This window comes from Hoplias malabaricus, chromosome 3 (genome assembly GCF_029633855.1).
Source record: "Hoplias malabaricus isolate fHopMal1 chromosome 3, fHopMal1.hap1, whole genome shotgun sequence".
Lineage (NCBI taxonomy): Eukaryota > Metazoa > Chordata > Actinopteri > Characiformes > Erythrinidae > Hoplias > Hoplias malabaricus.
In genome coordinates this window covers 11,396,177-11,506,073 of record NC_089802.1, presented here as the reverse complement: position 1 = coordinate 11,506,073, position 109,897 = coordinate 11,396,177, and the positions used below count along the sequence as shown (strand labels likewise).

Sequence of the window (109,897 nt, the reverse complement as noted above, 5' to 3'; positions counted from 1 at the left end):
CCAACCCCCACTGGCACCGTTAATGCATGCTCAGTGCCACCTGTTCCATGTGATATTTACATGCTACATCGCCAACAACCACAACAGCATCTCTACAGTGCATTTCCCCAAGAAGTCTGTGGTCTCTCTATCCACAACCACTGACTAGACCTTTCAGCTGGTTCTGATAACTCCTTCACAGCTGCCCTTAAATCCTACAAATCCCCTAACACCTAGGGGGGACTATAGCCTTTTAAAATTGGTTTATGTGACTGTTTAGCAGACAGCAGAATTGCAGGACTCTGTTATCACAATGTAGCCAGCAACATGCAATGCAGTTTTTTATACTAAATCATGCATAAGTGTTTTCTTGTTAACTGGAAGGTGGAGTTTGATCTCCATGAAAGTTTAAATGTTTTGTAAAAACAAACAATCCACAGGTCATGATAATAATCACTTTATTGAGGAAAGAAAAAAAAAAAACATTGAATATGCTTCAAAAGCATTTTCAAAACTGGTCAGCAGAACTGAGCAAGCAAACGGAGACGGGACACACATCACAAGGTGAAGCCTCCAGCATTTCACATTTTCTTTAACAGCCCAGGTAATGCAGCATGGCTTAGCCAATCACACTGCAGCCATCGGCACTAAACAGATGTGCAAAAAGGAGTCCATTATCTGTCAGGCCTGATACACTAGACCTTATATTTATTGCCTACTTAATGGGGTTGATTGTATTAGCAAAGGAAGAAGTGAGTGCGTGTGGTTAGAGAGGTGTGTATGGGTTGGGGGGGCGTGGTACAGCTTTGCGGACCCAGTATTTCCAGCATTCTGCAATTACCTTATGTAAATCCCAGATAAGAACGTATTTAAAATGCATTGGATTTTCCACTGCAAAGCCATTAAATCCGGCCATGCGAACTTCATTAATAGTGGAGCATGGCCAATGACATTTGAAATACTTACATGATTATTTCAGCCAGGGGCCTGCATGCATGCGAAGTCTACTTTAGAGCTGGCCTATGAAGGGGTATTTGTAAAGAGGGCTTGAATGAAGCACTCTCACACAAGGAGCAATAGTTTTATAATGAAGAGAGTAGAATGTGTTATTGATAATGATGTGGATGGAGGAAGGGCTTTGTTGTTATATATACACACAATTCTCAGACTTCATTATCTGTAAGCGCTTATCCAGTTCAGGGTCGCGGTGGGTCCAGAACCTACCTGGGATCATTGGGCGCAAGGCGGGAATACACCCTGGAGGGGGCGCCAGTCCTTCTATTGGCAATGTGATGAACATTATTTATTTTCCACTATTCTGATTTGCATTACTTATGCAGAAGGAAAGCTATAGGAAATATACCCCTTCCTCGGGTTAATTTGTAAGTCAAATGATTTCATTCCCCCACATTGGAGTTCAAAATCAAGGTCCACTCTCATAAAATTGAAGAATAACACTGTCAACAAAACCCACATTTAATCTCTGGGTCTGGAAGGATGTTCTATAGTTGAGCTGTCACTAAAAAGGAAATTTGCAACTCAAAGAAGCTGCTGGTGTTCTCAGAATAAAACGGCCATTCACTTAAGAGTCCAGCTCTCAACATCAGAGTGTATCAGCGGTTGTTGGACTATGAAAAGCAAAAACAAAACCCACAACAACAAACATTTATGGGCAAATACTCCTGCAGATTTCCTTGAAAGACTAGTCTCCTGAAGAGTAGTAAAGCTTTAATAAAGGCAAAGTGTGACACATCTATACACTTTTTCAGAACAGTTGTGACATTTTGTAAAATTCAGTAAAACAAGAAAGAAAATGTGATGTTAATTCAGTTACAAAGAAAATACTTTGTGTTGAAATTGAAAAATGTTCTATGACTAGATTCCAAAGATTTCTCTAGTACCATACTTTATATTGTGAAATGACTGAGGAAATTTGGAGAAATAAGTCCATGTAGGGATAAGTAACTGGCATTTTACAATGGTAAATATAGCCACACGGACTTGGGAGTTGCCATTTATTAAAAATATGCAACATGAAACTAGACTACACAAATAGAAAAGCATACACCATTGCTATACAGATCTGGTGATGTGCTTTTTGAGTCTCAACTCATCTCAGACGGTACAAAAGCAAGTAAATGTGTGCCCTGATCAGAAAAGCCATGTTTCAGCTTCTTTTCTTATCAGCGACAGGTACAAAAGTCACCATCACTCATGGTATCGGGGGTGTGTCAGTGACCACAGCATGGGTGACTTTTATTTGCGGAAAGACTCCATTGATGTGGAGGCAAACATTGATGTGGGTTTTCAGAGAGACATGTTCTGCTATCAAATCAATGCATGTTCCTGGGAAGTCTATGGTTATTTCAGCAGGAAAATGCTGTAAATTCTATAACAACATTGTTTCATAGACACAGAATGTGTGTGTTTGTGTGACCTGCCCAGAGCTATGCCTAAATATTTTCTTCCTCAGGTTTTAAATGTAAATGGGGTTTGTAATACAATTCAAATTGTATGTGTTGAATGTGTTCTCTGAGTTTTGTACAGTTTTGGATACTGTAACAAGAATTCTAGGTTTCTTGTAAAAGTGCAGGAAGATCATGAGCATGGCTAAGGTTGACAGTGTAGAGAATTATAAGAGAAAATGGTTTTGTGATATAAAACTATCCCAGCAGTCTTCTGTGACCCAGCAAATGTAAACCATGCTTTATACTTCAAAGCAAAGGGACAGTGAAAGACAAACAATGGTGGGTTCAACAAGGAAGTCCACTGAACTGCTTGTCGTTTATTAGCTTTTCAATGTGCAATGGGACAGTCCCCATGGACACAGCAGAAAGTGAATGTCTCTCTATGTTTCATAACGAATCCAATTATTCAGATTAGCTGTGGCTTTACTACAGAGAAACTACTCGTGAAACAAAAAAGTATCTGATCAAGAAGGAAGGTTAGCTCATGCTTTCATCACCAACATGGCTGAAATAAGTGCTAAAGGGACGCAGTGGTGAAAAAGACACAGATTAAGTCTTGAGAGTATTAGAGGATTGGTCGGTGTAGAGGCAGTCCGTGAGTAATGTGCTGTTTGAGTGTTAGAGAAACACTTTAGAAGAAAGACAGAAAAAAAAGAGCGCACAGAGGTGATGAATGTTTTATGGGTCATAATGGCATGCTCAAATTACCTCCCCACACTTTGGCCTCCGTGGACCTAAGAGGCCAGGAGCTTTCCTGGCATGGCTACCCAGAAACAAGCAGTAGCATATGGTGCACACGTCACACACCTCTAGGGCCCCTGCTGCTCAAGACTGTGGTCAGAGTTATGAATTATGGATATGAGCTAATTGTTTTCTCATTTGGAAATTCAGATCCCCCCCCCCCCCCTCTTTGCTACACAGGTTGTAGTCTCAAGTAAACCTGTGATTTTATAATTACCTGGTGATTTGTCATACTTAGTAAAACAGAGCAAATGCTATATAAAAGCTGTCTTGGAAAAACAAATGAAGACCATAGTAAGCAAAGTTATTTGAGTAATCAGTGCTGGAGTTTTTATTTACAAGAGGTCCTCGGGTTACGTCAGTCCCGAGTTACGATGTTTCGTTGTTGCGACACATCTCCCATTTACTGTATAAAGCCTTGTTTCGACGTAAGTGGTTTTGCGTCATAAACATCGTAACGCGAACTTCGTGTTGTGTGCGCGATGGAAGAATACACGGTTACGCGGCTCGGGACCGAGGAGGATAGGTGTTAGGATAGGATAAGTGCTTACAGTATGTTATTTACGTACAGTATGTACGTATGTTCCGAGTTACACCGACAATCGGTTTACGACGCGACGTAGGAACGGATCAACGTCGTAAGTCGAGGAACCCTTGTATTTATTTTTAAATACTGTGGCCATTTCAAACGGAGATATACCAAAATGGCTGCAGAAATAAAGTCTAAAACTAATTTCCAAAGAGATTACGGATGAGGTGTAGGGGGGAAACCAATACAAATGGATACGCGAGAGAAACTAGCAAACATAGCAAGTCAACCACATACAGTACAATTGTTTTGTATTCTTTTTAATTTGAATTAGACATGTCCACATCAGAAACAGTAGTTAGTCTCAGAATTACATTCAGAATATGCTGCTCACAATGCATTGAGATGCAACCCTCATTTACTTCAGAAGCAATTAATTTCTGATATTTATTATTCTTAATGTATATATATATATTAGAGCACTCTTTCCACACTTCAATTGCTATCTGAATTCTTTTTATAACAACTGGTTCGTCAAGTATTATTTCAAATGTAATCTTTACACATGCTTTTGAGATCTTGAATAATAATAATAAAAAAAAATAATAATAAAAATAAATTTTCACATTTTGTACAGCCTGAACACACCATAAACACTATTTCCAGTACCGTCCTGTGTTGTGTACTTCATCGATGGGGAATCAGTAAAGAGGGACAGAGAAAAGATTAGAGGGAGAGCATCACAATCAATGTGAAATAGTAGTGGCAAAGCTGAAATAAATGGATTGATGGATGTAAGAAAATAAGAAGCAGAAAATTGAAGGGGTGAGGCAAAGGAGGAGAACAGTAGGAATTAATCTTTCACAAAATTACTAAATAAGCCAGGGCCACTTGCAATTCACCTCCAGAGGCAAAAGCAACACATTTAGACAACACAACATGGAACTACACTGGAAGATGTTGTTTACTTCCAATTGTTTCAAAGGAAATATGTGAATGCTTCATTTTATCAAGAGTAATCAGCACAGTCTTAACCACAGTTCTAACAAGCACACACACGCGCACACACACACACACTCACACCATTATATTGTCACAGTCCAGTATCTTCATCAGAATGAAGAGTTCAGTGGAGAGTTCCTCAAAAGCTCAGACAGCCTTTCTGAGAGAGTAATAGTTGAGACGTTGTGACGAGATGCATACATTGGTAACACTTTGCTTTGGGGCAAAGTTTATAAGGCTACAGCCTTCCGACAAATGCCAGGACAAATCGACACACATTGGAATAGGTGTGTCAGTGGTCATAAAAGGTTATGCAGCCCTAAAAATACTGCCCAAAGGTATAGTGTTACCAATAAGTCACCATCCTCTATCAAGTCTTGGAGACGGTTCTTTCCAGTTCATTCAAGTGGAAAAAACCACAGTCAAAAGGGCAGATGCTTATGAAGAAGATCGGAAAAATAAAAGATGAGAAACGATGTCCATGTAAGCCATGCTAGTTCTCCTGGATGGTTCATTTTTAATACTGACTGTCAGCCTCATTCATATTTATAGAGATGGGCTTGGTAAATTACTCCTCTTCGATCAGACTGAAAAATAATACTGCTCGCCATAAACCTATTTCACAGAAAAAGTCCAGAACATCCAAGTGCAGATTAGATCAAACCACAGAAATACTGTGTTGAAATGAAATGCCGGTCCAGTTTCAGAAGGTTTTTCAGTATTCATTATACACACATGCCTCACATATCCCATAATATTCAGCCCATAGGAGTCTCCTTCGGGCTATTCAGGAGTGTCCACTGAGCGAGAATTTCCATCCTCCGCAGGAGCGCGAATGCAAAATTATTATATTTTCTTTTGTACTGTACAAAAAAGGAAAAAATAAAAATAAAAATTCCAGCTTATTCTTGGCCAAGAGCAAAAGCAGCTCAATCTTAGGAATGATGAACAAAATCAGGAAGACCAAAAAAATTCTGTACATAATCAAAAGCCTCAAAAGCGTGAAGTGCATGAAGTACCATTATATTTTCTAGTATTATTTCACCCACTTTTGCAACCTTCCAGAACTCATGGTCACTCTCCTCTACATGGATATATTCTTTATTAAGCTTGGTTCATAGCAAATGAAGCTGGCCTTGGATTCTGCGATGGTCATGTTTTGGCATCGTGTTCTCGGGACCCTTCCAGTGGGTCGGCATGTGTGACGGACGTACGCGCCACAAACGCTCTACCTGCCAAATATGTTCTCATATTCCAGTAAGATCAGTTCTACAATCTGGTTCTGGTAGACCATGTGGACAGCCATGTTACCCGTCTCAGTTTCAGGCCGCAGGAGTGTAGGGCCAAACACAATGGCCACGCTCTGAGTATTCATCCTGTTTGCTTCTCCATGGTCTATCACTCTGAAAAAAAAAGGGGGGGGGGGTATTAATGTCATCAGTCATCTTTAATAAAGGAGCATCCATGTCTTTCATAAGTAACATCAAGGTCATGTTAAACACTTTAAATTCCAGCTTGAGACTATGTTGATAATGAATCTGTTGCTTAAGAAAAAGAAAAATAACATGAGAATCACATGCAAAGCTTCATTAATCAAACTTGAGACACCAATACATAAAGGCTGGAGAGCTTCCAATGTGGAACTCTTCATCACTTATGTTAAAAAGAGCATTACCAGGTGGGAAGGTTACTCATTACATCAGTGATAATATTTCTCAAAGTACTTTTTCTTCAGTCGGGGACAGTACATCATTTTTAAGTCATCTTCATAGACAGGAAGATCTCAGCATTAAAAGTTAAAGAAGTCATGTGCAAGCACAGATTTACTGTGGTGTAGCTGCACTACCTTCCAACTCTCTCAATGAAATAATAGGTGATTATTTGTAAACCTATTTAAAACTGATTATGATGTTTATGAAACAGCCTATCTCCATCTTCCTTGTGCTGTTACAATGGAATCATTTAAATGCAAATGGAGGCAAAAGCAAATATCACTGTTGGAAATGGTTCTAACAAACTTTCACTGAGAATGAGACAGCAGTTCATACTGATCATTGACAGACAACCTTCCCTTTTGAAGCACGTTTTCCTTCACTATATATACACACACACACACACACACTTTCCCTCATCTACAACTAACTACGGCAAAAGCACAGTGTAAAAGATGTATGTGTTGCCTCTAAGTGACAGTCAAAATGATGGAGGTGATACACCTGCCTGATGATTATAAACAACTGTAGGACCCTTCAGTCGCACTGAAAGCATGTTTTTCACAGCGCCTACTGGGTTTGGCACAACCCCTTCCTGTCTTATCGTAGGAGTAGTGAGATTATTTAAAATTATTTCGGTGAGAGAGAGAAAAGAGGGAAATTATAAAAAAGCTCTAAACAACTTTTGGATACAGTGGAAAGGGAATTGAATATTGCAAAGAAACTGATATAATCATGTTATGACTGAATTATGTAAGAGAAACTGTGCAATATTCTAGTTATCAACAATTAAAATCGAGTTCAAATGATCACAGATGTGGAAACTTCTGTATTTGAGAATTGATCATAAATAGCAAACATCAAAGTGATCTAAAACCATTGGGATACTGTAGAAAACGACATATACATTATTATTATTTCATAGTTACAAGCGTGGCCTGCTGCATGGAGGTATGGAGAGATACAAAATCAAGACCCAGGCAATACCCAAAGCTATAAGAATTATAAATCCATCAGATTAATATGAACCAAATGTGGAATGACATGTAGGAGATATTGTGAAGGAATATCAATTTTGCTTCTGTGGAGCACCAGGTATCAATGCTGTCACAGAGCACCAGGGTTGAGTGTTGCCTTAAGTCACTGCCTATGAGGAGTTTGGTGTGTTCTCCCTGGGTCTCCTCCTGTTTACTCCTGTTTTCCTCCCACAGTAGACCTCAAAAAGAAAAGCAAGCTCTCTATCATAAGCCCTATTCGAACAGAGCTAAATGGGGAGCTGGGATAATGTCATTTTACTACAGGACATCAGAAATGTTCATGATGGATTTGCACTGTATAAGAAAACAGACATCTATCATTTAAGCATTCAAATGGTTTCTTAAGTTGGTCCTACATGTATCCACCTGTTACTTAATATAAATCCACTTTCTCAAGTGTAGGACCACTTGAAAAATACATCACAAACTGTCTGTCTGGAAAAACTCTTTACATTTTGATAGTACACTATTAGAAAAATTGCATTCTGTAATGTGAGGATGACCTACAGTATTTTCATTCAAAGCTCAAACTGATAAAAGATTAATCCACGTCTCACCTGCTTCAGGGCAGGTCAACTGAACTACTCATGATTATTTTACAGCTTTGGATGGAACAGTTAAAAACCTTAATGTAGGTATGTTTAGAGTTCTAGTGCTACACACACAATATCAAATTTCAAGCCAGTGAAAGCTACATCTTAGCATTGGTAGTGTATTATGGTCAGTCACCGTACTTTTCTCTGTTGCTCATTGCAAGTATGGATTATTTTATGCCCCATACACTGTAATGTAATTACTTTTCTACCACACACACAGACGTCTTTACTGCAATACCTACCATCAGTCCATCCTTATGTAATTTAATCAAACCACTCACTCCCTCCCTCTCTCACGCTCATGTTCAGAACTCCTGCATCACACCATAGTGTCAAGAGAATGTGGTCTATCACCTATCTCCCTCGCTCTCTCCTGCGTCCTCTCACAATGATGTACTTGGCCCATGGCCAGGTCTGTCCCAGTAATGGATGGAGTGAGATAACTTAATACAGACAGCCTGTGCACAACACAAGCTGTACCCTACTCACCCCTGACAGATACATGCATATGAACTATATACACTGATCCTTTATAGAGCAAACAAGCAAATCTATAACACTTCATGGTTATGCTCCCCTTTGAAAGGGTGACAAATAAGGGGAACTCCATTACCTTTTCAGATGTTTAAACAGAACTTGCATTGTTTCTTGGTTTGGTTTTGGCAACTGCTTGATTAAATCTTTTATGCCCTGGACACGCTGCTTATAGTCCGAGTTTTCTGTAGAAAAATCATTGAAAAATTGGACAAAAAATTAATGTCTGCCTAATGGCCAGTCAGGAAAGCTGCTCTCATTACTTCCTGCTTAGTCATGGCTTTACAAATGTCTTTGCAAAAACGTATATTACAGTGCCCTCTTGTGGCTACTTCTGCAAGTACATGAAGATTTATCAGGTTGCAGTGTTAAAATACTGTTTTACACACGGCTAATGTCTTTAAAATAAATAAATGAAAGTGATAAACATTTAAATACAGTATATAAACAAGTGTTAACTTGTTTTAGTTGAAGCAGGTACACAGTTCTCTTTAGGTTTATGAAAGGGTTACAGAAGGGCCATGACTGCTAAAGATAAAAGGGGGAACTCACTGATAGCATTAACAAAGTCATTAAAAGAGGCATAGGTGAAAAGAGGCTCTGGAAGCTCCCTGAAAAACATCTTCAGAGCACCAGTAGTCACATGGATATCCTCCCATTTGATGTCCTCTAGGTCCACTTTCTCATCTGTCATACACACAGATACACACAACGTAAATACATCAGAGTAGTGTATTACTTGTACAAGTGTCTGTCTTGTTCACTGCCTTATTAATACTACATGAATGCATTATCTGTGCATGTTATGGAGAGGTCTTAAAATATGTGCTTTAAAAAATGTACGCTTATATTTTTCATTTCAGTGTCCATCACTGGGAATTAAAATTTAGCAGAAATTTGGTCGAGACACTAGCTTTGAAAACATATATATAAGATAGTAGTATAGTAGTATATAAGAAGTATAAGATAAAAAACAAACAATGTACCATGATTGACAGCAAAACGCAGTTTCTGAATGACTGCCAGATTCCCACTGACTCTGTACAAACCATCAATATTTAAGCCTGTAAACAAAAACACATTAACATAATACTGAGAGAGAACAAATTTTACTTATTGCTTCAATTGTACCCACTCCTGAACTAACTTTAACCATTAATACACTTAATAAAATTTATATTAAGTATCAGGTATATATTAACAGTTACCTGTGTTCTCCACATGCTCAATACACATCCTAACAAAGTTGGGTACTGAGGTATTCTCCCTGGCACAGAGACTGGTCAAACTGCATCCAAACACCTGATCTGAAAACAGGCCAGATAAGAATGTTTCATGTATCTGGTTTTCATATGATTTCATTTGCAAAAATCTAAGCGCTATCCACAAATCTTTTTTTTTTTGCCCAGTTTAGAAGCGAGTACAACAAGTTGGTGGCAATGCTAAAAAAGATCAATTATGTTAAATTATACCACAGCTAGTTCCAACCCAGCAATGTGACTGGTTAAGAGACATTCTGGGGTCAGACATTCTCTGACTGAAGCGTTAAGTATTACTCTTCCACATACACACATAATGTGATGTCCGTGTGCATGTGATGTCCACCTGACCATAGCTATTTTCTATAGCTGTGGTCAGCGGGACGTTCCTGACTCTGTCTGTTTAACTATGGCTCTGTCCTGGTCAAAATGGAGAGCAGGTCTGTGAAGACTTGATTCCCATCAAAACTGGGACAAACACTGGTTGTTCACTGGTGGTTTTCTTATTTTAAATAAAAACAAATTTCTGGTTGAATGGGGTTTAAAATTGTGTAAAACTTCTCCAATCAAGAAACTATTGCTTCAAAAGAACACATTTGAGTGGATATGAATAGCATGTGAAGCTATTTAGAAACATCCTACTGAACGTAAGCAATTTAACTCGTACTGTCTCTAGATCGCAAGTACCTCCTTTCTATGTTTGTGTGTTTTACCTTTAATGTAGCCCTTGTCTCTTACTGCTTGTAGCGTGGGTCTTTTTGTAAGGAATTTCTTGAGCTTTACTCTGGTCTTTTTCTGTTCAGAGGATTCCATACTGGCAGAACTCTTTAATGCTAGGGACAGAGACAGGCAAATCATTAAACGAATCCTAACGATATGGGTCAGTACCAAGGGGTTAGCGTGAACCAAAACTGAACCTGTGACCATTGTTATACGTTTGAGTTTGTGTGTGTCTTGCACTTATTTCTTTACCTTTGTTTTTCTTAAAATCTCTATGATCTTTTTCTTTGTCTTGTTTCTCAGTTCCAGGAGACTCTGGCATGTCCTCTTCAATAGCCTCATCTGATTCCCATGCCTATACATAGCATAAACACAAAATCTCACGCAAAGGCAGGCAGACACAGTTACACACAGCAAAGAGAAACATAATGCATTCTAATCTGTATGTGTACCATCCAATTTAAACTGATCATTACAAAGATGCAGTGCTTAAACATAGACCCATACAACATTAGAATTTCTTTTCCCTTTTTTCCTCCCCTTATGAAACCGAGTATGATTTCAAAGTTGAGTTGATCAGTGAATGCTCTGTGAGAAACTCACGTGTGTATTGATGGCTTCATTGAGTGCTTTGTACCAGTCTGTGATGACACTGTCAATTTCAGACTGGATCAGCAGCTCTGTGCCCAGACGAGTCTTCAACTGGAATCAAAGGTTCACCGGGGGTCATTAGGCATTAAGTTTACCTAGGTTATTACAGGGCTGTAACACTTATAGCTGAAGGCTGAATAGCATAGGTCTTTTATCTGATATTAAGAAAAAAATAGATGTACCTCAATTACATGTTTCTTGCTCGACTTTTCCTTAGACGCCCACTCCACTGAACCTCCACGAATGTCCACTGTGAATTCTGGCTTGGACTGGGTTCCCCCAAACTTTGGATAGCAAAACAGAGTTTTATAAACATTGTATATTAGGATAGGTTGTAATATCCGCTCATTAGTCAAGATGTCAGACATTACAAAATCTCATATTTCAGTTTTTTCCCATTGGTGTTACTGTTTTGTTAACGGTTACTGCTGAATGGGGTTATTCACCACTGCTATTGAACACGCTTAAGTGTCAGTTAGTTTTCGATTACAGGGAAATTTACAAATATATATATATATTTTTTTTATACACCGACAGCTCATCACACACCGTGCATTTGCATAATACACCCTTCATGATTTAGTTCACATTCTACATTTGCTTCAGAGTTGCAAAGCACAAACCAGGACATCAAATTACATTCTAAACATTAAACTAGATGTAAAACCAGCTCCTGAAATAAGACATGCAAGAAACCCTTCAAGGAACACTTGTGTTCTTTACATGTACAAATGCATGCCACTGCAATGCATTTTTAGGCATTTCCAGTACCACCAATCCCAAAGGAAACTGTGTTATCAACAATTTTTACTTTGCTTTTCTTGAGTGAAAAGACCATTGTCAAGCAAAAGGGTAGGGTGAAAGCATGAGAGACAAGCAAAATGGTGCACATGCACAGAAAATGAAAGCAGAAAGCCCCATTTCAGCAGCTCAAAACAGCTTTTAGTTTCAGTGGAGTATCATCCAAATAACTTAATTAAGTTACAAAGGTATGGCTACTTATATAACCCTGGTTATCTGGAAAGCATCTCACTATGAGACACACCCTATGCGTTAAAAGCACCAACTGAGAAACTAATTGAAATCCTTTATTCAGGAGCCCATGTTTGTCCATTCTCAAACATTCCCTTTCCAGAGCAAATAAGTGTGGTAAGACACCTCAGTGAGAAGATTTAAAGGCTGAACGTCCTTCCTAAAAAGGGATGCTTTCCTAAAAGCAGCTTTTAAATTACAGCAAACTGTTCCAAAATCTGCTGGAAGGCTTTCTACATGGAGAGACACTGACACATACAGAGCAAGGCTGGCCACGCCCATAGTGCTTATAGGAGACTGCAGGGCGAGGCTTAACTGAACGCTTCCAGTTGCTTAGCAAAGAGAGGAGGAGCTCAGGGAATGAGCCACTGCGGTAGTACGACTTTGAGAGAAGAAAGAGAGGGAAGGAGGGGAAAAACAGAAAACAGAGTGATGAAGAATGAACAGATTCACTATCACAGCACACACCAAGAAAGAATACAAAATGGGAGAAATGAATCATAGGTAAAGCCTGAGTCAAGAAGGAAACACAAATGTACATTAATTCAGTTCTAGTACAAAATGCTCACCAGGCTGGTACCTATAATTAGTTTTAATCTAACTAGGGAGAGCCGAGGTAGACTCTTCTATTGGATCTGATATAGGCCAACACCTGTAATAACCGATATTATCCATATCCTGCAAATTAGAGGCTCCTTCTCAGAAGAACATACAATAAGTGGCATCATTGCTTGTAGTGTGTAATATAAACTTTTGTAATAGAAGTAATGCATCTACAAAGGTAATGTTTTGATTTTACTCAAAAGTTCTGATCACGCCATTATTGTGCTTTTACTGTGTAAGCCTATTTTGGACAATTAGTGGACTGATGTCAAAAGTATGTGATACTGTATTGCCCAAACACATAAAATATGTTGATGGAAGAAAGGGGGGAAAACCTGGATCAGGACACCTGTAAGAAAGGAACACAGTCCAGAAGGTAAACCCTAACAAAACAAGTATTTGCTTCAAGTAAAATGCAAACATACCCAACTGCTGCTGCTGGTCTGACCCTTAGCAAATAGCAGTGTGGACCCCTGCAGAACTGTCCAGGAAGATGTCCAGTTTTTCCTACACGGCAAGAGGAGAATAAAACCAGCATGAATCAAAAGGGGTGGGGGGAGGAAAAACAAATAAAAATCCATGTGTGTGTAGTTTGTGATTCACGTTCAGACTATACCTGACTTTCTTTCCATTCTCTGTGATTTTTGTGACATTGAGGACTCCACACTTTTCTGAGGGCTAAAGAAGAAATATAAAGCTGAACTAAGAATTAATCAACTGTTGATTAAAATACAATTCAACCCTTAAATTCTATTACCGTTATAAATTTTATAAGATTTTTATAGGTGTAGCATGATACATTAACAACAGAATAATAAACATAGGGTTTAAGAAGCAAGAATGCACAATTAAGTAAGTTTATCACATTCAAGTTTGAATCTGACGTTACCCCATTTACCCTATAATCAAGATGAAAATGCATTTAGAGAGATTAACATCTAAATACTTACACAACGTCAGGAACTGGTCAGAGGCTGGATTTAGCTAATACATTGCACCCAAAGCTCCAAGCCAGCACTAACAACCGAAAACTTCTCCTATACAAAAATACCGCCACGTAACACAGGCAGGGCTGATCCTTCAGGTTAGCTCAGAGACATTTTCCAGCCCTCGCTTGGCCGTCTGATAAATTGGCACGTTTGATTAACCTTAAAACTACCACATTGGTTTTCACCCGCTACCTACAATACCTACCTACCTACCACGTAAGTCACATAAAAGCAAGGGGTAAATGGGGTAATATACATTCAGGTACGTTAATGTTAGTATGCATACTAACTGTAGAGGGATGTTTAGGTGAAGAGGGACAGGAGTCGGAGTCGGGGGAGTTGGGTTTGTTGGTCCCAGACTCCTACCAAAAAGGGGAAAAGAAAGTGAGGAGTTAGATTTGTGAATGCAAACTTGGTCTAGAATGAAAGCAATAAATCTGAGCGAGACTGAAGGTGTGCCAGGTTCTCCTGAGAGCAAACCATATCAATAATCACAAATGTTATTGATATACAAAATAAATTTCCAAAAAGTTTGAGATGCTGTGCAACAATGTAAATAAAAACAGAATGCAACAAGGTGCAAATCATTTAATCACCATTATACATTTCACATGGGCAATGCTTTCCAAAGTAGTTGGGTGAAGCAATAAAAAATGATAAACTTATGTAATATTGGTTGGCTGCAATCTTCATGCCCAAAATGTAGCACTGAATTAAACAGACAGCTTTCTGTAGTGGAAAACACTGCACGGTCACAGAGACACTTCCCAAAACAATTGTCTGTGAACACAGTTCCAGAGAAACCAAATATACACAGGATCCAGAAGCACAGCTGCCTTCTCAGGGCCCAAGCTAATTTACGATAAACCGAGGCGAAGTGGAAATGTGTCTTTTGGTTCCTTAAATCAACATTTGCAATTCTTTCTGGAAATCATGGATGCTGCCTCCTCTGGACTAAACGGGAAAGGGACCATTCGGCTGGTTATAAGCGCACGGTTCAAAACCCAGCATCACTGTTGATATGGGGATAGTTGACGCACATGGCATCAGTGACATGAGCTGTTCAGCAGCTGAAATGGGAAAATATTTCACTTTCAAAACTACAGTGATTCATCTATTCAGTTTCAAAACACTTAGTCCTGTTAAAAGAAGGGGTAAGGCAACACACAGATAAACACTCACCTTTTTCATGTTTTGTGAAAAATGTTGCTATATATATAAATAAATATATATATATATATTTTTTCTCAGTTTCAACATTTAAAATGTTGTTGTTGTAAGATACAGGGTTTTAATGACTTGTACATCACAGCATTCTGTTTTTACATTTTGCACAGCGACACAACTTTACTTCTTTTTCTTTTTAAACTTTTTGTTAATTAGTTATTTAGATGTTACTTTGAAAGAGAGACACCTTACAGTTTTGTTAGTCAAAAAGTTAGATATGAATCTTAGCATGGCAATGAGTATGCTTTACAGGAAAAGACACACCATCGGACTACAGCAGGAGTGCAATATAGTGCAATCTATGTAAATTAGTACGTAATCAAGCAGTGTGCTCTCACTTACTCCCTCTTTTTCACTCATCCACACACACATCCACTGAGCCGCTACATTCGCAGAAGATTACAGATTTGTTCTAATTGACTGATTACATAAAAAGCAGTAATAAACTCTGATTGGTTGAAGCTCAGCGAAGGTTTTGGGCACTAACTTGTCGTCTGTACAATGAGAGGCCAAAAGCCCTGGAGAGGCGTTCCGAGGTAAACTGCCTACTTTTGACTGACAGCTGGAAAAGAAGCATTGTATAGTAGATGACTTTTCTGTGTTCAATGTGATTTAGCTGTAATGCTGACCAAAAAATACTTCATAACAAAATAATTTTTGCATTAACAAAAAAGTACAAAACTTGAGATCTGCAATAAAACTGTGAAATAAACTGTAAATAAATACAACAATCTAATGTCACTTTACAAAGTTGAATTTGGTTTTTATCTGTAATTAATTTTAACCTGTTGTTTAGAGTCTAGAGCTAAAATCTGGAAACATTTACAGCTGCTGCTAAACCTTAACCTAAATGGGCTTTATGATTATGCAATATATTAATTCTTTAAGTGGCTGGTGTTAAAGAATATTCTGTTTAAAATAGTCAGAGTATGATGAACTTGAGGCAGCATGGTTACCATTCCTTATTTGAGTTCTGCCACACCTTTCAAAGCTCTAACAGATCAGGTTTGTTAGCAAGTGCAAAAAATAAAAAAATAAATAAAAAGATTTAAATAAAAATCTGGTGGTCTTGAAGGTTGAATTTAGACGTCAGTTCTATAGATATTAAAAGACTGGTCTTCTCAGGTGTTTACTGCCACACCACATCACACTGTCACACTTGTGCTGATCCATAGCAGCAGCAAGAACAGCTTCTCAAACATTTCCATCATCTCTGCAGAAGACAGCATATTGTTTACCTCAATGTGCTCTGATGATCTTGACCAATGCTCTCCATCTAAGTCTTAGCAAGAACATTAAACCTGTCTCACCAACAGAAACCAGGTGGAAAAAAACTGGCGTATTCACTTGAACCACTCTCACTATATTATTTTACAGCCAGATTGGTTTTTAGTGGATATTATTTGGCCTGATCTCCTACAGCTACATCATCCTACCTTGACAATTCACACTCACCTCAGAAATGCCTGGGTCCTAACAACTTTGCTCAGCATACAATGCTCAGAGACTATCAATTTTACACAAATTAATTTGACAAAAATATAATCATGACTAAAATAAATAAATAACATTTATATTGAGACACTGGATGAAGAAGAATCATCACACATCAGCACCAACACAAGCTGCCAGAAATCCAGACCAGTCCACTAAAAACTAATCTAAACTGCTTGATTAATCTGGGCTGTGCTAATCTGCAGGCAGTGAATGTTGCTTCCGATAGCAAAAGGTGCCTAATTGGCTTTCAGATGACATTCTGGTATTTTAAATAAGACATTATAAAAGTTTACAAGAGAAGATGAATATTTAACTCTAAAATGAATGAAAAGAGTTGTTTGCAGGATGCTCACTTGCCAATTTCCAATGATATCAAAATAAATGACCAAAGTAAAAAAAAAAATAATAATTATAAATAAATAAATAAACAACAACAATAATAAAATAATAACATTAAAAATAATGAATACCCCTGTGTGAAATTATAAACAAGAACTTCTGACTGATTTCTAATGTGACATGTCTATTGTTAAAACATCCATGTCAAACTGAGCTAATGACCACTCATATCAACTATGTTTCCATAACTTAGTCCGAGCCGAATATGCAGGACTATGGTTATGCTGTGTTAGGTGGTGAGAGTGCAGAGTCTCGGTATAAAAACTGACAGTGCTAATTGGAAGAACGCTGTTCAACACCATCACTGTCACTAAGCCAATGACTGAGAAAAGAGTAGCTCCTCTTCTAATATACGCAAGTTAAAGCAATATATGTTAGATATTTACTGCAGCTACGCACAAATACCTTATCAGTGATGTCTAGTACATAGGTGCTATATCTCCACTTTGTCAGAATAATAGGGTCCGGCTGCTTCCTTTCCAAACTGCGACTTTTAGGAGCTTCACCAGCATTTGGAGGGGAGAGATTGTACTGTAGAGAAGGAGAAATAAAACAGGAAGAAAAAAAGTATTAAAAGAGGCATTAAATCAAGAGCAACGCATTAAATCATAAACAAGTAAAGACAACAGCAAAAAAGCAGACTAACTACCTCTCCCTTTGCTGGCCACAACACCATGCGTGATCCACGCCCTCTACCCCAGACAAAACCCCCAAGCAAACTTCAATTTGGCTTACTTCAATTTAGCGCTGTGGGTTTTCGCAACAGAGAATGTATGAAGAGTGAGAGGGCATGTCTCTCTCTCTCAGGGTCAGACAAAGTGTGGTCTAGAGGCTCAAGCTGTGTGCTTGCGTGTCTGAGCTATTAACTAGATTAGAGCATCAGGGTTAATTTTAGATTAGCTAGAAACCTTGTGAATCCCTCACCGCTGGCCAACACCAACAGCTTAAGCAGTCAGTAAACCCGTTGGGGTCCAACGGGGTAAATCAAGAATGAATTAATGCTTCTGAATTTAAGCAAACCATAGAGAGCAGAAAATAGGTTCTCTGCAATCATAGGCATTCCCTTTGAAGTTTAGTTTAGTGTTTATTAGCTACAATTATCATTATGTCTATGAAAAGTCCTAACATGTATATCGGAACCAGTGAAAGTGTGTGTGTGTTTGTTTTCTTACTTTGGGTAGCTCCCACTCAGAGCGAGATCCATCAGCGTTGTAATAATATGGTCTTCCCTGTTCATCCACATGCTTTATCCACTATAACAGCACAAGTGAGACAGCCCACAAATGATATAGTCTGATTAAAAACAATAAACCTTCTACGATAACAGAAAATAAGTAACAATACTAACCTAAAACCAGCAACGATTATTTTGAAATAAAGTGCTGTCTCTTACCTTTTCATTATTGTATTCACATACATAAAGTGTGTGGCCATGCTCATCCAGTTCTTCAGACCAGCCTCTTGGGGGAGATCCATACTGACTGTCTGACTGACTGGAGTGTGTGCTTGGGCAGTTCTCTTCGGAAGACAGAAGCTGAGAGAGGGAGAGAGAGAGAGAAAGAGAGAGAGAAAAAAAAAGAGAGAGAGAGAGAGACTTCTTATTCAAATTTTACATCAGCAAGACACATGTGATTATCTTCACACTCCTGTGTCAGTCCACCATTTATCCAGCCCAATATATATATATATATATATATATATATATATATATATATATACACACACACACACATATATATATACATATATACACAAACATATACATGTTGTTTTATACTGCTATATTTGGCTTAATATAAAATATCACGGATTCAATCTAGTAATGCATTAAAAATGTTTATTGCATATTTAAAAATTCAACCTCAATAGAAAAAAAAAACCCCACAATAGAACAGTGACTGTCAGACCCAGCAAAAACAGGAAGACTGCAATGAACTTGTTGCAGTATCGCAAACAGGGGCTGCCATGTTTTTTGTTTGTTTGTTTATTTTAGAAATGTTTCCTTTGCAGTGTGTTTGGGTTTCTGAAATTTTTCTGCCTTATTAATGTTAGGTCACAAAATCCCCCAAAAATGGTACTGATTTCTTATGCCTTTGGATCTCAAACTGATTCATTAACTTTCTAATTCAGCTACACATCACTAAAATCCTCAGCTACCATCTTGACATTTAAATTGTGCAGGAATTTTGAAATGGCAAGAGACAAAAAAATTGAATTATTCTTCGGTTCCAGAGAGGGTTTATTTCAGCAGCAATGCATTGAAGTATAATATAAATGCTAGAAACATACTATATCCCTGTCACAGATGACGGTGCTACTCAGTTTCAACCGCAGGATGGCAGTGTAACACCACAACGAATTTACCCCCCTCTTACTCAGATCCTGTGGCAGGACACATTTCCTCCTTTCCAGACTAGTGTCACACACACACAAAAAATAAATAAAAAATATCCGGGTACATTCTGTCTTCTGGGACACAGGCACAAGCCTTTAATAGTCCGCTCTAGGCAAAGCACAATTTTACACAGCACTTTGTTCACTTATATTTCCATAATAGATGTGCCACACAATTCATTTACAGATAATTATAGAATACAGACCTACTTAAACACTGGCCTAGTTTAAACATACACACATTTCTAGTGCATTTACTTGAGCTGAGGTGCATTGTGAGTTGGATCAGACAATAATGTGAAGTGGCTGTATATCCCTCAAGCACTGGGTAATAAACCATTGACTCCATAAGGGTGGGCGATGAATCACAGCCCACCACCAACAACCTGCAACAACTTCACACAATATCTTTATTGTCTGAGTGACGCAACCATGACGCCACTGATTTCTATGCTTGCAAATTACGGGCATAGAATGTGTGTGTGGTGTGGTAAGTACAGATGCTGTCTAGTTCTGAACTGAACTCGATTCCTGTGACGAAGCAAAATGGTGCACAGCAATGAGATTTGTGTAGAGAAAGCTAAGGACACTTTCACGGTTTGAGGTACACTGAAAGTGTTGGTGAATTATGGTGGTATATAATCCTAATTAAGTTACAGATCAGTACAATCCAACAACATATTAATGAATGCTGAAAAAAGACAATGTTAACTGCAATTATCAATTAATAGCAATTCTTATAAATTTACCTGTCCATGCGACACATGAAATGTCTAAGAGATTAAGTGTTTTATTTATTATAAGACCTTATGCTGTCTTTTGAATCTCTGGGAAATCTTTCATAGTTCTGTACACTATTTATACAAACTACTAAAGACCTATTTATTAATACCAACAGATTAGAATCAGTTTAATGGGGACATATTATATCAAATTTTCATTGCACTAGCATGTTCATTTGGGGATCTGTGGTACAAATGCAAAAACTTAAATAAGACCACCCAAGTGTTCCCAACAAAAACTGCCAAAAGATGGTGTGTTTTTAGGTTTTCACTTAATTACCAGCATATACTTGTGTGTGTGTGTGTGTGTGTGTGTGTGTGTGTGTGTGTTTTTGTGTGTATTACCTCCATGTCTCCAGTGCTGGGTGTATCTGTTCGGCTAACACCGTTAGGGTCTCGAGAGCGAGGAGGTTTCCAGGTCCTCTCCTGGGTGGTACGGTTGTAGTAGAAATGCCTCCCACTCAAGTCTTTATGGGTCTCCCAGTCTCCCAGCACATGCAGGGGAGAAGAGGAAGGCACAGGGGGCAGAGAGGACTGAGAGATCTTCAGCTCCTGAAGGTTAGTGTAGACAGGGGAATCTGGACGACCATGTCCAGTAGGAGAAACCGTCTGATAGAGACAGAGAGAGAGAGAGACAGAGTGTGTGTCAAACGGGGGGGATTATTAATATAAATGATATAGCAACAAATGAATACAAATCACACCATGCTTTTATAATTGCCTGTAATGACTAACTTCTAAGGGTTTGAAACATTTTCACCTGTATCTTTTTCTGAGTCAAACACTATTTTGTAAAAGCAGACATCTTCAAGAGTCAACATACATGTATCTCTACTAGTAACACTAATACAGAATCCCAGAGAACTCAAAAGTCATGCCGAAGAAATAAGTATTGCAGATTTGATTTTCCCTCTCAAACTGAACAGGTTGCAAAAAGACTCAAAAGCTTTGGGTCTAGCCAAGGAATGTCTAATTCGAGAGTCTGGCACTGGCTGAGCTGCTTTAATGCGGCCCCCAAACAGACTTTAACTAACAGAAAAATAAATGTAGACAAACACTATACAGCAGAGTTCATAGATAGGACGGGAGGAAAATGAGAGACAACAGACAGCGCAACCTGAGAGCAGGAAGAAAGAGGAAGTACTGCTGTAGAAACCAGACATCACATGGTCCAGGGCAACGTTACAACACAGTGTCCAACTGAAGCTGGACTCTGTACTTGACACGGATTATAATGGGGTTCTACAGAAAAGCACATTGGAGGTGTTTTCACACATGAAATCCAGACCATGTCTGAAGGTTTGTGTTTTGTAACACTGTATACAATCGATCAACTGCAATGAACTGAGCCATGCCCATGTCCTGTAGTCATCACCTACATGGGCTGTGTCTCCTCAAACTTGACATTGATTTGATTGTAAAGGGACATGTCTCTGACATTGGCATGTGGACAATTTGGCAAGTCCATTAAACAGTTTTTATTAATCCATGTAATTTATTTCAGTATTATACATTACGAAATCAAAGCTGTCCAAAAAACTCAGAAGAACTTAGTTTTAGTTGCCATGTTGCTATTGACATTATCATATTTTATCAGTTTCTGATGGAGGAAGGGGGAAAAAAAAAAAGAAAAAAAAATGAAGGAACCGGCAAGAATTAAGCTCTGGAGCAAGAGAAAATGTCAGCAACTATTTAAAAGGTCAAGGGAAGCTATTTAAGATGAGAAAAACAAATGTTTAAAAAACACAAGTCACAAAACAAAACAAAAAAAGATCAAAACCGAATGAACACTTTGTTATCACCTACATCACAGAAAGACTAGCAGCAGTGGTTTAACAGCAGCCATGTTGAGCACAGACATAAAGAAAGCACACAAAATTCCCTCCTCTCACAAGCATATCCTCTAGTACAGAAACCAACAAAACACCAATAAACACAGCAGGTGCTTGTTTCATTTAACAGGATTACCCACTTAGACAAATACACCTGCACACCAAGAGGAGACCTAGAAGACATCACTGGACAATCCTGACTTGCACCGAAAACTGTCCTGGCCAATCAAAATTGTTACTGTGGGTTTTTGAAGAAACAAGTTGTTTATGTAGTCCAGCAAAATTAAATTAGTTCCAAAGCAATTGTATATATAAATAACAGCTTTTATATTTATATAGAACAAATATTTATCTCAAGCAGATGACATTTGAGAAACAAGATTAGTTTGAAATCAGTCTCTTCATAAACGGAAACACATGGAACTTCCTGTCACTCTATAATTTCACTTCATGCCCCGATAATAGACTGCATTCTCTTGTTTCCTCTCCTTTTCAAAATCCTGCTTTCAGTTTCCCCTCTTTCTCTTGGACAGACACTGTTAAAAAATAAATTGGTAAGAACAGGGTGGACTTTTTTTAAGAGTGAGTACATTTCTCCCTTTAGCTGTTAGAATAATCTATACTGATCTAACAGCCCCTGACAAATTCTCCTGTTTTTGCTCACACTTCATATCATTATAAACAACTTGTTCCCATTTAATATACTGCTTGACATAAGCTGCAGATCTATTAAAAACTGATAAATGATGATTATACAATTAAAAACACATTGAATACAACACTACACTGAAAAACACTGACTTTGAGTTGAACATGTGTTACACTTGTTACATATTTAATATTCCACATCCTAGGCTCTATGTAGCACTATGTATTTAATGTGCTATATCTTCTACACACATACACACTGCCGCCTAGAGATATTTTACATTATTTAATGGTAATGAGCCCCTCAGTGGTAATAACCCATAACACACCACACTCCATTCTGCCTCACACACAAACAAACAAACCCACATAGGCCTGTCTAATAGACTGGGTGGCAAATATGTAGGCCAATATTGAGAAGCCACAGTTGCATCCAAAATAGCAGAATGTTACTGAAGATTTATGGTTAAATTTACCTAAACTGAGAATAACATGTAAATCAATGTGTAGCTCCACTGCTTTTGCCAAACTTATGTTATCTAAGACTATAGTGTTTCTTCTATTTGTGACAACTGAGAACTCTGAACTCCTAAAAAATAAACAAAGAAATTATAAAAGAGGCTACCATAAAATGTAGTAGTTCCTACACTGAAACTGAAAATCCAATAAATAATTATGCGTAACATCATGATAATACTGCACAAGATATTACTAGGAATATAACATTTTAGAGAAAAATATTAATCTGCAATTGGAACAACAAAGTTAAAGAATGATCGTCAGCACAATCAAAACACTTTTTTTGCATTTCACACATTTTTTTTCTCCCTAACTGTAGTTCCTTGTGCAACAAGATAAAAATAATAATTCCTCAGACAGAGAGAGACAGACAGAGAGAGAGAGAGACAGAGAGACCCTGTACAGGGTGTTCAAGCGTTGGGCCCAATGATTCGGGGTATAAATCGGTAACAGGATATGAATGAATGAATGAATGAATACATGAATGAATGACTGAATGAATGAGCTCTTATTTTGAAAATATAAAACTGTCCCACTTAGCAAAAATAAAAAACAGTGCTCAGCTTGCCTTAATGACCACTAGGGGTCTACACTTGTCCACAAAAACACGAATGAAGTGGAATTCTTTGCAAACATGGCAGCCCCCTGCATTCCTCATCCTCCCCTGTACACAAACACACATTGCAATGACTGTGTGTGTTTGTGCGTGGGTTTTTGTGTCTGCATGAGTACACAGTCACTGGCTTGGATATTAAGGTCATGTGTGTGTGTGTGTGTGTGTGTGTATATATGTCCCTTTAGGCACTAACATTTGTGTGTGCATGTGTGTGTGCATGCATGCGTGGGACGTATCTACTGTATAATTCTTGAAAGATGGTTGCATAACATCTTGATCACGGCTGGGTTATGGCAATATGCATGAGATAGAATGTTTTAAAAAATAAATAAATAATAAATAATAGAGAAGGAGATTTCACTGCTCACTCAACTAATGCTTATATTTATAATTTTCTCTCAAGACATTTCTTTCATTATTTCAATTGCCATTCATGGTCCCTCATTCTCTCTCTCTCTTATTAGCTGATAACGAATGACCAGCTTAACCTACATTTCCACACGAATGCTTACAGTCAGGACACATTCACTCTGACCCCCATTAGCGCATCTGTGACATCTCACATACACACTAACCACTCCCCCTCAAGACCCACCCAAAGCCATGTGTGCCTGTCTCATCCTCATGCACGTTCCCAGCTTCACCCTTTAATGTGACAAGACAGGCAGGCGTATGTGCGTTCGTGTGTGTGTGTGTTCATCTTCAAAATCTGTGCTGCACTCTCAGCCTACAGAGTGCGTTTTGTCTTTGTTGTCTACACGTTCTGAAACACTCAAGGTAATTACACCTTAAAATTTTGTATGATGTGTGTGGTGCTGTTTCATTTATTTGTAGCTAGTTTAGGTTTAGGGCAACGTTTAACTTTATTTCACAATCCTGTAAGTTTAACTGAATTCACACTGATGATGGACACACAATTAACCCTTAAGACCTCAGTGAGGCTCCTAGAATATAGACATCATAAAAGAAAGAGAGAGAGAGAGAGAGAGAGAGAGAGAGAGAGAGAGAGAGAGAGAGAGAGAGAGAGAATGAAAGAAATATAGAGAGACAAGGAGAGAGACCCTCAAAACGTAAGGGCATTTATTATTTTCTATAAATTAATGAAACAATTTGAAATACTTTGTTTGAAATACCACACGGATTAAACATTAAACAACACAGCACCATCAAAACAGCCCTGTTCAAAAAGGCTGGTTTCAGAATCTGTTCCTTTAAATGAGAACAAACCACACATCTGCACAACAGCCCAGGAGCAAGGACCGGAAAGCTCTGGATTTTACTCATTTTTGCCTGTATATATTTACCCTGTTCTTGTTTTTGTCCCATTTAGTCAGTACACATACTCTTGTGTTTTGCTCCATTTAACAGTGTCTTTACACTCTCAGATAAACCAGTGTCCAGTGCTGTGACTGTAGAGACTCAGACAAGAGAGTGGGACCTTTCTAAAATCTCAGCACTTTATATAAGAATTTTATTCCATGTTTTCTGACTTGGGCAAGCCACAATTAACAGACTGGGTTGTTTTATTTTATAGTGTGTGGGTTGGCAGGCTTCAGATCATCATCACCTTTCCCCACTTAATTTCCCTTTAAAGCAAATATAAAACCATTTAACTGTTTCTTAAAGTAAGTAAAGTATATTGGTGATGTGCGTGGGTGTGCGCTTGTTTTAGAAGGCAGTGGGTTACTGCAGAGGGTTTATTGCACTACTACACTGTTTACTATGGTGCTACATTAAAAATGTATAAATATGAAGAATAAAGTATAGAGGGGGAAAAAACCCTGTGTGGACTGTTTTCCCCTTCAGCTTTGTGTGTTTGTGTGTAATTGTGTGCATATCAAACAGAATTTTAGAAAAGCATGAAAAGATTTATTTTTTAACACTGATACAGGCAAACAGCTGATTAAAACCCTAATTTAGTTCAAAAGCATTATGTGACTAATAAGTAGAGCATATAATTATCTCATGCTCCAGATCAGTGGATGTGCTTAAGGCTGTGTACAGAATTACTAATACCATCGTTAAATTTGTTCTGATCTGAAAGAACCTCTTTCTTAAAGGGTAACTACATCCCCTAGTTTCAGATACTTATACCTCTGGTTAAAAATGTACTGAAACATGACGAGACAATGCATCGAGTTCTGTGTGTAGCACTGATGTGTTATTTGTTTTCCATATGGATATATAAATGTCCAAGTTGTAAGCAAAGTTATTAGTACATTATTTTAAGGACCTGGAGTAAATACACTGTCAGAAAAAGTTATTATTCAGGTAGGGTCTTATTCAGAAATAGTGTAAATGTACCCTCCAAACCGTACAACAGTGGTTTTAAGGTCCGGCTGCATATTACATTTATTCCTCTGTAAATATTTAATCTGGAAACGTAAATATTTGTATACATTTATCATATTTATCATCATGACATCTGGAGATGAAATGATGCTTATGAAATCAATACAAGTTAAAAATATACAACTATATATAAAAATGGTACAATTAAGTCCCCTAATTAAATGTTTACCCTTGAGGGTACCACCAGTGTGACAGTTTCTTTGAGAGTGTACCAAGCCATGAACTGTGAAATAAAATAACCTGGTTATAGACCTAAATGTAAAAACACACCTGAGTATCTCCAAAAACAGGGCTAGAGCTAGGTTTACTTGACATGCTAAGACCGTAATGACCATACTTAGGCAAAAACATGAATGAAGAAGAAATGGAACAGAGCAAAAGTAACTAAAAGCCAGCGATTCTATTCCTCTGGCCTCACTCCTGGGCTCTTCATACTTGATAGAAAACAGAGGCTTGTTCTCAACAGGGGATGAGACCCGTCATTCTAAAAATAACTGTTTAGATAGGGTAAGACAAGTGTTGTGTTGTTTGATACATGCGGCATTTTGATCAGAGCATGTTACAGATGTTTTAAGACCCCAGAAAATTGTTAACAGTATAGAAATCTGTACATGTACCATATAAGCAAGGATGTTCTATTTTTATATTTTACAGCAATACAGTTTAGTTCTTAAAGGCTAAGCACCACTTAATGGACCTCCATGAATATTTCACATTATTTTAGTTACTGACATATATAAGTATGAATCAAAATGAAAATAGCAGCTTAATTTGCTTTAAAACTATTTTATTAAATTGACGGAAAAACCCGAGCTCGCTACGGAAATTCTTGAACGCAACCGTGACGTCACTGGTGGACAACAGCTGAACAACGCTGCGGTAAAACACCGTTATGACTGACTGTTATGACAGTATCTAGCTAGCTAAATAACCAACATTATTCATGACAATAGCCTAGCAATAAGCTAAACTCAAATTTAGAGGTACCGTTATTCTTGTAAATGTGATTGAAGTCGAACTCGAATCATCCGACACTATAAACCTCCGTAATGCAGCTACGTAGCCGAGTATAATCTGAGCCACCGAGTTTAGCAAGTCAAGCTAACGTTAACTAACACCAACTAAAACAGGCGAAGTAAGTGTCCTTACCCTGTTTACCTCCATGTTACAGAGGCTCTTGAACACCTTTCGTTGGTTTCCTTACATGCCCATATTGTTGGAAAAGCGCCAGTGAAATGAGCTACAGATAACGGAGTGAGCGGAGGGTCCTTTCCAAAGTGTCCGTTTAAAGTTGACAAATTTAGTCCATTTTCTGGATATTTTGGGATCTTTGGGCCATTTGTGCACAGATGTCCCACTGTACATTGAATGATTGCAGCCAAAAACAACACACCTTTTTGTCATTTTGCATTAAATTAAGTGCAGCTTCTAGAGTTGCTGTCCACCATCTACGTCACAGGCAAGACGCCCATTAGAGTTTCCGAACACCATTGGGGGGGGGCATTTAAACCTTGAATTAGTAAGAAATAACATGTTTTCTGACTATCAATAAACACAAGTTAGGAGCTCAATCCCACTGTATTTATTTGTTTGACACTTTCATAGAGCTCGTTCTTAGCCTTTATTGAAAACAATGTCTTAAATTGTAGATATTCTGATTCATATTAATTTCACAAATACATACATATTTAAAAAAAAAAATGTAAACATTTGTAAATATATGCACAGACAGCTGCATGTTTTTTCCAAGGTAATTAAACATAAGCTTTGACTGCTGGCACACATTGTGTCTCCATTCATAGAGAGTGAATGTGGACAATGAATGCGAGAAATCAGGAGGATTTATGGTTTATTTCTGAGCTCCAAACACTTTTTTGTATCTGTAGGTGTGGGTGTACACCCTGAGGGTAGCCAGCTTTGAAGTTGACCTCAAAACCACTACAGCAGAAGGTTTGTCCCATAATGGTTGCAAATCCCTTTTTTCTCATTGGCTCTTGGTTTATCCCTCAAATGCCATCATTAATTATTCACAAGCGAAAGGTAGGACTCCTGATGTGAGTTATATGCCACCAACATCTCTGTGTGAGCTTGTGTCACAATTAGATTTCCAAAATCTGCTTTGTTTCAGAAACATTTTCCCCCAAGTTTAGGCTATTGATGATATTAAAATCAAACAGATAATGGCTTTAAAAACATACCAGAATTAGACGTATGTCTGTATTTATCTAGGCCATTTTAAAATTTTATTTTAATAATCAGAAGAATTATTTCTTACCAAAAACGCCAATTACTTGCTATCCCAGTCATTAAGAAAAAATTAATTTTAAGTTGTTAGCACCAAGTAAACGTATTCTTGCACATTTGGGCTTCAACATTCTTACTGGTTTGTACTCCTGCATATTAACTAGAATATTTTTTCTGCCCTTGTGTTTACTTACTAAGCTCAGTAACCCTTCTTGAGTATTCTGGTCTGTGGGCACTGGATGCATTTGTGACCTAGTTTATGTAGCCCCTAAAATACAGTAGACAGACAAATGATTTTTTAGCTACAGTTTACTATGTCAGTTGTTTTTAGCAAGACGTCTATTTTAATTAATGTACATAAAAGAAGCTTGTTAACGTTTGTTGTACGTAACGTAAAAATCACATTACAGCAGATAGCAGAAGCAGCCTTCATTAACAGCTGGGACTAAAATACTAATCCGGATCCATCTGACCTCCAAGATGACCTTTCAACTTGGCCTGAGGCCTCAGCTGAGTTGCAGACATGAGCTCCGAGCAACAGAAGAGCACCAGTAATGACCTTAGGATCACAATAAAAGTATAGGGGTTATAGGCTCTCAAGTACTTTATTTAAAAGAAAACACTAATACCTAAACCTATATAAAGGAACAAGCTTGACTGTCAGCCAGTACATCTCCATATAATTAACAAAGGAATATAGTATTTATCACACAGCAATTACATCATATCAAAACTTGATAATGCATTTTTTGCTTTTTCTGCTTTAATTCATTTATTTTTGAAAACGTTATCTGATATTTACTTCGGCATAATTAACTAGATGAGAAATATTCTAACATCAAAACAATTACAAATGATGTACTTTAATGGGAGAAACATTATTATTGTTATTATTATTATATAAATTGGTATTTAGGTAGCACATTGCCAAAATGATGATTATGCTACATGACTCTGCTATTAATCTCACCAGACTACTCCTCCTATCAGACAGCATTATGAATGTTCCACACAGACAGCTCTGGGTGGCCTAAGCTGCCTTGTTAATGAATAAATCTCTCTTTAATTCCTGACGTGCCATTGGCTGGAGCTAATTACTGGGGCAGTGGATGGCTCTGCTTGGCTGCGAGGATGTTTGTATCAGGAGCAGCACTATCACTGATGTCATGGCATGGTCACTGATGCCAATCTTATGTAAACGGCAGCAAAGCCATGCTGCTCAGCCATGGTACCACATGGAGATTAGAAGCTGTGGCCTGCAGCCACAGATGGGCTAAAAAAGCAGCCTTATTATTATTATTTAATGCATTTTTAAGGGCATAAACATTATTTTCAACAGATTGATTCCATTTAATCTACAGTAAAATAATTTAGTATTACCACTAATTAAGGTTAGTTGGTCTTCCAAAGAGGGAAGTGTGTTGGAGGGGAAAACTGAGGACAAAATCCATTTAAAGCTGTGCAGACTGGCGGTCTAGAGTCCACACAGAGGTCTTGTTTGGACAGTGTGTATACTACACTTCCTCAAACCATACAACAATAAACCCAATCCCTCTCATGTCAGAAATCACTGTTTTTGCAGGAGAGTACTATACACAGTTTATACAGCACGGCTGACTTTGAAGCTCATGTTTAACACAGCACCCTCAAGAACCTTAAAACAGTTCAGCCAATCTGCAGCCATACAGTGCTACTGTCTAAAGTCTGAGAAATGTTTAAAGTCAACAACTATAAATACTTATATAACTAAGTGGGGGGAGTTTACCTACAGCTTACTAATGAACATGCTGGCGTGGGTTGTTTAACATCACACATGGGTCTGAATACTTGGAGGCATGAACCACTCTAATTAAAAACAACATTTTAAAACCAAGCTGGATCCAGCTCGCTTAAACAGTGATCGATAGATCAGCTTTTCAGGCCAGTTCCTTTCACCATAAATTTTCTATGAGACTGAGATCCAGACTGTTTGTTGGCCATATTTCTGAGCTAACATGCTTTGGCCAAAAAAAGTTTAAACACGTTTTGCTCTATGGCAAGATTAATTATCATCCTGCAAAATCTTCCTTGGTTCATCTGTGTGTTTTCCATTCGTAACCGTCCCATATAAACAAAGAGGGAAGTTTATGAAAGCAAAACAAACATTTAATATCCAACATCTTTTGCTATGCTCCTTGTATGTTGGATTATCATAGTGGAGTCTCGAGTTGGATCTGGATTTTTCGCTAAATAAGTTAAGTCCAAATACAAATTAGTTTCCCTCTGGAAGAATTACTAGTAATAATTGAAATTAAAATGAAAACAAAACAAAACAAAACAAAAAAACGGTGGACATTCTCCAAGTGTGCTGATTCCATAATTTGTGGCAGAGGTAATAAAAGCAAAAGGCTTAGTCTATAAAGGATTAATAATAGCATGCTTCGTCTTGGGTGCCTGATAACACCTAGTAAGTTCTACTTTGTGGGTTTCCATTTGTTCAAAAAAGGACAAACATACTGACAACACATTCAGAGGTTGCTGCTTGTCCCTCTGAAAGAACACTAAAGGCAGACAACAGCCCTTGGTACAGACTAAACAATGGCTATTCAGCTAGGCCTGCCCTCAGAACCTCATCTCACACTGAGGAGACAATGAAGAGTGAGGGGGGAGGGAGGGAGAGCAAAAGGACAAAAACGGTTATGAGAAATGGGTGCAGATCACATGGTGTACTGGATGTGCTGCAGTGCATTATCAATCGAAAGATTGATAACTGAAATAGTTTAAAGCTGGAAAATCTTTACTGTCACATTAAACTTGAATAGGGCTACAACAAAACATATCTAAAAAGACAATACTTAACGTAACTGATGTAAATGATGTAATGTAACTTGCAGCAATTCAAAGAAATGTAATGAATAATGCCCTTTTTAAATAATACATAAAAACACCATTTAGTGTGAAGAGTTACTAACATTCCTTAATGCAATCCTGCTTTAAAAATAAAAATTTAAATAAAAAAACACTGTATGTAAAATAATGCAAAAATAAAAACATTTTGTATTAGCCAACAATTGTTAGCGTTGTCTGTTAATTAATATCACACATTTACAAACATATCAAAACTTATTGAGGAAGAACTGCACGATGCTGAGTATCTGTGACTGCTGGTCACACAGAAGAACATTCCCACCCTTCACACCTACCTCTTTCTACATTAATTTGTTTTGGGTTGCTCTTTCCCTCTTTTTTGGAAGTTATAATACATGCTGTAGAGAACAGGTGCTCAGGCAACTTTCAGTGTAAATAAATTAATACTTTATAACAAGGTAAAAATAAATAACTGTGAAATCATATTTACTTTGTGGATTTAAAAAATAAAAATAAAAAATAGTGTGTATTTATTTATTTTATCCTGTGACCCTGGAGGCATCTCTCTGCTCACATTCTTTTGCTTATGTAAAATAAACTAGGCTTCATTTCCCCATTTTATAGACTTAGACTCGTAAATAACACAAGCCCAGAAACATACAGATCATGAACTCTGCTAATCATGGAACATTTGTATAGTTAGTTCTCAAATTTTAAAGCAGCAGGTCATTTAAATGTTAAAGAAGAAGCATTTGAGGACAGACAGATTGTTGACTTGATTTCAGTGGTGGAGAGTAACGAAGTAAAGGTAATTCTTTACTGTAACTAAGTACTTTTTTCGTGTATCTGTACTTTAATGAGGGCGACACCTTAGCGCAGCAGGTAGTGTCACAGTCACACAGCTCCAGGGTTCTGGGGGTGTTGGTTCGAGCCCTGCTCCGGGTGACTGAGAATAAGAGACTAAGTAATCACTTTCAGGTTTTAGAACCGTTATGAATTAACAAAACGATTTGTATCATTGAGTATTTGGCTGTATTTGGTCATCCGTTCTACTATTCATTTATATACATGGATTACGGATCGGAAGATGTTACATCACTCACCCAGATTGAGAATTAGTTAGAGATTTATCGAACACAATATGTGAAATATGTGAAGAAATATTCTAAAATCAGTACAGATAGATACATAAGTCAAAAAGTCGTGGGATCAAGAAAAAAAACGCAGAAAAATAAAACTGTAGCCTGTTTAAGAAACAGGTGTAGACAAAATATGTAATACTTTTACCTTTGAATTACAGCATCAAAATAACTGTGATGCTTCATTGACCTGTACCAGGGTGAACAGGACCTCTGTTCATTGCTACTCTCATCTCAGCACTGCAAAAACTGCACTATGTAACTTTTGGAGGAGAGTAGGAAACCACCAATTTTATTACAGTGCTGTAAAAGTTAACTGCACTAGCACCAGGAGCAGAAAAAAATAATATTAATAAAAAATAAAGTCTTTTGCAGAGAACACACTAAAGGCCAATCTATACTGTAGCCTGCACAAGTGTCCTACGCCATTGTGAAAGTTGATACTTGTGCGTCGGTATCTGTGTCACTCTGCAACTACATCATTGTACGAGGGCTGAATTTCAAACATATTCAACCCTATGTAGTACACAATGTAGTGGTGTAGTGGGATTAGTTTTACAAATCTTTAAAGAGCACTATTTATTTATGTTGCATAGAGGAGTTTATATTTTGGGACTTCTTGACTTGAGCAACTTAAACAATGTTTGTCCAAATGCAGACCCATCTCAGTCATTGCGGTCTGCGAAGACACGACGAGTTACATTTCTGGAGACGTGTGTATCAGGCCGCGCCACCTACGGCATACGTTCTACACAGAAGCATAAATTGGGCTTAATACTCAGGAGAAATCGACCTCTGTTGGTTAGGAGGGTCAGCGCCTTGGGTGTATGTAATTAATTAGCATAATTTATTTGGCCATTTCTAATGTGTTTATCCATGTCAGACGAATTCATGACATTCTAATAAAGGACTGGGGAACCAAGAGTGACACAAAGTTTTTCACCTACAATTTGTTAAGCATGAGTCTTGTATTTTAATAATTTTTGTAACATTAGACCCATAATACGTCATGGTACTTTTACGTTAGATACTTAAGTACATTAGAAGGTAAATACTTTTGTACATGTACTCATGTGGAGACCTACAACCAGGACTTCTACTTTAACTGGAGTAATATTTTACCTTGAGTATCTGTACTTTAACTCAAGTACATGGTTTGTGTACTTTGTCCACCATTGCTTGATTTAAACTTTGAAACATTTTTATGTGACTCTCAAAATGATCCAAAAAGTTCACAAATCATCACCGACAGCTCAAAACCTAAACTACTCATAACTTATGGACAAACATAAATGATATACACCAACATGAGAATCTTAAAAATGGACAAAAATGAGTATTCCTCGTGTGCACAACTAGGATGAATTTACATTTAATAGGGCAACAGAATGACAAGGGAGCACAGATCTCAAACAGAGCACACTGTCCCTTTTCAAGAGCCTAGAAACAAGCACGCACACACACACACACAAAACACAATGTGCACTTCCACATGATAAGACTCAAGTCATGGCCTAATCAGCAAAGTGACATCGGTGTCCACGCTGACGTAACTTTCACTCGTCTCTCTGCCAGCACACTCAATCTTCTTTCAGAACGTATCTGACATCATCTCTCTCTCTTAAACATACTACATTTAGCATGACCCTTAGGCAGTGCTGGGCAATAAATACCATCTATAGTACTTGTCCATTAAAAACACAACACATTCATGCCAAATGTCACAGTTCTCCTGTTTTCCAGCTCTATTTTATTAACAACTGTGTAACATGAACATTTTTCCTTATCAAAGCTTTACAAACACTAACATCTTACGGTGAAAATAGTCATAAGAATTGGAAAAGTGTTGGCTGGGTGCATTATTACAGCTCTGGTAAGTTCTACGTCCCATCAGTATATTGCTAAATTCAGAAAGGGACAAAACAGAGTCATAAACAGAATGGAAATATTGTCAGCAACAGAACTTTAGTTCCTTAATGTCACTGAGACAAAACTAAATATCTCAATACAATGATATATCTGATCATAAATTTTATATTAAGTTAATACTGCCCAGTGCCACAAATGTCAACTCAAAATTAAGAGCTCACACCTCAAAGTTAGGAGCCTCACTGAGAGAACTGAAAGATGCTCCTTGTGCTGAACACCCATGTGGTTTCATGCCTTTATGACACAGTCATGAAGTTTACACAGACTAGGGCTACACAATATTAAATTTGTTAATACATAAAGGCTGGAATTGTCAAAAATCACTTAACTTAAAAAAAAAATGGCATAAATGTTTACTGTAGCCTAAGAATTTCCTGAGAAGATTTAAGAAATTCTGATTTAACCCATAACCTTGACACATTTATTTTTTTTCACCTCCATACTACAGTTCTACACAATACAATCCTTCTTCCTTCAGTTAAGAGCCTTTCTTAGGCTTCTACTTCTGCCTGCCTTCTTACTAGGTTTTTTTTTTAATATATATATATTTTTTATTATTAATTTGAATACTCACCAGGTAGTGAGGGCTTCGCAAATATGAGAACATGTCCACTGCAGACGAGGGCCAAAACTTGGCCCTGCAAAGATAAGTATATAGAGTATGCCACAAAGATGTAGCAGGACAGAGACTGAAGGAAAGAGAGAGAAATAAGAGCAGCAGCTTTACAACCCAAAGCCACAATGAGGCAGGTGGAAGCAGCTATGAGCTTAGAGAGAGCATCTTAACTGCTATATTTAGAACTGACAGAGTTCACTTTAAATAGGCTCACTCATTAGGACACTGTCCTTAACCATTTAGGATAGGGGCAGTGCCAGAGAAGATGAGAGGGAGAGCCAGAGGGAGGGAAAGAGCGAGAGCGAGAGACGGAATGAAAACCTAGAGTGCTGGGGGTCTGCTAGGACACTAGCAAAGTCAAAAGGTCATGATACTCTGGGTCATTGGGGTGCAGTTCACACGCTCCAGAAAAACAAAGTGGGGTTTGATCACCTGCAGAGGTTGTGATGGACACGCAAACAAATGTATGTGCTTGTAGACCTTTCAAAATATTCATGAGAAACAAAGTGATGGAAAGTATTAAATAATGGTTTGTTCATTACTTATAAAACAGCTACTTGAAAATAATAAAAAAGGAACATAAGGCAAGACTTGGTTCATATAACTTCACGAATATAATGAGGGTGTTAATGTATAAGTAATTTAATTCAGAGGGCAGAAGTTAACTTAAATATTCAAATATACATTTAAACATGATTTTAAATCCTTTTTTAAATTCTTCAAAACACACGTAAAGGCCTTTTCATGAATATATGAATAATATATTGCATTTATTCATTCATTCATTATCTGTAACCGCTTATACAATTCAGGGTCGCGGTGGGTCCAGAGCCTACCTTGAAAGTGCAAGGCAGGAATACACCCTGGAGGGGGCAGCAGTCCTTCACAGGGCCACACACACACACACAGTCGCCAATCCACCTACCAACGTGTGTTTTTGGACTGTGGGTGGAAACCGGAGCACCTGGAGGAAACCCACGCGGACACAGGGAGAACCCACCTACTCCTCACAGACAGTCACCTGGAGCGGGAATCGAACCCACAACCTCCAGGTCCCTGGAGCTGTGTGACTGAGACACTACCTGCTGCCCCACTGTGCCACCCTATTATTGCATTTATAACACCTAAAAATCTAAAAAGATCCTAAAATGGATCAGCCTTCTTTTTTTTCAGTTTGGACTTATATTCTGGTTCTAAGAAATAGAACCATTCTTAAGCTCGATATATGTCTCAGAGATTTAGAAGTATAAGCATTCCATGCTAGATTTGTTCCAGGAATGCAGACACACCAACCATAACCTGGGATTCTTGGAGTGGATCCATTTTGACAAAGAAATACCCAAACGTACCCTTCAAAAACCTGTTGGTCTCTAGCTTTACATTTTACATAATAATAATAAAAGTGACCAGAGTTTGTGTGTCAGTGTTGATAATAGCTTTGATATAATTCCTTGATTTAAAAACACCACACTTCACCCAGTGAGCCAGCAATTTCTATTCTATATAATTAGGCAAATTCTTGCATTCTTACTTTGTAATTACCTTTTCCTTCTTCATCATTTTGTCTTTCTGGGCTCAGGCCCATCACAGACATTGCACTTTTGTGCACAAAGACAAAAAGTCTTTGAACAATGCCATAGAAGAACCACTTTTGGTTCCATAAAGAACCAAACATGGAAATGGGTAAAGAACCTTAGGACAGAGTGATGGATTTTTAAACCTTTAAAAAGGTTCTTCACACATGCATTCAACAAAAACGGTTCTTTACGAAACCACAAGTGGTTCTTCTATGGCATCACTCAAAGAACCTTTTGCAGCACCTTTATTTTTAAGAGTGCAGTTTTAACACTTTATCAAATAAGCTAGCACACTTTCCAAACACTGTCACAACAACGCCCTGTGCTAAATCCCATTCATCAGCTGATGGAGATGGCGTGATGTGTGTGTTTTAAAAAGTGGACCAATTCTGTCTGACATTACAAGCACACACAAACACACGTGCTAAAAATCACAAACACGGTCAGTGAGAAGATTATATGCATTAGTAAGAGGACAATTCAGGTTAATTGGAACATCACTTTAAATAATTAAGCCTCTGCCAGAGAATTTAAAATTCAAAGATACAATAAAAGTGATTCCATAAAAAAGAGCAAAACTCCTAAAAATTGCCCAGACAAAATAATATTTAGTTGCACACCCTTTGGAAAAAAAAATAACTGAAATCAATTGCTTCCTATAACCATCAATAAGCTTCGTACACCTTTCAACTGGAATTTTGGACCACTCTTCTTTTGCAAACTGCTCCAGGTCTCATTTGAAGGGTGCCTTCACACAACAGCAGTTTTAAAATCTCTTCACAGGTGTACAATGGGATTTAGATCCGGACTCTGGCCACTTCAGAACTCTCCAGTGCTTTGTTTCCATCCATTTCTGGGTGCTTTTTGAAGTATGTTTGGGGTCATTGTCCTGCCGGACAAACCAGCTTTCTGATGCTGGGCCGTACGACACCCAAAATCCTTTGGTAATCTTCAAATTTAAATCTGCTGAATTTAAAAATGAGGTCCAAGTGGATTTGAAGTGTATTTCATAACAATCTTAATTAACAGAATTAAATTAACAATTACTTTAAAACCAAAATATTTCAAAATGCTTCTTCTCATTTGGGTCTGGTCTTTGATGATTGGCTTTAAATTTAATTTTAGGACAGTCAGTGGCAGGGAATGTTATTATTTCAACCCAATAAAATTTAACTTGCAGTAAGAGGAGACATGGAGCTCAAAGCCATATACACTATATTAGTTTGTTTTGTGTAAATATCTGTGGTGCTGCAAAGAAAATTGTTGTGACTGGTCCAAAGAGCATACGCAGCCACAGCCAGGAAGTGAGGTCACAAATGGAGAACAATGATCAGACAGGAAACGAGGTGAGAGCGAGTGCAGTGTGTCTGGGGCAGAGGCAAAAGTCTGGAGAAACTCAAACGAAAATCTACGTAAACATAAAACAGCTGCTTTCATTTTGGCCCTGATTCACAGTGTACAATGAGAAGAATGAGGCATGGAAAATAACATTAAACTTAACTCAATGCCTGCTAAGTGATTTAAGAGGATATTTGTAATGTGAGGGGAAAAAAATTCATGTGGTAATACTTGAGTTTACAACACAAGAAGCTAAATCTATTTTTAACTGACATATGTTTCCCTGTTACAAAATGCCTTCATGGTTTTAAGCAGTTAATGGTGGTTTGTCATCATTACATCACATGGTGTATTTTGCAGCATAATAATAAAAATAATAAATTATTATTATTGTTTCTACTCCAATTACATGACCTATACATGAACTCTTGCTGCTTTGTCTGGGTAAAATTGTGTCAAATTCATATGTGAATTCATATGTGAAGCCAGTGAAAACTTGGCTTGTTTAAATCTAAGCCATAAAGTTGCTGTCTGGGAGTCTTCATAGTTTCAACTGTAATTCTGTGATGTATTGCACCTTCTGAACCCCCAAAAAAGAAGTCTTTATTCCACCAAAAAGCTATGGTAAAAACACTATTTTTAAGTTCAATACATTAAGGGGTTAATTTCCTGCAAGCTTTTATGCTTCTATGAACAAACATGCTAGATTTCATGAACCTGAGATTTAAATGTTTAAAAAACTTTGACACAGTGACAGAAACCTTCAATACCTACACACAAACACAAGGCCATCCACCCTCCCTCCCTCTCATAATTATTTGGTTTACAACCTTGTGAAGTTGCCCAATCAGTAGTATTTTTTAAATGTCGTTTGTGACAGGAAAAACAACCATCTTCCTTTCAATCATCCATGTGCTGAATAACTCTGATGCCTTCTGGGAAACAAACAAAAACAAAACACTAGGCTACATATAGTGGAGATATCAGGGACAGAAGTTAAAGGAGGCAAAAGAGCTCACTGAGTGTTGGGACTGGCAGAGAAGCCCTGTGACCTTCTGTTTGCCCATATAAACAGTGTTTTAGGAGCACCAAATGCATGCTGGCACAAATAACATTCACCCCCTTATCTCTGAGTCTGAGAAGCTGACACAGGGCAGAAAAAGGGGGATTATCAACCTTCCAATAAAGATGATGATGAGTGGGGGAGGAGTGGGCGACAAAAGGGAGGAGGAGGGAAACGAGAAAGTGGAATCAGGGTGTAGAGAGGAAAAACTGGCTCAGCGCTGTGGAAATATACCACAATGTTATGTGCATAAATAAGCATCAGCAGAGTTGCCATAAACGCAACAAGTGCTACAAAGAGTGGAGCGCATATAAAACAGCATGTCTGATTGTATGGAAGGTTCAAGGAGGACACATGCAGACAAATTTAACACTAAATAATGGGAATGCTTGTCTGTGTGTGTGTGTCCCTTTAATCCAGGTCCACTCAATCCATCCACAGACCCCCGCTTCCACACCGAGGTACAATAAGAAGCTTTTGGAGGGGGTGGGGTGTGTTTGGGTGGGCAAGAGCTTTCTCTCTCTTTGTGTGTGTGTTAGGGTCGTCAGTCCTGCTGTCAAATGCACACAAACCAACATTAATGCCATGACTCTCCTCAGACAATTACAAAAGCTGCCAACAACCCACTAATCCACACAAAGACAACCTTAAATCATCTCTTATCACAAACAAATAATGAGTCAAAAGAAAGTCCATAATAATATTTCAAATGTATTAAAGATTACATTTGACTTTCAGCATAAACCCTGTAAACAAGACTTCTACAGCTCTTCAGATCATTTGTGCTTTCACGAAGACACCAATTATGGGTCAAATATCACAGGGTCCACATATGAATTTCCATGGGTGTTTTGGTGAAAACATGAGTTAGTTTGAATTAATCCAATGTGCTGATATTGATTCTTAACTAATAAACTAATATAAAAACAAGAAACAATAAATGCAAACAAACAGGAAATAAGACAGTAATAGTGATAGATAAAGCAGTACGTCTAATTATTTTCACATGTGGTAAATATGGTATTTGAAAGAAATAAAAACAAAAACATCTAAAATCATAGCTTCAGTAGGATGACAACTCACAAAACACCAGGGTTCTAAGACTACATCAGGGTCAGCAATTTTTTAGTTATGCATTCATTGTCTATAACCTTAGCAGTAATCGTATTAGTGGTTTACTGTGTTTCTATTGAGCATCATAAAGCATACTGCAGTCACAATAAGCAACATTAGATTTGCAATTACAGTGTTGATGTTGATAGTGTTTTTCCAGATCATGTAGCCCTATTACTGTGCACAGCCAGGCCTTGACCTTGATGATCCCCATTGCTACTGTAAGGCCCTCCTCATGTTGGACATGAACCCACAGCCAAAACTGCCCTTGGTTGAGTGGGAACTGAGACTGACCACTTCTGCCATCAACCATAGCCTAGTTCCAGAGCAGAGAGGAACCCTGAGTATGCTCCCTCAAGCAAGGCTTTGTAAGAACAGGCTGCCTGAGAACATAGAAGGAAGAAAGTGCCAGGCTGTTTTCTGAGGATTAGTACCAGCTCCTAGAAAGAGACCCACTGTATGCCATTGGTCAAAGAAAAATTGGTCATTGGTCAGAAAGAGAGAGCTTTGAAGTGTGTGATGTGTACCACATAGAAAAAAGCAGAAATAAATTTTGGCTCAAATCCATTCCAACTGCATATTACTTTCAGTTTAAAGACAGGAATTCAGTTTGACATTTTCATTCAAATTAATAAAATAAAGGATTTTCTATCTAGTTACAGACAGACAACATTAGCACTGTTATTGTTTAGGTAGTACATTCAGATTGGTGCTATATATTAACTTGCACCAGTGATAGGCAAAATATGGTGATGTTTGTTTAATTATACAAATATCTTCAATCATCAGAACTCTCTCAGATGATCATAAATATTAGAATATATATTTAGGCCATTGTGTATTCAACTCATAACATAACCTAACAGTCCCATGTAATCATAAAATATATTCAGTTTCTTTCTGTGAGGTGTAAATGCTTGTTAGAGCATTATTCAGACAGAATTCTTTTAAAATGCCCCTAATATAAACTATAGCTTAACCAGCCATGGTTTAAATAGTTTACACTGAAAAACAAACTGTAACTGAAGCGTTAGGCTACTTCAAAATTAAATATAAACACTGGAAGTGTCTGTCTGCCAGTCTGTCTCACTCTGTTCCACACCCACACAAAGTAACACCGCAGGCAGCAGTCAGTGGAGGGTTTGAGGAAGCAGTGTGACAGTGCAGATCCACCGGCTGCTTCCTGTGTCCTTCAACAATCACAGGGCCTTGAAGAGTACACAGACAGAAAGCCCACACAAACTAGTCCCCCCCCCAAAAAAAAAATTGTTATTATTTCACAATAATAACAATTTCCCTACCCCTTGTGTGTGTGTGTGTGTGTGTGTGTTACAAATAGAGAGGCAGATTTTATCCTGCTGTGTACACTGTCTCACCAGAGTTAAACTTCATAAAACACATTGATTAGGGTGGCATAGTGGATTGTTCCATTACAGTGGAGTTGACAGATGATTCTGGATCGTTCTCCACTGCCCAGCAGTCCCCCAACCATTGTTCTAACCACCTCCAATCAGCAAGTCATGGGGTGGAAAGTTCCCTCAAACAAAAGAACCTGGCTATACCAGAAGAGTCTTTCCATCTCTCCCACTGAATTATTATTGAAAATGGCACAACAGATCAATGACAATGGGACGGCAAGAGAAAGCAGCAGAGCAAGTGAGTGAGCAAGAGAAGATGGAGCAGAAAGTGAGTGAGAAATTGCTTTTTCAACTAATTTTAAGTCTATAACATGTGGTATAAACGTGCTGCATGTCCATCAGCCATATAAAACTAACCAAAGACACAGAGATGAATGAGGAGAATGGGTCACAAAGTAAGCATCATGTGTAAATGCACAAGGAACAACGTTTCCAATTTCAAGCACTGCATTCAGATATGAAGAGCTGCTGCTGGTACATTTATGACACAGCAACAACACAACATCAGAAGCTGCTTTTAACCGAATCACAAATGAACATCGATTGCATAAGACTGAGAAAGAAAAAAAAAAAACAAAACTATTAAATACCACATTTCTCTGTACATGGTCAACTTACTTCCCTTTTAAATAAACACAGGTGATTAAATCATTTGACACGCACTTTCTGAATAAACCATTAACTAAAAAAAAAATAAAATAAAACAAGCTTGCACAGTAGAGTGACAAGACTGATTATATCAATCAGCACACACACACACACACACCTACACCCACACAAAGTCTTAAGTGACAGGCAGGATTAAAAAGAAGCTTGTGTCATATCTTTAAAGATTGTAAGTGTATAGATAGAGGACTGTGCCAGGCTTTACTTACCTTACCATTTGGATGCATTTAATTCAAGGTACTGATAACCATTCTAATCAACACCACAGAAAAAAAGAGAGCTAGAGAGCAGAGAGAGAGAGACTAAAATAGAGTGTGGTGAGAGAGAACATGCTAGTGTCAGAGCAGCAGGGGGGAAGGGGAGAAATTTTAATTTATATATAAAACAAAAGGTGCAGTGACAGCATCACAGGATCAACCTAACACAGCCCCTCACTCCCACATACTTTCCACTTTTGATAAATAAACAGCTGTCTCTAACAGAAATGTCTGTGCCTGCGTCATAACAGAGTTTTACTTTTGCGGATACTGAAGGTAGGGTTTACTAAAAAATGTTATGTTTATGCACCCTAGACACACTTTCTAGCACATGAAGCATTGAGAGTGTTTACATGAACTCAATAATCCATTCTTAATCAGATGTCTGCAGTTCTCTAAAAACACAATCACAGAAAAACACAAAAAGCTTCGGGAAAAAAAAGAAATGCAATATAACCAAGCTAAGCAGAAAACATCTGAAAGCCAAAGAATCAGGGAGAGTACTTCACCCAACCTCTATGTGTGTGTGTTGTCTGCTCCTGACTTTCATCTCCATGTATTGTTACGCTAATAGACAAGACAGTGATGTATGTTCAGGTGAAAGATTCCAAAAAGCCTCTGATAAAATATTATTCATTCATTCATTCATCTGTAACCCTTATCCAATTCAGGGTCATGGTGTGTCCAGAGCCTACCTGGAATCATTGGGCGCAAGGCGGGAATACACCCTGGACGCCAGTCCTTCACAGGGCAACACAGACACACACACACTCACACCTACGGACACTTTTGAGTCACCAATCCACCTACCAACGTGTGTTTTTTGGACTGTGGGAGGAAACCGGAGCACCCGGAGGAAACCCACGCGGACACAGGGAGAACACACCAACTCCTCATAAACAGTCACCCGGAGAGGGAATCGAACCCACAACCTCCAGGTCCCTGGAGCTGTGTGACTGCGACACCACCTGCTGCGCCACCGTGCCGCCCTAAAGTATTATTATTATTATTATTATTATTATTTACTGCTCCATGGTGCTGGTCTGTCTTAATTCTCTCTCTCTCTGCGCACTGTGTTAAAATACAATTCCTCCAAAGACAAATAACAGGTTCTTAAGGTAAAACGTCCTCTGACAAAGAACTGCTCCATTAACCTCTTCTGTGTTTAGCAGATGCTTCCTCTGGGCATCGTGCTAAAAACAAGAACAGGAGGGGGAATGAGTGCGGAAGGGGCATGAGGAATACAAAGCATTTGTTTTGGTCTGAGATGTTGGTGCCCTAGTACGATATCTAGTGCCAGAATGTCTAACATGTCGACTTTAAAACGTGGATTTACTGAAGAGCCAAATCAATGTATTTGGCAATGATATCAAATACTTTCAATAATTAAACCAATACTTAAGGCCTATTTCATGACTGTAATAAAAACACTTTTACAATATTCAGATGTTGTTTCCTCACCATTTGTCTGTAAATAAAAGCAAAAACATACTGGCTTGGTCTGGCAGGATAGTCTGCTCATAGCAGAGGCATCTGGGGTTGTTTAAGACAACGGTGACGACACCAAATATTGAAAATCATGAACCGAAATTAGGATTGCATAATTTCTGCTCCATATGTTGGTAATATTGACCTTTTTTTTGCTGTTTGATCACTTAAAGTGGAAATGTCTCCAAACTCTGGAGACGGCTAACTGCATTACAGAAATGCTACAAAACTAAACAACTCGAGTTACAAATTATTTTCTGTAGTAATTCAAAGAGTTCGTAAAACCTATAAATAAGTTAAACTTTTCCCTACAATCGTAGACGTTCCCTTTAATTTAAATGAATTAAACGTTTTGATGTTGGATAGAGTTAATATGAGACCCCTCACTAGTTTTGTTTATTTTCTTTCAATACATGATATATAGATCTTTATTTCTTAATTATTACATAGTCTGTGTACTTGCGTTGCTTGTTTAATTTGCTGTATGCCTTACATCTGTGCATTGGGAGAAATATAGATTCTGATTCTTTCTGGGCCGACTGTCACTGTAAAGATGTTAACATGGTAAGCAAATGTAGAGACATAAAAAAGGTGAAAATCAGAAGGGAGTGAAGTAAATATTAGATTTTTCCTCTGCACCTGAAAATCGGAGTTCTATTCAGTTATTGGACTGGACTGCTGTGGGTGTGTGTGTGTGTGTGCATGCATGTGTGTGTGTGCTGGGGCAGGAATGAAAGGAATGCTCAGGAGAAAAAGCAGGGGCCTCCTTTATAGTCTGCACATGGATGGAACTGTGAATGGCTCAGAAGGAATAATCACAGAAACACAGATGTCTGATTAATAAATAAATGCATTAAACAAGGTAAAATAAGATCCAAATGAACATAATATAAATTACATAATAGATTCAATATTAACAGCTTTACATAAAATGTTATGTTGATTTAACTTGGAATGTTATGTTAATTACAACTTGTTGCGAAGTTGTAATTTGTTCCAAACATTAAAATCTGGGAATGAGGCTCAGTCCGATGTGAATTAAAATCTGATCACTGTAAATTTAACTATAATAGCTGCTTACAATTGCCCCAAAAAAACTTTTCAATTTTTTTTTTTAAATTACACAGTCATTTACTCTTCTGTTAACATTTCATGACTAGCTACTCAAAAACACACCCACATCACTCAGAAATAACAAGCAAAATAAAGACACATGCTGAACACAAAGTCAATGTTTCAATGCAGCTAAATAAAACAAAAATTCTATAACAATTATGCCATATGCCTCTCATGTTGTTTATGGGCTCATTAGCAGGGCCCTAATCCATCCATTTAGAAACTGACTCAAGATACTGCTTTTATGTTTAAGGTTCAGACAAATTGAACAGACTCAACTCTATTTATGTCACATGGGATATGTCACCAATTCCTAGTGAGTTAAAGCCTATACAGAGAGCCGACATCTAGCCTCATAATTAAACAATACCACATGAGAAGGAATGCTGTTATACTGAATTTTAACATACAAGACCGTAGGCCATAAGAAATGTATACGAGTGCCAAACTCAATGAAAAGATGGGTGCTACTTGACACAATTCTCTGAGATAAACTTTGCTCTAAACACAAAGGGTACAACAGTATACACTTTTTTTATATGTAACATAACAGTCCCACTGCACAGTGATGACCAAAATATGTGGGCACTGTCACATAGGATTCACACCATAGACATTGAGCCTAAAACTTTTCCTAGGTATTGTATACATACATGCTCATACTTATGGTGACTGTGCAGGATTGGCTTGGATCGCTTTTTCACTAGCACAGCTCCCCCACAAAATGGAGCCGGTGGCGTTGCAAAAACCTGCCTGTAACGGGAACCACAGGCCTTTAAAACCACAACAACGCTGGAGTTAGGTGCTGTTTACTTGTTTTGTTTGTGTGTTGTTTTTGTGTTTGAACTGAGCTGGGCTCCAAGCCCGAGTACTCACAGATCAGTTTTCATTGTTGCATGTTTGGCTTTCACTGGAGATTTTGTCACCCATTGGCCCAAAGAGCACATAAACCTACTGCGGGGTAAAGTTATGAGAAGCCGTTGTGAGTCCAATAAAAATAAAATGTGAAAGCTGCCATAATTTCAGAGGTTATACAAGCAGCGAGGTTGTGCTTGAACTCTGCATATTGTGGTGATTGACATGTCTCGCCGACCAATCAGAACTCCGCAAGGTTTACACGTCACAACTTTGTACCTACTCAGCTTGGCTGGAACCGTAACCGAGCAGGGATTGAAAAAGTACCTGGTTCCAGAGGCCAGGTACCAGTTTTGGCCTGTGAATAAGCAAAAGAGCCGAGTCACATCAAGCCTTGTAGGTACCGTACAGTGGAAAAGCGCCATTAGTGTTAACAGTTTCTACAGAGCTATTGACCCTATAATAATTCAACTTTAAGTATTTAGTGTGTCCACCATTTGCCCTTGTCCACTCAATTCTAGAAACCTTTCCTGAAAAAAAGTTATTTACACTTCAAAATATAATTCTTAAAAGCTGGTAGCTTCTTACAATCCAAGTAAATGTCTTTCGGTTTAATGATGCTGAGTTGTAGCTGCTTTGCTGGACTGGCAATTTATTTCCTTTTATATCAATTTCCTTTTATCGGTAACAGTTTCAAATGCTTTGAAATGTGGGAATTTAGTTTCTCCTCCATAGTGAGGAAAGCAGACAGACACACTCAGAGAATAGAGCATTCTCTTATATATTAAAAATGCCATTTCTTCTGAAATAAATGACTTAATGTTTAAATTGGAAATTAAATAAGCAAATGGTAATTTGCAATACATTAAACATATGTATGAAAGAGGAGAGGAAAATGCAGGTATTTAAAAAAAAAACAAATGCTGAAAGTTTTGTGAGAACAAAAAAACGCATTTTGTGCGTTTGTATGCAATAGTGGTTAATATTTTCGCATGGTTTAATGTCCAGTACTGACAGACAAAGCCTCATGTCGACAAATCCTCTCGAAGCACAACATGCTGCTTTGTCCGCTGTGCACTGTATGACACACAGAGAGATGTAGCTGATTGAGACTGAACACTGCACCCTCACCCAAAAATGTAAACTGCATGCACCAGATGACTGTTCTTTAAATACTAAACTGGAAGAAGGAACTAATAATGTATTTTTCAATTGTCTTGTTCCGGCACTGGTGCAAATTCATGCATCCCAGTGTCCTCTTTAGTCATACATAGTGTGAGAGGGTGGCAGTAGCTTGATATGACCTACTTTCTGGACTCCCACAATCCCCTTTGTTCCCCCAGAAACAGAGATAGAGAGATACGTTTCAAGCAGCATGCACGAATGAAGAGATGCTCATATATCACGTGTTATATTTGACGTGTCCAAGTTTAGTGAGGACTTACAAGTCGAGTCTGAAGTCTACTTGTATGTGACTCAATCCTAAGTTGCTAACTCCAGTGACAATATCTGGTAACAGGTAAATAATAATTCCCAATTACTAGATATTAATTGATTTTTGTGTTTACTGTTAACATTAATGATTTATGATGATGATGATGTTAACTTCAGAGAACACTGCTTTAAGTTATGTTTCTATTGTGTAATGGAAGACACAGGTAGATAACATTCAGACACTTCTGGGTTTGATATAGTATCCATTCCACATCATCCCTGGTTGTTAAAGTTATATAAACAATGCCAGACATCAACAGGTCTGTTAGGCTTTCTGGACATGTAATCGATTGTAAGGTAGAGAGTAAACATTTGCAAAAGGGAAAAGCCTCATGATCCTTAAAACTGACAAGAGATTTAAACCATTTCACTTCAACAGACCTAAAATTAGAGAGCACAGCACACACTTTCACAAGCATCGAAGAAATTTCACAGTGAAGAGCACAGAGAGGGATGAAGAGGAGGTCATAAAAAGAGAAAGTGATGAACACATTTTGCAGTAAGGGCTAAAGCAGCGCAGCTAGAGTAGGATGAACGCATCCACTCAGCGTGCCATGATTTTCTCACCTGCATGTGTTCCGTGGAGCTGCTGCTCAGTTCGTCTCCTGATTCTGAATCATTACGCAATTTCTCCGAGCCTTCGCCTGGTGAAGAACTGTCAGTGTCCAACTGCAACCCTCCTGGGGGCTTTCCCCGACAAACCAGCTCTTTGGGTGGCGACTCTGGCCTGATGCGTGGGAGTAGAGAGTTGCCATGGTGATGGTTATGATGGTTGTTGTTAAGGAGAGTCAGCTCAGCTAGCACGTCCTTCATGCCTGCATTCTGATTGGTATCCCGCATCAGTAAGGGTGGGGTCTGTTGCCCTGGTAATGGGGATGGCGTGGTGGAGGGAGGTGGCCGTCCAAAGCTGATCATATCTGAGGGAACTCGATGCTGGGGGTTGTCATAAGTTGAAGGGCATGGGGTGATATGAAGGACTTTGGGGGGCTTGGCACGCGGTTTAGGGGGTGGCATGAGTGCTTTCCTCACCTCACGCACATATTGGGCAGGCACATAGAAGGCTTTGGTGCCCTCCTCACGACGCACCTGCCACCAGTCCTCATTGGTTTTCCTGACCAGCATGTAGCATTCCCCCTGGTGGATGGAGATGAGTCTGTCTTTGGCCTTATACTCGTAGTCATATTCCACCTCCACGTAGACTTGCCCTGGTGCTAGGGCCAAATCACAGCGACCCTCCTTCTCCGACATAACTGGCTGCATGTGCGCTTCTGTTGTGATTCAGAGCACACAGGCTGGAAGGATCCACATTACTTACAGTTGTGTGTTCTCACGACTCTGCAATTAAGAGAGAGAACGAATTCTAGTTAGCCGTAATGTTAAAACGTAGCATTGCGAGCACACTGTTATAATCCAGATCTAAGATGACAGAATGTGGTCTAATTTTAGGATAAATTAATATGTACCTTCATATTCAACAACTCAATTTTCCTCATTCCCAGAAGTCCCAGAAACAAATCTAGGCGATCTTGAAATTGATACTGTGCTTTTCACTTGTTGCTAATTAACCTAAAACAAACCCCTTTTGATTATGGCAGAATACAACGTCAGCCCTAAACTAATTCAAATTGAACGATGTTACTGACACAGACCTCATGGACACAGCCCTGAAGAGAGCAGGAAGTGCTCCTGTATCCTTGAGCATTGAAGGTACGAGCACAGTAACACAATCATGCACAAGGACACCATAGCCACAAACCTATCAGTAACTCTGATCAAATTACAATGACAGAAGCCTAGAACCACACACAAGCACATCCACACTGTCTGCACAAAAAAACAGTAATGACAAGACATGAACCAAATGACATTTTCCAGTGCACATCCTGCAGCATATTGGTCTTTTGAACACCAACATAACCTTCATCTTAAATACTACTCTGCTGATTAACCTGGTTAACTGTCACTGCATGTAAGCAAAATCCAGGTTTACAAATTTGTTCCCTCACAATATGATTGAGAGGTTGAACAAGGTTTACAGAAAGAATGCTTCAAGCTAATGAGAACTTGCACAAACAACCTTTAAAATGTCATCATGGATATGGTAGCTTGATACATAACAGACCTACCAGATCTGTCTATTGATTTTTCAGATGCACACCATATAAATTAGTAAATAATAAACCACAGTGAAATAAACAATGCACAGTATGTGTAAGTTATTCTTCTGTATTTGTTCAGAAAATTTTGGCAAGAGGTCTGTAAAGCTTATCCAACCTGCATTTGTGCTTGAAGCACTGATAGGTCACACTTAACTTGTTGTAAAAACATATGATCCACACTTTAATTGAAGCCTTTTTCAGAATATAGATGCCTGTAGAATAGCCACAGAGCCTGCTCAAGGATAACATGTTAAATATACACCGACAGGTTCATATATGGGATCTGCAGATGAGTGACTGCAGCAGCAGCATGAGACAAATATGTTTACATGAGCACTCATCTCTTCTTTCACTCCCTTGTTCATTGAAACAAAACTGAGGGTTTAAGAGTTTAATTCTATTCTTAATAATACAATGATCAATGTAGAATATTTACCACCTAAACATCTGCAGAACAGAATATTTCCTACAGTGTTTGTCATGACAAAGCCAAAGCTATTTGCTATCCTCCCTCCCTTGGATCCGTTTTTCACAATCAATGGCTTATCAAGTGATGGAAATAGCAACAAGTGTCTGTGAACATGAGCAAAGTATGCGTGTATGTGCAACAGTCCCTCCTGTGTTTAACGTGATATAGTCCAATACTAAAAATAGAAAATGGAGACAGTGTCTCGGGGACCTGGAGCTAAAAATAGACTGCTAAGTCTGCCTGTAACAAAATACTGTAATAAGATGCACACGTGCAAACAAGTGATATCCATTCTGAGAGAAGGTTACTATTTTAATCCAACTGTTTCATGAAGGAAAACACTGACTCGTGTGCAAAGCAAATGCAGGGATTCATTCAACAACTCATCCCATGTTGATTCAATTGTGTTGCATTAAATATTCCAGAGTTCCAGAGACCATGAAAAATTCACTTTTGAGTACCCAATCCACATATCAGTGTGTGTTTTTGGACTGTGGGAGGAAACCAGGACAAACCCACATGGACACGGGCAAACACACCAAACTCCTTGCAGGAGCTGGACCCCAGGATGCTGGATACTAACAGTGACACTACCTATTGTGCCAAACATCATGAATAATGCAGTCAGCAATCAAGATAAATAGACTAGTGCAAGATAGAATTTAGAGTATTCTAGTTATCGCCCATTTCTACTTACAATTGTTCAAATAAAACACACTGCCTATGTACATGTAATCACAAATTCCTGCATTTTATAGAGGCCTGTAAACATTATACCACAGTAAATTCAGCACATCAAATTCATTCTAATATGTTGCCATTGATGTGGAGCAAAAACTCCAATTTTGTTGATTTTTATTTTTTAATCATAACCTAAAAAATAATTATTTAAATTGTGTCATGTTCATGATGAGTGGACCAATAGAAAATCCTAAAAATGTCTTGATATAATATCCTGTAAAAGATATTGTTTGGAGATTGAGGTTTTGTTCTAGCATTGACTGTGTGGTGTTGTGTAAAACCAAGACTCTGAATACAGTTAATGGCTTCCTTCTAGACATGTTAAACCCTACAACAACTCAGCACTTGTCTTATCAAGAGTACCCCTGGAGAGACACCGGACAAGATAGATCAAATGGAGTCTGGGATAAGCAAGAGTTTTTACATCCATAGTGATAAGCCTTTGACCATGCCATCCAAAGGCAGCAGCAAAATTAATATTAAAATTTAGTTAGATGGTTAATTGTAGTCAAGCAAGGTAGCAAATGGTTCTCAGCTTGGTGCTGGTAGACTTCGATTTAGATATTTTTCTTAATACTTTAGGATATTAATATTTTCAGCTTGGTCACGTAGACTTGTGTCAGTTACATTACAGCTAGCTAAAAGGCTAACACTAGAAAAAAATATCATGGCACTCAAACTAGCTACCTAACGTTAGTAAAACTCTTTATAGTGAGCTGTGTTAATCTGATGTTTTGGTTGTTCCTGTACAGTCTGACCTCGACAGCAATGTGCAAGAACAGAACATATCCAAGGAGACTCATCTTCTGCAAAATTTACACATAACTAATATGTGGCTGAGGGTCATATTCTGTTTGTGGGAACATGGCCATATCAGAGGCTGCTGTGCTGGGTCCATCGAACTCTTCATATGCTAGTCTTTCAATCAACTAGACAAATCTGCCCCAGACAATGGCTCCAGATGATACAATTCATGTTGCAGCTTGCACTGTATTTATATTGCAGCAAATGTTAATTTCCACAGCCTGGGATCGGCTCGACTCGCCTTTACTTGGTCACTTTTCCACTAGCACAAGTCCCCCACAAAATGGAGCCGGTGATTTGGCAAAACCCCGTTCTAAAGGGACTCACTGGCTTTGAAAAACACAATAACAGCAGAAGTAACGTTAGGTGCTGTTTCCCCATCATGTTTTTAGATTGCACATGGCTCTGCATCCCAGTTCTCACAGATCAGAGTTTTGCTGATTACACATTTTGGCTTTCACTGAAGTTTTTTTTGGCCACCAATCCAAGGATCCTTTGATCCTCTACAAAACACCACTGGGTAATGTTACAAGATGCTATTGTGAGTTGCATAAAAACAAATGTGACTGCTGCTGTAACTTGAGAGATTTTACAAGCGGTTAGTTTTGCAATAAATTACCCAGTTACCAGATACCAGAGTGGGCAAGCAGAAAAGCAATGGAGCAGAGCAGAAAACCAGCAAACGTGAAACATTTGCTTCAATGACTGATTTGGGACATGTTAAAATATGTCATTCTGACATCAGCAAACCATGCAGAAACAGAGACATCAGAATGGAATGAAAATGAATGAGAATTAAATGAAAATGGGTAATACTTTTTTCTGTCTGCATAAGACAATGGACTGACAATAATTTGCATGTATCCGTCATTTTTTTCTTATTGACAAACATAAATGAAAGATTCTGCAGACTGTTGTACCCCTGTGACAACACCTGCTTTTTTATTTTAATAATTGTATCTTTAGTTTAAACATTTTTGACACAAATGAAAAATTCGTGGTATTCTTATTTTTAACGACATATCTTCCAGAAGCAGATTATTTCTGTTCTATGTATGCAATGAATTTTTCTACATCATGCAGCCCTAATACATTTTTTTCAACTTTTCAAATACATATCACAAGGAAATTCACTGAATCACTTAATTAGATTGCAATTGCATGTACACTCCTCCTGTTCGGTTCTGGGCAAATCTGCCTGGATACTCTCTTTTCTGTCTGAATGACAGTGGATCCTTAACACATTTTGCGAGCCCATATTGTTTAGTGTCTGAGGTCCCTTTTCCCTAATATCATCATCTTCTTTGCCACTTAATCCATTACAGGGCAGCAGTCTTTTCCTAACAGCATTAGAAAAACATTTTTGGCAGAGGTATCAAAAGCTAGCTTACTTTCATTCACCCTGAAATAATACATCATCACTGCTGACAACCTCCTACAGCTGTCAGAGGAGCACAACAAGCTTATGTATGCTCTTGTGAAAGGCCAAAAGATATGTGAAACCCAAATGTATGAAAACAGAGTGGATAAACAGCACTTAGCTGAATTGCAGTACAGCATTGACAAATGACAGAGGAAAGTCAAATGAGGATGTAGAGCAGCATGTTTCCAGTCAGCCTGTAATGAAGCTTAGATCATCCAGCTGGACTGTACAAAGTGTACAAGGATTAGAGGGTCATCTTCATAAGATGTTAATAACTAAATCCACCAAATGGGATTCCTATATAGCTGTCACAGAGTTCTGGTAAATACACACATTTCATGGTACAACAAGTCCTGCATTTATGTCCCACAACTTACTCTCCCTAAAAAAGAATTATGGAACCATGGAATATTTTGGAGAGGCATCAAAGCCAATCCAACTTACACCAGTATGTGTAATATCAAAAACTTTCAAATGTAAAAAGGCATTCATACTTTAATGTAAAAGGCCTGAGCTAATTCAGAACAGTTCTATTTAAAATATCTGATTTTATTCCTATTTGTTCTGATTCTCAAAAAAGAACGTAGACTTGCAGGTCATAAAATGACCTCAGTGGCCTCAGTGGAGCCAGTGAAGAGATGAAAGCCTGAAGGTCATGAATCAATGACTGCTTGTAGAGAGAGCTTGAGGTTGAGCAGTGAGTGCTTTTGTCTTTTGTGTTTTAATTGCATTTAAACAGTTTTATTTATCTTTTTAATGTTTTATTTTTTTACTTATTGAGAGTTTATGATTGTTTAATTAATTATGACTATACAAACCAAGCATTTTGTTACAAATTGTTTTTTAAAAAATGCTCAAATTTTCACACAATTTTACAATACGCAAGTTTGGTTGTAGAGATATGGCAAAGATAAATTTGATGAATATCAAAACGTCAGTGAAATTCACATGCACTCATTTTATGATCAGATATCACTGCATGTGGCTTAATAAATTAGGGCAATGGAGAAAGTATTATATAGTTTGTTTTAGGTTCTCTCTATCTGTTGCACACAAACCATAATTACACCAGTATAAGTACATAACTTTTGTGCAAACTTCATTAATGAAATGTGACATCAAGAAGACTGGTAAGATAATACTGAATCATCATCATTTGTGAGAAAAGTTATTACTTATTAGTATTCAACTTATAATCCTAACTGAACTAGTTGCTTTAGTATTTATTTAAATAAATTCACACTTACCAAGTTAAGAGCAGGGAAAGAAACTGCCCGTATAAAACTCAATCCGTTAATCACAGGAAAAATACATGCTATAGCGTCTCTACAGAAATTTAAACCACCCAATCTAACATGGAGTTAGACTACACAGGATGCTCAGGTTCCACCTCTTAGATGGTTGATCACCTGTGGTGACACCATCACCCTCACAAAGACCATATTCAATCAATAAGCATATTTTAAAAACACTGTTTTACAACAAGTTTTCATGGCTTTATAACAGGCCCTAGATCAGCAGCTGAGCGAAAGATTGTGTCGTCATCAAACTGACAAAAATAGATACCCGTTTAACTGAGCGTATTATTTAATTTCTATAGTAAATAGAAAAGACCCTGCCATGTGTTTCCTTTTTTCAGCATCTGAGTGTGGGCCAAAGTGAAGTGTAAACAGAAACCAGAAGGACAGATTCGAGTATGGTTCAGAGTGTCAGGTCACTTTAACAACAACATACAGAAATCACCACTAGCTCCAACTGTGTGTTTGCGTGCAGTCAGCTAAACTGATTGACACCCAGAAACGACTTATTTCTAAAAAGCAAAGTCAACACTTTCATGCTGACTGTATCACAGTCCGTTTGATTCTAGCCAGTAACTAGAGAAGTTTAGATAGCTGTGTTTGCAAAATTTCACACAATATCTAATCTGCCTTATCTTGAGCAAGTCAATAGCACGCAGGAGGAAAATCTATGGTTAGAAAAATATACACTGGTACTACTATTACTGTCATTGTTATTATTATCATCATCATTATTACTACTGTGTGTGTGAAAATGCCTTGTGGAGACAAAAGATAAAAGGAAAAATAAAGCATACAAAACCCCAATTTAACAAAAACCCTCATTCCATCACTTTGAATCCATTTGAACTACTTATTAGCATTTTCCTCATATGTACCTGGATAAGAGGATTCTGTTACCAAACAGAAATAGATACAAGAGATTTGTGCTCCCAAAGTTTGCAAACAGTAAGGGATTGTGTTTAAAGTAACACTCCCTCAACAATCTATCACTACAGTGCTGCTGGGAAATCCATACCACAAGCTAGAGTAAACAACACAATTGACATTAAGCGACTCATAAAAACAGAATCTCTTGTTGGGACTTCTTCAGTCTTAACAGCTAAGTGCACTCTCATTTCAGAGAACAGAAACCACTGAATGCTGAGATTCACTGTGATAAACCTTAGAGAGTAAATTTCTGACAAATAGGTCACTCTCATACAAACAAAGAACATGACTACTTATACTAACCCCAATGGGGTTTGGTTTGTTAGAACCAAATGCAAAGAAGTAGCAGCATAAACTCTGGGAGTAGAACAAGAGAGGACTACACTGTTAAACACCATCCTAATCTATTGTTAGAATGACTTTGCCTTGTGCTAAATCAGGATGTCACGTGGCTTATAGGCAAATTTTAAACCTTATGTCTTACAGTGTACATATCACAATGCGGTATGTTTGATCCTCATGACAAAAACCCCAGTAAAATCAAATAAAATCATAAAAAGACCTTTGTTTTATGGTGATATATTTTGAAAACCTTAAAACCCGCGGTGAACTCAAAATGACAAACATCTAACAAAGTTAAACACAATAAAACATTACATTTCCATAACACAAAAATGCAAAAGTAATACCACAGCAAACCAGGAGGAGCTAACACCTGTATTCTATCAGTAAAGGATGTGAAATGAAAGACGTTAGCATAGTACATGGTCAGGACATCCAAGCCCTACAACTGCTACAGTCATCAGCCTCCTGTTCACCTGAAAAACCTGAAACTTCCCAGCATCCAATAATGAGAGGCAGCAGAAGAGAACTCACATGGAGAAAGCTATTATCATCTTAAATCAGAGCAGAAAAGGAATGTTTTAGGCTAAACAGAGTTTTCATTTTTAAATAACTTACTCTGTGTCAGAACTTCCTGATGCGCAGACAAACAATAACCCAAAACGTCTCAAACAAATACTTCTGTAATTGCTTAAGCTGAAGTTTAGAAGTTTATTTTGCTAACTTCTTTAGGGGATACAAAATCTTCTGCTGACAGCAATGATCTCAGTCTTAAAAAGACACAGAAATTAAGACATGCTGCTAAATATTCAGGCATAAAGTAGGTTTGGAAAACCAACACACTAATGTCGTGAATGTAACTCAGTGGAAAAAAGAAACAGAAATGTATTGTAGGGTTTTTTTAACCAGAAGAGAAAATCAGGATGTCATTTCCATCAGTAAAAGTTGGTTACTGATAAAGAATTTTATTTTGGGGTGGGCGTTTCATGGCTGAGTTTGTTTCCATGTCCGAACACTGCATTCATCTTATGCTAAGCATACACTAGAGGACCTTGCAGAGGCCTGAGAGACTAAAGTCTGGCACCCTCTCACAGAAAACAAAGAAGTGTTAGTCACAATTTATTATCTTTCAAAGTGATCTTGCAAAGTTACTCCCTGGATGAGCCAAGGCTAAAACCCTATATAAATCAGCTTCAATACTTGTGATCATATAAAAATAGTTGATCTGGTCAGAATATGAAGATGAGACAGCTTTTATGACCACTTTACATCAGTGAGAGGAGACCACAGGCGAACATCTGAGCTACAAACTCAATACAAGTTTAACTTATAGATTAACAAAGAAACCATAACGGCTTATAAGAACAGAAGTAAAAACTATAGTAGAGCAGATACGAGAATATCAAGTCTAGACATCTACACATTGATGTATCAAGCAAACATCTGCTGACAGCGACATGACTTTGATTTGATCAGGCGATGCCGTGCTCTTTCTCTGGGTCCACCTGCTTGTCCTATGGGGGAGGAGTTGCACGGTTCGTTCACAAAGCCGTGTGTGTGTGTGTGTGTGTGTGTGTGTGTGTGTATATATAAAACGGAACACCAGCTCAGCCCAGAAACTTGTGGATGCGACATGAGCACAAACACCCAAATTTACTAACTCGTTTCTATCAATAAATTTTGCCTTTTGTTGCTTTACCAACAATGAAAAATGAATGAAATCAAGTCTCCACTGAAACACTCTTTTACTTAAATTTTCAGTGGTCACACATAAAAACACAAAGTTTCTCTTATGTACTGTTATATTTGAAAAAGCTGTGCTTACGAGCTAAAACATACATTTGTTTTCCCCCATTTTATTGTTTTAGTTAACCTTACTTGAAGCTATGCTAGCTTTTTTCTAACAGATTTTTTATTTTTTTTTTAAAAGATAAAAATGTTAAACTAACTGTTTTTGAGAAGTTTTGAAGCTCACTTTTTGGGCAGTAGATAACACTTGTGATTGCTAAGTAACAGTGTGATTAAACTGGTGATATGAGGCTGTGGTTGTAGCCACAGATTGAATTTTATAACCTCCCTGTGCAGTCATCTGGTTCACCAGCACAATACAACAGACTCCATTCAAAACAAAACAGTGAGCAGGGGACAGCTATTCAGACCGTTTCAGGAGTCCCACAAACCCATCAGAAACTGCAGACATTCACACAGAGGTTTCACATAAATAATCCACGGTTTCGGCCAGAGCTGAGAATTCACTTTTGAAAGCTCATTTACCCATGAGCGTTAACGTGATGAAGCCGTGTTTTGGTGTGTGTGGACTGTGGTTGTAGCGGTTAGCCGCAGTGGAGCAAACCGCCACCACACAGAGCTTTGAGCCCCAACAAACCCCAGCAGCGTTTCCAATACACTCCCGCGAATTAAGAGTAAAACAAATAGAACAAAAGATATAAATAGAAACAGTGCGCACTGACCTTACGCTCCGGGGCTTGGTGTTATCTGGCCCGTTTATGAATTTAATTATGTCCGTTTGCGGTGTAAAACACTCCCATAGGCACACTGCAGAGCCCCGCGTTAACTCTCCGCTTGTTGCCTCCTCTCCTTTGGCCTCACCGCTTGCTCTGAGGGCTCACAGCCCCAGACACCACGGCTAAAATGGCGCGGTATTTCTTTTCACACCCGTTTTTCGACAAGTCCCGCCTTCTGTGTCAAGGATTGGTTAGATCCAGAATTATGTTCTGTGAATGGTCAGAGGATCCCAACTCCTGTTCTGGGAATTGGCTAGAACGAGGATTCCCAAATGTTTGGACATTTTGATATAAAGGTGTTTTATTTTTTTAAGATATTAAACGCGTCCGAAACGTGTGTGGTGGGCAAAATAATGTTCTCACATTTTGGGCTGTCCTTAACTAGACGTCATTGTAATAGAAAAAAATATGAATTGTTAAAAAAGCTTATATCACTCGCTGTGATTGTTTAGACGAATTCACGATTGGAATCCAGGTGTTTGCACAGTGCTGTGTAAAATTAGAAGACGACAAATTTTAATACATCCATGGTATTGAACTAGGGTGACCAGACGTCCTCTTTTACCAGGACATGTCCTCTTTTTTAGACTTAAAACAAACGTCCGGGCGGAATTTCACAAACGTCCGGGATTTTATTTTTCTAGAGCTTACATAGAACTTCGAGAAGCATTTCGTTCACAAACTAGTTCCGCCCTCCCCTACTCCGATTGGTTCGCTTGAGAAGGGGGCGTGGTGAAGTAGCCTAAAATCTTATGATTGGACGGTCTGCCTGTAGCGCTACCGTTATTGGTCGATAACCTTCTCTGTAAACATTTAATTGGTCAGTCTGCACGTCAGTGGTCCTCGTTTACGTCAGGCAAAGCTCATGTACCCACCCTCGTCTCGAGCAGCTATGCCGAAATGTAAATGTATGTTCTCGGATGAATTAAAAAGAAATTCCCATGTTTTCCCATGTGTAGCAAATAAAGGTGTAAAGGACCTAAAAGCACACATAGGTTCAGCTAAACATACAACGGCAGCGAGGGGCGAGAGCCATCTCAGATCTGGTCACCCTAGTTGAGCACATATAATTATTGTAATAAAAAAAAAACACATTAGAGCAGTAGACTACCCGACTTATCTTCCATGGCGCAGCTGAGATTCAGTGCCTTGCTCAAGCGCAATACCCTGAATCCTGTTGATTTGCCAAAGGACCCTGTCACTTGTTCAACAATTCCGCCTGTTGTGCAGGGGTTGACCAGATGACACCGCTTAATTCACCTGTGTTCTTTCTTAATTCTACCCTTTGTCCTGCATCATTTCCACATCGTCCCGCATGAGTACACACTTCAGTTCACAAAGCGCTTTATAATGAGCTGAATCAGTTTATTTAAAAATCGGAGAGAAACCGAACAAGTGCAGGACAGTGGGAACACCGAGACGGGGATGGCAACAACAGGATCTCTCCGCCTCCAATAGGATTGGACAGAGGACCACCCTGAGCTAGGATTGGTTGAGGTTTTCCTGCCTCCTGAGCAAGGATTGGGTGTCGGAAAACAGGCGGGAAACAGAGGGGGGGCCCTGGTGGAGCGTCATCTGCGTGCCGTGGTACATCACTATGGAAACGGATGGCAACAAGGAGCGTGAGAAGAGGTTAACCCCACGCGCGCCCTCAGACTCACCGCAACACCGCCATTCACAAAGTGAATCTAAGAGAACGTGTTTTATTTTCTTTTTCATTTATGATAAGATACGATATATTTTATTGTCAGACTCCTCTGAAATCTGAAAGGGGTTTTAGAATATGATTAGTGGAACTGCCAATTAATTAGAGCCGTTCAGTGCGATTCTGTGGATATGTCCCATGTCTCCAGCTCTTTGACAAGTTCAGTGTTGGGAGCGGTTATGTAATACCCACTAAAGAGGCTGAGCAGTTGTTGCCCAATGCTGCCACCGTCCGTTTATCTGATGACAGCGCATATAATCGTGGTTTGTAAGTCCCTGCAACTATCTTTACACAGGGCACGTCCTTTACAGAACATCAAAAACCCACAGTCGCTCACATACTAACACTCATGGACATTTTGAACAACCACTCCATCTAACAGCGTTTTGGATTGTGTGTGTATGTGTGTGTGTGTGTGTGTGTGGGGGGGGGGGGGGGTACCAGATCACTGAGGAAATCCACAGACACAGGGACCACACCAAACTGTTAGGGCCACTGTATGCACACCACAGTGGGACCCAGCACTTACAGTCAGTCCTACAGGTCAATAAGAGTTAATAAAAACAAATATATCAGTTGTCCAACAGTTCTTTACTTACTGTTCTGCCAGAAATTAAATTAGATACACTAATGACTAAAGACCAAATTAATTAAGACCAAAACCTGGAATCAGGGACCATAGAACACTTTTTTTATCCTGCCCTGCAGATTCTGATCTTTCCCCCCAGCTCAAACACACCTCATCAGCTTAGTAACAAGCCTTTCCTAAGTTGAACTGAATTCATCCAGGAAAACACAAATATGAGAGGCAGGGATGGGAACTGAAGCCCTGGGCTGTAACCATGAATGGACTTATGTAGAAGATACAATGTTGTTGATTCCTGAAAGCAATCAAAATATAGGAGTTACAAAATGCAATACAACAATAGATAAATACACAAAAGACAATTTTATATAGTTAATTTTATTTGCGTTTCATTTCAAGGGGTGAAAACATGGCCTACAGTAAGCATTCAGAAGAAATATACACAGCATTTCAGTCCAGTCTATAATTACACACACAGAGCTGACTGTATACACACCAAGTTCTCTCGCCATATAATATCCTGTTACAGTCCTTTAAACCTAAAAACTGTCCATATCAATCGTAGTTTGAGCTTTCTAGACTAATGGTCTCTGCAGGTGACACTATTCAAAATAACAATTATACAATTTGGTGAGGAAAATTTCATCTAGTCAGTTTTACATATGAGATGCTTATATTTAGATCATAATTTTTAAGGTGTTTAACTGAGATGGAACATTTAAAGTGCTTTTAAAAATACATAGGAAAACCAAACATTTTCTTAAAGGCCAGATAAATCCTTTGTATATTGGCTTACTTAACCTATCACTTACTTCAGTACTGTGTAACTTGCATTACGCCTGATCCATATTGCACATATTTTTTTTTTCTCTCCAGAGATATTCAGCCATCACCCTGCTACAGCTACTGAAATTTACCCAAGACAACTAACAAGACACAGGTGAACATTTTATCAAAAACGAAAACCAAAAGAGAGTGGAGCCTAAAGAAAAAAAAAGTAGAAAATATCAAAATATCAACAAGAAACAAAATACCCAGGTCTATATTAAAACAGAAATAAATAAAAATATCCACCTGCAAACACAATATAATGACAAAATGGCAAAAACTATTAAATAAACCCACCCTAAATTCAGCTAGGCCCTTGCCTGACAAAAGGCAGCAATGTCACACAGTCTCCTAAACTGACAAAATCAAAACAATCAAATCCCTACTGCCTGTACAGGAAACTGCAACCACAGAGACAACAGCAGCGAGTGTTTATTTAACTGCCTGTGATTCCCAGGTGTGCATGAAGTTCAAGCTTTTCATTAACCATTCAATCAAACTGAGACTGATTTCATAAACACTCGTACACTAGTGTAAACACAAATATGAGCAGATTTATAAAAGCATTTAGTGCACATGCAATTAAAATAAAAATGGTCCTTTAGCATCTGTCAAAGGCTGAAAAACAGCAAAGGTCTCCATTACTCACTGCTTGAAACAGCAAACAATCTGTGCTAAATGCTTTATTAAATCATGCTCAGTGCCCATGAAGTATACTGGCGATTATATGGGTCTGTCACCATATATTAACTGGCCAGAGTCTTTGATGAAACATCGACAAACATTCATGGATTAAAGTAACATAGCTTCTGAACATGGCTCAGCACCTGGACTAGATCTTCATATTGTGAAGTTATTTCAGTATCAGTTTCACACCAAAATACAAATAATAAGTGTGTTCTATGCTAAAACCAAAAAAAAACATGATTCTCATACAGAGCAGTATAGGTTTGATAAGGAATGGAAATTGTGGCATGCACAGGGCCAGACTATTAAAACGGGAGATAAAATACCCCACCTCTGCTTCCTTCTATGGGAACTCCATTCAAAATGCAGTTATTACATTGTAAATTATACAAATCTGAACTGCAATTCTTTACACCTAAAAACCTTGCTAAATAATTGGAAGCCTATAAGGCAGTACACCAAATCAGTAGTGATCAATCCTTGACTTGAAAAGTGACTTTTTAAATGACATGCACCTCAGCCAGGCAAGGAGCAGCAACATTGAAAATCTCAGCCTTTCTTCATCAACTAAAACTACGAAACAAAAATCTATAAATTAACAGGTGACGTTCCATTAAAACACAGACTGAGCTTTAACATGTGTTTCTCTACGCTGATATAACTATCAGTAATGATGCACATTGACCTTTATGCTTTTTTACAGTGCTTTAAAATATGGAGTGTCTACAATAAGCAGCTTTGTGTCCTCTTACGACGTTCATCTTTGTTTCTACTTTCTTCATTCCTTTTTGTTTGTAACATGACACTTTATACCTTACAAAACTCCCGATGCTTAGTAACGTATTCCAATAAACAAAAACAAGTCCTCCATTTATGTACAGTTAGACTGTAGTGTTTAACATATCCATTCAAGTGAATCTGTTTAATGGAAACTGTTCAGTAAAGGGAAGAGAGAACAAGACCACGCTCTCCAAAACAATCAAAAACAAGTGGTGAATATCATACGTAAATAAGGCTAGGAGGATGCATTAACTAGGACTTTTATCTTTTTTTTAAACCCTTTTGTAAATGTTGAAGATACATTCAGCTTGGCACAGTGAGGGACTAGAATGGTAGAATGTGAATAGAAACCTACTGTTTAAGAGTGAAGCTATACACTACTTACACAGCAGTGATTGCACTCAGGGTTTTTTCCCCCCATCTTATTAGTATGTTTTTGTGTTTAAAAGGTGGGATGAGTCACTAATGATATGAGTGGAAAGGACAACTGTACATCCCAGGTAGGAATATTTCATACATACATATACATACTTATATTCAAATATATATATATATAATCATAGATGTTAAGTCGACGGAACTGTCCAGTGTTAAATAGGGCAGTTCTACTCAGAGAACTTGCAGACTTCAGGTCCTATTTTAAGAAAGAAACAAAGACGTACATTAAAACATTATATAAAACGAATTAGTATTTGGTCAAATACCATACAGAAACAACTTACTTCTTTTTATGGTTTCCCTCCTCCTCCACGAATGCCCACTGACTGGTTGTTCTGAAAGAGTCCTGCTCCAGAGCGGTTAATGTTTGGGTGGGTGGGGGAAGCAACCGGTGGTTGACCTGGTCTGATTGGTTTGGCTAGAACATGGTAATAAAAGGAATATGTAAGCAGTGTATAGATCAGATATAGATATAAACTTGAGAACTTATTCTAATTTGCAGAGTTACAGCTTATTCCAATTTAAAGTCATCCTAACATGAGTGGAAGGTTTGTAAAAACATTTCGCATGGTTCTGGGTTATTTCAATGTTAACAGTTTCAGCAAAGGCCATTCTTGCCTTTTGACGAGAGGCTTGGTTACTGCAGAGTGGGCTGTACCCAAAGATACTGTACCCAAAGACAGAAGCTAGACTTTTAAGAGCTGAATTGGTGACCATTTCCATCTGCAGTGTTCCTCATGAAGAGTCTCTGTATCATCACATACCCTTGTACATTTTTCTTAAATGGAGGACCAGCTTTATTAGTGACACTGAAAAGCATCAATATTCTAGAAATCACTCTAGGAATGACCCGCCTCTCTTGCAATGGCTGAAAGGATTAGTTCTCCAGCCTTCAGACTGGGGTAAGCAGTGACTTTGAAATTTAGGAAAATAAAAGTTGTTTTCTAATCATTACTGTACATAAATATGTATGCAAGATTCAAACTACAAAGTGGGATATGGGTAAAAATTTCCAGGATAAATCTAACAAATAATTCAAATTACAAAGTATAAATTCATGTATTCAATACAAATACTAAGCCAACTAGCTGTGTGTGTACATGCGTACCTATCTGTGCAGAATGTCCTCTGCGAGCCATGTTCTTGGCTCTAACGGCCTCTTTGATGCGGTCCACCTCTTGCTGGTAGCGCTTGCGATCACGCGCTGCATTCTCTTTGGCCTCTTTCAGCGCTGTCTCCAGAGACTTCACACGTTCAGCCGTTGCACGCAGACGCTTCTCCAGTTTAGGCAGCTCACAGCGAAGATCTGCATTGTCACGCACCAGCTAGAGATATGGAGAACAAAGGTTATTTTTGAAAAAAAATTACAATTATATATTATTTAAACAAATACAAGCTGTGATGCAGGTGAAAAAGAGGGCTTTTGAAAACACAATTCCACTCAACATCAACAGACCTCCACAGATGTTGAAAACACAAACACATACAGATTTTGTGTACTAGGGTGGTGTACTACGGCCCTAAAATATCACAATATTTCAGTGTATTTTTGCTATACATTCCTGGTGATATAACAAAACAATGAAAAATATTTAATTAATTTCAAGGACATGGAAAAGCAACAACATTATTTTTTAAAAATTATATAGATACTACTGCAAATTGTAAAACATGATACAGCCTTAGTGTGTACCTGCTTGTGGACTTTAGTGAGTTGTTCTAGGTTGTTCTCCAGGAAGGAAATCTTCTGCTTTTGAGCTGCACTTCCACCAGTGTCATCTGAATCCATCTCAGCACTCTGAAAGACAATATTTCATTAATAACTTTTTTCATGCACCGAAATATACATTTCCTAACAAGTGCACCACGTTTGTCACAAAAAAGAGTCTACTCCTGGGCTATGTGCGATCAGACATTTTGGGAATATAAGCTTTTTTTTTTTTCCCAGAAAAAAATTGTGCAGAGTTTCTGGTGTAATATGTGCACTACAGTTAACTCTGGAGCATGGATGATTAATCTGTAACAGATATTCATTTGTTAATTGTTCTTTAATCAATAGTATTTTTTAAACATATCAAGGTTTCACTGCTGTTTGCTCCTATAGTGTCCTATTCTACATTCATTCATTATCTGTAACCGCTTATCCAGTTCAGGGTCACGGTGGGTCCTGAGCCTACCTGGAATCATTGGGCGCAAGGCGGGAATACACCCTGGAGGGGGCGCCAGTCCTTCACAGGGCAACACGCATACCTATGGACACTTGAGTCGCCAATCCACCTACCAACGTGTGTTTTTGGACTGTGGAAGGAAACCGGAGCACCCAGCGGAAACCCACGCAGACACTGGGAGAACACACCAAACTCCTCACAGACAGTCACCCAGAGTTGGAATCGAACCCACAACCTCCAGGTCCCCGGAGCTGTGTGACTGCGACACTACATGCTGCGCCACCATGCTGCCCCCTATTCTACAGGATTAACTCATTTTTTACATTACTGGTTTACTTCCACAGTCTTTGCAATATATACTGCTTCCAAGAATGCCCACAGGTCAGGTATGTAAAAAATAAATAATGAGACTACGATCAAGCAAGATATTAAAGTTTGCCTACCTTCTTAACTCGGGTTGCCAAATCTTGCACAAACAGCTTCCGCAGATTATGAAGGGTTTGGAGCTCCTTAGCCTTGAAAGAACAAAATACGCAATGAGTGTATGCATGTCAGAAACATATTTTATGAAAATTAGTCTCATGTCTTTGGTTGTGAATTTTAGTTTAGATTAGTACTCCCATTTCTCAATCCCTATGAATGGTCAAAATCAAGCAATATTAGAGTCTATAAAGCTCAAACTGAAGCCACCCCCATGACATAAGTATGCACTTAGAAAGTACTCACCACTGTCTCCTCCAAGCCCTTCAGGTCTTGTCTGGCCTGTTCCCTTCTGTCCTGCATAACCCTGTTTCCATACAGATTTAAAAGTATATGTATAATTTTAATTAAAAAAAAACAAAAAAAAAAAAAAACACAACAACAACACACAAAATAATATTTCACAGGAATAAACTAGAAACCCTGATCAGACATCTATGAGTGTATGAGAGGTTCATACGTGAGTTCATGTAGCTTGCGGCTCTTATCCTGATCTGTAGCTTTGAGCTTCTCATGTTCCACCCGAAGACGCTCTTGTTCCAACATAATTTTCTGATTCAAACTACATACAGAGAGAGAGAAGAGACACAGACATAAATGGGATGTAATCAGGGCAGTTTCTGATTGAGGGTTTTAACAAATTTTTAAAACTTAGTAAACAAACAAACAAACAAATAAATAAACAAAACATCATCTTACTCCTGTATTTCAGTGATGAGTTTCTCTTTTGTCTCCAGTTCATCTCGTAGGCTGCTGAGTTGTTTCTGATGAGCCTCCCTATGGTTCTGGATCTGTTGCTCCACTGCTGCCTAAATACACACACACACACACACACACACACACACTTAAGGACACTTCTTCTATTATGTGAATATAATCCATGTAATCCTTAAGGCATATTATCTTCATAATGCATAATGTAATCAGAAAAACATTTAAACAAACTATGGAGAGTGGAAAACAATGAAAATACTATAATAAAATAAATAATTTTACAAAGTAAGTTGAAAGAATATTTGGAAAAAGTCTTATTATACACATGTGAACATACAGAATAAATAAGGTTTTACTAACAATAATGCGATACTAACCTTGACCTCATTGGCTGTTTGAATCTCATTCTCTTTCTCCATAGCATGAACCTTCTCTGTAAAGTTTTAGAAGCAAGAACCAAAAATGAGCAAACAACCTTCAATAAGCATTTAAAACAGGCAAAAACTCAAAGCACTTTAAAATACAGCAATATTAAGTTCTGATACTTACACACACAAAATAAACTTTTATATAATATAAGATTTATTTACTCTCTAACCATTCTTTTGAACTACGTGTGTCTTAGAGATATACAATGTCTGTGTATATACCCTGAGCACTGATTTTGACCAGTTCCTCATTCAGCGAGTCTACATTTTCCTCCAACTGCCTCTTTTTGTGTTCAATGTTCTGAAGGTACTCCGTCAGAGACTTAATCTTAGCCTCATGCTGCAGAAACAGAGAAAATACTGCACATTAACACACCATTTTCTTAAAGTAGAAATCACATATACTTCATAGTTAATAGAATGTGCTATATTTCTTCTAGAATATTCTTTACAAAATGCGTGTGACTTGCCCAGAAAAAAAAGCCGTATGGCCCTAACAAGTGTGCGTCTAGCAGTTCAGCTTTCACATAAGTTACCTGAGAAATGCGTAGTTGACAGGCAGCGAGCTCCTTCTCATTCTCATCCATCTTTTTGTTACTGTCAGCTTGAGCAGTCTCTAGCTGCTTACTGCGCTTCACCAAGGTCTTGACCTCTGACTTCATCTTACTTATGTACAGCCGGGCTACTGTGAACTCCTCATCAATCAAACCACTGCCTTCATGGTGCTGCACAGGAGACCGAAAAAAAGGGATGAGAAAAGAGTGTTCAATCATGGGGCTAACATAAAAACAAAATGGCAGAAAAACACTGACACAAGGCCACACTATAACTTTACCTTGATATCATTGCTACCCACAGCAATACCAATTTCGGCCAAGTCCTTCAGTAGTGATGACATCATCTCAGTTACCCTCTTCTTCTGGTGATTAGACATTTCCTTCAACTTCTGCAGCTCAGAGTCTAAAGAAGCCAGAACACTCTGGAAAAAACACACAAACCTCAGCTCCAAGACACCAAAGGCACATTAGATTATATTTAAACTTTTTAATTACGTATGTTTGTTCACTGCTCAAAACTACGAAATCTGTAACAACATTTCACAAAATGTAGTCATTTATCATTAACTCAAATCAACTGAATTTCCAAGCCAGGACAATGTGAAGAATGCTGTTCACATCTCAACCATACTCGACTCTAGTGTTTTACTGATTGCTCTTTTGAATATGTTTTTTCCCCCTGGATGTGTCGCTCCCATATAGTCTAAAAATAAGGACAATCAATGCACACACACCGATTTCTGGCTGAGTTCATCACTGATGGTCTCAAACTCCTTCGTCTTGTCCTCCACTTCCTGACTCTTCTGGTCATAGTTGACAGCAAGTTCTTCTAGTGCCTGCAGCACTTCTTTAACCTCCTCCTTCGATGCATCGTTCTCCATCTGTAGACGTGTCAGCTCTGCCTGGAGATTATCATGATCCCTCCGTGATGAGGCCAGCAGCTAGCAAGCATACACAAGTTCAATTGTTATAATACATAGACAATTACACACAGTTCATTCAGCATGTCACATTTCTACCAAACATCTGCTCAACGCTATTAGATCAGACGAGGTAATGTGAAAGAACAGTGAAAAGAAGCCCTACTGAGACCCTCACCTCTTCCTGATCCAACATCTGCTGCTTCAGTTTTTCAGCCAGCTGAGACTGCTGATTTATCTCATCATCCTATAGAGAGAAAGACATGAATTATTGAAAAGGAAAAAAGAAACATACATGTAACGTGAGGTAAAAGACGAATTTTAATGCTGTTGATACATTATTCAAACTTAATATACATTAGCCATGTTTACTAGCTCAGAAGCCTTTGTCACCTTGTCATCCAGTTGCTTATACATTTTGGCCAGTTCCTCCTCAAATTTCTCTCTCTCTGAGTCAGTCAGACGCACTGCTGGGATGCTGGGAGTGGAGGCCATCTTATCGTTATTCACGGTATTATCCAAAGCTAATACCTCAGCATTGGCCTTTTCCTTGTCATACTGCTCATCAATTGGCACCGTCTCACCTACATGCATTAAAGCCAGGAAATAAAATACTATAATTAATTGAGGTGACAACCACCGTTAATTAACAATATGTTATGTGATAAATTAATATTTAAATAACAATTAATGCATGTTCTAACTAACCAGAATTCCCCCATGAAGCCCAGTCTTTTTTCTCTTGCTGGGACAATGTTACTTTAGTTCTCTCTTTTAAATACCACTTTAAAGGGAAGGTTTTGTGCTCCACAATTCTAGTCACCAAGGAATTGGAATAATCCTGCTGCACTCACTAGACAGTTTTGATGAAACCATAAATATATAAACATATGTGATTACAGTTTTCAAGTTGAATTGCTGGCAATTAACTTTCAGTTGCAGGATATAATTCAAATTAGAGAAACTAATACTGAATTTCAAGTGTTTACTCAGACAAATTAAATTAATAATGAATTTTTAGTTGTTTGAAAGCAATATTCATTTTATACTGTGTTCTGAAGCAGAGATTTCCATAGCACACATTCACCTAGCTAAAATGGCAGCATTGTCTTTACCATTTCTCCAGCGGTTAAGTTCATTCTCCAGCCAAGTGATGGTACTGCGGAGTGTCTTATTCTTTTCTTTCTCTTTCTCATACTTTTTCTTCCACTGTTCCGCCGTCAACTCCACATTCACGCACACTGTATTCTTAATGGTCTTTGCCCTGAGAAACAATGCACAAACGTATACAAGTTCATTTATGGATATGGATACCTTTACATAGACTGACAGTGTTCAGAGAATATTGTTCAGTGAAGGCTGTGTATCCTTACCTCTGTCCGAACATAAGAGTTGTTTTGGTCTCAGCCTCATTGTAAGAGGAGGGAGAGCAACAGATAACAATGGTGGTTCTGCAGTTTCCACCCAGAGAATCTTGAAGAATCCTTGTCATCTTACTGTCTCTGTATGGAACATAAGTCTAAAGGAGAAAATATATATTAAATACATGTCACTTCAATAGCAAACATATTCCATACTCATTTTACATAGCTGGCTTGCCATTTGACCGTGATACTCTAAGCAATTAAACTAATACAAATATGAAAGTGCAGTAAACATACCGATCCTTCTGCCAGTGCAGATATGACATTGCCAAGTGCTGATAGGGATTTGTTAATGTTTTTGGCTTCATCCAACACAGCTCCTTCTGCTCCAGTCTTACTGACCTACAAAACCGCACCACATTCAACAACACATATGAGAAGAGAAACGAAACGAAGAGAGATACCAAGAAAGAACAACATGAAAACTGATTTGAACATTACACAATGTTACCTTTTCACTTCCAGCCAGATCCACCAGATAGAGTTTCCCACTTAGTTTCTGCTCTGTTTGTGTGTTCTCTTGCTTCACATTGATCAGGAAGATACTGTGACTTCTGGAGCTGTGCTCATTCATGTCTGCAACCAATTCACACACCGCATTATAAACCAATCAGTCATAACATGACCACATACTCCCAAGTGAAAAAAACGCTTTAGTCATCCTTCCCACCCGATGAGAACATGTCCAGCCATGAGACCATAATATCCTGACCATGGGTGACAAGCGGCCAAAGGAAACTGAGGTTAAGTAAATTGCTCAGATGCAAATAGCATCAGGAAGAACACTGCCATAAGAACAACTGATCTCAACACTTCAGATTTAGAACTACAACTTGTAACTTCCTATGAACAGAACAAACAACTTTTATTTTTGTTTTTTCTTATGTAACATATCACTACATCAATTATACACCAGAATGAACAGAACAGACATGAACATCCAATGCTTGGCCTTGTCATCCATTCATCTGTCTGTAACCGCTTATCCAATTCAGGGTTGCAGTGGGTCCAGAGCCTACCCGGAATCACTGGGCACAAGGCAGGAACATACCCTGGAGGGGCTGGACTTGTCAAATCGAAACAAAATATAGATTTTTAGAAACAGGAAAAAAAATGTCTGCAAAGGCTTACTTGTGACAGCCACATGTCTGTTGGACTTGCCCTCATCAATGGTGTCCATTACCTCCTCTGGGCTACACACAAAGCGTTCAGTGCAACCCTGCAGCAAAAGCAGACAGTAAGTTTGCTATATTCTGAAACTAAACAACCACATAAATTCAGATGATGACATTTACCTTCACATATGGAACCCTGTTCTTATCTTCGTGCACAGACAAGTTAGTCTTAGACACTGAAAAAGAGAGGAATGTTAAGTGTTTAATTTAACAAATTTAAGGTTTAAAAAAAAAAATAAATAATAAAAATAAATAAATCAGTATTTCAGAAGGTTAAATCAGGGTGTAATTTTTTTCTGTTTATTTAGAGATGGAACATATTTGTGTGTTGTGTTTTTTGTTTGTTTGTTTTTTTTTCCAAAAAGATAGTTATTGATATTTCAAAATTCTGATTCTTAAACCAGTCTAACAATAGTCAGAGTGAAGAGCTGTTTTGACACATTGATTTACAGATATATGACATTGTAATCAGTTATAAATGCCCATAGTTACTGATCAACATTATTTTTACACTTACCATCCAGTAAGTCTCTGATTTTGTCCAGATAAATCTCAAAATATGAAACCTTTCAAAGAAAAACAAATCTGTTAGCTTAAAAAGAATTAAAAAGAAAATGGACTATTATGAACACCTTTTAACTACTATTACTATTTCATGAGTTCTAACTTATACCTTGATGTGGAATTCCAAGTTTTCATCCATAGAGTAAATATAGTTAAATATGTCCTGTACAATGCGTGGAATGATTCCCATTCCATCTGGATCATGCAGATTACCCTAGAAAAATAAACAATAAAATCAATAAATAGAAATCTGCCAGAATATACAACATGCAACAATTTACCACTAGGAAAGTATGTTGTAAAATAACTCACTTCCATAGTGTGTGTTTTGCCAGAAGACGTCTGTCCATAAGCAAATATTGTACCATTATAGCCCTCAAGCACATCTGCAGGTGTTGGGAGAAAAAGAAATTTTTTTTTTAAAGCCCACTCTATATGCACTCTTAAAATATACTGCCACAGCACCCTCCAGTGGTGTGGAATGACCTCATATACACCTCACCTTTAACAATCTTCTGAGCACAGTCATTATATACTTGTTCTTGCGTTGTACTGGATTGGAAAACACGATCAAACATATATGGCTTCCCCTAAGGACACACAAAGATTCAAATTGGACAACATAAATGAAAGATCAGCAGGTCACAACAACAATCATACCTGCAAGAAAAAGTACAAAAAAAAAACAAACATACAGAACTTTTAACTTTCTTAAAACATTTTAAAATGGTGTCATTAAATTTGTTGGTGGCCTATAAAAATAGCATGAGAATATTTTTTAATTATGCTGTTTCTGCTAACTCAATAATTCTGACATATTTCTGTTGGGTTTCTTAACACACTCTGTTCTTACAAAACTATGCAGGTAAATATTAAAAACATCAGATGTTTTGAATTTAATACCAGATCACAGAACGCTTTAAGACGGTCTGAAAAAAAAGTGAGATGGATTTTCTGTGATTAACTCGAAAATCATCAAATCTTAATGAACAATGGCCTACTGCAACTGGAACTCGAGACCTCTGAACCAAGACGTAGGAGTTAATAGTTACTTCTCTAGCACTCATACAGCACTTCTTTACTACATTTTTATTATACACATTTTAACAGGTGTGTTGTTTAGACTGTCTAATTTTAAACAATTTTTGTAAAATGTTTATTTACAAAAATAAAGTGAGAAAGACTTAGGAGATTTCCATGTGAAGTAGGTATATGTTTGTTGGAGGTTGTGCAGATTGAATGTATGGTTGTACTGTGATAATCACTATGTTTACATACTTGAGAGAGTAATGGGTCATGACTTATAAATACACACTGTATGTACCATAGTGTTTATCACAAATTTTGCACAAGCTTTTTTATAGCGTCCCCAGACATCTTATATTTAAGGAATAAATCATAATTAAATGCCAGACATTATCCAACTAAAACATGGACTCAAACTGTCATGGATGTAAACCACCCAGAGCATCCCATTGTGGAGATCAGTCCCTAAATGTATATCTGTGCATATAAAAGTGTTCTAATGGTTGACAGACCTGCTTTGCGGGATCAAGCCTTGTCACGGAAAACTGGAGTAAATAATAAAAAACATCAGATTCAATCTAAAGGTTTTAACACACCTTGCTCTGTGTTAACTTGCATCAGTATCCTGAACTATGACCTCATCGTTACCAAACCTATTTACTACCAGTTTAATGCAAAAGTATCCAAAATCTCTATGTAAACCTGTGAACCTCCCCTGGTCCTAACAATAGCCATTAAAGAGTTAGGAAATTTGACTGATGTTTCTTCATTATTAATCAATGATCATCAGTTTTATCCAATTTTTTTCATGCATTTTCAATGGTTAAAAACAATAGCTATGCATTTTCTATCCTGAGGCTTTACATCTTCCATTGTCTACCTAAATGTTTTGGAGTTTTTTTTTTTACTTTCCCATGTTTTTTTTATACTTGCACCAAATTGTAAACACATCTGACTCATATCTGTGAATCCATGATTTTTGGTTGCTAATTTTGCATTATTTTACCAATTTTAACTTCATTCATTCATTCATTCATTATCTGTAACCGCTTATCCAGTTCAGGGTCGCGGTGGGTCCAGAGCCTACCTGGAATCATTGGGCGCAAGGCGGGGAATATACCCTGGAGGGGGCGCCAGTACTTCACAGGGCAACACACACACACACACACACACTCACTCACACCTACTGACACTTTGAAGTCACCAATCCACCTACCAACGTGCGTTTTTGGACTGGACACACCAACTCCAATTTTAACTTAATTTTTAAATTAAAATGTCTGCATCCTACATACCTTTGGAAATATTTCCCCATAAATTTAATATACGATTATTATCCCCCCCTCATTTTCAAATTACCATTTTCCAGCCTCTCTCTTATATGTTTTTGGTACTTTGTATTTGGGATTAGGCCATCCTGTACTGTGCCTCATTCAAAAGGTATGTCAGGCTGAAACAATTTCATGTATTTTGGATGCAGCAACTAAGTTAATAGACATTTTTGATTTTTAAAGACATCACACAAACAAATACAGAATATGCTGTTTTGTAGTTTAGTAAACATGCATTCCCAAGACTTGAGAGAGAACAGTGTTTTTAAACTTTAACAATAGGTCTGTCCCAAAATCTATCAAGCTGTCTATATAGAGAGTGTTTAACATCATTATGTGCATGCTCCCAACATGTAGGCTGTCCCAATTCTTTGATACCTTAAATATGCTTCACACTGAGGTACCTTAATCTGGATGCATTTTAAGGTGGCATCAAATCATCCCTCAGCAGCTAAGGTAACTATGATGCAACGCAAGGACACCTTCCATTTATTTAACTCTTCTTCTAGAGCAAATAATAATCCAAATTGCGATAAAAACGGAACGAGCAGAATCCATGGTGCTGACACACATGGGCAATGTTAGCAGCTGAGGTAAGTAAACATCCATTGTGTATATATTGCATGCATCTCTCTTACTAAACATAAAATAGACAAAAAAATTATTTTTCCCATGTCATGAGGTATTTTCTTTCTTTTTTTTTTTTTTTTTTGTTGGTTATATATTTACACCTGTAGGTTTGCAAGTTGTGCATGTTATTTCTAGATACTCATTTAAGTGAAGGGCTTCTATTAAGTATTTTTAAAGCTTAGGTGTTCTTAAAAAAGAAAAGAAACACATAATATCAGTGTTGATACAACTGTGTCATTTGTAAGGAATTTGATATTCCAAATCTATATAATGATGGAAACCCAGGAACAAATGCCAAACAAGTGAATGAGCCTGATCTCTATTAATAAAAGCTGACAATATTTGGTGTGGAACAGCTCAATGAGCCTCCTTAAATAACACTCACCCCAACCAACCCCACCCCATCCTTTCAACAATATCAGTCCACCCTGACAGTATAACAAAGCCGAGATGGCTGAGTCAAACAAGACAAGTCACACTGGTTACTGAAAGACTATCTCCAAATCTGTTCCTACAGAAACTCTTTCGAGATTAGTTTCTAATAAATATAATTACCACCTGATTGCTATGATTCTGAAGACCTTAATTACATCGTTAGATATGGTAACAGGCTGAAGCCAAAGTTCACTAGAAGATAGGTGCAGATAGTTAAGGTGAAGAGAATATGATTGATCACAACACTGTTTAAATAAAAATCTAAATGCTTTATTAATACTTAAACATTATTTATGTCTATAATATCTATTCAATTCAGCTTTCTAACTACACGTAGTGAACAACGTACCTAAAGCAGTAAGTAACAAAACATGATTTCAGAATAGAAAATCATATCATTCATTCATAACAAAACAGAAGTTATGTAGCAGATGAAGAAATTGTCTGGTAAGCATGTTTATCTCCAGGGTTTTCCAGGGACAATCAGAAAAACAACAGGAGTCAATAAAACTCCCACACCGCAGCCACTTTAACATGATTTACATCAATCCAAATAAAAGTGCCTCTGATGCAGAACAAACGCTGACAAGGAAAAAATCTAATTTGCTTTCAAAAGATACACATTTTAACTGGGAAAAGTTTGCCAGAATCACAGGACCAAGATGCAAGTTTCTATTCTCCAAATACTGAACTTTTTGTGTATTACAAAATCTGACTATACTTTTGCAATATTTATACTTGTAAAACATAATATTTAATTAGAGTAAATGCAAATGCATATAAATAAAGTATATCAAACAAAAGCACTCAATATCTTGAAGCCTGTTTGAAGAGCAAATCTTGCTTATGGATGCCTCTGGGCATCACATGAAGTTCGAACCCATCACCTGTTCTCTTTGTTTATTTTATGAAAAGCAATGATTATGTAAAACTCCAAATCAGATTGGGGATGATGTTTTTTTTGCGGTCTTAAATTGTAAATGCCCAGACTGCATTGTCTCAGGTGCTTAAATTATTTGCACAGTGTTTGAATTATGTAATTTCTGAAATACATTTGGTAAGGTATTTTATCTTTGCGTTGTTCATTTGGCCATGCGTGATTAAAGTAGGCCAAGTCAATCATGATGGACAGGCCGCAGCTGTGATGCTGTGCCAACTGTGTTCACTTGACAGCACTGAAATAATTGTAACATTACAACACATTGACCTGTACCCAGTGTGGTGGAATTTCCAATGGAGCTCCAGTAAAGTCATATCAGGGTTTCTAGAAGCTCAGTGGAAAAGGCCAAGTAAATTGCAGCTAGTTTGGAGCTACAAAATATAACCTGGGTAAACAAAGCTCTTTGTGCTAAACATTTAGGTCAATGTTATAAACACAGGGTCTAGTCAGTGTGTAGTGATTTTAGCCACATTTAACCACAAGTATAAAGGGCCGAAAGATAATGATGATGCTGCTACTCGCCAACGAAAGAAACAAAAAGCCAGTTAGGAACAAACCACTGACTGAAAAAGATAAATAAATAACGGCTGCTTTTCGAGTTAACCATTTAAACAAAGGGGCATAATTAAACACCGTTAAAAGGGGACGAAATCTCACTAAAACTGAGATCGGCTTTTCATTTGCAGTTTCCGCTCCACCTTAAATGATGCCATAGTTCCAGTAGCGCTAACGAAGGTACACAGTCCTATTTAAGGTGGAGCAGAACATATGAGTAAGACCCTGACAAATGAGGCCCGCGAAATATGTCATTGAAACTAAACCCTCAGCAGACGTTCAGACTCAAAAGTCACAACAATAATGACTGGTGAAAGGTATCCAGCAAACGTAAACGTTAATTTGGTGTGCAAACAGAGCGGAGCCGGAGCTAACACACGGCTAAAGGCTACCCGCTAGCGTGAACGGTGCTCAGTAACGTTAACGTTTATTTATTCAGACAGGGAGTCGGCCCTCACACTCACCCCGAGAACGACATTATCCTCTCCTTGAAACTTAGGGATGTATTTGTCGCCTCTCATGAGCTCGGAGCTGTTGAGCGGTCTGAACCGACACATCACTTTGATGGTGCATTCGGCCGGGTCCGCCATCTTCTCTCACTCCCGAGTCTGGATTCGTGGTCTCGGGGCGAGTCAGAGGAGCTGCTGCTGCAGCGGAGATACAGACGGAGACCAAGAAAGAGGCCGCGCCCCGAGAATGAATCACAACAGAGCGGCTTTATCCGCCAGGGACTGCTCCCCTGATCCTCACTTCACTGCTCCCCTAGCACAGAGGCCATAATGGGGTACCTGTCACCGCTCTCTTTCTATCCCCCCCCTCTCTGTCTCTCCCTGTCCGCCCCTCTCGCTCTCTGTCCGCGTCCGTCCGTTCGTCCCGCTCCGTTTCTCGGCGGTTTGCCGATGCGATGATGTTGAGGTGACGTCACTGCCGCGACATAGCAACAACAAAAATGGACCCCTTTCCGATCATATACATTTTGCGAAATGTTATAGTATTAAAACACATTATTATCTCACTAACAACAACAAAAGCTATATTTTATTCATTGAGTGTTTTTGTTTGCCATAGACTGTTAGGTTGAGTGGACCAGGTGTCAGTAGAGTTTAAAGCAACCTGAGTGGGGTCAAAAATACACTAACGTTACCTCAGATAATTAACAAAAGAATTTGTCACAACTTTTAGTCCGTTAAAGGAAGAGAGGTGCATAAAAAGTAGTTCCCAAAGAAACATTTGTTTTCTTAATAGATTTATTATTGCCTTTTAATGAAAAACATGATGTACACGGGTTGTAAATAAAGATAAATAAAAGTAAAAATTTGTGAAGGGATGTAAATATGGCTTATGATAAAAGCACAATATGTTTTATTTTCAAGCAGAATCACTGATTTAAATGCACCCCTTAGGTATTATTATTATTATTATTATGTTTCACATTATTCTCACCATAATTCACCCAGTGAGTCCCTCAGTCATCAGGCGGACTTGGTTTACTTTGGAGCTGTGCAGAGCAGACGCCCATATTTGATGATCTTAATTCAAGGAACTGGGCAGACTGCTTCTTCTGTATGTGATGAAACCAAAAAACCTGTTCCGCTGTTCATTTTTTTAAGATCCACACTGTTGAGATTGTACTGCCAGTGACTGTGGGGTTCATACCTGAGATACTATTGTAAATAAAAAAGCTTTTAAAGAACAGAATGTTTTAGAGGAGCAGGTTGCAATACTCCTGAGTGAGGAATTACACAATGTATTGATCACTCAATCTCAAAGGTTGAGAGAGAGTGATAATTTAATTATAAAGGTTTCTGCAGTAACTTCAAAACATGCCCTTTTTAATTTAATGGGGTCCTTATATGGAAACGAAACTAGAGAGAGTGTTTGGAGTGTACACAACAGGTAGTGTCGCTGTCACACATCTCCAGGGTCCTGGGGTTGTGGGTTCAAGCCCTGCTCCAGTGAATATCTGTGAGGAGTTTAGTTTGTTCAGCCCGTGTCTGTGTGGGTTTCCTCAGAGTGCTCCAGTTTCCTCCCACAGTCCAAAAACACACGTTGGTAGGTGAATTGGCGGCTCTAAAATGTCCAGTGTGAATGTGAGTGCGTGTTGTACAAAAAATCACAGTTACATATTTTCTCAAATTATTCTGCTTTACTATAAGTTATAGAAGTCAGCATCTAATGTTTCACCGTACTGTTCTTGGAGTATCCTTCATTACTCATATTAGTGCTGTTTGCTTTATTGCACCCACCCCATGAAGAGCTTGTTAGCGTCTTAAACACAGGCTTTTTATATGTTTACTGATTTATGTTGCTGCTGTGTTTAAGTAACTGCTATTCTGTTAGTTACGAGAGTGAGGAACTGAAGTGTGGGCCTACATACTGACCTAGTGTTTAAGATCAATGATGAGTTTATTTATTTGTATATTTTATATACACTTGCAGGAAATAATGTAATGTGAGTGAATGTCGCCCTGTGAAGGACAGGCACCTACTCCAGGGTGTGTTCCCGCCTTGCTCCCAGTGATTCAGGGTAAGCTCTGGACCCACTGTGACCCTGAATTGGAGAAGCAGTTACAGACAATGAATGAATCAAATAATGTCAGTTAGCTAATGCTGCTACAGAGCAACTGAGCTCCGTTTGACTTAGAAAATACGACAGTGTCCTATCAATACACATTCCACACACAACTCAGATATCATCATTGGGAAGGGCACTGAGTAATCTGTCAGTCTGTCTGTCTTTGCAGCATATAGGAAAACAGCTGTTTCATTTTGAAACTGAGCTTAAATACCACCCATACTTTGCTAACATTTGTGTAAACATGTGTCTGTTGAGTTATAAATATATTTTGGTGTGGAAGTAGGAATCCACTGTACTATTTCTTGTTAAATTATTTTGATTGGAATGAAATAATCGTATGGCCTTCTTATAATAAAATCTACATGTCTCCAAATCAAAACATCAGCGGTGAAGAATGACCAATTATATTGTAAACAGCGCCAACCTGTGTGAATAGCATAGTACTGCAATATTGTTTTCTTTCTTCTTGATACACAACATCTATGATCCTCGTTTTAATTTCTGGATCTCCAGAATATTGCAAAAACATATAATACATATTCAACTCATTTTTGATAATGGTCCAATTACTGACTTACCTGCATTTACAAGGAAGAAGAGGTTCAGGGACAGAAACAAAATATGAGAAAAGAGAGACAGAGAGAGAAAGGAGGGAAGGGGAAGAGTCGTGACAGAGCATTCATTACTGTGTTTTCTGCTCATTTAGTCCTCAGCCTGCTTCCATAACACTTCCCATAATTGCTGGAACCAATCAGAGAACACACACACACACACACACACACACACTTGCGCTGTACTGTCCAAAATTCAGAGACAATTTCAGAGAGAAGAGAGAATTTTTCTCCTGTCTCTCAAAAATGAATGTTCTGAAGGCTATAAATCTGAGAGTAACAGATTAGCTGATGTACAAGGGCTTAAGATTAGATAGGAGTCCCATATTCTGCAAAGATTTTAATGATCAGATTTTAGGAAGGGGGTGGGGGTGGGGGATCATAATTCTTCCTATGACGTTCCCTTATTGGTATGTTTTATATCTATTTATGCATATTGTTGGTGCATTTGTGTTGAATAAGTGTCCTACTTTAATTGAAAACTCATTACCTTGTACATTGTTGTCTGTAAAAGCTGTACACCCTGTTAGAACATATTTGTGAGGATTTGATTGCAATAAGCCAAAAGCATTAGCGAGTTCAGGTAATGATGATTAGATCTGTCGTTTCAATTCCAGTCTCTGATGTGAACACAAACCTTGGCTCTTTGTCTACTGAAGTCAACAAAAAAGTGCTGTAATGCAGAGGTCATATATCTATATATGAGGGCCTAAGAAATCAGAAACAGGAACAAAGAAAGCATTAGAAATAACAGGCGTATTATAAGCACGCTCATGATCACTGGTGCAGAAAGGTCAGTACAAGTGTCTAAGACATTGTGATGTCATCTCCAAATTTCATATCTGTTAAAGCAAGGCTTGGTAGTATTTTTGGCTTACAATTACAGCTTCAAAATCATGGAGATGCTTCACTGACCTGGAACAGGGAGAACTGAGCCTCTGTCATTGCTTTTCTAAGCGCAGCATTGAACAAACTGCATTATGTAACTTTAGGTGGAGGGTAGGAAACCACTTTTTCAGAACTGTGCTGCAATTACAGGGGGAACCCAGGAGCAAAAATGTCAGATTCTCCTAGAATTGCTTGAACTTTAGTAAAAATTTGCCTTTACAATATGTGAACATTTCATAACAAAGGGTCCAATACAAATGGTCTAAATGTACTTGGAATGAATGTTATTTTATTGATACACTTTAAAGTTAAACACTTACACTATACATTGTGTAGGTACCCTTTGTGCTAACAGAACAGATGTGATTAATTTCGAGGGCACTGAAGGTAGCTTATGGCACCAAGACGTTTGCAGCAGAGCCTTTAAAGGCGACAATCACAATTTTCATCAAAAAACACTATACAGTTGTTTGCATGCTAAATAAAATGGTCTAATTTACGAAATTTCTGACCTTTAGTGAAATCAGCAACCATTGTGAGCACAGACATTTAGATGTACACAGAGTTTATATTTCTCTGCACATGAGCATAATAGTCATGTTCAGTGTCAAGCATGGCTATAGGGCTATAAGCCCTCATCACTGGGCTATGGAGCATTAACTCTGTGACCTCTGGAGTGATGGAGCTTATTCCAAAACTTTTGGGATGAGTTGGAGTGGTATTTGTGATCCAAAACTAATCATCTAACACCAAATACCTCGCCCAACTAGTGCTCTGATGACCGTGTGCAATCAAATCCTTATAATTTCATAAGATATAACTAATTCAGGCGGCACGGTGGCGCAGCAGGTAGTGTCTCAGTCACACAGCTCCAGGGACCTGGAGGTTGTGGGTTCAATTCCCACTCTGGGTGACTGTCTGTGAGGAGTTTGGTGTGTTCTCCCTGTGTCTGCGTGGGTTTCCTCCCACAGTCCAAAAACACATGTTGGTAGGTGGATTAGTGACTCAAAAGTGTGTGTGTCCCTGTGAAGGACTGGTGCCCTCTCCAGGGTGTATTCCTGCCTTGCGCCCAATGATTCCAGGTAGGCTCTGGGCCCACTGCGACCCTGAACTGGATAAGGGTTACAGATAATGAATGAATAACTAATTCAGAGCTCCAAGGTTTTGGTATTACACTGAGTCTGCGCTGCTGATGAATGCATCAAAATGCTTTCAAATTATTGTTTTTGTGATGTCAAGGAAATGAACTAATCTCCATATATTTATGCTTTATTCAGACTATAAGGAGCATTTCAGCTTTAAAGGTAATATTCACAATTTAAATCCACTAATAACTCGCAGACAAGTTAGTCTTTAACCACAAAAAGGTAGCTGCAAATTAGGACGTTAAAATGAAGCTGATGATGAATTAAAACGGCTTTTGGCACCTAAATCTGTCACAAGTAGAGATTGGGAAGGAAAAATGTGAGATAAGGGAATTAGGGAGACCATAAACTCTCAAGCTCTGTGACTCTTTAATTTTTAATAATAATCTTTCAGATTAATGAAGATTAACAAAGCAAGTCCAGAAACATATTCATTCACATAACAGTTATGCAACACTCATAATAATTTGTTTCTGTTCCCTGGCCGTGTCCTTCCTTCTTCGGGGAATAAGAGCGCACATTGTATTTTCAATTGAAAATTATGAATGAAAAATGTTCCTTGGCAACAGAAATAAGTCAAAGCACAAACTCTGACATGCCTTCAGATTTCAGAGCAAGTTACTATAGTAACGAGGGCCGTTTCATTTGAGGCCCATTGTGTTAGCATTCTCCTGTTGCTTTCAATATTCTCAAGGTTAATTGTTTGACCCTGCAAGCTACGTGACAGAATCAGCTGATCAGAGCAGCCAGGTCTTTATCATTGGTCAGATTTACTGCACACACTAAAGCTACCAGTTTCAAAACACAGAGTGCCAAATAGTAAATAGTGCTTGTGTATAATTCTCAATTTATGTCATTTACATTGTACCTACAGGATAATCACAGTGAGGTTATATATATATATATAAATATAGTCCTATTTCTGTGAGAATACATGTACATGTCAGAATAGAGCACTTGGTGTAATACTGAGAGTGGCCACAAGGTGGAGCCTGTATCAAAGCGCTCTGTAGGCTGTAGTACTGCAGTGCTCCTGAGTTTATTCTGTTACTGACAGATCACATATTAATGAATGTTTCAGCAGCACATCACACGCCGACTGTGCGTAATGTTTATTAAGATTTGTAGTGCAAAGAGTTGTCTGTAACTAAGACTGATCCACAAGGAGAAGTTCATATCCAACTGAGGGAACTTTTATTAATCCGCTATTAAACACCACACTATTTTAGTCTCTCTCTCTCTCTCTCTCTCTCTCTCTCTCTCTCTCTCTCACACACACACACACACTCTCCCTCCTCATTACATATATTTCTTTCATTTCTAACACCTTTCTCTCTCTGCCTTTTCTTTCTCACTTCCCTCTTCTAAGTAATTTTCTTTCTCACCACCTCTCCCTTTTCTGTATTTTTTACCTCTGTATGTTTTTTCCTGCCACATTCTCACCCCCTCCCTCCATGCCACCCCCTACTCTCTCTGATTTTTGTTCTGCTTTAAACACTTAAATGGTCCTGTGCCCGCTTTAATGACATCCAGAATAAAGGAACATATCTGTTTGGACTAAAATCAATCATTGCACTTTATTGCCATTAGCTCATTATCTGTGTGTTTCTCTCTCTCTCTCTCTCTCTCCCTCTCTCTCTCTCACACACACACACAAACACACACACACACACACACACACACACTGTGTCTCTCTTTCACAGTTAATTAACTCTGTTGGTTTAGAGTGACAGGCAGTTCCTCACTGGCACCATCACCCAGCTGAGAGAGACCACAGGGGGGAGAGGACCCTAACAATAAGACTCAATCCTTCTCTCTCTCTCTCTCTCTCTCTCTCTCTCTCTCTCTCTCTGTGTGTGTGTGCTGGATAGTGATTACTATAGGTCAATCTGAAAACTCAAACAGCCTGTCTGTCACCACAGACAAACTGAATGTCACCACACTTCCCCCTTAGTAACACCACATAAAGATTATTTTTATGTAGTACACATTCAGACTCTGCTTCTAATGCTTTCTGTCTAATCTTCATAGAAAAGCATTGTCTATAGAGTGGGAAGCTATGGAACATCCATAAGGTTATGGTCCAAGGTCACCATACTCACTGCCAACTAGTGGGATATAAAGGCTCCCAGCATTAGACTGTGAGACTGTGGAGCAGTGGAACTGCATTCTTTTGAGTGATGGAAGTCCATCCAATACCTTTGGACCTGACCTCACCAATGACCTCACCAATGTGCTTGTGTCTGAAAGCAAATCTTCACAACCATTTTTCATTTTTCCTAGAAATGTTTCTTTCCTGGAATCATGTCACACATTTTTAAAAGCTTTGAGTAAGCTTATTCTGACATTGGTAAATCAATGTCAAATGTAATGGTAGATGTTGTAAAATCAAACAACCTCTAGTTTAATATTAAGTTAATCTTTTTTTTCAAGCTTGCAATATTTGAGTGATATTATACAGTTCTGACTTATTCATTCATTCATTCATTCATTATCTGTAAGCGCTTATCCTGTTCAGGGTCGTGGTGGGTCCAGAGCCTACCTGGAATCATTGGGTGCAAGGCGAGAATACACCCTGGAGGGGGCGCCAGTCCTTCACAGGGCTACACAGACACACACATTCACTCACACACTCACGCCTACGGACACTTTTGAGTCGCCAATCCACCTACCAACGTGTGTTTTTGGACTGTGGGAGGAAACCGGAGCACCCGGATGAAACCCACGTGGACACAGGGAGAACACACCAACTCCTCACAGACAGTCACCCGGAGCTGGAATCGAACCCACAACCTCCAGACCCCTGAAGCTGTGTGACTGTGACACTACCTGCTGCGCCCCTTTTTTATATATAATTCTGAATATATTTCCTCACTATTTGCTAGCTCTCCAGTCTGTTTGTGTTCTCAAAACCAGTCAAATGTGTTTATGAAGTCCCTGTGTCTGTAAATAATTGAAAAAAAACAAACTGTCTCGGTCTGTTATGCTAGTCTTCCTCACTTTGCTCATTGCAGAGGCATCTGGATTTTCAAACACACTATTCCACTTTAAAAGATGCAGAGCTTCTGAATGTAAACATCCAGAGAGAACTGTTTCCCTGCAATCGTAGCTGTTCCCTTTAATGAACCGTCCAATGAAAGATCCTTTAAAGAACTAGAATAGTCTCTTCTATAACAATGCTTCAATCTTGTAGAGTATACCGACAGAGTGCACACAATGATGTGTTTAAGTCCTTGAGTCTCTGAAAGAACTGGCCTTACTGCTTCATTTTAATGGGTTTTCACTCCTGTTTGGTGATAATCAATAGGCACTATCTTTTTCAGTATTGTCTGCTGTATCTGTATTATCAACAAAGAGAGCAGTGCTTATAAAGTGGGTTGTGAAAGATTTAGCAGAAACGTTTTCTCAGAAAAAATCAGAAAAGGGGGTCAGGGGGATCAAGTTCATTTTCCTTCTGTATACTCACTCCCTCTTTCTGTCTCTCTTTGTTAAAAAAAATCTATTAGTTCGCCTTCACATCCTCGCAGCACTCCTCTTCTCTTTTGCTCAGTTCACACTCTGTACGCTGGAAATCTGTGCTGTGAAAAAGCTGCCTCTTTCTTTAATGAGCTTCAGTAGCATTCGAAGGCGTTCTGGCAGTCCTGCAGGTGCTAAGTGATTATTGCTTTGGACACAATTCAGATTCACAGTTTCATGTGTGTCATTTCTCACTGGAATGAGGTTACAGTAATGACGGCTCCAGGCCTGCGGTGGAGAAGGAGATTAGCAGCAGCAGAACTCCAAACTGCAGACTAAACACTTATATCCCCCTTACAGTAATTCCAAAGAGGCCTTTATCATGCGTAAGGGATAACAGTTATCAGCTAAAAGAAACCAACTGCTAAGAGAGAAGTTAGAAGAGGCAAACCATTCTCAAACACACTGAGGGAAAAGAAAGAGAGAAAGAAAGTCCTGGAGAAACAGTTGCTGACAGAATTTGAGGATGTGAAAACCATCATTTTTACTTCGTGTGACCAGTAGGGGGTTGGTGAGCTCTCGCCCCTCGCTGCCGTTGTATGTTTAGCTGAACCTGTGTGTGCTTTTAGGTCCTTTACACCTTTATTTGCTACACATGGGAAAACATGGGAATTTCTTTTTTGATTAATTTTTTTAATTCATCCGAGAACTTACATTTACGTTTCGGCATAGCTGCTCGAGATGAGGGTAGGTACATGAGCTTTGCCTGACGTAAACAAGGACTACTGACGTGCAGACTGACCAATTAAATGTTTACAGAGAAGGTTATCGACCAATAACGGTAGCTCTACAGTCAGAACGTCCAATCAGAAGATTTTAGGCTACTTCACCACGCCCCCTTCTCACTCAAGCGACCCAATCGGAGTAGGGGAGGGCGGGACTAGTTTGTGAACTAAATGTTTCTCGAAGATCTATGTAAGCTCTAGAAAAACAAAATGCCGGACGTTTGTGAAATTCAGCCCGGACATTTATTTAAGTCTAAAAAAGAGGACATGTCCTGGACCGGTACCCTGTCCAGGGTGTGTTCCTGGCTTGCACCCAGTGATTAGTGGTAGGATCTGGGCCCACTGTGACCCTGAACTGGTTTATTATGATTATAATTATGATCAGATATACTAGATTTAATATGATTTCACTCATTAACATAGAGGGTCTTGTACCCTGAAATCTGTTGATAGCATCCTAATGATGAAAACCAGAGACAGTTAACAGAAGAAATGATATTTCTTTTGTATTCATGTCACACTACACAAGTCAGATGAGTTTAGAACTCTTAACTTGTGCTCCACAGCCAGAGCCCATTATCCACTTCACAACTAACAACCGCACACGAGTGATGCTCCGGCGTGCCACACTACACATCTCTCACTTGTAATTATGCCAGGCTTAGCCAAGCTTAATGCAGCCAGCATAAGGCAGCTCAGATTAACTCTGTACAGTTTGTTAAGACATTGTTTGGAGATTACATTTTCCTTACTCAGCTAACAGTGGTCAAGACCTCACTGTATTATTTTTCTCCGCTACACGGATAAGCAATGTGAGGTGGCAGGCGGTGTGATTGGAGTCCAGGGTTCGGCCCTTGCCTCGGGTCAATGTCTGTGTGGAGTTCAGATTGTTTTCAACGTACACATACAAATCAGCTGAGTTCACAAATAGAGTGAAGCAAACAGACCTCGTATTTTGGAATTTCTTTATATTCTTATGATTAAATATATTTTTTCTTTTAGATTTTCTCTTATTAAAAATCAAAACAATGTCTGCATTATTTGTTTTAACACACGTAGTGACATATCGCTGTGCATTGTAAAATATTTCTGTTAAAAGCAACAGGGAAGAATATGGCCCTCAAACAGACATACACAAATAAAGTGGAGGCAGATTGGCGCAGCAGGTAGTGTCGCAGTCACACAGCTCTGGGGGTTGTGCTCTGGGTGACTGTCTGTGAGGATTTTGGTGTGTTGTCCCCGTGTCCGCGTGGGCTCTGGTTTCCTCCCACAGTCCAATAACAGGTTGGTAGGTGGATTGGCGACTCAGATAAGTGTCCATATGTGGGAGTGTGTGTCACCCTGCAAAGGACTGGCGCCCCCTCCAGGGTGTGTTCCCGCCTTGCGCCCAGTGATTCCGGGTAGGCTCCGGACCCACCGCGACCCTGAACTGGATTAGTGCTTACGGACAATGAATGAATGAGATGCGCAGTTGGTGTTTGTTCATCACTGTATGTCCCAAAAGTTAAGAAATGTATTTGGATATAACTAATTTAACTGGATAATTGCATTACATTTACATATGATTTACACAGTACCTTCTTATATAGCAGTTGGCAGATGTTCTCAAGCAAAACAAACAATTGCTTGATTGTATTTTGTAAATAGAGATAAACATTATGTACTATAATTACTTACATAATTTGCATTTTTGCAAAAACAATTTGACAGTTGTTTTTTAAAGTTTGGCACAAAATGGTGAGCTATGACCCCTCCCTCCTGGAAACCCTTTGGTGGATACTTTTTTTTTATAACCTTTACGTTCACATTAAATAAATAATATAAAAAGGTGATTTGTTTTGCTCTTATTTTGCCTCCATCCCAGCATTTTTGGATTATTTTGCAGGTGTACCAACTGCATGAATAAAATACACAAATTATTTACACTTTAATCCAACACCTATAGGACCCCTCATCTGCAAATTTGGGCCAGAGGCTAAATTACATTTTTCATTTGCATTGTGCAATTTCCTGTGACATCCTTAACGCCAAATATGATGATCATCGTAGAGAAAAAAAAAGCTTTGGCTAAATACAGATTGTGATGTGATACCTAGCATGTGGTTAATTTACAGGACAATTTAATTATGTGCATAACAATTAGCCAATGTGTCAGTAATCGCACTGGCTGACGATGGTAAAAACACTGGGTGCTAATTAATGCCAATGCACAGTATTTGTTACATAAGCAACAGACGTGAAGCTATTCTAGAGACCACCACAATGATGCCTACATTGTGTTCACAATCCTGTTCTCCACAGCTAGACCACCCAGTGGGATGACTCCACGCTGGACTGTGATAACAGCAACACACTGGGGGGACTGTAATCCTCGCCACAAACACACATCACATGGAAAGGGATTAGTGGGGCGGCCAGGTGGGGGGCCAAGCATTAGCCTAGCATGCTGCAGTTCAAAGAGTCTGTGGATACAGCCTTTTAAACACTGGCCTGAGACAGACAGTGCTTGTAGGATGAGAGAGAGAGAGAGAGAATGAAGAGGTTGGGAAGGGAGGAAAAAAAAACAGGAAAAAAGGAAACAAAAGGCACAAAGAGGAGAGGAGAGAAAGTGGAACAGAGAGATAAAGGGAGAATGAAATGTAGGGAGAACAAGACCGGGAGACACAAAGCTCTGGAAAAGGGTCTGATGTGTTTTGGAAGAAGTACTAATGTGATTTAGTGGAGTGGGGAGCTAAAGTGAGCAGCTGTCTGCGGGGGTCCTGCTGAAACAGCGTGTTAAGTGAGGACTTTGGGGAATCCCAGTCAAACCTCATTAGCCTCACAGGTGAAAATCATTAAATATGAACTAACTCTGCTCTCACACACACACACACACATACACAGAATGGTCTCATTACCTCAGATAACTAGCAGCAGAACATAGTCTGATTTACATTGATTGTTTAAACTAAACAGATACCAAATTCAGCTCTGGTTTACAGAGCTCATGCTTAGAGAGCATGTGTGTGTGTGTGTGTGTGTGTGTGGGAGTGAGACAAAAACAAAGCCTCTATAAATAGGAGTTTGGAGTTGAGCTGTGGATTCTATGTAAATCCAATCCACCTATTTCATCAAACGTGTTTATCTAAGTCGAGTATATCTTCCTGTTCTAATCCTGCTGGATCTGCACTCGGATTATAGACTTAAACTTTGTAAACTCCTGCTCATCCAATGATTTCCTCTGAAATAAACAATGATAAGAGTTTGTTGTTCTTTCTTCTTTTTCCTGTAGTACCAACCTTTATATTAATTCATTGTCTGTAATCCAGTTCAGGGTCACGGCGGGTCCAGAGCCTACCTGGGATCACTGGGCGCAAAGCGGGAACACACCGTGGGGGTGGGGTGGGGGTGCGGGCTGCCAGTTCTTTGCAGGCGACACGTACACTCGCACATTCACTCACTAACAAACTTAGTCGCCAATCCACTTACCAACGTGTGATTTTAGATCGTGGGAGGAAACCGGAGCACCCGGACGACACCCACGCAGACACAGGGAGAACACATCAAACTCAACCTCTAACCCCAGATCCCTGGAGCTGTGTGACTGCGACACTCAATAGTTCATCTATTTTTCTAATAGAACATTTTTGTAAGAATGTGTTTGTACTGAGCCACAGGACCATCAGTGAGGTCAGGTCACCAAAACTGACAATCCAGTAGACTGCTTTCCTTATGCGCAATTACTACGGCTCATTGTCTGCATGTGCAATTTTTTTTGACATATTTTTTGAAGTGGTTGTGCTATACGTCATTCATTCAGTCATTCATCTGTAAGCGCTTATCCAGTTCAGGGTCACGGTGGGTCCAGAGCCTACCTGGAGTCATTGGGCGCAAGGCAGGAATAAACCCTGGAGGGGGCGCCAGTCCTTCACAGGACAACACACACACACTCACACCTACTGACACTTTTGAGTCGCCAATCTACCTACCAACGTGTGTTTTTGGACTGTGGGAGGAAACCGGAGCACCCGGAGGAAACCCACGCAGACACAGGGAGAACACACCAAACTCCTCACAGACAGTCACCCGGAGCGGGAATTGAACCCACAACCTCCAGGTTCATGGAGTTGTGTGACTGCGACACTACCTGCTGCGTCACCTGTGCTATACGTTTGCTGCTGTAAAGTTAAATATTTTCCTGTTGTATGATTAATTAATTATTATCTAATATCGTATAATCTTGTCTTGTAATTTCAGCTCATCCCAAAGTGACTGGACAGTACTCAATTTCTCCATAGGGTACAGTTCCATTGTTCCCCAGTCCATTTTTGGGCTGCTTTATGCCTTTTTAGCTGACACTTGTATCTGAGCCTGATTTTAGACTTGTGTGTTCGATAACCAGAATGTCCCATTTAATTCTGTAGGAGATTATAGCTTCATGTGTATGTGAATAACTGAATGGAGCTGTCTCACACCCCTCATGAAGCCATAGTTTACGGACTGTAGTTATTATGTGAAAACTCTGAAGTAAAAAGGACATATCTGCCACATGCCTTCGTCCCCTGCGAGTCAGAATTAAATTATGCCCTTTCATATACAGCGCTTTCCCAAGAATAAAGAGAAAATAGCAGAGTGTGTGTTACGAAAATGTGTAGCGTGAGTGTGAGAGCAGAGCAGAACATTCAGTTCCAGAGATTATTAGTTTGCCTTTTCACTAAGACGCCTTTCATCGATCCTCGTATTGATCAGTAGAATGTGGCCGTTCACAAAATTACTTCAGATGGATTTTTTCTCCCTTCTTTCACAAAGCAACACAACACTTCAACAAAGAATAAAGACGCTGTTTCTGATATCTATCTATCTATCTATCTATCTATCTATCTATCTGTTATGTGTCGTGAACTCTAACACGTTCCTCAGATCATTCATTCATTATCTGTAACCCTTATCCAGTTCAGGGTCCCGCAAGGCGGGAATACACCCTGGAGGGGGTGCCAGTCCTTCACAGAGCAACACACACACACACACATTCACACCTACGCACACTTTTGAGTCGCCAATCCACCTACCAACGTGTGTTTTTGGACTGTGGGAGGAAACCGGAGCACCCGGAGGAAAGACACAGACACAACCTCCAGGTCCTTGGAAAGGGCCACCGTGCCACCCATTCCTCAGATCATTCCTAGGCAAATAGTTTCAATGTGCAGTGCACATTATCCTGCTGAAATAGTCCAGTGCCATTAGAGGCTGGCACTGCCAGTAAGGGGATGTAGATTGTACATGTCATAGTAATATCCACATGAATGCAAGGGCTGAAGGTTTCCTAGCAGAAGTTTACCCAGTACATCACACAGCTTGTGCTGGCTTGGCTCCTTCCCATTGTACCTCCTGGGTCCATCTTTTCCACAAATAGGCCACGCACACTAATGCCACCGTCGTGATGTAAAAGAAAACATGATTCATCAGACCAGGCCGCTTTCTTTTCTGCACCATGTTCCAGTTCTCATGCTCAGGTGCCTAATGTAAACATTTTCACTGGTGAATGGAGTCAGCACTCGGACTTGTTTTGTAGCTACACAGCCCCATATGCAGCAAGCTGTGAGGGAATCTGTGTTCTGACACATTTTTCGTAGAGTCAGTATTATCTTCTTTCAAGAACTTGTGCTACAGTAACTCTTCTGTGGGACCAGAGCAGACGGGCTATCCTTCATTCCTCACAAGCATCAGTAAGCCTTGAGAACCCTGACCCTGTTGCCGGTTCACTGGTTTTCCTTCCCTGGAACACTTCTGGTCAAAAATCATTCAAAATCACACACACACGCATACACACACACATATATACAGGGGTTGAACAATGAAACTGAAACACCTGTCATTTTAGTGTGGGAGGTTTCATGGCTAAATTGAACCAGTCTGGTGGCCAATCTTCATTAACTGCACATTGCACCAGTAAGAGCAGAGTGTGAAGGTTCAGCAGGGGGTAAGAGCACAGTTTTGCTCAAAATATTGCAATGCACACAATATTATGGGTGACATACCAGAGTTCAAAAGAGGACAAATTGTTGGTGCACGTCTTGCTGGCGCATCTGTGACCAAGACAGCAAGTCTTTGTGATGTATCAAGAGCCACGGTATCCAGGGTAATGTCAGCACACCACCAAGAAGGACCAAACACATCCAACAGGATTAACTGTGGACACAAGAGGAAGCTGTCTGAGAGGGATGTTTGGGTGCTGACCCGGATTGTATCCAAAAAACATAAAACCACGGCTGCCCAAATCACGGCAGAATTAAATGTGCACCTCAACTCTCCTGTTTCCACCAGAACTGTCCGTCGGGAGCTCCACAGGGTCAATATACACGGCCGGGCTACTATAGCCAAACCTTTGGTCACTCATGCCAATGCCAAACATCAGTTTCAATGGTGCAAGGAGCACAAATCTTGGGCTGTGGACAACGTAAAACATATATTGTTCTCTGATGAGTCCACCTTTACTGTTTCCCCCACATCCAGGAGAGTTACGGTGTGGAGAAGCCCCAAAGAAGCGTACCACCCAGACCGTTGCATGCCCAGAGTGAAGCATGGGGGTGGATCAGTGATGGTTTGGGCTGCCATATTATGGCATTCCCTTGGCCCAATACTTGTGCTAGATGGGCGCGTCACTGCTAAGGACTACCGAACCATTCTGGAGGACCATGTGCATCCAATGGTTCAAACATTGTGTCCTGAAGGCGGTGCCGTGTATCAGGACGACAATGCACCAATACACACAGCAAGACTGGTGAAAGATTGGTTTGATGAACATGAAAGTGAAGTTGAACATCTCCCATGGCCTGCACAGTCACCAGATCTAAATATTATTGAGACACTTTGGGGTGTTTTGGAGGAGCGAGTCAGGAAACGTTTTCCTCCACCAGCATCACGTAGTGACCTGACCACTATCCTGCAAGAAGAATGGCTTCAAATCCCTCTGACCACTGTGCAGGACTTGTATATGTCATTCCAAAGACGAATTGACGCTGTATCGGCCGTAAAAGGAGGCCCTACACCATACTAATAAATTATTGTGGTCTAAAACCAGGTGTTTCACTTTCATTGTCCAACCCCTGTATATATATATATATATTTTTTTTTTTTTTTTCTTTTGAGTCTTTGACAACACCAAATTTCACTGATGAATCATGCTCCTGGATTGCCATGCTCTTCCCGTATAAACAACTAAAAACAAACAAGTGAAGCTATTGTGTTTGAGCTTCTGCACCTACATCAACAGAACACTCTTCTGTCTATGGAAAAGGAACATAAATGCAAGAGGAATAATACAAGACACCACTGAGAATCCACTCTGAGCCTGTGTGTCTAACAGGAGGAGAGTGAAGGAGAGGACTGGGCAATGAAAGAGAGAGCAAGAAAGGGGGGAGGGGGTAGGAGAAGAGTATTACCTAGAGGAAGAGCAGCTTTTCTCCTATTTCCCTTTAATCTCACAAAGAGCCCCTTTGTTGTTTTGTATATCAACTTATATAAGAGAGAGAGAGAGAGAGAGAGAGAGAGAGAGAGAGAGAGAGAGAGAGAGAGTGAAAGTTGAGAGATGAGATGAGAGAAAAAAGAAGAAAAGAATCTTGGGATAGAAAAATAGATGACAGGAAGAGAGTGAGAGAGATGGAGGTAGAATTGAGAGCAAGAATAAAGAAAAAATGTAGAGAGAAGGAGAAAAAAGACAAAAAAGAGATTGAGATAGAAAGGAGGAAGACCTGGGGAGAAAAAAGAGAGGAAAAGTGTGAGGTGAGACAGAAAGGGAAGACAACATGAAAATGTGTGTGTGTGTGTGTGTGTGTTTGTGTGTGTGAGAGAGAGCCTTTAACCTTCAACCCCATCCCTCCATCTCTCCCATTTTCTCTGCCTCTCTGTCCATTCGAAGTGCTAGGCAGGTGCATGTCACACAGAAGCTCTTTCAGCACTCTCTCTCTCTCTCTCTTTCTTTCCCTCTCCCCCCCCTCTCTCTCCCTCTCTCTATCTCTCTCTCTGTCTCTCTCTCTCTCTCTCTCTCTCTCTCTCTCTCTCTCCCTCTCTCTCTCCCTCTCTCTCTCTCTCTCTCTCTCATTCTGAACAGGTGCATGCAAATCCTCTCTCTGGATGCCAAATCACGGCGAACTGCCAAATGTCACACACACTCCAAAATCATATTTTCTCTCGTTCTCCATGGTATAATGTGGTGAGTTGTCATACAGGTTGTTGTTTTTTTAGCTGGATGACTCTGAGGTCCACGCACCCAACCTCCCACACACACACGCATGCACACATGCACACACACACCCACACACACATACACACTCAAACTTGCATGCACATACACAGGCACACACGCCAGAATGTTCCCCTGCAGTGACCACTACTTTAATTATTTACATATTTAAAGAGAAAGCAAAAGGTCTCCTGTTTCTAAAGCTGTTTGACATTCTATCTCCATCATCATCCTCCCTTCATGCTCCTCACACTGACTCTCACTCTCAGAAGAGAAACACGCCAGTAAACACATGGCTAGAGCTGCTCACAAACAAAAGCAGTGTTCTTTACATGCACTTCTCTCACTTTATGCTATGAAACAGCAATAAACTACAATAACAGCAGCCGTTTAGCATTCATTAGTTCATTCATTATCTGTAAGCGCTTATCCAGTTCAGGGTCGTGGTGGGTCCAGAGCCTACCTGGAATCATTGGACACAAGGCGGGAATACACCCTGGAGGGGGCGCCAGTCCTTCACAGGGCAACACACACGCGCACTCACAGTCGCCAATCCACCTACCAATGTGTGTTTTTGGACTGTGGGAGAAAACCAGAGCAAACCCACGCGGACACAGAGAGAACACACCAACTCCTCACAGACAGACACCCGAAGCAGGAGTCGAACACACAACCTCCAGGTCTCTGGAGCTGTGTGACTGCGACACTACCTGCTGCGCCACCATGCCTCAAATGCTATAGCATCCTTTTGCAATTAAGCTATGAGGCTATTGTAACTAACATGCAAGGGGAGAGGTTGACCAGCAATTAACATCATGAAAACTGCAAGTCTAAACCATTCCAGCTGATCTAAATGAGATTTGTATGTCCTGGAGCAAATTTACAGTGCTCCATTAAGAGCCGTTCCCCACAGGCAGCAGTTTAAACAGCTGTCACTTGTGGGCAGTGAGTCACTGTAGTAAAAGGAAATATAATAAAAATAATATTTATTTCACCAATTAATGCTGTTTATTTTTTTCCCATATTTGTTGCTTAATGGATGCTATGGTAACACATTTGTATGCTAATACTGTATGTTGCCAGACAGTTGCTTTGGCATCCCGGTTGGTTGCTAAAGTCCTGTTAGGTGCTTGCTCTAGTGAAGCAAGGTGGTTGCAAGGGTGTCTCTGTTTGGTTGCTATGGTATTCATTGTGGTTGCTAAGGTGTTGCTAGGCATTTACTATGGTATTTAAAGTCTTTGGTAAGGTTTTGCTATTTGAAACTTTATATTAAGCAATAGCTAAGGTGTAGCTAGGTGGTTGCCATAATGTTGTGAGGCCTTTGCTAAGCTATCTAAGGAGCGTGATTTGTTGTACTGACACTGATAATAACTGATTTCACTGAGCATTGATATGTCAGCGGATTAGATTATATAAAAGCAAATAGAAATGTTACAGAATCATCTGGACTCTTAGGTAAATGCAAGTACTGCTTTTTGGATTTCTTTTTATTTCAGCTTTGGGAAAGACTGAACCCACTATTCAAAGATTGATATAATGTGTGTTTTTATATCATGCAACATACAGCGTAGTAGTATCTTGTCCCACACAGCTCCAGAGTCCTGGGTGTTCAATACTCTTGGCCACTGTCTGCATGTCCTCCCTGTGTCTGTGTGGGTTGCCTCCAGGTACGCCACCTGACATGCTGGTAGGTGTATTGGCTGTGTTTATTTGCGGATTTGGTAATATGGACCGTGCCAATCAAATCAAATCAAATTTATTTATATAGCGCTTTTCACAACTGATGTTGTCACAAAGCAGCTTCACAGAATTCCAGTAAGACAAGATTTGACATGAAATGTAAAGACAAATGTAAAACCCTCAAGTGAGCAAGCCAGGGGCGACAGTGGCAAGGAAAAACTCCCCCAGCTGAGGAAGAAACCTTGGGAGGAACCAAGGCTCACAAGGGGTGACCCATCCTCCTCTGGTCAATCTACTGGTGATGATAGTTAGTAGTCCATGAGAACTTCAGTGTAGGGACAGCTTCAAGGCACTTGGTGGTTGCTGGAGCGTGGGCAGCTGGTCTGAAGCGTGGAGGAGGATCTCGACAGTCATCCATCAGTGTCCAGACAGACAGGTGGGCAGTCGTTTACTCGGAAAGATGTAAAGGGATGGAATTAGTTTTGAACTGTTTTGTGTTTGTAAAGTAGAAAATATAAAAATTTCCAGAGTGTGGCTAATGACTCCGGCAGATCTGACTATGACAGCATTAACTAAAAGGAGAGAACCAGGAGGACACACAGACACGGGAGCATCCTGAAACACTGGCATCCCTCCGCTCCACCGTCAACAAACCTGAGTGATCGCGAGAAGCGGCGGGATGACAGCACCAGCGTCTCAGTTTACTATAATTCCCTGTGTCCATGCACCCCCCGGATCTGCCGCCTTTATCTATGGGGGAGCATTAGCTACCAAATGATAAACTAAACAAATGAGTTTTTAGCCTACATTTGAAGATTGCGACTGTGTCTGAGTCCCGAACATTTTTTGGAAGATCATTCCAGAGTTGGGGGGCTTTATAAGAAAAGGCTCTTCCCCCAGCTGAGGCCTTCTGAATTCTGGGAACATTTAAAAATCCAGTATTCTGTGATCTGAGTGAACGTGGAGGCTCATAATAGGAAATTGTATCTTGAAGATATTCAGGAGCAAGCCCATGTAGAGCTTTATATGTTAATAACAAAATTTTGTAGTCAATGCGGAATTTAACAGGCAGCCAATGAAGTGATGATAAAACTGGGCTGATATGTTCAAATTTTCTAGTTTTAGTGAGGACCCTAGCTGCAGCATTTTGAACTAGTTGAAGTTTTCTTAAATTGCTGCTGGTGCATCCTGACAGTAGTGCGTTACAGTAGTCAAGCCTTGAAGTAATAAAGGCATGTACTAATGTTTCTGCGTCCTGGAGGGATAAGGCATTTCTAATCTTAGCAATATTGCGAAGATGTAAAAAAGCTGTCCTAGTGATACTACCTATGTGTTGATCAAATGATAAATCCGGGTCAATTATGACACCAAGATTTTTTGCTGCTGAACCAGGTTTAACTGGAAAGTCAGCGAGATTTAAAATTAAATCTGATAATTTATTTCTTGTCACTTTTGGACCCAAAAGCAGGACCTCTGTTTTGTTGCTGTTTAGAAGGAGGAAGTTACGCAACATCCAGCCTTTCACGTCTTTTACACAGTCCTCTATTTTCTTTAATCTGTGTTTGTCATCGGGCTTGGCTGAAATATACAATTGTGTGTCGTCTGCGTAACAGTGAAAGTTAATGTCATGGTTTCTTATAACTGTGCCTAGCGGTAACATGTATAATGTAAATAATAATGGTCCTAAAATAGAGCCTTGTGGAATTCCAAATCTTACTTTAGAATAATTTGAAGTTAGATTGTTTACTTTTACGAATTGATAACGTTCCGTTAAGTAAGATTTAAACCATAATAGGGCTGTCCCTGTGATTCCAACCATGTTTTCTAACCTTTCTATGAGAATATTGTGGTCTATTGTATCGAAGGCTGCGCTTAGGTCAAGAAGCACCAACAGGGATACGTGGCCTTGATCAGAGGCAAGAAGAAGATCATTTGTTATCTTGACTAGAGCTGTCTCTGTACTATGATGTTGCCTGAATCCAGATTGGAATTTTTCATATATATGATTCTTATGTAGATATGAACTAAGTTGTTGGGCCACAGCTCTTTCTAAGATCTTAGACAGAAATGGCAAATTAGAAATAGGCCTGTAATTAGACAGTGTACTAGCATCAAGATTTGGTTTCTTGATCATAGGTTTAATAACTGCTAGTTTAAAAGCTTTGGGTACATGGCCCAGACTAAGCGATGAGTTTACTATAGTTAAAAGAGGATCAATAATAGCTGGTAGTACTTCTTTGAGCAACTTTGTGGGAATTGCGTCAAGTGTGCAAGTTGTACAGTTTGCGGAGGTGATAATCTTCTCTAGTTCTAATTGTGGGAGTGGGTAAAAGGTTTCAAGTCTTTCTTTTACAGTTATATTATGTTTTATTTCATTCACATCGGGTGGCAGCCAGGATGGATTTGATCCTGTGGCTAGAGTTTGTTGTCTAATATTCTCAATTTTATTATTAAAAAAGTCCATAAAATCTTTACTGGTGAGAGTTGCTGGAATTAGTTGTTCAGAACCTGCTTGATTTTTTGTAATTCTAGAAAACACACTAAACAGTGCTCTCGGATTATTTTTATTATTGGAGATCAGCGAGGCCAGATATGCTGAGCGAGCTTTAGTGAGGGCATTTCTATACTCTATAAGGCTGTCCTTCCAGGCAGAATGAAACACTTCAAGCTTGGTTGATCGCCATTTCCGCTCTAGTTTTCGTAATGTTTGTTTTAAAGTACGGGTCTTATCGTTATACCATGGTGCGAGCTTTTTCTGTCTTATACTTTTATGTTTAAGTGGTGCTACCTTTTCTAAAGTAGATCGACAGGTATTTTCTAGGTAATCAGTTAGTACATCTAGGTCCATTGGGTCTGATGGAGTTGGAACTGGGGTCGATAGTTCTGGTAGGTTTTCTATAAATTGTAGGGCGGTAGATGGTTTTATTATACGCCTTGTAGAATAGCGAGGGTTCTTACATATATTATGGATAAAACGTAGCTCATATGAAATTAAGTAATGATCGGAGATTGCTGAGGATTGCGGTAAGATATTAATTTTGTCAATGTTAAGACCTAGTGTCAGAACTAAGTCTAAAGTGTGGCTGCAGTAGTGTGTAGGCCCTGTTACATTTTGAGTAATACCAATAGAGTCTAAGATTGAGGTAAATGCCTTTTTTAGTGGGTCACTTTCCTTCTCAAAATGGATGTTGAAATCTCCTACAATTATAACTTTATGATTGCACACCGCTAGGTTTGTAGCAAAATCGCTGAATTCTTTCAGAAATTCTAAGTAAGGCCCTGGTGGTCTGTAAATGTTGCATAATAAAAATGCGTCCTTTTTTGTGACCGGATTTGTAATAATAGTGGAGAGAACCTCAAAAGAAGAGAAGGTGTCACATTGTTTAAGACTAATTTCTAGGGTATTTTGGTAAATTACACATACTCCACCTCCTTTGCCTGATATTCTTGGGCTATGTGCATAATTATAGCCTAGGGGGGTGGCTTCATTTAGTGCTAAATATTCATTTGGTTTAACCCACGTTTCCGTGAGACAGAAAACATTGAATTTATGATCACTTATAATATCATTTACGATGAGTGCTTTTGAGTTTAGTGATCTTATGTTGAGTAACCCAAATTTTAGTTCTGAGGTGTTGCTGCTAGGTGTTGTGTATGATTTAATATTGATTAGGTTGCTGAAACAGGCTGATTTTGTTTTCCTACTTTTACATTTAGTTCGGGGGAAAGACACAGTCTCAATACAGTTGAACCTGGGTGACGTCTCAAGACAGTTCGCAGACGGTCGGTTTAGCCTGTCTGTCTGCGGCCTGGTCCCGGCTCTGGATTGTCAGCAGCTATCTACACTACTCTGCTGACTAACTAAAAGACTATGTGCTATACTGCAAGAAAGTAAGGCAGCACCCTCCCGCGTGGGGTGGATACCATCCCTACCTATAAGACCAGGCTTGCCCTCAAAACGTAACCAATTGTCTATAAAGCCCACTTGATTTTCGGAACACCACTTGGACATCCAGCAGTTTAACGCCCAAAGTCTGCTGTAAGCTTCGTCGCCACGCCGCATTGGTATGGGGCCAGAGCAGATTACAGCATCGGACATCGTCTGGGCCAGTTTAATCACCTCTGTAATATTACCCTTAGTTACCTCAGACTGCCGCAGACGAATATCATTGGCCCCTACATGAATGACTACCCTCGAATATCTCCTATTAGCTAACAGTCTAAGGTTGCCACTAATATCCGGCGCTCTGGCTCCCGATAAACAGCTAACTGTTACTGCCGGCGCCCCTAAAGGAGTAGCTAATTTCACGTGCCGAACAATAGAGTCTCCTATAACCAGAGCACTCTTAACAGGCTCCTCAGCGGGTGCTTCGCTGAGCAGGGCAAACCTGTTTGACACGCGAATCGGAGGAGCGTGGTGTCCCGGTGGGCTAGCTTTGGCCTCAGCGTTAGCATCAGCCTTAGCTTTCCGGCTATGACGCCGAGACGTCACCCATTCACCCCGCTGTGAGGGCTCTAACGCCGGAGTCGTGGGGGTGCTAACTCTCCCTAAGGCACCCGGAGTTGCTAACACTGAATCTCGCTGTTTATCCCTCAACAATAATAAGCTCCGGATGCGCACTTCTAGCTGGTCCACTTTATCCACCAGAGAGCTAACTAGCTGACACTTACTACAAATACAACCACTATATTTATCGCTAGAGGTGGAAAAGGGCGTTAAACTAAACATGCCACACTCTGAGCAGACAAAACAGCCAGTAGTAGCCATGGAATTGCAGGTACTTACCGCTTTTAGTGAATTTTAGTAACTTACACCAAGAACGTTACTCCAGGGTCCGGTGGCAGTTTTAGTGCCTCTGTAATGAATATTCCTGCGGAGACAATCTAAAAGATAGATCTATGGATGGTTAGTAGGTTATAAAAACAGATACAAATATAGAAATAACAATGGAAACGAGTAAACAGGAAAACCCGAGCGATCAAAACAGCTTCCAAACGGGTACAGAAACAGCCAAACGGGTTGCCAGATCTCCACAACCTTCACAGGGCAACCAATGAAGTCCATAACTGGAAGGCAAAGTTAGGGATATGTCTGGGATTGAGTTAGTGGCTTAGGAGTGTAAAGAGGATCCAAGGCCCCCTGTTGGAAGGGTGAAAAGGAGGAAAGAAAAAGGAGGATATATAATGCTGAGTGGATGAGTTTGGGTGTGGTCCAACTCCTATTACATTATTCCATAATTCCAGAAGTTGTGTGAGTGACTGGGTGGGTGTGTGATGGTCTGTGATGCACTGGTGCTTTGTTCAGGGTGTGTTCCTGCCTTGCACACAATTATTCATGTAGGCTCTGGACCCATCAGGACCCCGATCAGGATGAAGTGGTTACAGAAGATTAATTGAAATGATATCATGAGATGACACATCTGAAACTGCAGAAGTGTCTCGTAAGATGATTTAACACCTTGATGTGGTTTGAGGTTGGTGTGTTGTAGCTATTGGATGTAGGTGTATTATTATTATTATTATTATTATTATTATTAATTAATTAATTCATTCATTCATTCATTATCTGTAACGGCTTATCCAGTTCATGGTCGCGGTGGGTCCAGAGCCTACCTGGAATCATTGGGCGCAAGGAGGGAATACACCCTGGAGGGGGCGCCAGTCCTTCACGGGGCAACACACACACACACATACATTCACTCACACACTCACACCTACGAACACTTTTTGAGTCGTCAATCCACCTACCAATGTGTGTTTTTGGACTGTGGTAGGAAACCGGAGCGCCCGGAGGAAACCCACGCGGACACAGGGAGAACACTATTATTATTATTATTATTTACTGGAGGAAGTAGGGTTACTTGTTAGCTACATTAGCCTCACCGGTGCAACATTAAAGAAGTAAACATCAGATAAATATACACCAGGGTCAGTCAAATGACTACAAAGAAAGGATAATTTTTTTTTTTTTAGAAAGGGACTCGTCAATAGTAAGAGCCATTCTCACCCGTCACCTTTGGGCAGTGAGTCACTGTAGTAAATCACTCTCTGACCCTTACAGCTCTTGGCCTACTGATCTCCTCTGAGAGAAGGATGACATGTTGTCATGGCAACATCAGAGGTAATCTATTCTGACCAGTGTACACTTGTGACCAGAGCAGGAGACTATGGCTCTATAAGAGAGTAATAAAACTGCTTCTTTTAGCGAGAGCACAGATAAACGGCTCAAAAGCAGCTTCTAATCAATCAGCAAGTGAGCTGAGCCATCTGAAGTAAAGCGAACTGGAAAGGCCAAAACAATGAACGCATTCCACACTTTATTCCTCCCCTTTGCTTTTGTAGCCAGCCCACATCAAAGTCGCCTCTTACACTTTGTTCCCGCTTTCAGAGCTCCTTTGTTGGCCTGATGACTCACTGGAAGTTTCAGGGTTTATTGACGAAGACAAAATCATGACAGCTATGTTTGTCTCTTCAGCTGAAGATAACAGCTCTGTTACATGCTTCGTAAAAAAAAGCAGGACCTTTATATGAGCTTGATATTAATGGACCATTTGTTCAGAAATATATGGCCACCATTCATTCATGTTCTGTAACCACTTCATTCTGATCAGGGTCGCAGTGACTCCTGAGCTTATCCATAATCACTGGGTACAAGGCAGAAACACACGATAACAGGGCATCACACCCACCTAGTCACTCACACCCCTTTGACAATTTCACATAGTCATTCCATCTACCAGGGTGTGTTTTTGAACTGTCAAGAAAAATGGGAGAAACATGCAGAAACAAAACAAGCATTTTCTCACAGACAGTGACCAAGTTTATGGATTAAACCCAGAAACCCAGGACATCACTGAAGGACAGCTCCCAGCTGGAGACCTTGGAGCAGATACTCAGGCACTGGCAGAGGTGCAACAGTTTGAAATACCTCCCAGATTCCAACAAAACATTCATTCATTCATTATCTGTAAGCGCTTATCCAGTTCAGGGTCGCGGTGGGTCCAGAGCCTAACTGGAATCATTGGGCACAAGGCAGGAATACACCCTGGAGGGGGCGCCATTCCTTCACAGGGCAACACACACACACACCTACGGACACTTTTGAGTCACCAATCCACCTACCAATGTATGTTTTTGGACTGTGGGAGGAAACCGGAGCACCTGGAGGAAACCCACGCGGACACAGGGAGAACACACCAAACTCCTCACAGACAGTCACCCGGAGTTAACCCACGCGGACACAGGGAGAACACACCAAACTCCTCACAGACAGTCACCCGGAGGAAACCCACGCGGACACAGGGAGAACACACCAAACTCCTCACAGACAGTCACCTGGAGGAAACCCACGCAGACACAAGGAGAACACACCAAACTCCTCACAGACAGTCACCCGGAGCAGGAATCGAACCCAGAGATCCCTGGAGCTGTGTGACTACGACACTACCTGCTGCGCCACCGTGCCGCTCCAACAAAACAAATAATGATAATGTTAAGAGGACTTATTATACGCTTTGTCCACACATTTACACAGTTCTCTGGGGTCTTAAAATGTCAGTGACAAGCTTTTGTCTAAATAACACAAAGATCAAACAAAAAGCACTTTCCTAACCCTGTGTAACCAGCCCTGTACAGAATGACTGCTATCAGCGACTGTCCTTTTAAATAAGAATTAGCTTCTGTTCATGACAGCAGTGAGGTGTAAGGAGCAGACATGTTGGCTTTTAGTCATTTTGGCTATGTCCTCTTTCTTCTCCCTTATTGTTTTCATCATATTTAATCAGACATTTTTTAAAAATGTTTTTTCTTTTGCTCAGTTCAACCTTGTCTTTGCACTCTCACATATCCAATGTTGTGATTGAAGATACTCAGATGAGGAGTCAGGACAGTTCTGAAGTTATAAGATGCATCATAACATCAGAACGACTCAGTTTATTTTGTTTCTTCAGACTTCAGGCAGATCACAAATAAACTGACTGTTTTGTTAATTTCAGTCTGTGGATTAGTAAAAGCTCCAGATCCCTAAACTAGTGTTCTAATGTACTTGAAACCTGATTTTCTTTGATTATTCATTCATTCATTATCTGTAACCGCTTATCCAGTTCAGGGTCGCGGTGGGTCCAGAGCCAACCTGGAATCATTTGGCGCAAGGCGGGAATACACCCTGGAGGGGGCGCCAGTCCTTCACAGGGCAACACACACTCACACACACACAGACTTTTGAGCTGTGTGACTGCGACACTATCTGCTGCGCCACCGTGCCGCCCTTCTTTGATTATTATTATTATTCATATTTGTATTATAATTACTACTACTGTATCATAACAACAAAAAGTCTTTGAACCTCACATTTATTGTATTTTTCTTTGAGGAATATAATCATTTCACTTCCAGCATTTTGGCTTCCCTCTCTCTCACTCTCACGAAGAAGTGAAAAGCCACATCATTCTTTTCTCTGCTCAATCAACAGTGAAGTAAATGTCCTGAGAGAATATTGAGAATATTTTTTTTCTCTCTCTAAATCACATTCACACTTCAGTGATCCGGTCTTCACCTCTTTGACGCCTGCATGCTGTTTGAACATCATATTTCTCTCTTCACATTAAACGGGACATTGAGAGTGACAGTGTAAAACAGACTGTAAAACCAATGGTAAGACTGTACAGACAGTTAAACACACAGTGGTATCTCCACTCTGGCCTGAGATCTGAAAAATTAACTGGGTTCCATTCTTCCACTTTAGGAAAACAACAGAATACTGTAAGGATCTGAACGGATGTGTAGCTGCAAGGAAATTGTAACTGGAAAATTGAACTAGCCCAAAATAAATAAATAAATAAAAAGCAGCTGAATCTGCCATTGCGTCATTAAGCTAAAAATTCAACCAACACCTCAGACTGTACTTTGTATGTCTGTAAAAATATTTCTACTGATTCATTCTGTGCAAATCTCTTAAAGGTGGAGACTGTACAAAGATAGGGTGACCAGACGTCCTCTTTTACCTGGACATGTCCTCTTTTTTAGACTTAAAAAAATGTCCGGGCGGAATTTCGCAAACGTCCGGGATTTTGTTTTTCTAGAGTTTACATAGAACTTCGAGTAGCGTTTCGTTCACAAACTAGTCCCGCCCTCCTCTACTCCGATTGGTTCGCTCGAGTGAGAAGGGGGCGTGGTGAAGTAGCCTAAAATCTTCTAATTGGACGGTCTGACTCTAGAGCTACCGTTATTGGTCGATAACCTTCTCTGTAAACATTTAATTGGTCAGTCTGCACGTCAGTAGTCCTTGTTTACGTCAGGCAAAGCTCATGTACCTACCCTCATCTCGAGCAGCTATGCCGAAACGTAAATGTAAGTTCTCGGATGAATTAAAAAAGAAATTCCCATGTTTTGTGTAGCAAATAAATGTGTAAAGGACCTAAAAGCACACAGCTAAGGTTCAGCTAAGCATTGTACATGAAATTGTACATACATCTTTGTATATATAATAGCATAAGCTTCATGCTATAGTTCTTGTGCTGATTTCCTGATTTATAACACATATTTTCCTGTGTTGACCTTTCATTTTCCCAGCTTCAGAAAGACATTTAGCTACAGTGACCTTCAAACCTCAATTGAGAACTGCTCATCAACTGAGGTAATTGTCAACTAACGTGTAAGATGTATATATGTGTGTTTGTGTTTGCCCATGAATGCAAAACACAAGCCTAGTAAACATGTTACGCAAGCAACAGGAACTCCTGGGGCAAAGAGAGTGAGTCATACTTCTCCATCTCTCTCATTCTCTCTCTCTCTCTCTCTCTCTCTCTCTCTCTCTCTCTCTCTCATGCTGTCTAAAATACACAGAAGAATTAAATATATAATCTTAGATAAGCTCAACATGAAACAACCAATTAAAAAGTGAAAACATCAAGACAAGGTTAAAAAAGAAAGATGAGATTCTTTGTAAATAATGGCTCACGACAACAACGAGCACTTGGTATTCATACTCAGTGTAAACACTCTCTGATTTAAAAAGAGGCAGCAGAACAAATCCAGCATTAGGAATCAAAACAAAGCTTCCATGTCAGGCAGACAATACAGAAAAAAACAAAGACTGTAAAACCCTCATGAATCACAAAAGCCTTTTAAAAAAAATCTATAGCCTGCAAGTTACTGATGTAAACATTTCAATAAAATGTCAAAATAAAGCTCAGTATATTGAAACATAACTGTGTGGACTAACTCCTTATAATTTGTGACAGTGTCTACTTTATAGTGCACAACAGACTGAGACAAACATTCCCAGCAGTCCTAGAAGACTCCAGGTTGTTATCATACTTTTTTTGTATTATTTAGGGTGGAAAAGACGCAGAGCTTCTGAACGTAAACAAACCAGAGAGAACAGTGTTTCCCCACAATCACACAGGTTCCCTTTAAAGTATAATGTAGCCTCTGATATGTGCTATTCTACTCCCCTCCATCTTCCTATGTGTAGAGACCATGCTCATTTTTATGTTGGCTATGTAACTGCATCTCCTTTGTAATGCAAGTCAAGGTTATTGATGTGTTTTGTTTGTTTAAGCACAAGGTTGTGTATCCAGTCATTTCATTTGTGACTAATGAAGTATATTATTCATGGACATTTTCTGTTCTCTGTTGTGTCTCCGGTGTCAACCAGAGGAGGACGTGTTCCCCGTATGAGTCTTGATTCCTTGCAAGGTTTCTTCCTTGTGTGCTGAGGGAGTTTTTCCTTGCCACTGTTGCCCCTGACTTGCTCATAGGAGGCTTGGACCCGGATCTCTCTAAAGCTGCTTTGTGACGACTTTTTGTTGTGAAAAGCGCTATATAAATAAAATTTGATTGATGTGCTTGATTGGATTCAGGTCCGGGGAAGTGGCAGGCCAGTCCATAGCATCAGTGCCTTCATCATGCAGGAACATTGTCAGGAATCAGAAGGAACCCAGGGCCCACTGCACCAGCATATGGTCTCACAATGGGTCTGAGGATCTCATACCGGTACCTAATGGCAGTCAGGGTCCCTCTGGCTAGCACATGGAGGGCCAAAGAAATGCCTCCCCACACCATTACTGACCTACTGCCAAACCGGTCATGCTGAAGGATGTTGCAGGCAGCAGAACGTTCTCCATGGCGTCTCCAGACTCTGTCACGTCTGTCACATGTGCTCAGTTTGAACCTGCTCTCATCCGTGAAGAGCACAGGGCGCTAGTGGCGAATCTCTAGCAAATGCCAAATCGCCCTGCACAGTGTTGGGCTGTAAGCACAAGCACCACTTGTGGATGTTGGATCCTCATACCACCCTCATGGAGTCTGTTTCTGACAGTTTGATGCTGGAGGTCATTTTGCAGGGCTCTGGCCCTGCTCCTCCTGTTCCTCCTTGCACATACGAGGAGGTAGCGGTCCTGCTGATGGGTTGTTGCCCTCCTACGGCCCCCTCCATGTCTCTTAGTGTACTGGCCTGTCTCCTGGTATCTCCTCCATGCTCTGGACACTGTGCTGACAGACACAGCAAACCTTCTTGCCACAGCTTGCATTGATGTGCCATCCTGGATGAGCTGCACCACCTGAGCAACTTCTGTGGGTTGTAGACAGAGCCTCATGTGGTCTGTGGTCACCACCTGCAGGACCACTCCTTCATAGGGGTTGTCTTGCTAATTTCCTGTCATTTCTACCTCTTGACTGTTCCATTTGCACAGCAGCAGGTGAAATTGATTCACAGTCAGTGCTGCTTCCGAACTGGACAGGATGATTTCACAGAAGTGTGATTGACTTTGATTTACATTGTGTTGTTTAAGTTTTCCCCTTATTTTTTGAGCAGTGTAGATTCTAAGTCCTTGGGAATGGAATGTTAGGTACAATGTATATTTCTGGAGGTCAGAGGTCCTCTGCTCTCTCTCTCTCTCTCTGCCCATTCAATACAGATGGGTTATTTTAAACAAGATCCATATGCTCTGACCTTGTTTGAACGGAGAGTGTTCTATATAAGTGGGAAGTTTGGACTAAAGAGAGAGAAACTAATGAAATTGGCACTCTCTCTCTCTCTCTCTCTACGTACTTTTGAGCTTGTAAAGACACTGTTCTTTTGTGCAATAAATTTATATTTACAACTCAAGATGTGTCTGCGGTAAATCTTCATCTTCAACACACTACTCAAGAAGAAATTACACAACACTTACATTCTTCCAGTCACAATAAAACTCTGCAACAAATTTGTGTAGTATGAGATACTCAGGCTGATTATATTCTGCTCTGAAACATGCTTAAGTATTTGTGACAGAACTGTAAGAAATAATCTGAGGAAATGGGATTTACAGAGGGAAAACCAAATAAAAGCCTGCGGTAGCGCACCTGAATAGATGAAAAGCTACAGGGGGCTAAAGAGAAGCAGTCATGGAGTGTAGATGGCAAGATGAAAGTAATATTTCTTCAACTGCCAGAAGAAAATAAATTTCCCCAACTCATCTATGATATGAGGTGGCATGTCATGTAAAGGCCTAGATTAGATGGCAATTATTTCCCCAACAGTCGGTGCACGTGTATGCAGGTCTTCCGGCCTGTGCTGTGAGACCGCTACAGATGATCCACAATGCTGCAGCACGCCTGGTTTTCAACCAGCCTAAAAGAGCACATGTCATACCCCTATTAGTTGAGCTGCATTGGCTACCCTTAGCTGCTTGCATCAAATTTAAATCACTAATGATGGTCTTCAGACTATTCACTGGTTCTGCTCCCATCTACCTCAATCGACTCTTAAAACCATATGTTAGCGCCCGCCCTCAAAGGAGCGGTAACTAACACGGCCAACCCCCCGTACAGGTCAGTCAAGGCTATTCTCATCTCTGGTACCAAGCTTCCAAGCACTATCAGAGCAACAGAAACCCTCTCCGTATTCAAGAAATCCTTGAAAACCCAGCTCTTCCGAGAGTATCTCTTGCACTGAAAGTCTTTCTTTAATGCACTTATTACTTCCTGGCATAATGCACTTAATGTATTTTGTATAAATTGTGCTGTAGTTTGAATGTTAGATCCTCTTTTGTAAGTCGCTTTGGATAAAAGCGTTTGCCAAATGCATAAATGTAAATGTAAATGTATGCTGAACATGTTTCTTATTCCACTTAGCGAACAGATTTGGTGAAGGATAATAATGCATCTCATCACATAGCAAAAAGCTTTTCTTCAGGAAAGGCAGAAGATCAGTGACATGGCCAGCTAACAGATCAGCGGAATAGAGCTCGGTGCAAGACCTCTTGGATAAGTAGAATGCTGTCAACAAGAGTACAACCTGGTGATTCTTTGGCAGTTATATATTTGGCTAGATAAAACAGGTTATCAAAGGTATAAGGCCTAGGACATGATGTGGAGCGTTTTAAATGATGTAGAACCCTCTGCCTAAATACATTCATTCATTATCTATAAGCACTTATCCAGTACAGGGTCGCGGTGGGTCCAGAGCCTACCTGGAATCATTAAGCACAAGGCAGGAATACACCCTGGAAGGGGCGCCAGTCCTTAACAGGGCAACACACACAATCACTCACACCTAAGGACACGAGTTGCCAATCCACCTACCAACGTGTGTTTTTGTACCGTGGGAGGAAACCCACGTGGACACAGGGAGAACACACCAAACTCCTCACAGACAGTCACCGGGAGCGGGACTCAAACCCACAACCTCCAGGTCCCTGGAGCTGTGACCGCGACACTACCTGCTGTGCCTCCGTGCCTAAATACGATGCCCACCATAATGATTCTAATCATTTTTGTTCCATTACGACTACTAAAGGTTTAAGGCAGTAAATTATTAAGCTAATATTTGGGGACATTTCTTTAAACCTTGGTTATCATCTACTTGAACTGTGAAAATTGCTGTATTTGCCACTATATGCTAAGTCAGCTAGCAAATAGGCTGTTAGCACTGGCCAAAAAAAGCCAGATACACTATTTAAGCCTGGTCAACTTACCCGTATACCTAAATAGATTTAACCGGAAAAATTGTTTAATCAAGGTTGCATACCTCCTCTTGTATCTTCGGTGTGGTAAATTGTGTCCCCACTTCGTAAGACACCGTATAGTGTAGTTCTGTAATTTGTGAGGTGTCTGTGTCTAGTCATAGCAAAGCCATACAGAAATGTCTACTATCTGGATTATTTCCACATATAAAAGAGTAGACTCTATCTGTTTGAATGGGGAGAGATG

At 39.3% G+C, this 109,897-nt stretch overlaps 2 protein-coding genes across 8 annotated transcripts; both read right to left on the bottom strand.

Moving 5' to 3' along the window:
- Positions 1-4,038: 4,038 nt before the first annotated feature.
- Positions 4,039-58,132, bottom strand: arhgap12b (Rho GTPase activating protein 12b). 7 transcript variants are annotated; one of them, XM_066664396.1, is made up of 20 exons: positions 57,916-58,132; positions 47,846-48,613; positions 20,497-20,760; positions 18,369-18,509; positions 18,148-18,228; positions 17,381-17,506; positions 15,567-15,641; positions 14,143-14,214; positions 13,480-13,541; positions 13,289-13,370; positions 12,520-12,642; positions 11,411-11,512; positions 11,181-11,279; positions 10,830-10,932; positions 10,571-10,690; positions 9,807-9,905; positions 9,585-9,662; positions 9,151-9,285; positions 8,678-8,783; positions 4,039-6,122 (listed from the first exon to the last, which is right to left on the bottom strand). In XM_066664396.1, the coding sequence occupies exons 2-20, from the start codon at positions 48,536-48,538 to the stop codon at positions 5,948-5,950; spliced, it is 2,736 nt and encodes a 911-aa protein (XP_066520493.1). In that variant the 5' UTR covers positions 48,539-48,613; positions 57,916-58,132; the 3' UTR covers positions 4,039-5,947. The 7 variants fall into 7 exon arrangements, with proteins under 7 accessions (XP_066520493.1, XP_066520495.1, XP_066520496.1 ...); XM_066664398.1 differs by lacking the exon at positions 14,143-14,214; XM_066664399.1 differs by lacking the exon at positions 15,567-15,641 and having other exon boundaries at positions 57,916-58,131.
- A 2,505-nt stretch (positions 58,133-60,637) lies between these two features.
- kif5bb (kinesin family member 5B, b) lies at positions 60,638-77,221 on the bottom strand. The gene is made up of 26 exons (XM_066663256.1): positions 76,805-77,221; positions 71,926-72,013; positions 71,736-71,809; positions 71,533-71,637; positions 71,377-71,425; positions 70,980-71,035; positions 70,816-70,903; positions 70,136-70,260; positions 69,922-70,026; positions 69,634-69,779; positions 69,376-69,524; positions 68,654-68,844; positions 68,439-68,507; positions 68,075-68,281; positions 67,619-67,762; positions 67,320-67,508; positions 67,006-67,123; positions 66,733-66,788; positions 66,341-66,450; positions 66,102-66,203; positions 65,888-65,948; positions 65,605-65,676; positions 64,687-64,791; positions 64,102-64,318; positions 63,278-63,411; positions 60,638-63,189 (listed from the first exon to the last, which is right to left on the bottom strand). Exons 1-25 carry the CDS (start codon positions 76,928-76,930, stop codon positions 63,284-63,286), a joined length of 2,880 nt encoding a protein of 959 aa, XP_066519353.1. The 5' UTR covers positions 76,931-77,221; the 3' UTR covers positions 60,638-63,189; positions 63,278-63,283.
- Positions 77,222-109,897: the final 32,676 nt, after the last annotated feature.

Coding starts and splice junctions, on each gene's coding strand:
- kif5bb (XM_066663256.1), bottom strand. CDS start 76,930: ATGGCGGACCCGGCCGAATGCACCATCAAAGTGATGTGTCGGTTCAGA. Junction 68,508..68,653: donor ATAAGCAACTGGATGACAAG/GTGACAAAGGCT, acceptor TTCTCTCTATAG/GATGATGAGATAAATCAGCA. Junction 66,204..66,340: donor CTCATCACTGAAATACAGGA/GTAAGATGATGT, acceptor CTCTGTATGTAG/TTTGAATCAGAAAATTATGT.
- arhgap12b (XM_066664396.1), bottom strand. CDS start 48,538: ATGCAGCCAGTTATGTCGGAGAAGGAGGGTCGCTGTGATTTGGCCCTA. Junction 11,513..12,519: donor GGCGTGGCCAGCCTTGCTCT/GTATGTGTCAGT, acceptor TGCTATCCAAAG/TTTGGGGGAACCCAGTCCAA. Junction 10,691..10,829: donor AGATTTTAAGAAAAACAAAG/GTAAAGAAATAA, acceptor CTCTGTCCCTAG/CATTAAAGAGTTCTGCCAGT.